Below are 144,179 nucleotides of genomic sequence, written 5' to 3' on the forward strand. Positions count from 1 at the left end.
TGTTGTTGTTCTTTTTTTGAGGGAATGAACTCCAGACAAAGGGAAATTCTAAGTCACACATGAGACTGCTAAACTGAGTCACACATGAGACTGCTAAACTGACAAGCAGTTAAGACCTCAGGTTAAAAAAAAATTTCAAGAACAGAGATTGTGAGTTTAGATAGCAGGGAAAAAAGAGTGATTGCGTAGATGATGATATCCCACTCTAGCCAGAGAGCTGTTCAGATTCAGGACAAAAAGCGGCAGCACACGGGCGCGGTGGCTCACGCCTGTAATCACAGCACTTTGGGAGGCCGAGGCGGGCGGATCACGAGGTCAGGAGATCAAGACCATCCTGGAGAACACGGTGAAACCCCGTCTCTACTAAAAACACACACAAAAAAATTAGCCGGGCGTGGTGGCGGGCGCCTGTAGTCCCAGGTACTCCGGAGGCTGAAGCAGGAGAATGGCGTGAACCCGGGAGGCGGAGCTTTCAGGGAGCCTAGATCGCGCCACTGCACTCCAGCCTGGGGGACAGCGAGACTCCGTCTCAAAAAAAAAAAAGGGGCGGGGGGGCAGCACAGAGTTTATGGCTCAAAAAAAAAAAAAAAAAAAGTAGTATGAGGATGAAGATCACTAACAAGGAAGAGAAGACCTCAAGTTTCAGATACCCAGATGTTACTAGAATGGTCTTCCCTTCATTTTTATTTTTCATCAGCCTATAAAACTTGTGAATATTTTCTTTTTGAATGTTTAATATAATCTATGCTTTTTTTTAACCTTCAGAAATTATCCTCTTCTACCACACCCTGATGTCCTGCTGTCTTTTCTCTATGAGCAATCTAATTGTTCTATGAACTATGGCAAAATTTTTACCTTACTTAACTATAACTTCGATTAGTGAATAAGAAACATCCACAATTCATTTTTTCCATCTCCCAAAATAGTATTTTCACTTCTCATTTATTTGTTTTGTTTTGTTTTGTTTTTTCTCTTTTTCTTTGTAGGTAGATTCTGGTTAATATATCATACCCTTGGGGTTTTGCTGAAGAAGTTTATTTTACTTGTTTTTTTTAAATTTATTTTTCTGGGCAAATAGTAGGTGTATGTATTTATGGGGTACATAAGATATTTTGATACAGGCATAAAATGCATAATAATCACATTAGGATAAATGGGGTATTCATCACCTTAACCATTTATCCTTTCTTTCTGATGTTTTATAAATATATATATTATATATACATATATATATTCTTTCCTTTCTGATTTATCACTAGACTAAGAGGGATAATGATGATGATTCCTAATTCTCTTGAGCCCTATCCCAGCATATTTGTTAAACATTGATAACATATTGACCAGTAGACTATTCCCCTGCAGCCTCACTTCTGATATTCTTAATCTCTGAATTCTGTTACCTCTTAAAAATATGTAATGGTATTGGTCATGTTTCTTTTTATTCAGCTTGATTCTTTTGATTATTTTTGTCATTATCACTAGAAACAATTTCCATCCAAGAATAAATGTGATATATTGGATTGTGACATTTTAGCTTAACAGTACCAGACAGTATTTTCAAAGCTAAAATCTACAGACTTGATGCCAGAAAGAATTAACAATGTAGCTCAATATTATCCTTTATAGGAAGAAAGCCAAAAAAGTTGTGTGGCTTGCCAAAACTCTGCAACCTTGTTTTGTGTACACTGATTTTCAGTGTTATTTGTTTTATTTTGCAAGGAAACATAATCACAAACTCACTATTTATGTAAATATATTGTCCCTTGAAAATAAGATGGAGAATTTAGAGAAAAAAACAGATTCTAGAATGGAGTCTGGTACTGTATATTATCTTTTATATTACTTACAGTTTTCCAAATATTGTAATTTCTGCAAGAGGTTTAGAAAAAATTGGGCACACAAATTAATCCACTATGTCAAGATACGTCATTAAAGATGAAACCATTATTTTCTCCAATCAGCTTATACGGCTTGTCAGAGTTCTTTGTCCACATTTCTTCTAAAGTCCATGTTCAGTAACAACATTTGATATATTGGAATTGGCTATTATGGGAGAATTGCTACTCCAAAGAATTAACAAATGCTATATTATGTCTTTTAAAATTTATTTGTTTTTTTCCTGCAGAGCTAGTTTACTATGACACAGATGTTTACAAAAATATATATAAACAGAGAATCATGGGATATTATTAAATCTCATGTGTAAAACCTTGTATTCAAAATGTTCTTACACATCTTAAGAAAGTGTATAAATTAATAGAAATATCGAATCATAAGTGTGGATATCAATTAGTGCTGGACACTTCTTATTCTAGCAATTTCTACCAAGATTATTGCTGAATAATAAATATAATAAAAAATTAGATTGACTAGTCCCCTGTAGCAATTTTGTTCTCTACTTAAATAAATAATATGACCAAAACAAGATTTGAAAAAGTTTTATTCTTTCACATTTTTATTCTAAAATATTTCAGTTTGATTTGGAAGATAATATCATTTCCAATGATCATTTATTGCAGTGATATAGGAGTTAAGAAACTACTTAGGCAGATAGTAAGGGTACAGGATTCCTTGGTAAGGTTTCCTTTTAATGAAAAGCACCCCCCAAATAATTTCCTTTACTAACAAAGAGCAGATGGTAAAATCGAATTGCAGACATGACAATTAAGTTAGAAGCTTGCACGGGCAAATGCCAGCAGTTGTGCCTATAGGCTACTTGTGACTAGGCATGATCAAAATGGCAGCTCCGTCTTCCATTCTCTTTGCCAGCCACATGTACAGTAAGGAGCAGACAAGATGGCACTAGCCAAGTAGAAAGCCCATTTGCATAATAAGATTAGGGTGGGGCGACCAGCCTTCTCTGCTCGCTATGTAAATGTCATACCTGGTGGAACCAAGCGGTGGGCTCTATGTAAATCACACACCACCTCCTCAAGCCTGCCTGTAAAACCTGCTGTGGTCCTTTGCAGGCCCACTGTTTTCTTTTTGGACGCCTCTCTCTCAAAAGAGAGAGAGCTGCTCTCCTCTATCCTTTATTCTGCCTACTAAGCTTTCCACTCCTGTACCCACATGTGTCCCTGTTGTTACTCTTCTCTATGCCAGATGACGAATCCCAGGTATTTACCCCAGTCAACAATGTTGCTTCAGCAGTACATTTTTAAAAATCTTGAGCACCATATTACATGTTTTTTTTTGAAGATGATTGTTAGGTGCATAAGAACTCTTTAGTTACAACTTATAAAGTACCACTTAGCATCCTAATTCAATGTTTTAATAAACGCCTTGTTAAAAAGTCTAATAGTTTCATATTCTTTCATCTGTGGCATGAATATGAATTTATAATTATATATTTACAAAATTATTAGTCCACATTTTTCTTCCAAAAGGTGGGGCTGATTCTGTTTTGCTTATTATTGTATTTCAGGAACTGACCTATGCCTGACAAAAAATATTTTTTTAAATGAGTAAATGAACAAAAGAAAAAGTAAAGTACCTTTATAATAGCTTTTGAATATTTCTCTTGAGTAATTTTCCCCCAGTTGAATACCTTGATGATCCCCAAGTTGACCTCTGCTTTGTAGTCTTTATATCTTTAATCATGTTATTTCCTCTATTTGGAATGGGTACCCTATACCTAGATTACCTGGTGAATGGCATTCATTTTTTAATGTTAGTTATTTAACTCTTCCTTGATGAAGCAAATCAAAGCAAAATTCACCCCTCTATCATTTGTTTTGTTAGATCTCATTGCAAAAACTGAAGAATAATAAATAAAGGCTAAATTTTGGTAAGAAAGTATTCAATGACACAAAAAATGGAATTATTTATAGTGATTGAGGGATTTAGTTTTTTTACATGTCTTTGCCTATTTTAATTAACAGCTTAAAAATTGGATTTAGTTAACATGTCTTTCTATTTTCTAGCCTGTTTTTCTAGTGTTTTAGCTACTTTAATTATTGCTGATCATTGACCTGAAGCAAAGAAGCAATTTTCTTGTAAAAATACTAATTACCAACTAAGTGCTTGGTATTTAGGGCATAGAAAGCAAAGAAGAGCAAGACTTAAGATGCTAATAAAGAGTGCTTAAATTTGTATGCATTTCCACTTTCAATGTCCAAATACCAGTTTTTCTTTCATGATACTCTGTATTTACTTTAAATGTTCTATAAAAATAAGAGTATTACAGTATATTACTACCGAGACATATTTTTAGATGTTAGAACTACACAGAATACGTGGAACATTTAATTTTCACTCTATTATTGATTAATATAGGCCTCACTATTTAGAAGTAAAAATGTAAAAGATCTTAAATTATTTTAGTCTAATATTATTGAATATTTGCAGACTTGATTACTTTATTGTAAGCAATATAAATAAAACCACGCAATCTAGAAAAAGACTAGTTTTCGTTGAATTCTCATTCAGAATATATGAAAAGAGTGTCATGTGTGTCCGTATAGAAGACCACCTAAACAGGCTTAGTGTGAGCAACAACGCTGTTTATTCACTTGGGTGCAAGTGGGCTGACTCTGAAAAGAGAATCAGCAAAGGGAGACAGCAGAGGGGCAGTTTTATAGGGCTTGGGTAGGCAGTGGAAAGTTATTAAAGGTGGTTATCTATTGTTAGCACGGGAGGGGGTCACAAGGTGCATGGTGGAGCGATGATGGGAGTCACTGTCCAGGAGAAGAATGTCACAGGGTCGATTGATCAGTTGGGGCAGGGCAGGAACAAGTCATAATGGTAGAATGTCGTAAGGTGAGTTAATTAGTTAAGGCAGGAACTGGCTGTTTCACTTCTTTGTGGTTTTTCGACGGCTCCAGACTTCTTGGCTCCTGCAGTCCATCTTGGCTCCTGCAGGCCATCTGGACGTATATATGCAGGTCACAGGGGTTACAATGGCTGAGCTTCGGCTCAGAGGCCTGACAAGGAGATAATATGCATATGCTTGTTTTTAGGCGTTTATAAAATAAATATATATATATATATTTTAAAAGTATAGGTCAGTTGAGTAGTTATTTAACTGTAAACAAAATAATTTTTAAAGTTACTAATTAGTGTGTTCTATTATTATTCTTGGTATTTGCTATTATTTTCAAACTGGCATTTTGATATTATGTGCTCAATTTCACCTGATTCTTTAGATAGATATTAGTATCAGAGGCATCTGAACCAGAGCAACATCATCTTGAACAGGGACTGGGAAAATAAGGCTAGATCTGCTGGGCTGCTTTCCTAGGCAGCTCGGCATTCTAAGTCACAGGATGAGACAGGAGACTAGTACAAGACACAGGTCATAAAGACCTTGCTGACAAAACATGCTGCAGTAAAGAAGCTGGCTAAAATCCACCAAAAAGGTGGCAACAAGAGTGACCTCTGATCATCCCCACCACTACACTCCTGCCAGAGCCATAACAGTTTACAAATGGCATGGCAATGTCAGGAAGTTACCCTATATGGTCTAAAAGGGGGAGGTATGAAGAATCCACCCCATGTTTAGCATATCATCAAGAAACAACCATAGAAATGGGCAAGCAGCAGCCCTATGGAGTAGTCATTCTTTATTCCCTTACTTTTTAAATAAACTTGCTTTCACTTTATGGACCTGCCCTGAATTCTTTTTTTTTTTTTTTTTTTTTTGCCACGGAGTCTTGCTCTTCCGCCCAGGCCGGACTACGGTGGTGCCATCTTGGCTCACTGCAAGCTCTGCCTCCTGGGTTCACGCCATTCTCCTGCCTCAGCCTCCCGAGTAGCTGGGACTACAGGCGCCCGCCACCGCGCCCGGCTAATTTTTTGTATTTTTAGTAGAGACGGGGTTTCACTGTGTTAGCCACGATGATCTTGATCTCCTGACCTCATGATCCACCCGCCTCGGCCTACCAAAGTGCTGGGATTACAGGCGTGAGCCACCGCGCCCAGCCCTGAATTCATTCTTGTGTGAGATTCAAGAACCCTTTCTTGGGGTCTGGATCAGGACCCCTTTCCAGCATCATTACTATTTTTATTTCAAACTTTCTCTATAATGTCTAACTAGTAAGTGATCCACACGTGGATTGGTAAAAAGAGTTTACCGACAACATTATAGGCTTGAAAAATGAAAGTTTATTAGAAAGGAAGAACACTGCACGAGGGTTTGGGGAGGGGGATTACGATTGAAGATGAGATTTGAGTGGAAACACAAAGCCTAACCATATCACGTACACATACCTGTCACTTATCTCCCAACTGAAAGCCCCCTATTGAAAATATTTTTGTGTATTTCCGTGTTGCTGGTAGTATGTTTAAAAGTTATATTGGATTATAGCTTTTTTTTGGTTGCTTATAAAAATCCCTAAGGGAAAAATAAAAACATTATATTTCCAAAATAACCAAAACTTGATAAGTTCTGAAGAAACTCTTTTAAAATGAGTAATGGTTGACTGATAATTACAACTTTTCAACACTTAATTCAAATTGTTTTCGTATCTAGAGGTATATTTTTTTCTTTCTGTAGTCACATGAAATGTATCTTGTGTATAGCCAACATTATAGAAATTATTCAGCAGGGTCAAAAAGCAGCTGTTCAAGAAAGCCCCAGAATGAAAAAGTTTGTGTGAATTGATTGTGATATACAGATATTCCTTGGCTAATCCAAAGACTTGGTTTTGACCAAAAATTGTATTTGAAATGAAATTGCTGGCCGGGCACAGTGACTCATGCCTGTAATCCCAGCATTTTGGGAGGCCGAGGCAGGCAGATCACTTGAGGTCAAGAGTTTGAGACCAGTCGGGCCAACATGGTGAAACCCCATCTCTACAAAAAACACAAAAATTAGCTGGGTGTGGTGGTGGTAACCTGTATATATAGTCCCAGCTACTTGGGAGGCTGAGGCACGAGAATCACTTTAATCTGGGAAGTGGAGGTTGCAGTGAGCCAAAATCATGCCACTGTACTCAAGCCTGTGCGACAGAGTGAGATTCCACCTCAAAAAAAAAAAAAAAAAAAAAAAAAAAGGAAAGAAATTGCTTTTTTTCATTAAAAACTATTATGCTATTAAGAAATGACAAAAAATTTTTTAAAAGTTGCATTTTTGTTTCTTATTTCAAAATGAGGCAACCACTTTTAGTAAACTAAGCTCATCAGAACTTTAAGAGAATTATTAGCTTTATATGTTTATTCATAGCTGTTTAAAGGAGTATCTTAAGAAGTTAGATATTGAAGCTACTTTGTAGAAACTTGGACCCACTTCTAGCACATTTTGAACTAGAGGATTTTCATTTCTAACTATCTATTAATTAATTCTCTCTCTCTCTCTTTCTGTCTCTCATCTGTGTATCACGGCTAGTTCTTCAAACAGAGAAAGAAGGATATCATGACATGTAAAAACTACAGAATAATTGAAAGAAGTAAAGAAACAGATAAGTATCTTTGCTCTGTTAGCAGTTCTTTGAGGCAATGAACTATTTATTGTCTGTTAGCCTGAGTGACAAAAAAAAATACTTTCCCCTATGAACCATGGTAGTTTTAAAATAGATCTAAACTGAAATTCAGTTTAAAATTACCTAATTCTTAAGCCAATTTCACCACTATAGGGAAGAGTTATTTCGTAAACAGTGTCCTTATTTTTAATGCATGGCAGAGGAGCATCTATATATAGTCTTGAAGCCTGTGAGAGTGACTTTAATTTGTAAACATAATTTTTAAAAAAAAAATTTGCTTTAAATTTTTAAAATATATGCTTCTATGCCATGTTATAACTGTATTTGTTTTTGTTTTTGTTGTTTCATAAAACAGTTTCAAATTCTTAACTGTCAAGGGTATCTTCTTATTCAATGAGAATATAATAATCTGTTGATTAATTCAATTTCAAAATACTAGAATGAATATAACACTTTATAGCAAGTTCAAGGTGTCAGAAATTTTTCTTCCTTATTATGACATGCCAGGTGGAATTCTAGTGTTCTCAAATCCGCAAAAAATATGCAGTCACATTAACAGTAATACTTACATAATATTGAACCAATACCTGCATATGTAATGCAAAGTCACACTCCAAATAGTTTTACTTGTATTTTATGATTTTAGGGGTGGTCGTTTGTCATATGTGAGAAGAAACCAGTTTCCTTAAATTATTCTGACCAAGACATTATTAGGAAAGTTTTATTCTTATAAATTATTTAAAGAAGTTATTATTTTTATTTTCTTCTTCCATTGTTGTTATACTATATTTGACAAAATAAATGGAAGAGATCCATATCAAATTCTAACCTCTGAAAATATAGTACACATCTTCACTTCTGGAATTCATTGGATATAAAAACTAAAGCATCTCATGTAACTGCATACATTCATACATACATGCATACATAAACACACACAGAAAATTCACTGACCTGAAAAAGTTGTAGAAGGCTTTAGCTGCTTTTGTTGTTACAAGCATGTGATGTATACTCTTGTTTAAACATGAGGACCAATATTTTGTTCACATCATTGAGTAATCAAGTGCTTTTGGGTCTTTCTGTAATTAATTTTGTAGAAAATTGGAAGCCAAATGTTTACTTCCATCAATAGATGAGTGGCATTTTTTGGTTTTTAATTGAGATGGAGCCTCCCTCTGTCACCCAGGCTAGAGTGCAGTGGCACCATCTTGGCTCACTGCAACCTCCGCTTCCCAGGTTCAAGCGATTCTCCTGCCTCTGCATCCTGAGTAGCTGGGATTACAGGTGCATGCCACCACGCCTGGCTAATTTTTGGATTTTTTAAGTGGAGATGAGGTTTCGTCATGTTGACCATGCTGGTCTCAAACTCCTGACCTCAAACGATCCTCCTGCCTCGGCCTCCCAAAGTGCTGGAATTGCAAGCCTGAGCCACTGCAACTGGCTGATGAGTAGCATTTTTAGACCAACTCTTTTACTTAAAACAACTAGAAAATCTGGAAAACTAAATTTTAAATAAATTAATGTGTCTGTCTATGGGTATCAGGGATAGCATATGCAGCAAATTCTTGATGGTCCAAAAACCCAGGAAATAAATAAAGCTCTGAGACGCAAGCCCAGAACTAGGCATTACCTTTTCTTTGAGGTATTTTCATTTTAGAAGCTGAGGTTTATGAGTTCAGGTAACAAGCTGGGCATTTATCAAACTCATTAGGAATGAAAGTAAAATGGAAATTCAGGACCTCTCAAAAAATGGAGACTGTAGTAAATGTCGCAATGCTTTCATTTTGGACCCTTAAAATCAAATGTTGGAGTAAGAGCAACGAGGAAAAGACCACCTTCATAGGCAAAGAAACCCATGTTTGCATCATTAAATAATGGATTGACTTAGAGTGATCTTTATAGACAGACTTACACATAATTTCCAACATACTATGGAAACTAACAAACAAAAACACACAAGACATATAAGACTTGACTGAAAAATAGGAGGTATGCTATTTCAGTGTGTTAAAAAGGCAATAGATTTACCTATAGATTAGAAACACATGAGAAAAATTCTGAAATAGTAAGAAGAAAATATTTCAACAGAAACTCAAACATAAAAAGACAAAGAAATTTTTTGAAACATAGATTAATAAGTCAAACATGCATAATTAAAATATTAGATAAAAGAGAGAAAAAATAGAGTGGAAACAATTTTTGAAAAGACAATCTTAGAGTTTCCAAAGCTGGCAAAAATTGAAGACACTGTTCCAAGAATATCAATTACTCAAATGTCTTATGAGCAAAAGAAAACCACACATAGCATACTAAAACTGCTGAAAACCATAGACAACAAAGAGGAAATTTTAAAGGCTGCCATAGAACAAAGACAATAAAAATACTATAGACAACAGGTGTCTCATAGATATAATGGAATCAAGAAGAATATGGAATAACTATACTATGACAAAAGAAAACTGAAAATTAATAATTCTATTACCAAGAAAATAACCTGTCAAAAACTGGCAATAGTACTCACACACTAAATGAAATACTAATGGTTTTCCGGCAGAAAAAAGAAAAATGGTGCCAGATGGCAGTCTCGAGATTCAGGAAGGAACAAAGAACAAATGAAAATGAAATATATTAGCAAATCTCCATTACTGTTGATTATTTAAAAATTGCAATAATAGATCATGTAATGTCCCAAACATGCCCAAATTTAAATAGACAGCAGACAAAGTTTATAATATTATGAGAAATAAATGGAATTAAAGCATTGTAAGATCTTTGCACTCTCTGAGATGTAAAAGCACTTAACATTAGACTGTCAGTGACTCGTGGTATGATCTGTATGAAAACTACTAAAAGTCTTACAATATTCAATTTATAAACTACTAGAGAAGAAAACTGAAATAAAAATGGAATAAAATAATAAAAATGGAAAGCAGATACTGAATTGGCAAGTTAGGACCTCAATTTGTCAGTTTTATAATTAAACATCAATGGAATAAACATTCTATTAAAGGATAAAAATTGAAAACCTTTGATAAAAGATAATAAAAAAATACACTGCTTAATACATGATATCTTAAATATAGTAAAACAGAAATATTAAAAACAAAAGATGGAAAAGTTATACCCTGCAAATATTATTCAAAATAAGTATAGCTATGTAAATATTAGGCAAGATTAATTTTTAAGACAAGAATTATTAATCCAGAAAAAGGGACATTTCATAAAGATAAAAGAATAAATCTGCCAGGAAGATGTAATTATTCCAAATTTGGGAAAACTGATATAATGACCCTAAAATATGTAAATATAAAATTGACTGAACATATATAAGAATAGACAAATCTTTACTCACAATGGGATATTTTATTACAATACTTTTAGTAAGTGATAGACAAAAAAAAGTAATGATATAGAAAACTGAACAACATAATTATAAAACAGACTTTGTAGACACATACAAAATGCAGCACATAATCACTTCAGAATGTAAATCTGATTAAGGTATACAAAAATTCCACAAATTCATATTGATATGCTATATCATTTCAAATAACTGAAATTATGTTGAATATGGTATCAGAGTACAATAAAATTTAACTAGATTTTTTTTTTAAAAAGAATAAAACACTTGAAAATCTCTAGATGATTGAAAATTAGGAAATAAATTTATAAGTAGCCAATGGGACAAAGAATAAATAAAAGAATTTAAAATACGTTTATGCTAAATGATTTTAAAAACACTATAAACCAAGTTTATCAGACATTGTTAAGCAAGAAATAACGGGAAATTATATTTTAAAATAAGAAAGTCTAAATAGGAATGATCTACTACAGAGTTGGGAAATCAAGGCCTACAAGAAAATATCGTTCACTGCTCTTTATAGAAATACAGTTTTATGGAAACACAACCACTCATTCATCAGTCTATGGCTATCTTCACACTACAATTGCAGAGTTTAAAAGTTGAGACGGAGACTGTATGGCCCACAGAGACTAAAACATTTACTATGTTGTCCTTATAGAAAAAGTTTGCCAATCCTGGTCTATCTCAAGAAATTACTAAAGGATCAGTGAAATAAGATAATGTGAGATTAAAATAATGAAAAAAATTAAATATGATACGAAATGAATAAAATATAAAACCACCATTTAATAGAAGATGTCAACAAAGACAAAAGATATTTTTGGAAAAAGATCAGTATAATAAATAAATACATGACAAGACTAAATAAGAAAAAAGATCATGCGAAAAACCAACATTAGACACTAATTGAAAATAACTTACAGACACTAGTAATTTTAAAAGATAGTAGGAGGTTACTAAGGACAACATTTAAAGTTTAGATAAATTTGGATAAATCAAACAAATCATCAAATTTACTGAAGCTAACAAAAGGGAAATATATATTACTTTGGATTTGTTTTATATCTATTTAATTTAAACTCTGGAATTAAACATTTTTCCACAAAGAAAAGTGCAAGCATAGATTATTTTCATTATTAATGAATCCTTTCAGAAGGGGAAATCAACTGAATGATGGAAAACGTGGCTCAAGTTGGATTATTACCCAGTTCTTTCTGTCGGGAGGAAGAGATTTGGAAACAAGAGTGGAATTTTCCCCTAGAGGTACAGAAGACAGCACAGGAATCATGCTTCTTGCTTTGGATAAGCTCTAAGTTTTTTATGTTAAGTTCAATATTTCCATCTCTCATGCACACTTATCAGTAGGCTCCCAACTTTAAATTACTTATGTTAGGATACATTTAATGAGGGCAAGGATATATAAAATAGGAAAGTAAGCCAGAGTATCTCATAAGTTATTTGTAAATTTAATGGAAACATGCATCTCCTTAAATAAGGGAAGAAATTGACAGTTAAGAGTAAAGCCAGTAGAATAGCAAATATTATGTGTCATCTAATTTGTGTGTATTCACAGATAAATCTAATTTTAGTTCTATAATTATTAAGTAAAATAAACACTGAGCTGGAAGCCAAACATGTCTTTCTTAGACTCATAAGGTGTTAGTTGTAAAATTGGGAAATTTATTTAATGTATTTTGTGTTACAGACACTGAAATGAGAGAGCACAGATCATAACCTCTGGAATTTTCCACAGGTTTAACATTCTAAATTGTTTCCTTTTGTTTTTGTTTTTTCTTTAGATGTAAAGTGCCTTATTTTGTGAATCAACATTATATTTCCTGGATTAAGGAAAACATGCAGATTTGTATATTGAAATACTAGTGTCTATGTGGCGATGTGTGTGTTTGTGAGAATATAGCCCACTTTTTTAAAAGTAAATGATCACTCCTCACTCACAGGTTTGGTGCTGTGGGATTATACTCTTGTTCCTCCAATCAGGGCATCTCTTGAAGAAGTAGTTGTCTCTTTCATGTAAGTAGTTCATAAAAAGGGAAAGTGGAACAGCTGCTCCCAGAGAAGAGGGCACTGCACACATCATTCAAATTGATGCTAATTCCTCTAGAGTGATCAGTTGAAGTGCTAATGAGGCAGGCTCAGAGCCTCTGGCCTAAATGTTCTGAACTTTGCTTTCCCTTTTAGTACTGTACTACCTGTACAGTGCAAAATGAAAGTTATAGCTGAGGTCCTTCTTCTAAGCGGTATGTATTTTTCGCAGAACAACTTACTATAGGAAATTATAGCAAAGGCAGGAGAAACCTTCTATAATGCACAAGTACCCTTTTTCTTATTTTAATTATGAAGATAAGTGACCGCCCTCCTAGAAAGCCTCCTGGACAAGTCACATCTATAAGTTCTTGTGTGAAATTATGTCTCAAGAACTAAAGCCTCCTAAGCTAATTGTGATACAAGTTTTTGTTGTCATAAGGGTGGTTTTTGAATGTAGAGAGTCTATTCAGGAATTTAAAAGTTTCCGTTTCAAAACTTGCCTTCTTTTGTAGGTTTTTACATTCAGCTTGCAAATCTTAGCGGAGTACACATGAGTCAGGCATATTTTAATAAACTTTGAATAATTCTATTCTCACCTATAAATTAAATTCAAAACTTCTTTTTAAATATGTAGAGAGAATCCGCATATTTATTTGAATTATTCTTCAGAATTTAATTTTCAGATAAAATAATTTTCTGAGTACTTAAATAACTTTTATAAATATAAATACATATAATTTACAACTGCAGTGAACCTAAAATTTTCTTAAATGTTGCAGAACCATGAATACATTTTGAAAGACTTTAAGACAAATTACAATGTTAAATCAGTTACTCCCTTATATATCGTAAATTTAGGTTACAAAGCAGTTATTCCAAAGGGCCAAGTTCTCTTAAACATACAACAGTATATGATTGCATACTTATTGTAAGCCAAAAAGTATCTGAGACAGGTCTCAATCAATTTAGAAAGTTTATTTTGCTAAGGTTAGGGACATACTTGTGACACAGCTTCAGGAAGTCCTGAAGACATGTACCCAACTGGGGCACAGCTGGTTTTATACATTTTAGGGTGACATGATACATCAATCAATATATATAAAAGATTTACATGGTTCGGTCCAGGAAGGTGGGACAACTTGAAGCAGGGAGGGGGCTTCCAGGTCATAGGAAGATAAGAGACAAACATATTCTTTGAGTTTCTGATTAGCCTTTCGCTGAATGCACAAACTACAAAAATAGTCACTTATGCCTTAGTCTGGCTTAGTGAAACAATATTTGATATGTATTTATCTCACATGAGCAGAGGTATTACTTTGAATTCTGCCTGTCCTTTGTCCACAAGGAATTTCTTTGTGGGCAAGTTGTGAGGGAGGTTTTGTAGCTTTATTATTGTTTTTAAAAATCTCTGTAGCTGTCTTATTTAAAAATAGAATGGGAGGCAGGTTTGCTTGACACAGTTCCCAACTTGACTTCTCCCTTTGGATTAGTGATTTTAGGGTCCCAAGATTTTCCTTTCACATTGTTCTCTAGCTTTGGTTTTCCTGTTTACAGTTTTTTATTATACATATGTTGGTTCCTCTTTTTAAATCCTCCATATTTACTACTTTCTCACAATTATTTTAATCTCATTTTAAATGTGGGTTTTTTCTACATTTTTATCCTACATTTTTGATATGCTATTTTATGTTATGTTAGTTACTCTTGTTTTCCTCATATTTCAAACTGTATTTCTAAACTGATTTTTCTCTTTCACTTCCATTTTTTTGTTGGTCTCTGTATGCTCTGTTCTCATGTCTTTCTTTGTCAAATCATCTCATTTATGAGTTTTAAAAATTCTAATACATACAGATTTAAGTTTTATTTTTAAAAATTTAAATATTTTCAAAATGTTAGTTTACAGTTTTGTTTTGTGAGTACATATTTTCCTTGTGATTTCTTGTTTGTAAAGCAATTATTCTGTTTTATATTTCCTTTTGTATTTATATAAAGTTTGATTTTAATCATTTTCTCTGTCTCATATTTAGCTGAGGTATGTATTTCTATAGGAGGTAGTTGCTGTGTAGGAATAAGAGGTTTTGAGACTGAATCTCTAGGGCTTCTTTTTTTCTTGTTACAAGTGTTATAACATTTGAACTTACTTAATTTTATAAAACATGCCAATCCTGTGTTCTCCTTCAACTTTTTTTTTTTTTTTTTTTTGAGACAGTCTCGCTTTGTCACCCATGCTGGAATGCAGTGGCATGATTGCAGCTCACTGCAACCTCTGCCTCCTGGGTTCAAGCAATTCTCTTGCCTCAGCCACCATAGTAGCTGGAAGTACAGGAGCACACCACCATGCCCAGCTAATTTTTTTTTTGTATTTTTCAGTAGAGATAGGGTTTCACCATGTTGGCCAGGCTGGTCTTGAACTCCTGACCTCAAGTGATCCACCTGCCTTGGCCTCCTAAAGTGCTGAGATTACAGGCATGAGCCACCGCACCTGGCCTCCTTCAACTTTTATCCAGATCTTTTGTTGTTGTTGTTCCCAAATTTCCTGTTCTATTCAATTTGGATTTGACTTTCTCAAATTTTATACTGATGAAATGTCAAGTTGTATATTAAAATAGAAGGAAATTTCGGTAGTAAATTGCCAGAGTTTATGAAATAAAAGCATCCTAAAACTCACTGAATTTCCAGTGGTCTCTTTATTTGTCAGTAAATTGGAGACTATAAAGGTTGTTCCCAGTTTTGTTTGCTATTCTCAAAGCATGCCATTAAACTTTATACATATATTGGGGACCCCTCCATTTAAAGGTGAATATCTGTTGGCTATTTCTGAGTTCTCCAGCTCTCAAGAACATAAAAATCTGTGTTAGTTTAGGTTCCCCAGAGAAAAATAATCAATATATATGGTTCTCGGCCATTCAGACTCTAGGAATTACAATCTGCATGGTTAACTTCAGACTGAAAGCCAGTTAGTGAAGGCTCCTAGTCTGAAGTTAAACATGAGATTCAATGTCCAAGGACAGGAGAAGATGGATAACCCAGCTTAAGAAAATAGATAGAATTCTCTCTTTTTCTTCCTGCTTGTTCTATTTGGGTAGAATTTCAATGGATTGGATGATGAGCAACCACACTGGTGAGGATGAATCTTCTTTACTGTGCCTACTGATTCAAATGCTATTATCTTCCGGAAATATCCTCACAGACACACCCAGAAATAATGTCTTATCAGCTATCTTGGTAATCCTTCACTGAGTCAAGTAGAGTCGTGAAATTAACCAGCACAGAAACCCGTTGCCTTTTCTTTTCTTCTTTTTTTTTTCTTTTTGGCATATATGCTTTGCAACTCAGGTTTTTACACTTATGATAGCTTACCTTGTCCAACCCTTTGAATGCAAGGACATATTTGCTTATCTGTGGTGGTGGATATCATGAAAATTATGCGTAGATTTTTATTTTATTTATTTTATTTTTAGCTCATCAGCTATTGTTAGTGTTAGTGCATTTTATGTGTGGCCCAAGTCAATTCTTCTTCCAATGTGACCCAGGGAACCCAAAAACTTGTACACACTGGGCATATTCTCTTTCTAGTTGATAGTTCATAGCAAAACTTTTTTTTACTAGGTTTTTGCTTTGTTTTGTTTGAAATTTATGTTTTGTGTTTTATTTTCAGTTAATTTTAATTTTTTAATTTTTATTTTCTGTGGATATATATAAATGTATATATTTGTGGGGTATATGATACAGGCATGCAATGTGAAATAAGTGCATCATAAACAACGGGGTATCCATTCCCTTAAGCATTTATCCATTGAGTTGCAAACAATACAATTACACTCTTAAGTTATTAAAAAAAGTATTGTTAAGTAATTATTGACTATGGTCACCCTGTTGTGCTATCAAATAGTGGGTCTTATTCATTCTTTCTGTTTTTTCTATACCCATTAACCATCCCCACCTCTCCCACAGTGCCCCACTAGTCTTCCCAGTCCCTGGTAACCATCCTTCTACTCTCTATGTCCATCAGTTTGTTTTAATTTTTAGATTCCATAAATAAGTGAGAACATATATTTGTCTTTCTGTGCCTGGCTTATTTCACTTAACATAATGATCTCCAGTTCCATTCACTTTGTTATGTTGTTGCAATTGATTGGATCTCATTCTTTTTTATGGTTCACTAGTACTCCATTGTGAATATGCAGCATGTTTTTAAAAATCGATTCATCTGTCGATGGAAACTTAGGTTGCTTCTAAATCTTAGCTATGGTAAACAGTGCTGCAACAAACGTAGGAGTGAAGATATCTCTTCAATATACTGATTTCCTTCTTTTGAGTACATCGGCAACACTAGGATTGCTGCATAACATGGTAACTTTGTTTTTAGATTTTTTGAGGAACCTTCAAACTGTTCTCCGTAGTGGTTGTACTAATTTACATTCTCAGCAATAGTGAACAAGGACTCCCTTAACTCCATATCCTTGAGAGCATTTGTTATTGCTTGTCTTTTGATATAAGCCATTTTAACAGGGGAAGATAATATCTCATTGTACTTTTGACTGGCATTTATCTGATGATCAATGATGTCGAGCACGTTTTCTTTACTTTTCTTTTCATTTTTTTTTTTTTTTCTTTTGAGACAGAGCGCCAGGCTGGAGTGCAGTGGCCCAGTCTCGGCTCCTGGGTTCAAGCGATTCTCCTGCCTCAGCCCCCGAGTAACTGGGATTACAGGTACACACCACCACGCCCAACTATTTTTTTTTTTTTTTTTTTTTTTTTAGATGGAGTTTTGCTCTTGTTGCCCAGGCTGGAGTGCAATGGCATGATCTCAGCTCACGGCAACCTCTGCCTCCCGAGTTCAAGCGATTCTCCTGCCTCAGCCTCCCGAGTAGCTGACATTATAGACATGTGCCACCACACCCGGGTAATTTTGTATTTTTAATAGAGACATGATTTCTCCATGTTGGTCAGGCTGGTCTGGAACTCCCGACCTCAGGTGATCCGCCCGCCTCAGCCTCCCAAATTTTTGGGATTACAGGCATGAGCCATCGTGCCCCGCAAGCACCTTTAATATGCCTGTTTGCCATTTGAATGTCTTCTTTTGAGAAATGTCTATTCAAATCTTTTGCCCATCTTTTGATTGAATTAGTAGATTTTTTTCCTATAGAGTTGTTTGAGTTCCTTATATATTCTGGTTATTAATCCTTTGTCAGATGGGTATTTCGCAGATGTTTTCTCCCATTCTGTGGGTTGTACCTTCAATTTGTCGATTGCTTTCTTTGCTGTATGGAAGCTTTTTAACTTGATGTGATCCCAGTTGTCCATTTTTGCTTTGATTGCTTGTGCTTGTGGGGTATTACTCAAGAAATTTTTGCCCAGACCAATGTCCTGGAAATGTTCTTCAATATTTTCTCGTAGGAGTTTCATGGTTTGGGGTCTTAAATTTAAATATTTAATCCATTTTGATTTGATTTTTGTATATGGCCAGAGATAGGGGTCTACTTTCATTCTTCTTCATATGGATATACAGTTTTCCCAGCACCATTTATTGAAGAGACTGTCTTTTCCCTAGTGTATATTCTTGGCACTTTTATATAAAAATGAGTTCACTGTAGGTGTGTGGATTTGTTTCTGTGTTCTCTGTTCTGTTCCATTGGTCTGTGTGTCTGTTTTTATGCCAATCCAATGCTCTGGGAATTGTCTTATGGTTTCCTCGTTTGCCTTTACTTTTTCCTTTCCCTTTCCCTTACTTTTGTCCTTCCTTTCCTTTCTTTCTTCCTTCTTTTTTTCCACCTTCCCTTCCGGTCTTCCTTCCTCCCTCCCTCCCTCTCTCTCTCTCGCTCCTTCCTTTCTTTCTCTTTCTTTCTTTCTTTCTTTCTTTCTTTCTTTCTTTCTTTCTTTCTTTCTTTCTTTCTTTCTTTCGTTTTCTTTCTTTCTTTTTCTCTCTTTCTCTCTCTTTCTTTCTTTCTTTTCTTTCTTTCTTTTTCTCTCTTTCTTTCTTTCTCCTCCTCCTCCTTCTCCTTCCTTCCTTCATTCCTTCTTTCCTCCCTCCCTCCCTCCCCCTTCCTTCCCTCTCTCCTTTCTTTTTTCTTTTCTTTTTTTCTTGCATTTTTTTGCCCAGTCTCATGGATTTCTGGCCTATGCATGTGCAGGTTGGCGTATAGCCAAAGACTCACAGAGAACCCTAGGCAAATTATGAAATTCCTTCTCCCCCTGGCTCTCTCCTCTCTGGAATTGTACCCTGTAAATTCTAGTCAGTTCAGCTTCCCTGAACTCAAATTTCTGTCTCTTTCATTCAATGAGCATTCCAGGTTCTATTTCCCTATATCATATACTGAAAACTGGCTCCAGGCAGAAAGTCTTTGCAATGGTAGAGCTCAATTCAGTATGCTCCTTATTTTAGAAAATACTATTCTAGTGCTGCTTGTTACCTGATATCTGCAAATTGCTGAGTTGTTTTTTTTTACATTTTTTAAAAATTGACACACAAAATTTTACACATTTAAGGTATACAACATGAAGATTTAGTATATATTGTGAAATGGTTAAATCAAACAAATAGCGTATGTATTAACTAAAATACTTATATTTTTTTGTGTAAGAAAACAATATTTACTCTTTCTCTCTCTCTCTCTCTATATATATATGTATATATATATACATAGTCACATACTTTATCAATTTTTTCAGGCATTTGTGTCAGAAAAGTAATTTCAAACCCTGATACTTTCTTATGAACATAAGTGGAAGGGCTATATTTCACTTTAATACCATTACTCTTACAAAACATTCTTTCCCCTCAGGCTTAAATATGACAACTCCTTACTTGAAACACTAAAATGGCTAATACCTGTATAAAAATAACTAAACTTATTAGTTGAGTTTACAATGCCCTTCAAAATCTGGGTCCCTTGGAGCTTATTAAGTACATCTGTGGCTTTTTCTCTTTGTAAACCAATTTTAATTTTATTTAATCTTATAGCATTTATTGTTTTTCAAAAATTCCTTCATATTTTCTGTTCTCAACATCTGCATTCTCTACAAGATACAAATTTAATATATGCGTAAAGCATCCTGTATTTACAATAAACACTACCAAATAATGGAAAGTCCATTATTTGTAATGTTTCCATACACTACAAAGATAATGAGAGAAATATCATTGTCATGTATCGCAGTTTGCCAAGTCCTCTGCTCAGTGTCTTTTAAATATCATCCTATTTCTTTTATTTAACTACACAAATGTCTTCAGTTAGATTGTAGGAATACAAAAGAAGGTCAGTTCAAATTTTAAGACTGATGATTCTCAAAGTTGAAACTCATGAATTCTTATAGGAGGTGGGTCTGGAAGATTTTCTCAGTTAACTATGGCTGTATATATTTTACAAACACAGAGTTTAGTGGATTAAAGAGTAGCAATTTTATTATTTTTCATGATTCTGTAAGGGTTCTGTGTGCTGCAGTAAACTAAGTGACTTGGCTGGAATGTCCATAATGGCTCATTCACACAGCTGGTTGTTGGTGCAGACAGTTAGACGGAGTCTCAACTGGGGCTGTCAAATGAAACACCTCTGTCCTTAACTGCTTGGCCTCTATATGTGGTTTGAGCTTCTCCCAGAGTGATGACTGAGTTCTAAGAGGCATGAAGTGAAAACTGGCAGTCCTTTTAAGGCTAGAATGGAAAGTCCTATACTGTGACACATTTCATTATCAAGGCCAATCATAAGGCCTGCACAGATTCAAGAGCAGATGAAATAATGTCCACCTGTTGCTGTAAGAAATGTGTATATGGACACACAGGGAGGAAATTGTTGGAGGTCATGGTGAGAGAGTAAGTACCACAGGGAACTGGAAGAAATTCTGTTCTCTTTGATGTTTCTTTGTACTCTTCTTTCAGTGTGGATTTTTGGTTTGTTTGTTGGCGGGTACGGGGTTAGGGTGTGGAAAGACCCAGAACCAGGAATGTTCATAGCTTACATGACTCTTTATTCTTGTTGTGGCAGCCACAGCATCACTTCTTATCTGTTTGAAATATATGTATCTCTTTTTGGGGTACAAAATTTGGATAAGCTTCATATTCTCAGAGATTATTGCAGATCTCTATTGGTAATATTATTTTCCTCATTTATTTTTATTTTTGCTAACCATGTTTTGCTCTAATCTCATAAGTTTTAAGAGTACTATTTGCCATTGTTTATCACAAGGAAGAACTTTGCCAAAACATACCAAAATGAACTTACACAAAAAAAAGTTTCAAAAATATGTTTGACATTGTGAAAAAACTAAAAAGATCATGATTTTTAAAGTTTGTGATTTAGTTCTTTCCAGCATCTCCAGGATTCAACTGTAATAGGAACGTACTATTTATGTTTTATTTTTAAAAATAAAATTAATAAAATTGAATAACTATAAACATTTTTGCTCCAGTTTAATTAAAAAATGTAATAACATAGTCCCCCAGGATTGCTTTTCAAACCAAAACTATCATAAATACCATCCCGGCAGCTAATAAATATTTGTCTTGAGTATATAATATTTTTTAAATATGGTGAAAAATACCAATTATTCTAGCCACAGTGTAAGAAATATGCCAAAAGTATGGTTTGGGTTTCCCAAATATATTTTTTTCTTTTTTTTTCTTTCTTAGTCTTAATCTTATTTTTATGCATATATGTTTATAGATATATGTTATTTTAAACTTTGATACATAATCATATATCATCAAAAGAATTCTTAAGCAAACAATACAGATTATTATATTTCTTATATCTACTCACTCTGCAATGAGAATTATTTAGAATCTTCTAAATAATGGGTGATTCTCTGTTGATGCCTGAGAAAACATGCTAATCAATTAGGCTCTTCAGATACAGACACACATTTATATAGGGTAGACTGTCTTCTAGTCAGGTTACAGACAAGTAAATTAATATGATTTTAAAATTATGTAAATGTATTACCTTACATAAAAACATACATTAGGAAAGTTCTTAGTGTTTCTAATTCTGTGCTAATAACATCATTAAATGCATAGTTTCTTTTCCTATTTCTGCTGTACAGTCCACAGCACATTGAATTTTCCTATTAATTTAGCTGCCATGATAGGCACAATTTGGCTATTACAATTCCTGACATCTAGTTAGAAGTGTAACATACAACAGGAAATTGAATATCTGTCTTCCATGTTTTTTTTTTTCATGAGTAGGGATAATTTTTTCAGCTGTCCTATGATAGACATTTCCTCATTGGCTCCAACTGGGACAAATTATGATTCAAAACAACAATCACTATTGTCATTGACTTAGACTATTCAAATTTATTTTCCATCTAGAGGCAGTCACTATTATTTAGTATGTCAATTATTGTCATATACGTGCTAGTGTGTTTTTGTCTATATTCAGGGAGTTGTCAGTTACTGTTATTTAAAATTATTATCCAAAGAGAAGTCCACATTTCATAATTTAGCTACATTTGTCACTGAGCAGCCCCAGACATGTTCTTAATTAATCAAATTTCAAAATAGATTTTTATGGAGTAAATTACAAGTTTGTTGATTAGAAAGTTTGATTTTAGAAATGGAATTTAATTAGTAAAATTAATGAATTGGTAAAAATGTGTGATTCTGATAAAATATTGTAGCGATACTTCCACAAACACATGAACAGTCCCTACAAATTTCGTAAGCCCTTGGCTTTCTTACCATTTAGAATGCTGTCTAAGTTTACTTTGGAAACATTCCTGTGTCCAGCCGCCAGATATAGAAGATTGTGTTTCCCTGGTGCCTTTTGTCAGATGAATTGAACTCAGTCTGTAGGATAGGGTCATGTTACATTGAGCAAACCTTTCATGCAAAGTTAGTTTAAAGAGTGATGTGTCAATTTGTACCAGCCAAACAGAATCAATGGTTAGCAGTTCTTCCCAGGGCATCATTCAGACACTAATATTGGCTGCTTAAAATTGGCCAGGGCTACATCAAGGAAATCAGAAACCTAGATAGTGATTTTTGGTTTTGGTGCATATGTGTATGTGTGTGTTTTCATTGAGCTGGCTTATTAGCAACAGAGTGAGACTCTGTCTCAAATATATATATATATATTTATATATATATATGATTAAGAAAAAATATGGATCTAAATGACAATTTTACAAGCACATGCCTAATAACCTTCTTTCTTGACTAGCTTATTTACCTTAGTGCAGGGCTTGAGTTTCAGAGCTGTGAGACTGCACAATCTAGCATGTGTTTATCACCTCAGAAAAAGAAAAATAAATTTCATAGTTGAATTAGTTTGGCCAGTCTTTTTGGAGATCCTTGATAGAAATTAACCTTAAAAAGTTGCTGTGAAATCATGTGGTATAGGAGTAAGTTCAAATACCCAGAGCTTTTTAAAATTGTAAAAAATACAAACTCTACATTTTCTAATAAAGCCATTTATTGTATATTAATGTGCCCATAGGAGAAATTGTGGGATGTCTGGATGGAAGAATAAATTTTTCATCATTGACACCTAGCATTCTCTTATTTCTTTATCTGTTTATTTCTGTCTATTGGCTAAATTCTACAGAGGGGATCTCTCTGTCTGTATCAAAAGGACCACTGATGTATGTAGGTTTTCATTCTCTGTGATTGGTGAATCAGAATGTGTGCCCAGAGAAGAGCTCTAATTGGACACACTTGGATGTTGTGCTTGTCAATAAAATGATTACTGATGCCAGCAGTACTGTGGTTGGCCCAATGGTTATATGGTTGGCCACAGATGCAAGAGAAACAGGCCTTAAAGGAAACTGAGGGATCCAGATGTGACCTCTATATATCCCACTGCATATTCCCAAACTTGTTGGAACATAGAACACTTTTCTCAAAAAAACTTAATATTTTTGCAGAGTCCACTCAGATATTGAAATATTTGTAATTGCCTATTGTTCACCTTACAGGGATATTAATGTTTTCACCTGTCTTCCTCCATAATTAAGTTTTCCCATTAATATGAAGTAATGAAACATGCTTCAGATTTCATATACATGCATCATGACTTGTATGTACACTGTGTATCTTTGAATAAAGAAAAATGGTTATGGTTTTCTAGGTATTAGTGAAAACATTTTCAAGCCGCATGATATGTTACATAATCTACTGGTAGACTTGGATTTTAAAGATTCTTCTAATACAAAAGTCAGGGCTGTAAAATCTAGCTAAGAACACTGAATAAGGAGTGCTTTGATGCTTAGCTACACAATCAAACAATGTGACAATGGGAAGCAGGAAGATCAAATGATAAGAAGTGGTGACAAACAGGCATTGATTTCAGGTCACTGAAGTGTGTCTTAACCAGTAAAGTGGCCATCCCAAGTTGTTAGGATTTTCACAGCCCATTGAAGATACAAAGAAAGTACTCCAATACTGATATGTGAAAAATGGTAAAATACATTTTTCCTTAAAACGTGTAAGATATATCCTAGTTCAAAACTATTAATGTAAAATCCTGCAGAAATATTTCACTTTTATATTTAAATGTATCCATATGTTTATGCTTATTTTATAAAAGTTTATGTAACATGTGAGAAAGATATGATTAGAAATAGTTTAAAAATTGATTTGCAAATACAATTCAGACTTTTAGGCAGAAATTATTGAAGAACAATTTAGGGAGAAATTATTGAAGAATAATTTAGGCAGAAATTATTAAAGAATTTACTGAATTAAAGCTAATTTGGGGATTGAAAAGATGAATAGTCCAAACATAAGGTAGACTTCAGGTTTGATTGACTCAATCTGCACAGCAATGTCCAGGCACTTGCCATGAATGTCCAAAAACTTTTCCTTTTTCATCTCTGCCTTATTAAGTATCAGTTTTATATCCAGCCTAGTAGCTATTCAAGGTTTACAACGCTACACAGCAATACATATATATCTATAAATTCACACACACATATATGTGTATATATATACACATCTATATTCACTGACTATATTTATTTGTATATTTATATGTATATAAATTTACTGACTCCAAAAGAAAAATCATAGCAAAATATAGTAATGTAACATACATATAAAATTATATATTTATATATAGTATATTATGTATATAATTATGATACTATATGCTATATCAAATAAAATATATATTATATATTAAATTATAAGATAATATATATTATATAAATATGTAACTATATATAAATATAATATGTGTATATATAAAATTACCTTATTTTGCTGTTATTTTCCTTTAGGAGTCAGTAAATTTTCTTTAGGTAGCCACCTGCTCATTTTTTCTCATGTATCATTGGTTGGAATTGAGTAATATGATTATTTATGATGCAATTACCATATTTAGGTGTAAGTTGGGCAGTGCAGACTATCCTGTCATGATTAAATTTGGGAAAGATGGGCACCTAAACAAAAATAGCATATTATTAAACAGAAAGAAAGAGGGAGTAGGTGGTATTCATTTTGTCCGTGTTTTTTCTAGGGAGGACTTTCTAATTTTAAACATTATTTAAAAGATAAGTCAGAAATTATCTTCCTGAGACAATCCTCTCTAATTCCCTTTATCATCATTCCAGCATGAACAGGCATTTCTCTTCTGGGGATCTATTCATAGGCTATACCTATCATTTAGTATTTCAGTTATTTGTTTCCATGATTGGCTTCTTCACTAGTCTGTGAGTACTGTGAGGGCAGAAATACCTTTTATTCATTTTATTGTAAACAGTATAATATTTAAACAACATCTCTTGAATGAATTGGTGAAGACACAATTGCAAATTATTCATGTTTGCTAAAATTATTTCCAGTAGAATCACTTAATTTTAGTACCTTAGTTCCTTTTGGTATTCAGATATAGTAATAGGAATTTATTGGACTCTATGAAACAGAATCATTTACAATATGTCTGTGTGTGTATATATAACTACATATATATTGATAACAGCTTTACTATATATATGTAGTTTTATATATATACACATATATACATACATACTATATATAATTTATATATATATATATATAAATCAAACTGTACAGTTAAGCAGGGTATATTTATATATATATATATAAAACTACAAAGACATGTACCCCTAATGTGCCCTTACTGTCTATGTTATACCTTTTCTCCACCCTCCACCCCTAGCTCCTGGAACCACTAATGTGATTCTTGTGCCTTTAATTTTTTCTTTTTCTCATTATTATATACTAGAATCATTCAGGCTGTACTCTTTTTTTGTCTGGCTTCTTTCACTTAGCATTATGCTTTTGAGATACCTGCCTATTGTTGCATATAACAATTCTTTTATTTTATATATTGTGTGAATGTATCATGATATGTTTATCCATTCACCATTCGCTGGACATTTGGATTGTATCCTCTTTTTGGTGATTATGAATAAGGCTGTTATCAATGGTTATGTAGGGGCCTTTGTGACAATATGTAATTTCTCTTGAATAAATACCTTGGATTGGGATTGTTGAGTGGTAAGTAACAAATATATAATTTTATAATTGACTGTATCATTTTCATTTCTACCAGGAATATGTGAAAGTTTCAGTTATTTTACATCCTCATTATCATTTAGTAATATCATTTTATTATTTTAGCCATTCTACTGGTAATGTGTTATTAAGTTTTAAAATTGTAAAAATTATTATATTCTTGTCACCAAGTTATACTAGTAAACCTTTAACTGTAAAAATATTCAAATGGGATTAGAAAATTCAGTTTTTTGAATTTTTGCTGTTAATTATTTTCATTAGTTTTGCTGTTGAATTATAAATATTTTTTAAAAGTCTGAGAAAAAAATGAAATAAATGCATGCACTTATTGTTTGCTATTCAAAAGGATTACTATGTTAACTATTTAAATTCCTTAATATGCTCTGTAAGAAATCATCAGATTTGGAGACAAATTACAAAAGAGAGGAAAATTACTAAAGGTAGAATAAGAGGTATACAAAAGTGATCAATATTTTAACAGTTTTTCATATTCTTCATTGGAACATATGGAAGTGGTTTAGTAAGTGAACCCACATTGATATACATTTTTTAACAAAGAAAATGGTTTTGATTTTTTTTCTCCTAATGTACTTAACAGTATGGTTACAGTCACTTTGAAGAGATGTCAAGGTTCCTGTAACAAGGGATCCCAGGGTACTTCACAATTGTTTAGTGCCCCCGACTTGTGATTAGTACTACCAAGGAGACATACTGTATGCTAACGAAGCTATGGTTACTGAAATAAATCTGGTGTAGAAGTTGGAAGAGTGTCTGGGACATCATCTTTGAATAAAGGCAGTGGAAAAAAAGAATGCTCCAAGAAGAGAGAACAACTTGCTTTATTGTTATGAGCCAAAACAACATAGGAAAACTCATAACAGTTCACATTACTCTTCATCTCATTCTTCTTTTCTAAACAAAATTGATTTATGGACTGATTTTAGAATAATTTAAGTGTCAGAAGTAAAATGCTATCAAATAATTCACCAATATGCAATTTTGTAGTATGTGATATATTTGAGACCCCTATGTGCCTATAAAGTGCATATGAAGATCTTGATAAATAAAGATCTTGACTCAATAATGGGGAGGTGCTGAGAGTCTGCATTTCTACCAAATTCTTAGATGGTGCCGAAGCTCCCTGTCCATGGACCCTGCTTTGAGTAGCAAAGTACTAGGTTGCATTCTTCCTGCTCAAAGTTATCACTTTATAATTCTCTCCTTTCTCTTTCAGAGCACTGTATTTTTCCACATTAGTAGATGATTTCTATCTACATAGAAATACACTTTTATGTCTCCTATCTTAATTAGGATTTCACATCCATAACTACATAAACTGTTCTTGTAAAAATCGCCAGTGGCAGGCCGGGCACGGGGGCTCACGCCTGGAATCCCAGCACTTTGGGAGGCCGAGGCGGGCGGATCACGAGGTCAGGAGATCGAGACCATCCTGGCTAACATGGTGAAACCCCATTTCTACTAAAAATACAAAAAATTAGCCGGGCGTGGTGGCAGGCGCCTGTAGTCCCAGCTACTCGGGAGGCTGAGGCAGGAGAATGGTGTGAACCTGGGAGGCGGAACTTGGAGTCAGCCGAGATCGTGCCACTGCACTCCAGCCTGGGCGACAGCACAAGACTCCGTCTCAAAAAAAAAAAAAAAAAAAACAAAATGCCGATGGCAGTCTTTTATTCTCTGTGCTTATCCTACTTGACATTTCAAATGTATTTTCTTAACTTAAGACACTCCGTCCTCCTAGAGATGCTTTTGTTGCCTGGCTTCAAGCCGATTCCAGGTTTCTTTCTACTTCGTTGGCTCCTTCTCAGTGTTCCTTGCTTATTTCTATTGAGCTCCCCAACCACTAAAGACTGTAAGTCTTTAGCACTCAACCCTACGAACTCTTCTTCAGCCTCACTTATTCAGTCTCATTGATTTAAATGCCATTTGTTTCCCAAATGTATCTCTCCAGGCAGCACTTCTCTGATCTCATGACTTAAATATTTTATAGCGTTTTTAACATTCCCGTGTCTATTAATAACTCAAAAGTAAATGTTCAGAGCCACAATGATGACTAACCCCAACTTCACCCTTCCTCCTTAGCACAATTTCTCCCTCGCACACTTAAACAAATGGCAATTACATTTTTCCATTTCCTCAGTCAACATACCCAGAAGTCAAGCTTGAACGTCTTCACTTTTTTTTTTTTTTCAAATTCTGCTTTAATGCAGCAATAAATTTTGGAAGTTCTGCCTTCACCATATAATTAGAATCTGAATATTTTTCACTGTTTCTAACACTTTAAGAATAACTGCCATCATGTCATACTTAGAAAAATACAATACACTGATGTTCTTATTACTTATAATCTAATCTCTTGTGGTCTGTTTTCAACACCAAAGCCAGTATGAGCTTTTTTAATCATGCGATTTATGTTGTCACTCTCCTCCTTCATATCCTTCATATGCTTCTCATATGAGAAGCATATGAGAAGTCATTGGCTTCTCATATGACTTGGAAGCCAATGACTTCTCATATGACTTGGAGTTAAAATCAAGGTTCTAGTGATTGTCTAACAGGTTGTGCATGGTTCTACACATGCTATCCATTTAATCTCACTGCCTGCTGCTCCTTCCCCAGCTCACTCCTTCCTGTCAGACCAGCAATCCTGATGATCTTTAACATATCAGTCACATTCCTGCTTCGGGTCCTCAGCCTAAAAAGGTTTATGAGAGATATCTATGTAATTTCTTAAGCTTTTGCTTAAATATAAGTAGACCTTTCCTTAATTCTATATTTAAAATTGCAGCCTACCCTCTTCTTACCTAGATTCGATGTCTCCCTTCTCTGTTTTATTTTTCTTTGTAGTTCTTATCACCATATGACATACTGTATGTTATTTATTCATTCATCTTCAAATCTGTCTTTTTTTGTTTTTTGAGACGGAGTCCAGTTCTGTTGCCCAGGCTGGAATACAGTGGCGTGATCTCGGCTCACTGCAAGCTCTGCCTCCTGGGTTCATGCCGTTCTTCTGCCTCAGCCTCCCGAGTAGCTGGGACTACAGGCGCCCTCCACCACGCAGGGCTAATTTTTTTTGCATTTTTAGTAGTGACGGGGTTTCACCATGTTAGCCAGGATGGTCTCAATCTCCTGACCTCGTGATCCGCCCACCTCGGCCTCCCAAAGTGCTGGGATTACAGGCGTGAGCCACTGCGCCTGGCCATCTTCTTCTTTTTCTAATTGACTCTTTCCCAAGCAATCTCCCACCCAAGTAGAAATCAAGCCCCGCTCTGCTTACCTTCCCCAAACGTCAATATCTATCTAACAATATATCTAGATAACAGACACGCACATATACCACCTGAATTTAAATAAAAATTGAAAGAGAAAAATAAAAAAGCAGGACTTTTTAATGATCTTGTTTACATTTTCATCCTCAGTCTGGCGAATAATAAGCATTCATTTGATAAATAATTTTTAAATAAATGCAGACAGTAAGAAAAGATAACTGGTGAATGCTTCACCTTTAATTGAAGATATGTCATTATAACATTAATTTGTATGGTATATTCATTTTTAATACAAATACAAAGATCTAGCAATTTTTGGATTAAGGAAAATTCACATTAAAGTAATAATGTATTATACTTAAAAAGAATAGTAATTATTGAAGAACTATGGCAGAATGGTGTTCACTGTGAAAATTGAATACTGCCGTGGTCAAGAAATGCATAGTGCTGAAAAAAATGTTTAACAGGATACCACTCGTAGAAATTGATCTTCAAGGAATAATTAAGTCTATGCATCAAAATATGCATGCTGATTATAATTATTACATCATATTTAAGTATGCTTAACTATACTATATTTAACTTAAATATCTAGGTAATCTGTGTGTGTGTCTGCATGTGTATATGTGTGTGTGTGTGGTGGGGGGCAGTGGGTGTGTATGACTTCCAAAACTTTAGCCATGCTTCTGTCTGTGGGGAGGTTAGAGATGTGATAGACTAGTGTCATAAAGACTTTAAACTTTATTCTCTATAATTATGTATTATATGAATATTTTACAGTGAGAATGCATTCATCTATTACTTTTACATTTCTTTTTAGAAAAAGCAGAAAATGTCAACTTGGGTTCAATATGTCAGATACATTTAAATTTCAATAAAATTAAAGAATAATGACTGAGTTCACAAAGAGCAATATGCTGCTAAGACATGGAAAGAGATACCTCTACAGTGTCTAGGAACTGCTTATTTTTCATATGAATACTTAGAAAGTTTAAGAAGGCTGTAGAAAAATTGGCAAAATCCTATCAATCACCTTTGCTATGGGCTATAGAATCTATCAAATTTTATTCTCATCCTTGCACAATTTCCCTACTAATACATACATAACTTAGTTTAATTATTTATTAATCTATCTCTATGTTTCTTCCTGTCTTCATTAATATAGATACATTTTTCTTATTTAATCAACACTTTTCTCAGTAGCAATCACCTTAAAGCAACCCTAACAGCAAACAAGGGAGAGGTGTTAATGAACTGAAAATAACACTTACATAATTCCCCAAAGAATCTAACAGTGTCACAATCCTAACCAACCTCATCCCCTGAAGAAAATGTACTCCTCATACTATGAAATCATTTCAAACTGCCATGAGTTTTCTAGTCCTTAACATAATGACTTCCCAATGGCTTCCTATCAGAAAATACTGGCCAGCGAGGTTAAATTTGCAATTAAATTCAGAGTTTGTGAGCTTCTTTGAATTTTAATGCATATTGGTGACAATTTAATATTTAAAGTTATTTTTTAACACATTATCAATAATGCATAGTCTTTTGAACTAAATTGCCTTCCCTCAAGTGAATGTTCATGTACGTAGAAAAGAATTATGTGACACTGGGTTATCAGTAAGACCGTGGAATAGGAATTTCCATTGCTTGACCCCCCCTACACACACCCCCACAGTAGGAACATCAATTTAAATAATTATATACACATACACAAATACCTTCACAAGAGCTATGGGAACTAGGTAAGAAATTACAACACTTGATATACCACAGAAAGAGGAAAAGATACATTAACGAGGATAGGAAGAACAGTTTTACATTACTTGCATCATTCATTCCTCAAACCCAGGAAGCACATCATGGAGAGAATCATCTGCTTGGGGAACGAATAGGGAAATGAGCACTAAACTTTCCTTTAAACTCCAACACCAGGCTCATCCCAGGATAATCCAGCAGAGCCAGGCAGGGACCTTTAACCCCAGACTCCCATCCAGTACCCACAGACTAAGCCTCAAGGCTTTCTTCAGAGCCAGGCTGGATTGCACAGCCTTGGTTTCCAGACTTGCCAAGCAGACTCAGTTTCTGAAACTGTCCCACTACCAGACCAACCTCAGTGAACCCAGGCTCTGGACCAACTGTAGCACTCAGCTATCCCCAGTCACCCCAGGCTTTTGGAATACCCCAGTGCCAGGCCAGTTGCCACATACTCAGACTTTTGACACCCCAGTAGCAGGCTGGTCACCACAACCCTGATCATCAGACCAGGTGCTGCAGATTCAACTTCAAAGCTGCATCCTTTGAATATAGGCTTTAAACTTACCCAGTGTCAGGATGACACCTGCGGCCCGAAGGTCCAGTCTTAGCCCAGGGTCCAGAACTATACCAGTAGTCCCGAGTGCTGGGCAGGCTCCTACATATCCAGGTTTTAAGACCACCCTGGGGACTTTAAAGGGTTTTAGGGCAGCACATGTGAATCTAGTCTTCAGACCAGGACCTGCACACCTAGCCACCAGGCTGATAGCCCTTATGAACTGAAGCTCTAAGGTAACTCCTACAGACTCAGGTTCTATTCTATGGTCTGATGATCAGGGTTGTGGTGACCAGCCTGCTACTGGGGTGTCAAAAGTCTGAGTATGTGGCAACTGGCCTGGCACTGGGGCATTCTAAAAGCCTGGGGTGACTGGGAATTTCTATTAGCATTTTTATCACCTGTCATCACTTCATGTGTCATTGAGTATGTTAGAAAACAAGGTATTGCAGTCAGTATAATGGCTCTCCAAAGGTATCAACTACCTAATCCCCAGAATGAAAGAGACTTTGCATACATGATAAAGATTAAGGACCTTCAAATGAAAAGACTGTCCTGGCTTATCCAGGTGGGTCCAATCTACTCACATAAGTACTAAAAACCAGAGAACTTTTCCTGGCTGCAGTCAGAAAGAAAGAAATGACTGCAGAGAAGGAAAGAGAGATGCAACACTTTTGGATTTGAAGGCAGAAAGTAGGGAGGCACAGCCAAGGAATGTGGGCAGCCTCCAGAAGCTGGAAAATAAAAAGAAACAGATTATTCCATAGAGTCTCCAGAAAAAAAAAAAGCCCCACTCACAGCTTGATTTTGGGCAAGTGAGACCTGTTTTGGACTTCTGACCTACAGAACTGTAACAAAAGAATTTTCTTTTTTAATTCACCAAGTTTCTGGTAAATTATTGCAGCAACAATAGATAACTAGTACATAGGGATATGAAGATAAATAAGACATCTGTATTATTTAAGTAGAATAATAGTAGTATGTATTATGCCAGTATTAAAAATGGAAATGATGCTGCTGGTGATGATGATACTGGTAATGACAGCGATGACAACTAACACAGCATTTACTGGTTGGTCACTATGCTCTAAGAATTTTTCCAAGTGTTTTCTGTAAATAATCCTAATAGCAATACTCTGAGATAATTTCCTTGTGAGATGTTGTCTCTGTTCTACAAACAAGAAAATTAGGGCATAAAAACACGTGTAACTAACCAACGATAACAAATCCAGGGAGAGGCAGAACTGGACTTCAAAATCAGACAGCTAACTTTTTGAGTAAGTGCGTCTTAAAAGTAAAATTTGGCCAGAAGGCAAAAGGTAATGTGGATTTCCACGCAGTTCGTGAACTCCTTTGAAAAAAATCTTATTTCTTGGTAAAAATTTCTCTTTAATGCAATCAAATTAAAGTAGGGATTGGTTCAAAGAAACCCCAACTACCCTACTTGGTACAGTAAGGAGAGATGAATTAAATAGAGATGGCCATAATTCTTCCCTAATACAATAGAATCTCTAGCAAAGGAAATGTGTAATTCATAATTTGATTAGCATATGTGTTTGAAATTGCTAATTGTGGAGTTTTTTAATTATGTATTTAAAAAAACAATGAGACAATAGAGACTAGTTATGGAGGTCATCTTTTACTGGATTAAATTATTGGCAAAGATTAAGAACTGATTGGTTGCTAATGACACTGAAATGGTTAAAGTGAAATTAAGAGCAGAGCTACCACAAAGTTTGCTTTCAAGAAACTTGAGATACCTTTGATAAGTAGATATGTGAATTAGATAGCTGCTATATATCTACATACACACACACACACACACAGACGTATATATCCTTGGAACTTAAAATGAGAATCACTATTTGGGAAACACTGGCATATATATGGCATTCAAAATTGCCAAAGTAGTTCAGATCCCTTAGAGGAAAAAGGAAAGGAGAAAGGAAGGCTTGGAATAGAGCCCTTAGAAACATCACCATGTGGAGAGTAAAAGACTGGGAGTCTACAGAAGTTTGGAGTATGGCTGAAAAACCTTGAGAGTGGGAGCAAACCAGGCAAAAGATGAGTAATTTAAGGAGAGAGTTGATAGCTCAGTTAAGGGCTGTGGAAATATTTAAATTTGTCAATAGACACAAACAAACAGAAGTAACTGGTTGGTTTGAGAACAGTCTCGATGTAATGGTTGAGATATCAACAAGAATACATGAAGACTGCAATTCACATGGCTGGTACAGGAAATGGAAATAGCACGTATAAGTTTATCTTATGGGAAGTTTAGATTTGAAGGCAATGAACGAAGTAGAGTAGTTGTCATGCAGAAATGTGGGGATCAGATGGGTTTTCATATTATTTGGATTTTTTTCTGAAAATGTAAGGGTTAAAATATATTTCTAGGCACTGCAGAAATGAGAAGCTTATAGTGTGAATGAGATAATCTAAATAAGAAAAATACTTGAGATGGTAAAAGGGAAGACGTATTTGTGGACAGGTTGGTTTTTGACGGTAGGGGGAACTCTGTTCCCTTTAAGCTGTTGGAAAGAAATTATCAATAGCACAGATGCAGGATGGGTAGATTTGTAGATGTGGATAGAGAGGATTTGCTAAGTCAGTCCCTGAAAGGAATGAAAATGGAAGAAGATTTGAGAGGTGAAGGGATGTCTGTGGAATTGAAATGCTGTGCAAGAAGAAGGGACAGAATGGAGCTTCTGGCAGCAGCAACCAGAACAACTCGTGAGAGAACACTGTCAAATAGTGGTGTGAAGAAGTTCACAGATTCTTCCTTCTTCTCAAAATCATTACTACCACACAGTCACACTGTTTGACATGCCACTTTATAGAAACTTGTTCTGTTGTGTTTAAAGTGTCCTCTTTAAGCTACAAGTATCTTGGAGGTTTCATACTAAAATTGCATCTAGTTATTCTAGACTTCTATTAAATGAGCATAATCTAGTATAAATATATATCATTATTTTCTAAATGAGCTGAAATGATCAAACTGACTGAGAACATTGTTGTAGTGACTGAGAGGATGAAGTACTGTAAACAACAAGAAACACCTCAGTGGGCTATTACTGTAATCCTAAACTTTCTTGTAGGAAGAGGTAATAGCAAAACAGAACTATTTCCCATTCTGGAGAAGCTTCAACAAGGAAGACAATAATTAGAAGGTAATTAGGTAGCATAATTCACAAGTTGAGATTCCATGATTTAAGAGGCTAATGTAATAATGGTGGCATGAAGCTTTCTTTGATATTAGCAATCACTGAAGATTTGGGTTCAGTAGTGCTTAGCAATTGATAGCTTTTCTACCTTTAGTCAGTATTCTTATACACTATACATTTTATCAACCTATATTCTTTATAATTATAACTGGCATTAGAAAATGCCAAATAATACTCCTATTTAACAACCATATTGAATCTATTAGAGCATCACCATTTGTTACCTTTGTGAAAATTATGAAGGATGTTATGGACTGAATGTTTGTGTCCCCCCAATTATATTTTGAAATCTTGACCCGCGATGTGATGGTGTTAAGAGTTGAAGTCTGCAGGAGGGTAATTAAGTCATAAGGGTGGAGCACTAATCAAGGGTATTATTGACCTCACGAGAAGAGACATGAAAGCTTGCTTTCTCTCTGTGTTCTTTACTTTAGAAGGATATGACTAGAAGACAGCCACCTGCAAACTGGGAAGAGAGCCGCTACCAAGAACCTGACTGTGCTGGCACCCTGATCTTGAACTTTCAGCCTCCAGTACTGTTAGAAATCAATGTTGATGGTTTACTCTGCCTAGTCTATGGGATTTTTGTTACAGCAGCCCAAACTTATTCAGATGAGGCAACAAGGTAAAGCTGCTCCTGAACTTGTGCTTCTCTCTAACAAACATAAAATCATTTGCTAACCCTAGGTCTAGAGTTCCAGTCTGATGTCAATCCTGTTCATTGATTTCCAGGCCATACTTTACTGCTTTCATTATTCTTGTAAGTGTTCTTAATGTTCAAGACGTGACAGAGAAGCTAGGAATCTAGCACCAAAATTTCTTTTTTTCAAAAGGAACTTTTATTGTTTTTCCTCATAATATTTTTTGAGACTGAGTCTTGCTCTGTGTAGCCCAGCCTGGAGTGCAGCGGCACGATCTAGGCTCACTGCAACCTCTGCCTCCCGGGTTCACACGATTCTCCCTGCCTCAGCCTCTGAAGTAGCTGGGATTACAGGCACCCTCTACCACGTCTGGCTAATTTTTGTATTTTTAGTAGAGACAGGGTTTCGCCATGTTGGCCAGGCTGGTCTCAAACTTCTGGACTCAAGTGATCCACCTGCCTCAACCTCCCAAAGTGCTGGGATTATAGGTGTTAGCCACCGCGCCCAGCTTGCCCATGGTTTTAGAATTTGTCTTTGTGACATTGTCCCCAGATTTCTGTAAATATTGGGAGCCCATTAATATTATTAAGAATCATAACAATGATTTTTTTACATGAAAATAGTCTTTAATATTTAGAACATTTCCTTTATTTCATGTTTAATTAAAGAAGACATTTGAGAGAAAGAATTTCCTGGGGGGTGGAGCCAAGATGGCCGAATAGGAACAGCTCCGGTCTCCAGCTCCCAGCCCCAGCGACACAGAAGACGGGTGATTTCTGCACTTCTGCTTGAGGTACCGGTTTCATCTCACTAGGGAGTGCCTAACAGTGGGTTCAGGACAGTCGGTGAAGCGCACTGTGCGCGAGCCGAAGCAGGGCGAGGCACTGCCTCACTCGGGAAGCGCAAGGGGTCAGGGAGTTCCCTTTCCTAGTCAAAGAAAGGGGAAACAGACGGCACCTGGAATATCGGGTCAGTCCCGTCCTAATACTGCGCTTTTCCAACGGGCCTGGAAAACGGCTCACTAGGAGATTGTGTCCCGCACCTGGCTCGGAGGGTCCTATGCCCACAGAGTCTTGCTGATTGCTAGCACAGCAGTCTGAGATCACGTTGCAAGGCGGCAACGAGGCTGGGGGAGGGGCGCCCGCCATTGCCCAGGCTTGCTTAGGTAAACAAAGCAGCCAGGAAGCTCGAACTGGGTGGAGCCCACCACAGCTCAAGGAGGCGTGCCTGCCTCTGTAGGCTCCACCTCTGGGGGCAGGACACAGACAAACAAAAACTCAGCGAGAACCTCCACAGCCTTAAATGTCCCTGTCTGACTGACAGCTTTGAAGAGAGTAGTGGTTCTCCCAGCACGCAGCTGGAGATCTGAGAAAGGACAGACTGCCTCCTAAAGTGGGTCCCTCACCCCTGAGCAGCCTAACTGGGAGGCACCCCCCCAGTAGGGACAGACTGACACCTCATTCAACCGGGTACTCCTCTGAGACAAAACTTTCAGAGGAACTATCAGACAGCTGAATTTGTGGTCTCACGAAAATCCGCTGTTCTGCAGCCACCGCTGCTGACACCCAGCCAAACAGGGTCTGGAGTGGACCTCTAGTAAACTCCAACAGACCTGCAGCTGAGGGTCTTGTCTGGTAGAAGGAAAATTAACAAACAGAAAGGACATCCACACCAAAAACCCATCTGTACATCACCATCATCGAAGACAAAAAGTAGACAAAACGACAAAGATGGGGAAAAAACAGACCAAAAAAACTGGAAACTCTAAAAAACAGAGCACCTCTCCTCCCCCAAAGGAACGCAGTTCCTCACCAGCAACGGAACAAAGCTGGATGGAGGATGACTTTGATGAGTTGAGAGAAGAAGGCTTCAGATGATCAAACTACTCTGAGCTACGAGAGGAAATTCAAAACAATAGCAAAGAAGTTAAAAACTTTGAAAAAAAATTAGAAGAATGGATAACTAGAATAACCAATGGAGAGAAGGGCTTAAAGGAGATGATGGAGCTGAAAGCCAAGTTTCGAGAACTACGTGAATAATGCAGAAGCCTCAGTAGCAGATGCGATCAACTGGAAGAAAGGGTATTGCTGATAGAAGATGAAATGAATGAAATGAAGAGAGAAGGGAAGTTCAGAGAAAAAAGAATAAAAAGAAATGAACAAAGCCTCCAAGAAATTTGGGACTATGTGAAAAGACCAAACCTACGTCTGATTGGTGTACCTGAAAATGATGGGGAGAATGGAACCAAGTTGGAAAACACTCTGCAAGATATTATCCAGGAGAACTTCCCCAATCTAGCAAGGCAGGCCAGCATTCAGATTCAGGAAATACAGAGAACGCCACAAAGACACTCCTCGAGAAGGGCAACTCCAAGACACATAATTGTCAGATTCACCAAAGTTGAAATGAAGGAAAAAATGTCAAGGGCAGCCAGAGAGAAAGGTCGGGTTACCCACAAAGGGAAGCCCATCAGACTAACAGCTGATCTCTCAGCAGAAACTCTACAAGCCAGAAGAGAGTGGGGGCCGATATTCAACATTCTTAAAGAAAAGAATTTTCAACCCAGAATTTCCTATCCCGCCAAACTAAGCTTCATAAGTGAAGGAGAAATAAAATACTTTACAGACAAGCAAACGCTGAGTGATTTTGTCACCACCAGGCCTGCCCTAAAAGAGCTCCTGAAGGAAGCACTAAACATGGAAAGGAATAACCGGTACCAGCCCCTGCAAAAACATGCCAAATTGTAAAGACCATCGAGGCTAGGAAGAAACTATAGCAACTAACGAGCAAAATAACCAACTAACATCATAATGACAGGATCAGATTCACACATAACAATATTCACATTAAATGTAAATGGGCTAAATGCTCCAATCAAAAGACACAGACTGGCAAACTGGATAAGGAGTCAGGACCCATCAGTGTGCTGTATTCAGGAAACCCATCTCACGTGCAGAGACACACATAGACTCAAAATAAAGGGATGGAGGAAGATCTATCAAGCAACTGGAAAACAAAAAAAGGCAGGGGTTGCAATCCTAGTCTCTGATAAAATAGACTTTAAACCAACAAAGATCAAAAGAGACAAAGAAGGCCATTACATAATGGTAAAGGGATCAATTCAACAAGAAGAGCTAACTATCCTAAATATATATGCACCCAACACAGGAGCACCCAGATTCATAAAGCAAGTCCTCAGTGACCTACAAAGGGACTTAAACTCCCACACAATAATAATGGGAGATTTTAACACCCCACTGTCAGCATTAGACAGATCAACGAGACAGAAAGTTAACAAGGATATCCAGGAATTGAACTCAGCTCTACATAAAGTGGACCTAATAGACATCTACAGAACTCTCCACCCCAAATCAACAGAATATACATTTTTTTCAGCACCACACCACACCTATTCCAAAATTGACCACATAGTTGGAAGTAAAGCTCTTCTCAGCAAATGTAAAAGAACAGAGATTATAACAAACTGTCTCTCAGACCACAGTGCAATCAAACTAGAACTCAGGATTAAGAAACTCAGTCAAAACCGCTCAACTACATGGAAACTGAACAACTTGCTCCTGAATGACTATTGGGTACATAATGAAATGAAGGCAGAAATAAAGATGTTCTTTGAAACCAACGAGAACAAAGACACAACATCCCAGAATCTCTGGGACACGTTCAAAGCAGTGTGTAGAGGGAAATTTATAGCACTAAATGCCCACAAGAGAAAGCAGGAAAGATCCAAAATTGACACCCTAACATCACAATTAAAAGAACTAGAAAAGCAAGAGCAAACACATTCAAAAGCTAGCAGAAGGCTAGAAATAACTAAAATCAGAGCAGAACTGAAGGAAATAGAGACACAAAAAACCCTTCAAAAAATTAATGAATCCAGGAGCTGGTTTTTTGAAAAGATCAACAAAATTGATGGACTGCTAGCAAGACTAATAAAGAAGAAAAGAGAGAAGAATCAAATAGATGCAATAAAAAACGAAAAAGGGGATATCACCACCGATCCCACAGAAATACAATCTACCATCAGAGAATACTACAAACACCTCTATGCAAATAAACTAGAAAATCTAGAAGAAATGGATAAATTCCTCGACAAATACACCCTCCCAAGACTAAACCAGGAAGAAGTTGAATCTCTGAATAGACCAATAACAGGTTCTGAAATTGTGGCAATAATCAATAGCTTACCAACCAAAAAGAGTCCAGGACCTGATGGATTCACAGCTGAATTCTACCAGAGGTACAAGGAGGAACTGGTACCATTCCTTCTGAAAATATTCCCATCGATAGAAAAAGAGGGAATCCTCCCTAACACATTTTACGAAGCCAGCATCGTCCTGATACCAAAACCTGGCAGAGACATAACCAAAAAAGAGAATTTCAGACCAATATCCTTGATGAACATTGATGCAAAAATCCTCAATAAAATACTGGCAAACCGAATCCAGCAGCACATCAAAAAGCTTATCCACCATGATCAAGTGGGCTTCATCCCTGGGATGCAAGGCTGGTTCAACATACGCAAATCAATAAATGTAATCCAGCATATAAACAGAACCAAAGACAAAAACCACATGATTATCTCAATAGATGCAGAAAAGGCCTTTGACAAAATTCAACAATCCTTCATGCTAAAAACTCTCAATAAATTAGGTATTGATGGGACATATCTCAAAATAATAAGAGCTATCTACAACAAACCCACAGCCAATATCATACTGAATGGGCAAAAACTGGAAGCATTCCCTCTGAAAACTGGCACAAGACAGGGATGCCCTCTCTCACCGCTCCTATTCAACATAGTGCTGGAAGTTCTGGCCAGAGCAATCAGGCAGGAGAAGGAAATAAAGGGTATTCAATTAGGAAAAGAGGAAGTCAAATTGTCCCTGTTTGCAGATGACATGATTGTATATCTAGAAAACCCCATTGTCTCAGCCCAAAATCTCCTTAAGCTGATTAGCAACTTCAGCAAAGTCTCAGGATACAAAATTAATGTACAAAAATCACAAGCATTCTTGTACACCAATAACAGACAAACAGAGAGCCAAATCATGAGTGAACTCCCATTCACAATTGCTTCAAAGAGAATAAAATACCTAGGAATCCAACTTACAAGGGATGTGAAGGACCTCTTCAAGGAGAACTACAAACCACTGCTCAATGAAATAAAAGAGGATACAAACAAATGGAAGAACATTCCATGCTCATGGGTTGGAAGAATCAATATCGTGAAAATGGCCATACTGCCCAAGGTAATTTATAGATTCAATGCCATCCCCATCAAGCTACCAATGACTTTCTTCACAGAATTGGAAAAAACTACTTTAAAGTTCATATGGAACCAAAAAAGAGCCTGCATCGCCAAGTCAATCCTAAGCCAAAAGAACAAAGCTGGAGGCATCACGCTACCTGACTTCAAACTATACTACAAGGCTACAGTAACCAAAACAGCATGGTACTGGTACCACAACAGAGACATAGATCAATGGAACAGAACAGAGCCCTCAGAAATGATGCCGCATAGCTACAACTATCTGATCTTTGACAAACCTGACAAAAACAAGAAATGGGGAAAGGATTCCCTATTTAATAAATGGTGCTGGGAAAACTGGCTAGCCATATGTAGAAAGCTGAAACTGGATCCCTTCCTTACACCTTATACAAAAATTAATTCAAGATGGATTAAAGACTTATATGTTAGACCTAAAACCATTAAAATCCTACAAGAAAACCTAGGCAATACCATTCAGGACATAGGCGTGGGCAAGGACTTCATGTCTAAAACACCAAAAGCAATGGCAACAAAAGCCAAAATCGACAAATGGGATCTCATTAAACTAAAGAGCTTCTGCACAGCAAAAGAAACTATCATCAGAGTGAAGAGGCAACCTACACAATGGGAGAAAATTTTTGCAACCTACTTATCTGACAAAGGGCTAATATCCAGAATCTACAATGAACTCAAACAAATTTACAAGAAAAAACAAACAACCCCATCAAAAACTGGGCAGAGGACATGAACAGACACTTCTCAAAAGAAGACATTTATGCAGCCAAAAAACACATGAAGAAATGCTCCTCATCACTGGCCATCAGAGAAATGCAAATCAAAACCACAGTGAGATACCATCTCACACCAGTTAGAATGGCCATCATTAAAAAATCAGGAAACAACAGGTGCTGGAGAGGATGTGGAGAAATAGGAACACTTTTACACTGTTGGTGGGACTGTAAACTAGTTCAACCATTGTGGAAGTCAGTGTGGCGATTCCTCAGGGATCTAGAACTAGAAATACCATTTGACCCAGCCATCCCATTACTGGGTATATACCCAAAGGACTATAAATCATGCTGCTATAAAGACACATGCACACGTATGTTTATTGCGGCACTATTCACAATAGCAAAGAGTTGGAACCAACCCAAATGTCCAACAACGATAGACTGGATTAAGAAAATGTGGCACATATACACCATGGAATACTATGCAGCCATAAAAAATGATGAGTTCGTGTCCTTTGTAGGGACATGGATGAAACTGGAAAACATCATTCTCAGTAAACTATCGCAAGGACAAAAAACCAAACACCGCATGTTCTCACTCATAGGTGGGAATTGAACAATGAGAACTCATGGACACAGGAAGGGGAACATCACGCTCCGGGGACTGTTGTGGGGTGGGGGGAGGGGGGAGGGACAGCATTAGGAGATACACCTAATGCTAAATGACGAGTTAATGGGTGCAGGAAATCAACATGGCACATGGATACATATGTAACAAACCTGCACATTGTGCACATGTACCCTAAAACCCTAAAGTATAATAAAAAAAAAAAAAAAAAAAAAAAAAAAAGACATTTGAAGGGTGTTTGAAGAAAGTCTAATTTCTTAATATGGGCATAATTATTCATATTTAGATTGTTTAAAACTGTTTATAGATATGTCTGTTTTCTTCTTATAAAATTAGTACTTACTGCTTGGAGGTTAAACCAGGTGTAATTTCTTGAAGCATCTTTGATTCCCTTCAATTAACTGATAGACTTAAAATTATGGCTCCAAGAACAATTAAATAAGGAACTTTAAGGCGTGGAAGAGGTTTTGATTTAAACAGAAGGTGACATGGAGTAACACAATTTACTGCTGAGAAACTGGAATGTCCTTTTTCTGCAATGTAAAAATAATAGTTCTGGTGGTAGAACTAGAGTATTTCATAATTACCTATTGTGCTAAGCCTTTTTTTACCATTTTAAATAAAATTCAAATTAAAAAAGAAAGCACTCAACAATATTTTTGACAAAATATCCCACACCATTCTTTTTTTGTTTGTTTTTTTTTGTTTGAGACGGAGTTTTGCTTTTGTTGCCCAGGCTGGAGTGTAATGGCATGATCTCAGCTCACTGCAGCCTCCGCCTCCCGATTCAAGCAATTCTCCTGTCTCAGCCTCCTGAGTAGCTGGAATTATAGTGCATGCCACCATGCCTGGTTAATTTTTTTTTATTTTTAGTAGAGACAGGGTTTCATCATATTGATCAGACTGGTCTCCAACTCCTGACCTCAGGTGATCCACCCACCTCGGCCTCCCAAAGTGCTGGGATTACAGGTGTGAGCCACTGTACCCGGCCTTTAATATCCCACACCATTCTATTCTCATTCCTTGCAGGATGATACTAGGGTATTTAATATTTTTCTGATTTTTATTATTCTTCATTACCTTATTTTTATTTGTAATAGTAATACTGTAGTAGCTGTCTGAAAAATAATGGATTGCGATCTGTTAGGCATTTTTGAGAACAAGAATCAAAGAATAGATATATTTCAAAAAGGCCACAGGTTTTGTGTGTGTGTGTGTGTGTGTCTGTGTGTATGTGGTGAGAGAAGATTACATAAATAATATGCAACTCAGTGCTACAGACTGAAATGTATCCCGATGGAAAATTCATATGTTGAAGCCTTAACCCCTAATGTGGTGGTATTTGGAGATGAAGCTCTTGAGAAGTAATTAAGGTTTAGATGAGGTCAGGACAGTGAGGCTGTCATGATAGGATTAGTGCCCTTATAAGAAGGAAAAACAGCATCCTTTCTTTTTTTCTTTCTTTCTTTTTCTTTCTTTCTTTCTTTCTTTCTTTCTTTCTTTCTTTCTTTCTTTCTTTCTTTCTTCTTTCTTTCTTTCTTTCTTCTTTCTTCTTCTTCCTTTCTTTCTTTTTCTTTCTTTCTCTTTCTTTCTTCTTTCTTTCTTTCTTTCTTTCTTTCTTTCTTTCTTTCTTTCTTTGTTTTTCTTTCTTCTCTCTCTCTCTCGTGTCATGCAAGGACACAACAAGAAGGTGACTTCTGCAAGTGAGGAAGACAGCCCTAACCTGTATCCCACTATGCTGACACTCTGATCTCAGACTTTCAGCTTCCAGAATGCCGGGAAAATAAAATTATGTTGTATAAGTGGCCCAATCCGTGGTATTTTATTAAGGCAGCCAAGTGGATTAAGACAATGAGCATATTTCTTTATTGTTCTTTGGGAGCATCTGGGGTAGGATGTAGCAAGATCTCAGAAAAGATAACTGTGATGAATCAGTAAAGGCTGAATTCAAGACCCAGGTGCTCCAAATATACAAAAAAATGCATTCTTAATTATTGCATAAAAGCAGTGGAGCTACTGAAACAGAAAACACCTTGGACATCACTGTAATAACCAGCATGCACAAATGTCCAATAACTGGAGTGGCCTTCTGCAATGAATAAGAGCTTGGAACTTGGTGAAATCTGAGAAAATGGACCTAGACTCAATAGTCACTGATAATGAATTTCTTATCAATTCACCAGAGTGTGAATTAAGGATCATACTTTCAAATTTTTGATATTTTTGGTACTCCTGAATTTCTTAACTAACATTCTTACCCTTCTAAATTAAATGAAATAGGTTCAAATATATTTTTATCAAAAATATTATCCATTGAGATTATAAGACCATTGGCTGTGGCAATAGTCAATATCATGCTTAACAGTGAGGATACCTTTTGAGAAATGTCTTGTTAGGCGATTTCACAATTGTGTGACCATTATAGAGTGTACTTACACAAACCTAGACTGTGTAGCCTACTACACACCTAGGCTGTGTAGTAATCTTTTTCTCCCTGGCTACAAACTTTTAAACTGTTACTGTACTGAATATTGGGGGAAATTGTAACAGTTTGGTAAATATTTTTGTATCTAAATATATCTGAACATAGAAAAGGTACAGGAAAAATATGGTATAAAAATTCAAAAACAATTAATTGCTATGGTTGGAATATTATCCCCTTTAAAATTCATGTTGAAACTTAATCCCCAATTGGTAGTATTGAGAGTTAAGGCCTTTAAGAGGTGTTTGGATAATAAAGAGTTCTGCCCTCCTGAACGGATGAATCTGTTCATGAATTAACAGATTAATGGGTTAATGAATTAATGTGTTACCGTGGGAGTGGAATTGTTGGATTTATAAAAAGAGAAAGAGAGACTTGTGCTAGCATGTTCAGCTTCCTTATTGTGTGAGGCTCTGCACCACCTCCAGAGTCTGCAGAGAGTCCCCACAAGCAAGAAGATCCTCACCAGATGCGACCTCTCAACCTTGGACTTCTCAGCATTTATAACTACAAGAAATAATTTTTTTTTTTACTTTACAAATTGACAAGGTTCATGTAATCTGTTCTAAGCCAAGGAAATGGATGAAAACACTAATTATCAGGGAAATGCAATCAAAACCAGAATGAGATACTGCCTCACTATGGTTAGAATGGTTTTTATCAAAAATAAAACAAACAAACAAATGCTGATGAGGATGTGGAGAAAGAGAAATTCTTATACACTGTTGGTGAGAATGTAAATAAGTAAAGCCATTATAAAAAACAGTATGACATTTCCTCAAAAAGTTAAAACTAGAGCTATCATACCATATGATTCAGCAATCTCATTATTGAGTATATATCCAAAGGAAATGAAATAAGTGTGTTGAAGAGATATCTGCACTCCCATCATTATTGTAGTGCTATTCACAATAGCCAAGATATTGAATCAAATTAAGTGTTCATCTACAGATGATTGGTAAAGATAAATGTGTATATAAACAATGGAATGCTATTCAGCCTTAAAACAGAATGAAATCCTGTCATTTGACATAACATGGATGAACCCAGAAGACATAGTTAAGGGAAATAACCTAGGCACAGAAAAACAAATACTGCATGATCTCACTCATACGTGGAATCCAAAAGAGTTGATTTCATAGGCATAGAAAGTAGAATAGTGGTTACCAGAGGCTAGAGAGAGTAGAGGAGAGGAGGACTGGGAGAGATGGCTCAAGGGGTTCAAAGTTACAATTAGAGAAGAAGGATAAATTCTGGTGTTCTGTTACACAGTACAGTGACTAGCAAATAACAATGCAGTGTATATTTCAAGATAGCGAGAAGAGAAAATTTTTAATTTTATCACCAAAAAGAAGAGATATATGTTTAAAGTAATGAATATGGTAATGTCCCTGATTTAATAATTATACAATGTATACATGCATTGGAACATTACAAAATACTTCATATATTGATACAATTATTATTTGTTAATTATTAATAAAACATTATTTTAAAGATAAAAAGATACACCTGTATAGGGCAGCTCTATTATAATCTTATGAAACCTCACATATATGTATATGCACATATGTATACAAATGTAGATATACTATGGGCAAACTAAATCAGACATTATAAAAAGAGTAAAATAATTAAGCAATTAACCTTTTATAGTCATGATTCTTACTCATATTCATTGTTTTTGTGTGATATTTTTATTAAATATAATAATGGCTTCAAAAACATAAATTTAGGTGAAAATTAGTTTGGAAGAGAGTATCAATTTAAAAAAATGTATGTTGAAATTTATCCATTAAAATAACGTAAAATTACATTTTTCTATAAACCTTAAAGTCAGCAGAGAGAAGGTAAAATTTTTCATAGCTACTGACTAAGCTGAATTTAATAATTTTAATTTAGTAGAAGATTTTCTTTCCTGAGCGCTTTCTCCATAGTGTTTTATATGCATACATAGACACATATATTCACTAATTGTATCTACTCATTTATATATATAGCTATATACTCATATTTTTTATTTTTATGTAAAATTTCCAAAATTCTTAATATGGCAGTATAATAATTATAACTAGATTTACTTCAAAACATAGACATAAAGAAGGTTATATGCCTGTAGAAGTTCACAGAATTAGGAATCATATGCTATTTATTTTAGCAGATATCTTCTTAATTAAATGTTTGACCCATGTGAAGTCATTTAACAGATCTGTTATGCATCTGTTAACATATGTTATGCATCTCACAACTTTATGCTAGTCATACAATGGATCACACATCATATGCCAGGTGAGAGGTTTTCTGTCTTCAACTGATTTTATATTGAAATATAAATTCCTGAATTCCTTATTATAGTATCAATGTCTCCAAAATTCTACAAAAGAAAACAATAAAACAAATATTTTTACATATGCCAACAAATATAAAAATAGTGAATGTAATATCTCATAGAACATTTATAAACAATCAAACGATAGCACACCCAGTGCATACTTTTGAAAGGTGAATGCAATATAAACTTAAATAATACATTTTCTATAAAAAGCTTTAAGGGCTTAAGTTATGATCTTTCACTCTCATCTACTGTGTATTCGGCCACACAACTCAATAATGTTGACAAATCTAATTTTCTAAAAGGCTTGAGGTTGTTTTTGATGCAACAACGATAGAAAGATTTGCTGGTGGGTGTCTGAGTCCAGTGAGTCTTGTATTACAGCAATGAGGCAGCAGATACAATAAAAGACATTCTGGCCAAACAATTTTCTTTTATATCTTTAGTAGTGTTTTTAGTCGGGGTAAATATCATTCCATGTCTTTTATTAATTTGCCAGGCTATATATTAAAACGTAGGCCTCAATCTCAGCCAACCTTTGAAGTAATTGGAGGTAAGTAGAATTGCATGAGCTAGGTGATTGAATAACGGTATTAGAAAAGCGTTAGTTTTAAAAGGTATAATGGATACTATGAAGTAGAAATTTTATTTTAAATCTGAAATCACTAAAAGGTTGCCTAAGGCTATATATATATATCATTAAAATCATTAAAAGTTTTCCTAAAGAGATATGTAGTTTCACAGTTTGAAAGAAAGACTGGTACTAGTTAAATTGTCTTCACAAAAATCTATAAAAATAATACTTTAAAGTATAATAGTGGTAGAAAAGTTAATATAGGAACCTAGGATGTCAAAAATTAGTTGCAAGATTAGCTGTCCCTTCAGGAACTTTTTAGATCTAACAGGGAGCTTCCTTTCCATGATACTATGTATCCATATACTACTACTGAACATTATTCCAAAAATACTGCCACTTGAGAAGGGGTTATATATTATATTAGATAAACAAATAGCAAGCATATTCATTCAAATACAAATCAATCTTCATGGATTTTGAAGTAAACGTGCAAAAAAGACTTAATGCAACTCTGCCATAATTTATGTTCAAGATTCAATTTCAAAAGACTGACATAGTTTGTAATTTAAGAAAAGAGATATTACTTGCAAATTATAAATTTTTAACTAAAACTTGTTATTCCATTTTTAAAAATACATTATCTGAAAAAAAGTTTTTCATCACTCATCAAAACAGGAAAATATCGAAATATTTATCAAAATGAGAAGAAATAAAGATATGCTCTATAGAATAGTGCAGTAGGTGAATCACATGTAAAAAGAAAGAACAGGATTTGGTTTTCACAGATGAAGCATAATAATTCAGCAAAGATTTGTCAAGTGTGTGCTACATGTATTCCAGGTATATAGAGGGGATAGAGATCTAGGAAAAGAACATTCTAGGCAGAAGGGAAAACAAATGCAGAGGTTCTTACATTTTTCCTTTAGGTACAGCCATCTGATTTATGTATAATTATATTTGTACAAACATACCTTAAAAATAAATCAATGTGTAAGCATTTACATTGTGAGATGTTCTTAAAAATGGGCCAATTTATTCTGGAATCCTAAAATATTATTCAGCAGTATCTAAGATTAAGAACTCAAAAAGGGTACTAACTCTCCCTAAATTCAAAGGCCCTAACTTAGCTATGAGTTATGTATACACATATTAATATGACTTTCATGAAACTATTGTACAAATTATAGTTGAAAATTATGTCATTTTATTAAAGATCATGTTTCATGTGCCAAGCAATTCACATATATTTTATATTATCTCGCATAATATCATTATAGTAATTCAATTCAATTATCTATCTACTTTTCTGGACCCCCTAATTTTACCCATATATACATATTTTAGACAGCTTTACTCATATATACATATATATATATATATATATATATATACGTATATATATATATATATATATATATATATATCAGTAAAATTAGAAGCTCTTTAAAAGCTCATTGCAAGAGAATTATCAATATTTTATCTGTCTGGTGGTTTCCTGGAAGATCTCACTTACGAAGCTATTTGCGTTGGACTTAACTTAGAGCTCACCTGGTGTGAAAAGCCTTTTCCCCAGGGGTAGTTGTAAAAATAAAAAATAAATATATATATATATACAGGCAATTGTTAAATTTCACAGCCTAAGAGTGTGTATAGGAGTTGTAATAAACAACTGATTGAAAACCTTTCAAAGAAAATCTGGATAATGAAATATTGTTAGGGATTCTCCACCTATTCCTGGAAATCTAGAAGGAACACATGCATGCAGAGGACTTTGTGCATGCCCAAGACTGTGTATACACTCAGGATGATCCGGAAAGGCCCTAATCTCTCTGTTCTAGTTAACCTTGAGAATATGCATAAGGAGTAAGTGAAGTCCGAATCAGGATTGTCAGTTTCAGGCTGAGTATTGAAGGCATAACCCAACATGCATACAGAATTCGTTTACAAAGATTAGAATAGTTACTAGTTCCTGGCAGCTAAGGAACTCTTTGTCCAGTCATTGAATGACCACTAAGTTAACTGAGCAGAGACTGTAGTAAACCCACATGATAAAGAATACAGATTTTAGAGAATTATATCAGAAAAGTCACTAAACCAAAAACAATGACAAACAGCAATAACAACAGCCTTGGGAATATGCTCATATCAAGAATTGCAACTTTATATTATTTGAAGTGTACAATTTTCAACCAAAAATTATGAGATGTGCAGAAAGGGAGAGAGACAAAGAGAGAGACAGAGTGGAGTTCCAATTGCAATCATAGTTTGCCATTTGATTGCTGTTAGTTCCATGTGTTAGTGACAGTTTAGTGTCTATTTGAATACACAAGAAAATAATATCAATAATATGTAATAATGTCCAACAAACACATGTAATCTTCCATTTGACTTTAAGTCAAAAGTGAAGGGAACATTATACTATTCTGTGTTTACGTAATTTAATAAAAACAAAATACATCAGGAAATGAGATCATAATAATTCATAACCATAAACTTTGAAACAACATCAAACATTATAAATATTTTATGTTCACTCAACCAAGCTTGAGGGCTATTCATGCTTTCTGGTAAACCACTGCTATAGAGAATAAAAATATCAGCTCTTACATTGCCACTGTATCATGAGTAAACATGTTTATTTTCCTTCACTAGTTTCTGTTTTAGTCATTTAAGTGTTTTTCTTATGTAATTCTTTTGTCATTCTGCCATGTCATTCATATGACATAAGTTTTCTTTAACTTTTAGAGTGAAATTTCTAGGGACCCTGACATTTTACATAAGCTGTGAAAAACATCTTGAGAAGGAAAAAGGAATTAACATGTGAAATCAAATGTATCACTTCATAACTTTTGTATAGATTTCTGACCTGGTGCGGTGGCTCACCCCTGTAATACCAACACTTTGGGAGGCCAAGGTGGGCAGATCACGAGATCAGGAGATCGAGACCATCCTGGCCAACATGTTGAAACCCTGTCTCTACTAAAAATACAAAAAATTAGCCGGGCATGGTGGTGGACACCCATAGTCCCAGCTACTTGGGAGGCTGAGGAAGGAGAATCACTTGAACCTGGGAGGTGGAGGCTGCAGTGGGCTGAGATCACACCACTGCACTCCAGTCTGAGTAACAAGAGCAAAACTCCACCTCAAAAAAACAAACAAAACAAGATTTCAATAGTTTATTCCTATTCCACAATACAATAAATGATAATTTAAAACCAAACCCAATTCTGAATTTAATTAAGGATAATGCAACATGGTATAGCTTTAAATATACGTGCTTTGAGATAGTTGAGGATCCACTCTATAACCTACAGTTTAAAACGCATTGGGAAGTAAAGACTCTAGTTCTAGCTTACTCATCTAAACCATGAGGATACTAATATCTTTCATAAAAAGTTGATCAGGCTTATTGACACATCTGTAAATCAACTTGTCTAACTCCTAGTTGGTGATAATTAGTTTAACAAGAATATTTATGTAGTGATATATAGCTAATGTGGCAAATGACATTAAACACAATTAGTATTTTTTAATGTATTTATACTCATATATACAGAAAGGTTAACTTAATGCTCATTCTATTTGAAGAATATTTACAGTAATTTCGTGACAGATGTTTAACACAAACCTAATTAATAATTCAATACTAAATTAATTACTCGGTAGACTTTTGAAAATTCCATGAGTCACCACTTATGGTTACTCGTACATATCATACATTAAACGTCTCCCTGAAGAGGAAAACAATTTCTTTCCCTCAAAATCTAGAAAATGTACATTTTCTTAATATTATAAACTAGGTGAATAATTTTGAGCGAGCATTCACTTTGATATGCCTGTTTCTTTAAAACCCTAAGTTGTTATTGATTATAGTCACTCTATTGTGCTATCAAATACTAGGTCTTATAATTGGATTGTAAGAGTGTGTAAACCCTATTTTTCATGATGTGATTATTACCTATTTCACACCTGTATCAAAACATCTCGTATACCCCATAAATATATAAGCCTACTATGTACTCACAAAAATTACTTTTTTTAAAAAAAGCAAAACTAAGTTGTATTAAGTCCGATGCCCTGCGAAGTTGTCTGACTGACGTAACTTGGTTCTAAGTTGGCTTTCCTATACAGTAGCTCTGTAATATTTTTTAGCAAAATGATATTTTAACCACTTTTATCTTCTCAGCATCTGATACTGTAGCATGTTTAATAAAATATTGTTGAATAAAGTTTATTCATCCACTAGCATTATGGTCTTATTCAAGTTATACTTAAATATTACGGAATTCTGATTAATCTTATGAATGAATTCAGTACTTTATGATGAAATGACTGAACTGTAAACCAACAATTCCTCTTAGTACTGATAATACATTTAATTTCTATAACTTGAGTAAAAATGGTTACTCCCAAATTTTAGTATGAAATGCTCATATCCCTTAAACCATCATTTTCACAGGTCTGTAGCTAACTTTTTAAAAAAGGAAATGTACATTCATTTTTCTTTTGGGTATAACACATATAACACATATTTTTTTACTGACATCCTGAGGATATCAGCACAAAAAAATGTGTTTCTATACTCTGGAAAAAATTTTGATTAAAAAAATAGAATAGATCAATTCAGTTATATGAAGTCAATTGAGTTATATACAAAGTATTCCAAACCTAATAGTCTCTTTGTCTAATGTATTTCTTCACAGCAAGCCTCATTTTCTTTAACCATACTAACTCCCAGAATTACAATTCCATCTTTATAAATAAGAAAGAGTTGATTTCCATTTTTTTACTGTCGTATTACGTGACCTTACTATTTATTTGACTAAAACCTCAACACATTTACCTTTCCTGATTAGTGTTACATATTCCATACCTAGTTTTTACCATGTCCTTCTCATTAAAATCATGCTGTTTCACATCCAGTTACCTATACTCCATTGATCATATGTTTACCTTCTTAATGTCTAACATACAATACATGAACTTCTGTGAATTTTCCTCTACATGCTTCTCTACTACCGTCCTTATCCTGTGGTACAGAAATAGAACTTGTAAAACAGGCTCTAACACCCATTATCCATTCCCGGGTCCCTTGTTCATGTTCCTTTATCTGTTCATCATGTTCCAATATGCCACAGTTTCCTACTTTTAAGACTCAGCTGTAGAAAGTGTTTTCTGATCTTCATAGAAAAAAAATAGACTTTTAATTCCCTCGAACCCACATGATACGATAGCACCACAGCCATTATAATATGTTTTACTACTTTATTTTCCTCTTGTAGATCATGGAGGTTTAGAGGATGGTACTGTGTCATGTAAATAATTGCTTTCCTAGCACCTGACATTAATAGACATTTGGTAAATATTTATATTTTTATGAATAAATAAACTAATTCAACCAGAAAGCAATTTGATATTCTAATTTATTCTAAAATATGTACTTATTTTCTTATTTATTGCCTATATTGTTACAGATAGCTTGTAAGGTATAATCCACGTGCCCCAATAGAGTGGAATGTGCTGAAGATAAATAACAGGAAAGGTCACCAGTTCAGCTCTGAAGTGTTAATCATTTACACAAGCATGGAAAAATAGAAAGTCTTTATTGTTATTATAATAACTATGCAATCTGCATTCCAAAAATCTTCTCAGTACATTAACTCTAAGGTTAAAAGAATAAATCAATACTGGGAGAATTTATATCACAGTGAGATTATGAAACTATATTTTTAAGAGAAGTTCTTTTGACCCACTAATGCTGTTAGCTAAAAGGTCTTTTTTCTCCTCTGACCACTTCATATTGATTCTCAATTTTCAGATGTCAATGTATGCATTTTTCAGTCTTCTTTGGAAGTAACAAATGGAAGTAACTTGGTTCTGCATAAGAAAACAGTTGCAGAGATTCAACTGACGACCACTGCCCTCACCACAAAAGTGAAGAAATATTCACATTCTGAGTCTAGTGCATAATTCTGAGTAGCACTGAGAGGCAAATAGTGCTATAACAAGGGGTTAATATGTTCAGTCTGTCTTCAAATTGTCCCTTTTGAAGAATCACCTGTTTTCTACTTTTTCAACTGAAATAAACTAATTTCTAGAAATCCTGATATTTCACATACGTAGATAGGTGCTGACATTTCAGTTTCAGGGTGCATCAATACATCTACCTTGAAGGCCACAGAAGATATCAAGATAAGATGCTGAAATAAATACTTAAATTTGACAGACAGTTGCCCTCTGGACCTGTGAATATTATTTCAGGTCTGTGCAATGATTGCACATTGCTAGACAAATATTTACATAAACTCTATTGGGTCCTTTTTATTATTTATGTCTTTTCGTTTTCTTTTTTACTCATAACCCAAAGAATATCATACATTTTACAAATCTTTTTGTATAACATTTTAGATATTAGATGAAATATCCTTTTTCCACAAGTCTTGTGACTATCTGCCCTCTTGCTAAATTGTTGGCTCACTCTTTCCTGAAGAAATAAAAGTCGTTTCAAACAACTGCAGCAACTTTTTATGTTCTGAAGTGTTTTAGTCCCTGGGGGCAGAGCAATATCCAGAAGTATAAGAGAAACTTTTACAAACTATGGACCAAGAAAGCTCTGCAGGGTACGTGGACAGAGGAACAAAATGACTCCTCTCTATTCTTCACTCCCCAGTATATGTGCCCTATAGAGTCACAGAGGGACCTATTAGTAAAAGACACATTGTCTCTGCTTGAAGTTCATACTGGTGACCAATCACTGGGATACTAAAAATTTGTGAAGTTATTTATCTATTTTAGACAAATTCTCTGTTTCTGTTATAGCTAATGTTCCCATTTTTCAGGACAATTCTATAATATTATTTCTCAGTTAGTCATTTGTGACATTATTCTCTACAGAGGCATGCAGATTGTTCATCACACCTGAAGATACTTCTTACATGTGGCATTTGAGTGTGGGGTGTACCCCAACGTACAATTTAAGATTATATTCCCGTGTGCCTCAGCAACAGAATCATAGGATTCAAACTCTAGATCAATTTCCTACAATTTCTGTAGGATATACAGCTACATATGAGACAATATCATGCAAATTAATCAATCAGAACCAAAAGACATAGCTGCTGAAGACTATAGTAATCTATTTTGAAAGATATTCAGAGAATCTATAGTAATTGTTTGCTATATTGATTAATTTTTGACCCTTCTCAATTTTCTCCAAACAAATCTTAAATCAAAAATATCAAGGTGTAGTTCTAAATCAACCTAAGACAGTATAATGCTGATCTCACACAGATATAAATAATGTGAAATCGAATGCTAATAATCTTTGTTTTCATTTGTTTTAATCTACCATTTTATGCACAAAAATATATACAAAGGAGTTACTGTAAGCTAGTTATTGTATGAGTTACTAGTAATACCTTAGTTAACAAAGTAAGAAGTTATGCAGATTAAATTCTAAGTGGGGAGACATAGAACAGATAAACAGAAACAATAAATATACATAGAGTAGTGAGATGATAAATTTTGGGGTATAAAATCAAGCTTAATAAGGGGAATAGGCATTTTTGATTGGGTATAGAAAGATAATATAACATTCCATTCAAGACTATAAAGAAATAAAGGGATCTGACTCTTCCCCGAATCATATTTCTTAGAGAAAATCATTCCAAGCAGCGAGGACAGCTAGCGCAAAGGCCCTGGGGTAGAAGAAACAAGACTAATGCTTTCATGGAAGAGTAAGGAAGGCCTTTTTGCTGGAGTAGAGGAAAAAGTTGGAGGCCAGACCACGTGGATCCTTGAAGACCACTGCAAGGACTTTGCCTTTTATTCTGAGTAACAGATGGACCATTGGTAGGGTTTGGAACAACAGAGATTATATTATTTGTCAGAGTTTTAAAGTAGATTTTAATGTCCCTACGTTGAAAATAGGGTGTAAAGGGATAACAGTTTTCTGGCATTGGCAGTAATGCAGGTACTAAATGGTGTTTATTTCAACAATGATTGTAGCTGTAGAAATTGGAAAAAAAGTACATTTCCAGCTATATTGATAGAGCCAACTTCTTACATGGATTACATTTTAAAACTTAATATATCAAGAAATACATTGGTGCTAAAGGTATTTTTAAAAATACAATACCTTGCTAGAGTTTGGAATTTAAATTGTACAGAAAGATAGTGGTGCTATACTCTCTCATATTCCCTCTGTTGGAAACTACATTTGCAAAATCTTTAGTGTCTTATTTTCTCACCATTTAGACCTCTACTCTGACATTACCTCTTCAGCACAACTTTCCTAACGATTCTATTTTAAGTAGCACTTTCTATCATTCCTTTTTTGCCCTTAATCTCCTTTTTCCCCTTTCTTGGTCTGCATTACTATTTAACATTATATTTTTATTTCCTTATTTTAATTTTTATTTATCCATTAGTATAGTGCAATATTTATGATAACAGGGTTTTTTTTTTAAATTTTTTTTTTGCTTTTGCTGTCAGATCACCAGTGTTTAAAATAGTTCCTGTCATATAAAAATATATTTCAAAACTTCTGAATCAAACTATTTTTTTCTTGGTATCTTATTTCACACTTGCATTTTTACTACTACAAAAAAACACACTTTATTTTTAAGTAGTACTAACACTATAAATAAAATGATCACATATAATAAACTGCTATATTCATGCTTTATGAATATTGTCTGAGTTTTGAAGTTGCTGCTTTATTCAAAGGCACTCCACAGCAGATAGCTAAACAACAAAAGTAGAAAAAAGTGACTTGCCTCCAGCAAACTCCAGTAGATGGCCTGACTGTTAGAAGGAAAACTAACAGAGAGCAATAACCTCAACATCCACAAAAAGGATGCCCACGCAAGAACCCCACCAAAGGTCATCGGCATCAAAGATCAAAAGTAGGTAAATCTACAAAGATGAGAAAAACCAGCGCAAAAATGCTGAAAATTCCAAAAAAACCAGAATGCCTCTTTTCCTCCAAAGGATCACAACTCCTCGTCAGCAAGGGAACAAAGCTGGATGGAGAATGAGTTTGACAAATTGACAAAAGTAGGCTTCAGAAGGTGGTAATAACAAACTCCTCTGAGCTAAAGGAGTATGTTCTAACCCAAATCAAGGAAGCTAAGAATCTTGATAAAAGGTTATAGGAACTGCTAACTAGAATAACCCATTTAGAGGAGAACATAAATGACCTGATGGAGCTGAAAAACACATCAGGAGAAATTTGTGAAGCATACACAAGTATCAACAGCCCAATGGATCAAGAGCAAGAAAGGAGATCAACTTAATGAAATGTAGTGTGAAGCCAAGATTAGAGCAAAAAGAATGAAAAGGAACAAAGCCTCCAAGAAATATGGGACTATGTGAAAAGACCAAACCTATGATTGCCTGGGGTACCTGAAAGTGATGGGGAGAATGGAATCAAGCTGGAGAACACGATTCAGGATATTATCCAGGAGAAATTCCCCAACCTAGCAAGACAGCCAACATTCGATTCAGGAAATACAGAGAACACCACTAAGATACTCCTCAAGAAGAGCAACCCCAAGACACATAATCGTCAGATTCACCAAGGTTGAAATGAAGGAAAAAATGTTAAAGGCAGCCAGAGAGAAAGGTCAGGTTACTTATAAAGGGAAGTCCATCGGACTAACAGTGGATCTCTCTGTGGAAACCTTGCAAGCCAGAAGAGAGTGGGGGCCAATATTCAACATACTTAAAGAAAAGAATTGTCAACCAGAATTTTATATCCAGACCAACTAAGCTTCACAAGTGAAGGACAAGTAAAATCCTTTACAGGCAAGCAAATGCTGAGGGATTTTTATAGCTACCAGGCCTGACTTACAAGAGCTCCTGAAGGAAGCACTAAATATTGAAAGGAAAAACCAGTATGAGCCACTGCAAAAATATACCAAAATATAAAAAGCAACCATATTGTGAAGAAACTGCATCAACTAATGGGCAGAATAACCAGCTAGCATCATGATGACAGGATAAAATTCACATATAACAATATTAACCTTAAACATAAATGAGCTAAATGCTCCAATTAAAAGACACAGACTGGCAAATTAGATAGAGTCAAGACCCATCAGCATGCTGTATTAGGGAGACCAATTTCACACGCAAAGACACACATAGGCTCAAAATAAAGGGATGGAGGAATATTTACCAAGCAAATGGAAAGCAAAGAAAAAGCAGGGGTTGCAATCCTAGTCTCTGATAAAACAGACTTTAAACCAACAAAGATCGAAACAAAGAAGGGCATTACATAACAGTAAAGGGGTCAATGCAACAAGGAGAGCTAACTATCCTAAATATATACACCCAAAACAGGAGCACCCAGATTCATAAAGCAAGTTCTTAGAGACCTACAAAGAGACTTAGACTCCCACATAAAATTAGTGGGAAACTTTAACACCCCACTGTCAATATTAGACAGCTCAGCGCGAGAGAAAATTAATAAGGATATTCAGGACTTGAACTCCGCTTTGGACCAAGGGGACCTAATAGGCATCTACAGAACTCTCCACCCCAAATCAACAGAATACACATCCTTCTCAGCACCACATTGCACTTATTCTAAAATTGACCACATAATTGAAAGTAAAGCACTCCTCAGCAAATGCAAAAGAATGGAAATCATAACAAATAATCTCCCAGACCGCAGTGCAATCAAATTAGAACTCAGGACTAGGCCGGGTGCGGTGGCTCACGCTTGTAATCCCAGCACTTTGGGAGGCCAAGGCGGGCAGATCACGAGGTCAGGAGATCGAGACCATCCTGGCTAACACGGTGAAACCCCGTCTCTAATAAAAATACAAAAAATTAGCCAGGTGTGGTGGCGGGCGCCTGTAGTCCCAGCTACTCAGAGAGGCTGAGGCAGAAGAATGGCATGAACCTGGGAGGCGGAGCTTGCAGCCAGCCGAGATCGCGCCACTGCACTCCAGCCTGGGTGAGAGAGCGAGACTCCGTCTCAAAAAAAAAAAAAAAAAAAAAAAAAAAAGAACTCAAGATTAAGAAACTCACTCAGAACTGCACAACTACATGGAAACTGAACAACCTGCTCCTGAATGACTACTGGGTACAGAAAGAAATTAAGGCAAAAATAAATAAGTTATTTGAAACCAATGAGAACAAAGACACAACGTACCAGAATCTCTAGGACACAGCCAAAACAGTGTTTAAAGGGAAATTTATAGCACTAAATGCCCACAGGAGAAAGTGAAAAAGATCTAAAATCGATGCCCTATCATCACAGTTAAAGGAACCAGAGAAGCAAGAGCAAGCAAATTCAAAAGATAGTAGAAGACAAGAAATAACTAAGATCAGAGCAGAACTGAAGGAGACAGAGACACAAAAAACCCTTCAAAAAAATCAACGAATCCAGGAGGTGGTTTTTTGAAAAGATTAGCGAAATAGATAGACCACTTGCCAGGCTAATAAAGAAGAAAAGAAAAAGAGAGAAGAAGCAAATAGACACAATAGAAAATGACAAAGGGGATATCACCACTGAGCCCACAAAAATACAAACTGCCATCAGAGAATACTATAAACACCTGTGTGCCAATAAACTAGAAAATCTAGAAGAATGGATAAATTCCCGGACACATACACACTCCCAAGACTAAACCAGGAAGAAGTTGGATCCCTGAATAGATCAATAACAAGTTCTGAAATTGAGGCAGTAGTTAAGAGCCTACCAACCAAAAAAGCTCAGGACCAGATGGATTCAAAGCTGAATTCTACCAGAGACACAAAAAGTAGCTGGTACCATTCCATCTGAAACTATTCCAAACAATAGAAAAAGAGGGACTCCTCCCTAACTCATTTTATGAGGCTATCATCATCCTGGCACCAAAACCTGGCAGAGACACAACAACAAAAAAAATTTTCAGGCCAATATCCGTGATGAACATCGATGCGAAAATCCTCACTAAAATACTGGCAAACTGAATCCAGCAGCACATCAAAAAGCTGATCCACCACAATCAAGTCAGCTTCATCCCTGTGATGCCAGGCTGGTTAAACATACAAAAATCAAAAAATGTAATCCATCACATAAACAGAACCAATGACAAAAAACACATGATTATCTCAATAGATGCAGAAAAGGCCTTGGATAAAATTCGACACCCTTTCATGCTAAAAACTCTCAATAAACTAAGTACTGATGGAGCATATCTGAAAATAATAAGAGCTATTTATGACAAACCCACAGCCCATATCCTACTGAATGGGCAAAAGCTGGAAGCATTCCCTTTGAAAACCTGCACAAAACAAGGATGCCCTCTCTCACCACTTTTATTCAACATAATATTGGAAGTTCTGTCCAGGGCAATCAGGCAAGAGAAAGAAATAAAGGGTATTCAAATAGGAACAGAGGAAGTCAGATAGTTTCTGTTTGCAGATGACATTATTGTATATCTACAAAACCCCATTGTCTCAGCTCCAAAACTCCTTAAGCTGATAAGCAACTTCAGCAAAGTCTCAGGATACAAAATCAATGTGCAAAAATCACAAGCATTCTATACACCAATAATACAGAGCCAAATCACGAGTGAACTCCCATTCAGAATTGCTATAAAGAGAATAAAGAGAATTCCTATACCCCGGAATACAACTTAACAAGGGATGTGAAGGACCTCTTCAGGGAGAACTGCAAGGAAATAAGATAGGACACAAACAAATGGAAAAACTTTCCGTGCTCATAGATAAGAGGAATCAATATCATGAAAATGGCCATACTGCCCAAAGTAATTTATAGATTCTATGTTATTCCCATCAAGTTACCATTGACTTTCCTCACAGAATCAGAAAAACCTACTTTAAATTTCATATGGAACCAAACAAGAGTATAGCCAAGACAATCCTAAGAAAAATGAGCAAAGCTGGAGGCATCACACTACCTGACTTCAAACTATACTACAGGGCTACAGTAACCGAAACAGCATGATACTGGTACCAATACAGATATATGGACCAAATGAACAAAACAGAGGCCTCAGAAATAATGCCACACATCAACAACCACCTGATCTTTGACAAACCTGACAAAAAAAAGCAATGGGGAAAGGGTTTCCTCTTTAATAAGTGGTGTTGGGAAAACTGGCTAGTCATATGCAGAAAACTGAAACTGAACTTCTTCCTTACACCTTATGCAAAAATTAATGCAAGATGGATTAAAGATTTAAACGTAAGACCTAAAACCATAAAAAAAAAAAACCCTAGAAGAAAACCTAGGCAATAACATTCAGGACATAGGCATGGGCAAAGACTTCATGACTAAAATACCAAAATCATTGGTAACAAAAGCCAAATTGACATATGGGATCTAATTAAGCCAAAGAGCTTTTGCACAACAAAGGAAACTATCATCACAGTGAAGAGGCAACGTATAGAGGGAGAAAATTTTTGCAATCTGTCCATTTGACAGAGGTCTAATATCTAGAATCTACAAGGAATTTAAACAAATTTACAAGAAAAAAGCAAACAACCTCATCAAAAAGTGGGTGAAGGATATGAGCAGACACTTCTCAAAAGAAGGCATTTATGTGGCCAACAAACATGAAAAAAAGCTCATCATTAGAGAAATGCAAGTTAAAACCTCAATGAGATACCATCTCATGCCAGTTAGAATGATGACCATTAAAAAGTCAGGAAACAACCGATGCTGGAGAGGATATGGAGAAATAGGAATGCGTTTACACTGTTGGTGGGAGTATAAATTAGTTCAACCACTGTGGAAGACAGTGTGGCAATTCCTCAAGGATCTAGAACCAGAAATATCATTCGACCCAGCAATCCCTTTACTGGGTATTTACCCAAAGGACTATAAATTTTTCCAGTGTAAAGACAGATGCACATGTATGTAAACTGCTGCACTATTTACAATAGCAAAGACTTGGAACCAACGCAAATGCCCATCAATGATAGACTGGATAAAGAAAATGTGTCACATATACACCATGGAATTCTATGTAGCCATAAAAAAGAGTGAGTTCATATCCTTTGCAGGGACATGGATGAAGCTGGAAACCATCACTCTCAGCAAACTAACACAGGAACAGATAACCAAACACTGCATGTTCTCACTCATAAGTGGGAGTTGAACATTGAGAACACATGGACACAGGGAGGGGGACATCACACACCAGAACCTGTAGTGGGGTGGGAGGCAAGGGGAGGGATAGGATTAGGAGAAATACCTAGTGCATGCGGGGCTTAAAACCTAGATGATGGTTCGTTGGGTGCAGCAAACCACCATGGCATATGCCTATGCAACAACCCTGCACGTTGTGCACATGTATCCCAGAACTTAAAGTATCATAATAATAAAAAAAGAAAAAAGTGACCTGAATATCTTTCTTAAAAAGTTAACTTCATCAGTAATCATGAGATGTTAGTAGTGATTTTTTAGAAAGTTCTGTGAACACCATACTATGGCATAGATTATTCTTGTGCTATCTAAAGTGATGTACAGCACTTTCTAGTGAAATCATTTTATTAACATGAAAATAATATAATTTATCAGTTCAAACTTTACAATGACAGGTATCTACTATTAGGTTGGTGCAATAGTAATCACGATTTTTTCTATTACTTTTAATTTTGAAAAATATTTTAAAAGGCCTGAGAGAAAAGACACCTAACAACAAAATATGCTGTAAACCTTGATGTGACACAAAAGTCATAAAAGGTTTTTAAATATTTTTATTGAAGTAGAGTTTACATAGTATGAAATGCAAAAGCTTCCCTTTTGCAGTTTGTTTAGTTTTGGTGAATGAATACACCTGTGTTATTTACACCACTATTCTATCACTATAGAGTCAAATATTAGTCATTTCCTGAATTTTTTTGCCAAAGTCAGATTATAGATATGTCATAAACAAATCCTCTGTAAAATGTGTTAACTATCGATTCCTCTGGGTTTGTCAGAGAGCAGGGGTCTCCAATCCCCAGGGTGTGGACAGATACCTATGCGTCCATGGCCCGTTAGGAGCCAGGCCATGCAGCAGGATGTGAGCTGCAGGTGAGCCAACATCACCGCTTGAGCTCTGCCTTTTGTCAGATCAACTGCTGCATTAGATTCCCATAGGAGTGCAAACCCTATTGTGAACTGCACATGTGAGGAATTTAGGTCGTGTACTTCTTATGAGAATCTAAAGCCCGATGATCTGAACTGAAAGAGTTTCATCTTAAAATCATCCCCTTCTCTGCGCATCTGCGGAAAAAATTGTCTTCCATGAAACCAGTCACTGGTGCCAAAAAGATTAGGGACCGAGTTAGAGTCTTGGTGCACATTGTTGAACATCTAGTGGTCGTTCATGTGGAAGGCTGCGAGTATTCAATGGATAATAGTTTCTGGTATGAAGAGTGAATGACATAATATTAGAAAGCTAGAGTTCTGTTGAAAGATTTCATTTTTACATAGAAAATTATAGTACTGAAATTTTCTTTCAATGCTAATAATTTCCCCAATATTCAATTCTACATTAGCATGTCTTCTACATCAGTTTCTTCACTCAAACATTTGTGTATAGGTCAGCTTAAACTGTTGTGGACTGTAGAGATATGAAACTGCAATAGAAATTATAGACTTAATTTAAATTGATGAAGCTCTGGAAGGATGCGAGTCCTCATCCTTTATTTGATAGAGGCCTCCTATATCTCCCAGGGCCTTCACAGCACTTTTGAAATAACAGCATGAATCACACATTTACATAAATAAAGCTAGCCGAGAGAAAAAATAACAAAACAAGGAAAATATGAGAAAATGCTTGACAAATAAATGAAAACTTGGGAATTTTGCTGGGCTAGTTGTTGTTGTTGTTTTTATACTTTTGCTTTATTGCATCTATGAATATAATAAATTTTGCTATGAGCAATTTAAAATTAAGTATTTCAAAAGAAAATTAGAAAAATGAATAAAATAACCTCCTCATGTATTGAAGGAAATGTGAGAAAATAATTAGATTTTACCTAAAAAATAGCCAACTTAAAATAAAATAAAATATTTCCAGATGTTTTCGCTATGGAATATTAAAAAAAAATCGGAAGGAACATTAGAGAAAGAATCTCATGGCCAAAACAGTAATAGAAAGAAAATATAAAAATTAAAGTAATATACAGAAAGCTGAAAAAAAATAAATTTAAGGCCTATATGCTCTTCAAGGTCTCATTTTCAGCTTTCTGCAAGATATCTCTGCTTGAATATCCTGCTGACACTTAAAACTTAACATGTCTATAACCAAGTTCATTATTTGCTATAACTTCTCTGTATTTCCATCATTGTCAATATTGCCATTATACTCTTAGCTCAGCAGGCTATTAAATATGCAGTCATCTTTGATTTCTTCTTGTCCTTAGTCAGCCATAGCCTATCTATCAAAAATGTTCTTCCAAAGCATTTTTAAAATGTGGTACCTACTTTTAGTTATTACAATCAGAACAATTTCACATGTCACAGTCACTTTTCTAGAATAACCACTATAACATGCCTCTGCTGTCAAATTACATCTTCATTTGTCCAAATAATAAAGCAAAAGTCATTTCAATTCGATACATCTGGAGTCCAAATGCAGCCCCAATTTTTGCCTTAAAAAATTAAAACCATATTTAATCGAAGTCAATTAAAAACATATAAAAATTCCCCAGGTCTCACTTCTCTTCTGTTTCTTTTTTTCCTGCATAATTCTATGCACTCCTAACTATTCAGCTGACTACATGAATGTAATGACATCAATATCCATTTCTCCTTTTCATATCCTGAACTATCTGAATTCTACCACCACAGGTAAAAGCTAACGTTTGACCTTAGTTTTCAATAACACATTTCTAAATTCTTTACACTTAATACTCAATTTTATGAGTTAGCTATTAAAATTAGTATCTCTAATAAGAAAATCTGAGGCCGGGCGCGGTGGCTCACACCTGTAATCCCAGCACTTTGGGAGGCCGAGGCGGGCGGATCACAAGGTCAGGAGATCGAGACCATCCTGGCGAACACGGTGAAACCCCGTCTCTACTAAAAATACAAAAAATTAGCCGGGCGAGGTGGCAGGCGCCTGTAGTCCCAGCTACGCGGGAGGCTGAGACAGGAGAATGGCGTGAACCCCGGGGGGCGGAGCCTGCAGTGAGCCGAGATCGTGCCATTGCACTCCAGCCTGGGTGAAAGAGCGAGACTCCGTCTCAAAAAAAAAAAAAAAAAAAAAAAAAAAAAGAAAATTTGAAACTAAGATGTGTATTGACTAAACTAATGAATGATGGACATGGATTCAGGCAGGCTGTTTCAAAAACCACTTGCTTTTAATAATGGTGGTCTTCTGCCTCTCCTTTATTCAAATTAACAAAGGTCTAGCTTCCTACTGATCATCTCCATCTGATTGTTCCATACTATCTTCCAAATTATTTGTCCTGAACAAATCTACTATTTTCACAGGCACCTTGTTCCAAACTCTCTCTCTCTCTCCTATAAGAAACATGACACAGGAACCAAATGCTTCTGGCTCATCCTAAAGCTAAAACTAAAACTGAACAGCTAGAACTAAAACTGAACAGCTCCGTGAGTTAGGTAAATTACTCAACATCTCTAAGCCTCTAATTCCTCAGTACTGCTTTTCATTAGGAAAGTCACTAGAATAAATGTCTTCCAAAGGTTATGTAACAAACTAAAACTAACGAAGAAACAAAAAACAAAAACACTCTTAGTTTTATTGTTCTCAATGTATTTTTTTCTACTCTTTTCTATCTCTATCTTCCTCTCTTCCTCCATTTCTCTATATCTTTTCCTTTCTTTCCTCCTTCATCTTTTCTTCCTTCCTTCCTTTTTTCCTTTCTCCCTCTCTCCCTCCTGTTCTGCATTTCACTTCCCTAGAACTGCCTTCTTTTTAAAAATAAATTTACGTATAATTTCCTTAACTTTTAAAATTTGGTTACTCTATAATTTACATTTTTATTACCTCATATTGTTAGTTCAAAATATGAGATAAGAAATTTTTTCCAAATAATTATATTGACATATTTTTAAATTCTTTTTATTGACAATTCTTCCTTTTCTGGGGCATGATTCCTACCCTTCAATGTACAATTTTTTATTTCTTCATTCAAATCTATATGGAAAAGCAGCAATCTATCCCTTTTATTCGGAAATATTAAACTTCTTATGGAATGTCAGTTACTCTATATGAACTTTAAAATTAGTTCATTTAGTTTTATAAAACTTCCTATTTTAAATTTAGTGACATTTTAGATAAATTTAGAAAATAACTGTGCAGTGTCTATATTCATCTGGATGTGCTTGAATCCTTTATCCATCTTTCTCTACATATGTGAAAGGAACAAGTGAACTCCACTTGTTCTGTGTCACAATTTTCTTAAATTAGGGATTTAATTAACACTTGCCTCATAGGATTACTGAGAGTAATATATGCATTAATTGATGTAAATTGTAGAGTTAAGTCTCTACCATAGAACACAAACTCAACAAATGTTAGCTGTTCTTACTATTAAAAATTATTAAAATTATTAAAAATTATTGTCATACACAACCTTTCTATTTAGTAATATAATCTATCCACATGTTCAAATTACTTTTGTCTAAAGAAGGCAAGTAAAGTTTGCAGCTTCCTGTCTCAGAATTCCTGGATAGTTCTCATGAATTTTCTGCTAATTATTTTATTATTAATATGTGAACCATTAAATATGTGATAAATATTTAATGCTTCACATATTAACAACAAAATAATAAAATAATAATAAATTCATAAAATATGTTCACATATTAACAATAAAATAAAACTTTCACATATTTAATGGTTCACATAACAATAAAATCATTAGCATAAGAAATTAAAAATAATTAAAAATAAAATAAATAGCACGTACTAAATCAATTTGTTATATATTCCGATACCATTTTCAGAAAAAGAACAAATGTATTTTAAATTAATTTTAATCTAATAGTTGTTACTTTCTAATAAGAGCAAATGTACCAGCATTTTCTTCTGTATGAATCTTTTCATTTAATTGTATATCACCTGCTGGTAGGGTTTGGATATTCATCCCTTCCAAATCTCATGTTGAAATGTCATCTCTAGTGTTGATGGTGAGGCCTAGTGATAGTTGTTTGGCTGATGGTGTCAAATCCCTCATGAATGACTTGATGGCCTCCTAGAGTGAGTTTGCATTCTGAGTTCACACAATATGTGGATGTGTAAGAGTGTGGTGCCTCCTCCATCTCTCTTGCTTCTGCCATCGCTGAGTGATCCTGCTGGTCCCCCTTTGCCTTCCACCATGATTGTTATCGTCTTGAAGCCCCATCAGGAGCACATGCAAGCACCATGCTTCCTATTCGGCCTGCAGAACCGTGAGCCAATTAAACTTATTTTCTTTATAAATTACCCAGTCTCAGGTATTCCTTTCTAGCAGTTCAAAAACAAATGAATATACCTTCAAACAATAATGAATGTTTTATCTAATTTTGAACATTTCCGTTTACCATGTTTTCATATTGAAATTTGTTGGCTAATTCTTCTGCAACAATTTAAGGGGATAATGGACAACAGACCCTCTTGACTAAATTCTAATGTTCATGAGTATTAATTTGTATTTTATTCTGTTAATGTAATAGCCAATTGTTTGAAATATTTTAACACAATTTAAAGTAAATATTCTCTATGGCAATTTAATTGTTTTACAAATTTCTACAACGATTTATTCATACAGTTTTTCGTTTATTTTTTGATGTATTTTGACAGTTTCCAAATTTTATGCTTTGAAAGTAGGGGTAGGAGGAGCTAACATGTATTGTGAGCTCACTACACAAGAGGCAATGTTTAAGCATGCTATTCATACTCTAGCATGTAATCCTGAGGAACATATAAACATAATTTTCTCCATTTTGCTGATGAAGAAACTGAGCCACAGGTAAAATAACTTGCTCGTGGTAACATGTTAAGTGATGCAACCAAGATTTAATCTTACGTAGTTGGATTCTAGTGCCATTATACTATGAAGTATGTAAGTGTGAACATTAAATGTTCATTCTTTCATTTAACAAATGGTTAATAATATATTTTACGTTAATAAGGAATTGTACAATATGCAATTCACACTAAAATGAATGTTTTCATCTTCTTTAATGGGTTTGGTTTCTAACAGTTTCACTCTATGAAGTCATCAAGTCAGATTGTAGGAGTAAAAGAAATGAGACTGAAACTTCCAGGGTAGAGGACCTAGTACAGTCTCTATCTGGCTGTTTTCTATACTGCAGAAATTAGTTGCATACATTTCTAATGTTTGGTCATCATGGCTATCTATGTATATGGGTATGTATAAAATAAAGCCTCTAGTGTAAGCCTTTAATCATCAAAAATATTTCAAAGAATAGAGTTTGAAAGTTTTGCAACAAAGAACACATGCTTTCATTTTTCTGGTATGAGAATGAAACACAAATTGTTTTTTTTTTCTTGTGTTGGACTAGAACAATTGTGAGTTTATGCTGAAAGTGAAAACATTATTCTACATATAATACTATAATGATTAAAATTAGTTGATTCACAATGCTAAGTATACTTTGATGACCTTATATTTTAATGCCCTGGAATCATATGAGAACACATCATTTTTATGGTAAATCTTAATGCAGTGTAAATTGTTATAGGTACCCTTTAATATTTAGTATTGTTATATGCCCCAGTAACTGATTTTCCTTCTTTTTAAAAAACATTTTGTCATTTCTTCAAATGATTTCCAGTTCACAGAGTAAGAGATGATTACACAACAAATTTTAATCACAACGAATTTTACTCAGGTTGCACAGCTTTCCTTCTTAGCCTTGTTTTGTTTCTTAAAATCACCATGCTGATATTTTACTTTTTAAGAGGATTTTAGAAGATAGAAAAGCTAGGAATGAGATAAGTAAACAGAGGCTCAAAAATATTAAAAAAATACTAACCTTTGGGGCATCCAATTATTTTCACTGTGGGATAACCTTTTGGCATTCGTCTGTAGACCCTTCCAAACTGTGTTTTGTGCTGCACAGTTCTAAAATGAGTGCTTTTAATTTTTTCAGTTTGTGGAGCAGTGAGAATAAGAACATATGGCCTCAAATAAACTTTATCCTTTCACATTCTGCAGAATAAACTGCCCCTGGGAAATGTTTTCTGCTTTGTAATAACTCAAAACTTTTTCACTCTTACCTACTCTTTAAGCATAAATGAAGTCTTATTGGAATGCTCTTTGATATTAAATAATTTATTATTAGCACTGTGTTTTATAAAGTATAAAAATCTGTATTATTCATGATACCATATTTGATTTACATCAAGGTAAGTTATTTTAGTAAGAGAATTTATTTTCTAAAAAAATCACAAATGAACAATTATTCCAGATGTTACATATATCAGGGTATTCTTACAGCTACAACTGGATTTTAAAGTATGAAATGCTCAACAGTAAGTCAAAATACATTATAGTAAAATCTATCCATACTTAAATGGACAAACTTTGTTATTAGGGAAATTGATTTGTAGATATTGACAGAGAATTAAAGATACACTTTGACACACTGACACATTTTATTTATATATTAATTTGATTTTCATATCATTTCAAACATTTTTAGAGAAATTGTCAGTGGATATTTTTCAATCATTGCCATTTAAAGTGCTTATCATTTGGTACGGTGAAGAATTTGCCATCTGGAAACACGCCTGCTTTAGCTACCAGTCCAACAAAGGTTTCGTTTTCTTCCTGTCTCTCAAATACTTTCTCCATTTGCTTTGAATTTTTTTTCTCGTTGTATACCCAACCACTGATTACTGCTGCTCCTTGAAGCTTAGTTCTAAGCATATATTTTTCTCCCTCTAGAATTTAACTTTTAGTAATCCTATATAATTCCCAAGGATTTCATAGCTACTGTGTTTTAATAAATCTCAAATGTTTATATTTCAGTTACATTTATTCTCTAAACCTCATCTCTGCATTTAACTGCTAATTAAACACATTCACTCAGAGGTATTCCAAGTATTACCAAACGCTCTTTGGCCTACATGTTCATATACTTGCTTTACACATCTCAGTAAATTTCACCTTTGTGTACGCATTGCGTAAGTCAGAAACCTGAAACTTTCCTATCCTTTCTTCCTCAACTTGACTATTATTCACTCTCCTAAATGTTCTAATTTTTATTTTTCTAGCCTTCCAAAACTTTTTAAACTACTGCAAATATGTGAAAGACACTAGATGCTCTCCAATTTCATCTTCTGTTTTTGGTTATGGGAGAAACTAACATTTCTTGGCCTTCTCGACAGACTAAGAGTCTATTTGGTAACTGCTCAATGAAACATGGGGTAGAGTAATTTTGTTCACTTCTAGACCTGACTACAACACCCTACTAGATAAAAATGTCTCTCTTTCTGTATTTTCTAGATTGTTAAAAGAGATTTAAAGGGATCTTGGTTAGAAGGAATCTAGTGGAGAATTTTCTAAGACTCTAGAGGTCTGTGGCAGATAATTTTATGTAGTGAAGGAAATATTCTATATTTCTGCTGTTCAATACACTAGCAAAATATTTGTTTTTGTAATTCATTTGAGATGTATTGTCTGTTCTCACTATTCATAGATTTTGTATTTGCAAACTTGCCTACTTGCTAAAATTTATTTTTAAACTTCATCTCAATAGTTATAGTGCTTTCACAGTCATTTGTGGACATGTGCAGGGTGGCAAAACATTCTAGTTCCCCGAAGGGCATGTTCCCAGCTGAAGTCAAACGAGCTGATGCTCTGCCTTCTTATGTCAGCTCTTACACTGTAAACAGTGTCCTTTTTGCAGTCTATGTAGTACCACTTTCTTCACAACTTTCTATGGGTTTTTTGACGATTTTGTTCATTAAAATGACCCCCAGGCATAGGGCATAACTGCTGTCTAGTGAACCTAAGCATGAGATGGCTGTGATATCCCTTGCAGAGAAAATAAGTGTGTTCAATAAACATCATTCAGGCATGAGTTACAATGCTGTTGGCCATAAGTTCAGTATGAATGAATCAACAAATATGCATTAGATAAGACATCTTTAAACAGAAACACACATAAAACAAGGTTATGTATTGATCAGTTGACTAAATATTTTTACTAGAGGCTCATAGGAAGATAACTCTGCATTTTTATATTGGCTAATACAGTGTTTGCAGCAATTTTATAGAATATAACTACCAGGAATAAAGGGAACTAATTATATCTCTATTTTTGTCACTTTCTTATTTTCCTCCAAGAGTCTCATCATTGTTTTCATGTTTACAAAGTTCCTTATTTCACTTTGATAACCAGATCATATTTTCTCCTGGTAAAAGTCAGATCATATTTTCTCCTGGTAAAAGTCACATCAAGACCAGACAAAATTAGGCCAGGTGCATTGGCTTATGCCTGTAGTCCCAGCACTTTGGGAAGCCGAGATGGGTGGATCACCTGAGGTCAGGAGTTCGAGACCAGCCTGGCCAACATGGTGAAACCTCGTCTCTGCTAAAAATACAAAAGTTAGCCAGATGTGGTGGTGGGCACTTGTAGTCCCAGCTACTCGGGAGGCTGAGGCAGGAGAATCACTTAAACTTGGGAGGCGGGGGTTCAGTGAGCCAAGGTCGCACCACTGCACTCCAGGCTGAGCAACAAGCACAAGACTCCACCTCAAAAAACAAAACAAAAAGAAAGACCAAACAAAATTATCAAGAACAGAACAATAGAACTCTAAGTATAATTGTTGCCCAATTGTATAATGAGCAGCATGATTCCTCAATAATTTCTTGGAGAGCCTTAATCACAAGATTTCTGATATGGGTTTAAGAACAGGATGCTTGCTATAGTCAGAAGGTCATTAGGAACTAGACTAGCATACTAACTAAACACCTGAACATTACCACACAAAACACAGGACAGAACATTACCACACAAAACATAGGACAGAACTCAGCCTGGGTCTTGAAAAAAACATTATAAGGTCACTAAGGTCACTACAAGGATTTCATCGATTTTTTTCTTTTCCTTTAATTCAGGGAATTAAATATTAAGAAATGCAGAGTTAGCACTACCATTCCTTTTCAAACCACATTTGATATGACCTGAATCATTCTGATGCTCATGAAGAATTATCATTTTAATGATGAAATTATTGTTCACATCATAGCTCTGCAAGGTGAATCCATCAGCTGTTTTAATGGCTCCAGGGGAAATTAAACTCAGAAGACTTTTGTCATTCAAGACCTCATGATAAACTTTTGGTTTTGTGCATTACAGTAACTGATGTGAACATCAGATCCTGCTGAGCCTTCTGGGAATGTTCTATAATTTGATAGCAGGAGTCCCAAACTCCCAGAACAGTGAAGCATTGAAGTTGTAAAGATCTATTTCCAGAGTCTTTTTTTTTTACATTTGTTTATCAATTCTCTCTAAGGCTTTAGAAGAGACATTAAGTAAAGTTTATAAATGGCTCCTTAGCATATCTTCTTTCTTCAAACAAATAAATGAATATATTTTGAGTGACTACTAGAAGAGCCTTTTATAATATTTCATTATTTAACAGAAAAACTCTAACAAGTTATTTTGCATTTCAAGATGTGTTTTTGTACTAAAATGGTTTCTGTGAAGAATGCCATACTCAATGGGACCATTAGCATCCAGAAAACATATTTTAAAATTAATTATTAATGGTACCCAAACACCTGCAACAGAAAATAGTAAAGAGCTGATTGGCAGGTGAAAATCAACATAAACTTATAGGCCATTTTAAAATGATATGTAAACCAGAGTAAGTGAAGAAATTTCAGAAAAAAAAATTATTCACAGTGCCAGTTCTTCCAAGCATCTGCCCCATGCTACTGTAAGGCTTTGACATAAATTAAACCCTTGAAATTCTAGTTTTGTCATTTTCACTTCCTCTCCATCCAACACAATTTTAGGTACGTGGTTACGCTTTTCTCTTTATTTACCCTTTTGCATCTTTTGATTCCTTTCTCTCCCTTTCCTCTTTTGCCCTCTTAACTTTGCCTACCTCTGTCTTTCTCTTCAGCAGTTGTGTAATCCCCAACAAGTCAAATTAATGTACCTTTAAATTTAGTAGTTCTTAACAGTTTCTCTTTTTCTTCTAAATCTTTTTTTTTCCTGCAGTTCTGAATCATCGAGTAATACAGTTTGTGTAAGTAATAGAGCATAATAATACAAAGAGTGACATTAAATAAATGATAACTCCAAACACTGATGTTTTGTGATCACTAACAAGGTAAATAAAGAGTAAAAGAGGAAGAAAAAGGAGTGATTGAGACGCAAAGAATTGACAAGACAAAGCCAAAACAGGAAGGAAATATCTAGCACGTGAGTCTCCAGAGGGATCAACTGACCTCTGGCGGAAAACAATCTTCAAAAGGAAGGGAAACATTATGGATGTATCAGAAGCTTGACGTTAGGTTCCACGGAGCACCACTAATGAAATGTCAAAACGGAATTTTTCCCAGGGACGAATTGAGGAGTGTTGCATCAGTTTAAGAGACATAAAACTGGGAAGGCAAGTGTCACTGATGAGAAAATCCACAGAAACCCCAAAAAAGAAATGTTGAAAGTAAGAGTGAATTCAAGAGCTCTGCAGGTAGTGAGGAAAACAAAGAGTGGAGTTCAAGTCTTGAGAAAGTGTCACAGGTCAAGAGATGAAGTGATAAGTTAAAACAAATCAAAAGAAGAAAACAACAGGAGACAAAGCACTGTTAAAGTATTGATTGTATTTTAAGCCATATGAATAAAATAAAGAAAACAATATCAACAAAATAGTTTTCAAATACCTGCCATTAATAGTATTGATGGCATAATTTTGTAATATTTTACATACAGAAGAAGTAAAACTAAAAATAATAATTGAGATCCTACTTTATGTGAAATGCTGTTGCAAAATGATGGGATATAATGATGACTTAAAACAAAAATATATTTGTTTCAAATACTCCAGTTTATAGTATTATGAAGGAAACAGACTCAAACACACACACACATAACATAAATACAGATTACACCTATGGCATATCTACAGACATAAGAAATTTACATCTGTTATGGACTAAATGCTTGTGTCTCCCTCCAATTTGTCTGTTGACATTCTAACTCCAATGTCATGGTGATAGGAGGTGGGGTCTTTGGGAGGTAATTAGATTATGAGGATAGAGCCTTCAAGAACGGGATGAATGCCCCTAGAGAAGAGACAGTAGAACTTCCTATCTGGGTCTGCCCTCTCTGCCATGTAAGGATACAACAAGAAGTTAACAATCTGAAAAAGCAGGCATCACCAGACACAGGGTCTGTTAGCACCTTGAGCTTAGACTTCCCAGTCTCCAGAATTGTGGTAAATAAATGTACGTGGTGTAAGACATCAGTCTATGAAAATTTTTTATTGCAGCATACACAGATTAGGAAGTAAACTGATATTGGAAGTGGTGTTCTGCTGAAACCAATAACTAAGAATGTGGAAGCATCTTTGTAACTGGGTAATGGCTAAAGGCTGAAAGAATTTTCAGATGTATGCTAGAAGAAGCCAATATTGCCATAAAGAAACTGTGTGATTCTTGCGATGACTCAGTAACAAAAGAGGAGAGTTGAAGGGAAAATCATTTTCTTAGAGAATACGTAAGTAATCATGAGCAGAATGTTGGTGGAAATATGGATGGTGAAAGCCATTCATGGTAAAGGTCTCAGATGGAAAGGAGGAATATACTGTTGGACAATGGAGAGGCGATCCTTGTTATAAAGTGGCAAAAACTTGGCTAAATTATGTTCATAATCTAGTGTTTTTTGGCAGACAGAACTTGCAAATGATGAAATAGAATATTAACTGAGGAGACTTATCAGAAGAGTGTCGAAAGAGAAGCTTGGTTCCTCCTGACCGCTGATAGTAAAATTCAGCAAGAGAAAATGAATTAGGACGACATTGTTAAGCCAAAAGGAACTAGAACTTAAAGATTTGGAAAATTCCTAGCTCACTCATTGTATTAGTGTATTAGTCAGGGTTATCTAGAGGGTAGAGAGAGAGAGAGAGAGCCACAACCAAGCTCAAGTACTAATATGCTACCTCTCAGCCTATCTGCACTGTCTCAATTTTGATACTCTGAGGACCATTGGAGAAATTCATGAAATTAGGACATGTTTATGTTTCCACCATTAAAATATATATTTTCTGGTGTTTACTTAAAGTGAGGGCTATTATTAAAGTTTTTTTTATATATTTCATATGACTTTAGCAGAAATAATTCATTTTTACTAGTGAAGATCCTTCTCCACTATATATATTCACAAGGTGAAGTCCCACAATAGGCTGTCTGCAAGCTGAGGAACAAGAAAGCCAGTCGAAGTCCCAAAACCTCAAAAGTAGGGAAGCGAACAGTGCAGCCTTCAGTCTGTGGCTGAAGGCTCGAGACCCCCTGGCAAATCATTGGTGTAAGTCGAAGAGTCCAAAAGCTGAAGAAGTGCAGTATGATGTTCAAGGGCAGGAAGCATCGAGCACAGAAAAAGATGAAGGCCAGAAGATTCGGTAACTCTGCTCTTTCTAAATTCTCCTGCCTGCTCATATTACCAAAAAAATGCAAAAAACATCGTTCAGAAGAAGATGCTAAAGGTCTAGTTGACTGAATTTTTGATAATGAGATTAGTGTGGCTGTAAACCATGGACCTAATTAATCATTTTCAGAGAAGCCAGGAATAGATATGGATACTGACAGAAACACTGGTAGCTGGGAATAAAGGAAATGGAGAAAAAGAGAAGGAATGAAGAAAGGTTAAAAGTATGTGCTATCCTTCAAGCAAAAGGAATAAGGACACAAGAGGTGATTCAGAGATCATCAAGCCACCACTTAGGTTTCAAAAAAGCCAATAGCTCCCAACAGAATTTTGCATATGAGAATATGCATTTGGGAGGTCAAGGAAGGAGTATCATGAATGAAACGTTTACCGACTCCCAACCAAATTTATATGTTGAACTCCTAACACCCGATGTAATGTTATTAGGAAGTGTGGCCTATGGGAAGTAATTAGTTGTGAAAGTGGAGCCTTCATGAATGTATTAGTGCCCTTATAAGAAGAGACAGGAGAGCTTATTGTCTGTCTCTGCTGTCCACCATGTTAGAATATAACAAAGAGACAGCCACATACAAACCAGGACGTGGGTCCTCACCAGACGCAGGTTCTGCTAGCATCATGATGATGGACTTTCCAAACTTCAGAACTGTGATAAATAAATGTTAGTTGTTCAAGTTACCAGTCTATGATAATTGCTTATATGGCCTGGACTAAGACAACATCTGTGACAACTGCTAGAAGAACATATGGGGAAGATACAATGAGCACTTATAGTAATAGGTTGCTTTGATACTCAACTGTCCTGGAAGAGTCAATCTAGCAGAAAAGAAAAAGATGGATATAGGCTTTATTAGGCAAAGAGAAAAGGGCCTACATTGTAAGTTGAAGAAACAGTGGATAAAGGAACTATAAAAACAAATCTAAGTGCCCCAAGAAATATTTAGTTTTCTTGTTATTGATAACTCAATATCTTTGTCATTGGTAACTAACTGTGAAATACTGTCACTGGACTTTAAAAAATTTTGTATTAATCAGGCCACAACCAAGCTCAAGTGATAATATGCTACTTCTCACCCTATCTTCACTGCCTCAAGTTGGATACTCTAAGAACTATTGGAGAAATTCATGAAATTAGGATATGTTTACGTTTCCACCAATAAAATATATATTTTCTGGTATTTACTTAAAGTAAGGGCCATTACTAAAGTTGTTGTATATATTTCATATGACTTTAGCAGAAATAATTTATTTTTAGTAGTGAAGGTCCTTCTCCACTCAAAAATAAATGGTGATACTTCTAAAAATATGGTTAGTGAATATTCCCCTGGATGGTAAATAATCAGTTTTAGATTAATTCAAGTTTAGATTCTTCAGTGTGTACACAAAGGCTCACTCAAAAGTGCACTTTATTGTGGCTCACGCTTGTAATCCCAGCACTTTGGGAGGCCGAGGCGGGTGGATCACGAGGTCAGGAGATCGAGACCACAGTGAAACCCCGTCTCTACTAAAAATACAAAAAAAAAAATTAGCCGGGCGTGGTGGCGGGCGCCTGTAGTCCCAGCTACTCGGAGAGGCTGAGGCAGGAGAATGGCGTGAACCCGGGAGGCGGAGCTTGCAGTGAGCCGAGATCGGGCCACTGCACTCCAGCCTGGGTGATAGAGCAAGACTCCGTCTCAAAAAAAAAAAAAAAAAAAAAAAAAAAACAGATTAGGAAGTAAACAATACACTATCCAAAAATCAAGAAAACAATTCCATTTATAATAGCTACTAAAATAAAATACTTAGGAATGAATTTAACCTAGGAGGTGATCTATACTCTGAAAATAAAACATTAATGAAAGAAATTGAAGAAAACATGAATAAATGGAAAGATACTCTGCCCTTTGCTCCACTCCAGCCCATGGCTCTAAGGCTGGCTTAGCCCCGCCACTGCTTCCCGTTGTTTGGAGTGGCTGCCTTCTTCAGGCAGAGGGCAGAGGCCCACAGTGTTACAGCCTTCTTTGTACCCACATCCAGTGGATCCCGAGTTCTTGTCCCATGTCCATAAAGAATGAGGTTACGCAGACAATCAAAGGGTGAGGAGAGCAAGAAGAATTGTATACAGCGACGAGCAGCTCTCAGCAGAGAGGGGATGTGAGGGCGGTTCCTCACTCAAAGTTGGATGGTCTCTCTTGCAGTGTGGCTGAGTCCCAGGCTTCTGTGGGCTCAGAACTGGGAGTGCATGCTGATTGGTTTATGAGTATGCAAAAAAGGATAAAACAAAGATACCACTCGAAGGTTGGCATGACAGTGTAAGAAACCAATTAAGAAAGGGTAGGTACATGTAAAATAGATGAAGGGTGGGGATTAATCAGAGGAAAGCACATAAAATGGGAAGATGGGTTCTCAATCTGGTCCATGGATTTACCTGGGAATTGTAGCTAGGCTTTATTTAAACTGTCCTTAGCTTGAAAATCAGGTTTCATCGGGAACCTGCCCTTGTCTTCCTAGGATTTGGCTGTTTCCTGCCACTTTCGTCGTCTCTAAATCTTGACATTTGATCATAATTGTTTTAGGATCAAAGTGTCCCAAAATGACATTTAATATGTAACTAAACTTCAGACACCTTCACAAGCCAGTAATTTAGTAATTGTTAATGCAAATTGCTCTTATATAATTTGGATTATGTGGGTGACATTTATCAGTGGCCAGATTGAAGTTGTCACATTACAAATATACATAGATGGCAAAGATTTTCTCACATGTAAGTTCCAAAGATTATGAATATTATCTATAATGCAAAGGAAAATCCTCAAATAATAGTATTTTCTGATATTTTCTTTTCATAACAGTTATAACTTAAAGGCATTTTAATTTCAGAAGTCAACTTTAACATTATCTCAAAATGTCAGGGAAAACCAGCAGATGTACAGTGACTGGCACATAGTAAACATCTGATAAGTATTTTTATTGTTTCTGTTCTTAATGATATCGTTGCTGTTACTATCAATTCTATTTGCAAAAAGCAAAGAAACAATAATTAGAAAAATCAGGAATAAGTACCTATTCTTAATGTGCTTGAAAGCATTGATTTGTGGTGGTGGGTATGTTAACTAGCTTGATTTAATTCCACTGTGTAGTCATAAATTATAATATGATTTTGTACCCCATAAACGTATACAGTTATAAATTGTCAATTTACAATAAAAAATGTGGATTTTTGTTTTCAATTTCAGTTAGCTAAGGTGAGAAGGCATCAAATTATTTCCCTTTGCCAAACAATTTTAAAACTCTCTGTACCTTCCTGCTTCCTACATATCAAAAATCTCAAACATACAGCTTATTTTTTCATTGAGTACTTTGAAACTAAAAAGTATCAGAAAATATATGCTGTTAAAGCTCGTTTGGTTTTCCAAAGAAAAATCTTCAAATATTCCACTTTATATTGACTATTATAGTAGTCAGCCTCAAATCACTTAAATGATGCAATTCGGATATTTTACTTATTTTCACGATCATTTGTTCAGATATTTTATGGTTCCAAAATGCAGCTACAATTTGTATGTATGTGTATGTGCATGTGACTTCTTGGTATCACATCATATGAAGGACATTTTATTTAACTACATTACAATATGCTTTTAGTTTTTTTTTCCACATGATTACATTATTATCCAAATTCTAGGAGTTATGTCATGACTACAGACATATAAAATATTTAAAATATTTTATATGTTTTTCTCACTGTTGCTAAATTTATTACTGTATAAGGAGTTTACAAATTGCTAATGGAAAATACTAAATAAAATATATATATAGTTATAAGTTACAAATTATTTGACTTCTAGAATACAGTCTGTCCCCATCAAAATGCTGTAGTGCAAGCATCAATTCATACTTCAGTCTAACAAGATGCATTACAAAATGCCTTGTCACAGCTAACGAATCTTTGGACCATCTGGTTTGCTCTATGTTATCAAAAGTCACCAAGATATTTTTTCAGCAAGTCATCAAGACACAGATGCCAGGTGATCATTCTTTCATTTGTTCACCACCAGATACTCTTTGGTGTCTACTACATTACAATTACTGTTCTGGGTACTTGGGATGCATCACTGAACAAAACAGAATTTAAAAATTCTTGCCTTGTGGAGCTTACATAAATAGCATAGCGGACAATAAATTGCATAGTAAACTATGAGGTTATGAGTGTCACTGATGAGGAATAAATGGAGCAGGATAAATTTTATGAGATATACCAGTCTGTGAGGGGGTGGGGCAGGTCACAATTTTAAATAGGATGGTGAAGATGTGGACTCAGAGAGAATTCGATTTGTCCAAAGACTGGAAAGAGGAGAAAGCACTAGCTATGTGGATATCTGAGAAAAGTTCTTCTCAGACAGAGGGGGCATCCGAAGCAAGAGCTTTGTGACTGGGACATATATGGAATATTTTAGGTACATCAAGGAAGTGATATGGGTGAATTGGTGATTAAGGGAGGGAATAGTGGGAGAGGAAGTCAGAAAGGAAATTGCATGTCCAGCTGTGAGGAAATCCTGTTGATCACTGTGAGGGTCTTGGCTTTTACTTGGAGTGAAGTACAAAGCCTTTGGAGGATTTTGAGCAGAGAGATGGCCTGTCTTACGGTTTTTTAACAGTTTTTTTTTTAAATTGATACATGACGCATTCTGGACATTGTATCGAAAATGGTTTGCAGTAGAATAAGAATAAGAGCAAATTGACTAGCTTAAAAGGCTTGGCCAGGACAACAGCATTAGAGTAGCAGTGGAGATTATGAGGTGGTAGGATTTTTGATAATATTTGGTGGCTTGGAAATAGGGTGTGAGAGAAAAAGAAAGTACAGGGCGACTTAGTTTTTGGTGTCATTAAATTAAAGAGTGAAATGTTAAAGGTTTCTGAACTAAAAGATGCCACACCACCAAACTCCTTATACCAAATAATATGATAACAACATGTATTTGGAAAATGGTATTGGCCTGGTGCAGTGGCTCATGCCTGTAATCCCAGCATTTTGGGAGGCTGAGGCGGGCAGATCATTTGAGGTCAGGACTTCGAGACCAGCCTGGATGACACAGCGAAACCCCATCTTTACTAAAAATTCAAAACTTAGCCAGGCATCCTGGCAGGCACCTGTAAATCCCAGCTACTCCGGAGGCTGAGGCAGCAAAATTGCTTGAACCTGGGAGATAGAGGCTGGAGTGAACCCAGATAGTGCCACTGCACTCCAGTCTGGGTGAAAGAGTGAGACTTTCTCTCAAAGAAAAAAAAAAAAGGAAAATGGTATTGACTTCTCTCAGAGATTTGCCAATGTTCATTTTGTTTTAATACTAGATATTTTATTTTATTAGCCTTTTGAAGACGTGCTATTTTTTTTTGGTCCAGATTAGCAACTAACTAATTAACTGGTAAGATTTCCATATGATTTTTTGTCTAGGTTTTATAACTCCATGAGAACATTGATTGCAGGCTAAAGTAGTTTCATTGAGACCGTCTGTTTAAAATGTGTAAATTACACCATCAAGCTAAGTGGAGAAAATACAACTTTAATTTGCATGGTAACCAATACATTTGAACTTCAGTAGGAAGATGTATTGAATGTATGTTTTAAATTTAAATTCTGATAAACAATATATTCTTTTTGAAGCACATTGTTGCTTATGTCATAATATATGTGACTTACTTACTGCATAGGTACATATTTTAAAAAGTGCTTTGGAACCAGATATTTCTGGAGATTTTGTTTTCCTGCTTGAAACTGTGTTGGTAAATTACATTAGTTTTAGTCTTATGAATGGCATTTCATAATACTAAACTTAGAATTATGAAATGTCATTATAAATTACAAGAAAATGGCAAATAAGATAAAATAGAATGTATTAAAGTGGAACAAACTAAAAACATTCTTATTCCCACATAATCGGAACCACTGTCTATTGCTATAAACAAGTTAGAAAAAATATCTTTAAAAATCTAGTGAAACTTAAATGAGAGGGTTTCCAATCGAATATGCTTTCTAGGGGACTACTAATATCCATATAATTTAGTCTGGAAGTCTGTTAATTTCCTGTTTGAAGGGTATAACGCCATTTAAAATATTTTATAAAATCTTAGAGTATTCTTTCCCATTTTCTCTGTCACTGTTTATATGAACAATAAATTCTGTGAGGCAACCTTTCCCAGGGATCAATTTGTATAAAAAGGAAAAAAAAGTAAAATATATATATATATATATATACATATATATATATATATATATGTATATATATATATATATATATATATTCCGTTTAGCTTTTTTCCTCAACAGAGCTCACACAGCTTTATTTTATACTTTCCCCATCTGTTTGGCTCAATTCTGGGCACTGGTATGTTTAAAGCAAGTGATAGTGTTTGCCCAACAGAAATCTGTAGTCAACAACCTCATTTCTATTTCTGTCTTCTAGAACTGGGCCAGAGAGTTTTGCTTCAGATAAAAAGACGCTGTGTTTTGCCTATCTTATTATCTGCATAGGCAACTCCAAAATGACATGTAAGAACATTATCCAAGAGTATGAAGAAGATTAAGAGAGGAAAGAGGAAAAGATTTCTTTCTTTAGGCCAGTGGCTAATTCAATTAGCAGGGAAGTTAATAACTAGGAATAAAAACTTCTCTATGGAACTACTAAAATAACGACACATGTCTGAAAATAGCTATCATAATCTGTACTTCTATGGCTTCTAGCAAGAAAAACTTCACCTACCAATATAGTTTCTTATTTATGTAATTTTAAAGGACAATTTTGGATTGCATATATTTCATAGCATTTTAAATTTAGATTACTTTAACCAATTATTAAAATTATGATTCCCTAACTGTATATGTAATATACAGATTATTGTCAAGTATGCATTATGTTTCTTTTCCCACATGAACTTTCAAATGTAGTTTTTATAATCTATGTATTATAAAACATAATACCTATTATGATATGTATTAATAATCGATGTATTATGTATTTCTTTTACTTCTGCCCGCATGGTACATAGGCACTAATCTATTTAGTCATTCAGTATATTTTTGGATGTCATTCTTAATGTCCTTAATGTCATTCTCTTTGTGACTTATGCTTTTCCATCCAGTATCAATGTGTACTGGGTTATGTTTTTCTATGTATCAGCCTCCTGATTTATAATTTACATCACTAATTCTTATTTGTCTTCTCTTAGATCTCAAATAACTTTTGATCATTTCCATTTCCAGCTTTCTTTATCTCCCCCTTTTCTCAATTTAAATTATATAACCAGGCTTTCATCTACGTTTATCTATGTCTCAACTCTTGAGAAATTGCTTTTCATTCCCTGAAAATTCATCTTTCATTCAGGTCTCTCTCCTTGGTTCAGACACCTTCTTTTTTTTTCTTTGTCAGCTGGTTATTAGGCATAAGTGCTTAGACAGCCCAGAGACACTTAACATTAGCAATACAGAGCTATTTTCTTTCCTTTCCTAGTTCCTTCATTTTTCTTTCTCTTTCCTTCACTCAACAATACTTGTTGTTTTACCCCAAGTCATTTTTCCTTTCCTGTTTTTAATCTTTGTGCCATAATCCAAGGCTTCCACACTGACTATTTGATCTCTCTCTCTCTGTTCATACTACATTCAAAGCTCAGTCAGGTCTACTTCTTAAATATATCTGGAATCTTATTATGTCTGCCCTGCTCTTATTCCAGTCCCCAAGACTATCTTCTTTGCCCTGGGCTCTGTGACAAGATACTAACAGATTTTCTGCTTTTTGTCTAATCTCCATTTAATCTATCCTTCATATAGTAATCAAAGTCCTCTCTAAACAAAACAAATCTGATGTCACTTTCCTCCTTAATTTTCTTCTTAAAGTTTAAATCTCTACTCATTTAAACGAGTGTCCACTTATCCTGTAAATCTTCCAGTGTCTCATGTTCTAGCCCATCCTTACCTCTCCAGCATCATATCCCACCATCAGCTCCATTTTCCTCCTTCTTTGCCCCTTTACCCCACCACACACGTCTCAGTATTTTAGATTCCAGTCTCACCCTACCAGTTTAAAATCTATATAAACGCACTTGAATATTTTATTTCTCAAATGATTTTCTCTAATCCCTGGACCTTTCTGCAGCCTGTTCCCTCTTCCTAGCACACTCTCCTCACCCACTTCCGGCCTTGCTTGGGCATTTATCTTTGTTCTTTTCTATTTTGTTTATATGATATTTCCTCTAGACAAGTTTTCCTCAACTCTCTTCCAACCAGTCTATAGTAGGTGCTCTTCATTTCCCATGACATCTGTGTTAACAACTAGTTGCAACAATTTCAAACCTTAATGCAATTGTCTTTTTACTTGTTTTCACCTCTTTCTCCCATGAGAGTTTTTATTATCATTGCACATGGAATTATTTTTGAGATTCTTTTTTTAACCATTCAGGTCATTGTATGCCATCTGTTATTGGGCCTATTATATTTGTTAATTCCTGTATTTATACTATAAATCATGGTGCAATTAGATAGATAGATACATTCATTAAATAAATCATAAATAATTTTTGATGGGACTTTTTATGCTGATGAATTTTCTACTTTATAAGATAGTAGATTATAGCCATGATGAATGATTATAAAATTCATCAGTAATTTGTTTGTGAAGACAGACATCATAAATATGTAGATGGTTTTAATATGTACTTTTCAAATTGCTTTCCAAAAACAAGATTCCAATTTGAAAGATTAACTGTTACATCAGCATGTACTCAATTGACTGTTCTTTCAACAGGAGGGGTTATAATTATTTTTTAAATATTAGCTAAATGGGCACTGCGAAATGTTATAAATTTTAATTTTTTTTCTGAATTTAGAGTATGAGTACATATTTCACCTGCTTTCTTTCCCATTTGCATTTCTTCATTAGCCTATTGTCTATTTATCTACTGGATTTTAGAGTTGTACTTCTTTTTTTTATTTTATTTTTTATTATTATTATACTTCAGGTTTTAGGGTACATGTGCACAATGTGCAGGTTTGTTACATATGTATCCGTGTTCCATGTTGTTTTGCTGCACCCATTAACTCGTCATCTAGCATTAGATACTTCTACATTTTGTAACTAATTTATGTATTAAGGGCAACAGCTTTCTTCTGTGTTTCGTACACTAAAATCTGTCCTTAATATTTACCTTGCATTTGATACTTTGGTTTATATTTATATGCAGATGTTTAATTTGTGTGTGCTTATGTGAGTATATGTATATATTTAAATCAAAATAATTTTGATTTTACCCATTTTCTTGAAGTGAATAAATTCCTCCTTTATGTAGAATTTCATAAAAATCATTATGGTTATCTTTAATTTTTAATTTAACATTTTCATTTAATAAATACACTTAATACGTTATTTAAAGGTTATTTCTTCTATAATGTTTGACCCTTTTTCTGGTTGCTAGTCACATGGGAGTGCTCAGTATTTAAAAATAAATCAAATATGATTGGTGAATTTTTCTTATCAGATTTTCTTTAGTAAATGTTATATTTGAATAATTATTTTTTAAACAACTGATACTCTAAAAATGTTAACATATTGGAGACCATAGGAAATCATTAAGGATTTGCACTTATTACTTTAAAATATCCAAATTTTAATGTATAAGCATATAAAGCATATATAATAAAGTAGTAATGCATAATGAAAGGTGATACATCAGTAAAGGTGCATAGAGAGCCTGATATATTAAAACTTCCTTACATAAAATAATATCTACTTTAAAAGAAGTTAAAATAAATTAGACTATGTTAAAATGCATTTATAGGAGTTGAAATAGAAATAATCATTAAACATGACTGAAAACATTTGCAAACTCACATATAAGTCATTTTAAGCCATAATACATCAAACTAATTTTTATTAAAATATTTCTATAGTTTTATGATAATATAAAAGAATTATAAAAAGAAGTCTGTATAAATATTAAATAAAATTTCTTTTATAAGTTAAAATATTGATTAATGTTTTAAAAACTAAAAAGACACTATCAAAAACATTACAGTATTAAAATTTGTAAAAGTGTACACATAGAGTAATGTGTACACACACATGGACACACACACACACACAAATATATATAACCGGAGTGATTTCAAGTAAAAAGGCGTGCTATTTCTGCTTTATTCTTCTGTCTATTAGAAGAAGTTATTAAGACCAGTTCACACTTAGGGAAAGGCAGATTACATTCCCACATATGAAAATGGAAATATTGAAGAATTTCTGGATGTATTTTAAAATAGTCTCAGAAAGAAAGAGAGTGAAGGAAAGAGAAAGAAAAATGAAGGAACTAGGGAAGGAAAGAAAATAGCTCCAGCACTATGACAATGTGTGTAGATATAAAATATCTATCAAAATATGAAAAACTATAGTAGTTTTGGAAAAAGTCTGACAAATCTCTGAGGGAAGTGACTAAATTATTTCTGTAAATCAATGCCATATTTTAAAGCACTAATATGTAAGGAAATATGAATATGAGATGACTGATATAACACTTTCCTCAGGGAACATATTGGTGACAGCCATAATTTATTCATTCAGCAATTGTATGATAAACGTTGAGATAAAAGAAATGAGGCAAGGTAATATGTAGCAAGTTCTAATGGTTTTATTTGAGTTAGAATAATTAGACAAGACCTCTCTGATTAGCTGATATGTAAGCAGAGACTGAAATAAAATGACAGATCAAGCCATGCAAATATCTACATAAAGATTGCTCAAGCTGTGTGAACAGTTAGTCCAAATACTCAAAAGCTAGAATCTGTTTTGTTTGTTCAGAGAAGTGAAAGTAGAGAGGAGGAACTGGAACAAAGTAAATAATATGGTAAAATGGCATAAAGATTAAATCAGAGGAGCAATGGCAGAGGTAGACAGTCACCCTTGCTTTGAATGAGTGAAGAAAAGTGACATTGCTAGGTAAAATGTGAAGCTTCGTAAGAACTCGGAACAGATGTGATGATGTGACCTGATTCATGTTGTCAAAGGATCACTCTTGCTATTGTATATAGAATAGATTTTCCGAGACCGAAAGGAAACCAAGGAGACCAGGTGGGGTACTACTGCCAGATTCCAGGTAAGAAATGGTATTGCCTTTGACAAGGAAGTAGCAAAAAGTGGTTGTATCCTGAAAAGGTTTCTCAGTTAAGAGCAAAATTTATCTATAAATTGATGTAACTGAAATGGGGGAAGATAAGAGGAAATTTAGAGGAATGTCAACATTTTCATATTGGGCACATTGAGTATGAGACACCTATTTTGTACAAAATTGGATATATGAGAAAACTAGTTAAATATATGAGTCTATAGTTTAGAAGAGAATTCCCACTGGGATTAAAAACATCTGGAGCCATCATCATTTAGCTAGTTAAAACCTCTGGGACTAGATGAAATAAAAGAATGGGTAAATGTAAAAAAACAACAGTTTTAGGGACTTAGTTCATAACTTAAGGTTGAAAAAGATGAGGGACTATTCATAAAGGTTATTGGAACAATGAAGCAAGAAACGTAGAGATGGTGGTAGCCTGAGACCAAGTGAAAAAAAAAAAAAAAAGTGTTGCAATAAGGAGGGAGTAAAGACTTGGTCCAATACTACGCATAGTTTGAGGAAAATGAGGTTGACAATTTAAATATTGGCTTTTCTGTTATGATGGTAGCCAAAACAGAATACACTGGCATGTATTCAAGAGAGAAAGGAAGGAAAATTAGTGGAAATAGCTAGGGAACAGAATATTATAATACTATTCAGCTCTTCATTATAGAATGAACTAGCTCTTCATGATGCAATATTGAGAAAAGTTGAAGTAAAAGGTTTATGTGAAAAAGTGCAGAGTATTTTGTGGATATTTTTATCACATTTGTCTGGGAAACACAGTGGTGGAAATAATTTTTTAATACACATATTTATATCTAATAAGAAATAGTTGGATGCCTGGGTACCAAACTGTTAACATTTGTTGTTTAGGGGTAGGAGTCGTAGGATAGGAGAGAAGAAGAAACAGTGTTTGTTTTTTGTTTGTTTGTGTTTTAAATTTACCTCATTTTTATCTGCCTATTTTTATAGAATGTGCATGGTCTTCCAGCTTCAAAGTAGAAATTGATGTAGGGTAAATGTACAGGTAAAATATACTAGAAGAACATTTGTTTCATCTTTCATTTGGCTGACAATATTTACTTGGCTAGGCAATATACTAGAGACACAGTGACAAACAAGACAAATGTAGTTTCTTTCTTCCTGAATTCAACATTCTAGAGCAGTGGTTGTCTACCCCGGCCACATTTTAGAATTGAATATTCCTGCTGCATAGAGTCTTTCAAGAGCAATTGAAATGAAGTCTGGGAGTGGAAGTCCAGGCATCTGTATTTTTTTGAAAAAGCTCACTATACAATTCTGTTGCACAACAAAGATTGAGTATCACTGCCCAAAGAAAAGTTTAAGGTGTTTAGAGAATATACCCGACCTGCAAGAACAATATTTTGGAGAGAAATCTAACATTCTTTCTCTATAACCTTACCCAAATTCACTCAAAGATGTGAATAAATACTTCAAAGTGTTTAACACATTCCTGCTTCTATTAATCATATGCCTTTTTGCATACTTTTTTTGTTATGATAAAAAATGCAAGACACAAAATTTACCATTTTAACCATTCTTAGGTGCACGGTTCAGTAAACATTCTATTTATGGTAACAACATTTAACAAATGTTAACAACCACCAAAAAACTATAGGTTAAGTTTGTTGGTGTGTTTTTGTGTTTGGTTTTGCCTATCAGTAATTTTGCTCAGTTCTCCACTAATTAATAAACTGCATGAAATCACACTATTACTATAAGTTATAAACAAATTTCTACAAAATGGTTATTTTATTAGTATAATTCATACAGACACAGTCCTTTTAGATTTTGATGAAGCACTTTGGTAATAATATTACCATTAATTTACAAAAAGTATGAACCAGAAATTATCATTTCTCAGGTCTCATAGTTTAAAGGGTTCACAGGACTCATCATCTCCAAACCACCTGTCTTAGTCAGTTCATGGCTGCTATACCACAGACAAGATGGTTTATGAACAGCAGACATTTATTTTTCACTGTCCTGAAGGCTGGAAACAGGAGATGAGGGTGACAGCGTGGTCGCGTTCTGAAGAGGATGTTTGTACAGGTTGCAGTCTGAGGACTTGTCCCCTCATGTGGCGGAATGAGAGTGAAAAAGCTATCTGGGGCTTCTTTTTCTAAAGGTACTAATCTCATTCAGGAAGGCTCCACTCTCATGATTAAATTATATCCCAAAGTCTCCACATCCAAATATCATCACACTGAGGATAGCTGTTTTAACAAATTTTGGAGAGACACATTCAGTTCATAAAGCCAACTTCTTTGTTTGTTAACTTATTATTTCTAAAGAAGCATCCTTAAGCCCAGAGAAGTAAGATGAACACAGAGAGATCTTAGCCATATAACAGAACCAAGACTAATTTCTTGATGGCTGAGTCCTATGTTCTTTCCTTTGCATATAAAAATGCCTAATAATATCCCTTTTTACATGTGTATATCAATGCATAGACCGTGGTATTGGGTAGACAGTTTCAGCTATGCTGTGCATTCAATTTGCACCCATTCTCTTTTCTTCCCTTGTCTTCTTGCCTTCTCCTTTGCATTCTCATTTTTTTTCTTCTCCTCTTCCCTTGCTAAGTTGCAATGCTGTATTTGCTTTTCTTTAATTTATTTTCACAGCAAGAGTGCCTCTGGCTGCCAGCCAAACTTTACTTTATGTAAGGGAGACAAGTGCTGTTTGTTATGTGGAATTTTGCTGTTTTCTGTTTTTGGAAAAGTCAAACTGAGAGTATATTCAGCCAGCAATTTTTCCAGCTCATTTGGACAGAGGGGTTTCTTCCTAAAAATTTCCTTCATAAAGTGACTTCAAGCAAGCTCAGCCTCTTGCACTCAACTGGATTTTGAATTGTGATTAGATTGGCTTTCCAGTCAGAAATATACTAATTTAATCTCCTAAACTTCTACTTCCCTGCCTCATTTTTTAAAATATACTTAACCATGAGCAGCCATTTTATCTTCATGATTTTCCGGTCCCTTGTGTCATGTTATGCTCACAGAATACATCCAGGCAAAACCAAATTCATACAATCAATTATTACTTAAAGCAGCATTCAGAGAGACATTTGCTAACCAAGTAATATTTGGAAAATATGAGTTATGGTTAGCCACAATGGCCTAATGGTTACTGACTTCCCAAAGTAACTTAATGAAAAGAGGAAATTTTTTAAGCTCATTATTTTTAGTAACTAACACTCAAAATGGTACCCATGAGCTCTTGTTAAACAGGTGTATAAGCTGTAATACAAAATAAAAATGCAAAATACAATTTGTGAATGTCATGCATATATATATACATATATACATATTCAGTTAAAAATGTGTTACCTTGTGCATTTTCTATATTCTTTTCCCCATACAAACAGCTTCAAATATGTTTTCTCAAAATTGTATTTACCTATATTTTAGACCTGTATATCATCATTTACATGTGTTTGACAAATCTGTTTTTTAATGTCTCTTTACTAGGATTTTGTGTTTTAGCTTCTTAGCCACATTTTTAGCTCTCGTTTTCTTTGAGATGGCTGACTATACTTTTTGAAATGTTACTTTGGAAATTAACTTAAATTTCTTCTCCTTGTCTGTTTATAGAAAATAAATATTAGTCTTATCCTGTATCTTTTTAGGTACAAAATTAACCATCCTTTCCTAGGTTTCACTTAATCAAATACCATCCATGTGTATACTTAGTTTTTCTCCTATGAAACCTTAGCAAGTATAGTTGTATGAACTTTAATTTTGACATATCACAAGAGGTCAATATTGAGTGCAAATTAGTTAGATTAAAATGTTGGATGTTTGCATTGAAAGGATTTGCTTTTCAAAAACCTCAGGAACAAATTAATTCAGAATGTTAGCTCACCTTTGAGCATTAAGTGAGCTACAACTGAATATATAATACCTAATTCAGTTTTCACCTGGGTGTTTTCAACTTGAATCTATTTTTTAGCTGCACTTGATAAGTACGTTGGAGTGGCTTTTGAAATGGAATCAAAGTCAAGTGCAAATTCTTCCTGAAAATGAACATCATATTTCCACAATTAACTTGATTGTTTACAAAAATTTATATGCACACAGAAGGATTGTCCTCAGAACCTTTGAAAACGTCAGCCTATGTGAGCAGATAGCTAAATGGCTAGAATTGTTAGATATTGATAGCACTTCTATTCAGTTTTTTAAAAATGTATCTATAGTTCTACCCTATGTTTTCTATACACGTTTTAGTCAAAACTTTTCACTTATTTGTACACTTCAGATATTTTGAGATTTGTCTCTAAGTTGAAAATTTAAACAAATAGATAAATTCAAGTTAGGCAATTGGCTATATGAGTAGCTTCAATATGATAGGGACCGGGGGCAGAGAAATTCTAGGCAGACAAGGGCAGATCCCTGGCAAAGCTCCAGCCTCAAGCTGAAAAGCCTGAGACCTGGAAAAAAGTGAAAACTTATATCCCTGTTTTCCCACTCCAAAGTTACTTTTTCCTGAACCACCCATGGCTCCATCCTACCCCATTCTGTGCCTATAAAGACCCCAGATTCCTCTGGCTAAGAGTAGAAGCAGCTGGACTTAGGAGACTATGGCTGGACGTCGGAGAGAAGGGACAGTTTGATGGCATAGTTCTGGAAAATAATCTCGCTGTCTTCAGGGGAAGATTACCTTCCCCCCCCAGCCGCTTTTCAGCTCCCCTTCTCAGCTTCCCTTCCCACTGAGAGCTACTTGAATCAGCAATAAAATCCCCTTCATTTACCATCCTTTAATTAGTTCCTGCGATCTCATTTCTCCTGGACACAGACAGGAGCTCAGGAGCCACAAGTGCGGATACAAAAGGGCCCACTGAGCTGTGAACACTTAAGCCATCCACGGATGGCAGAGCTAAAAGAGTGCTGTAACACTCCCTTTGGGGCGTCAGGGGTCATGGGCACCCGCAGAAAAGATGCTGCCACAGGGCCCACACTCCCATGCTCCTGCTGGCGCCCAAAAGTGCTCTCCCTGGCTCCTGCAGCCACTCACTTGCATGCTCTCTCCCATGAGGGTGGAATGCAGTGGGTCTCAGTGACTGGAGTTCGCCCCTGCTGGTGCTAGAGCAGCCGGCTGGTTCCAGGGCTCCTGCACTCCAGTTCCTGTCCCATTGGCTCACGCACTCCCTCCTGTGGGGAGTTGAGAGCTGTGGGCTGAGTAAACGAGGCATCCCCTTCATGAGTCCTGTGTAGGGATCAGGGAAATGTCCTGCTTCAAATACACATATATGTAAGAAAGATGACATTTCATTATATTTTTAAACCAAATTCGATTGGATTCAACTACTACCTGCTAGGAATAACAGGATAGATAATCTCTTCTATTGGCAGCAAATGAGGTTCTCACTTCTGTGGGAATTAAAATATAATTAATTAATTAATTAAATCGAAATGGTGAATAAGTAGCCCAAGATAATTAGATAAGTAACTCTGACTTTTATTTTACTATGTCCATAGTTCAGGCGGAAATATAAATAACATCTTGTGATTTTCCTATAGATCTAAGGAGTTACTCTAGGAAAGAAATAGGCCCTATAAGAAATCTAGATCACTGGGTTGCAATATTATTTTTTCCAGTGGTGAGAAAAGAAGGCTATTTATACATTTCAACGTATGGAGTAAAGGCAGAGTCACCCAAGACCATTATCCTGAGTGAAAGGAGATGACACTGCAGTGGCACATAAAGCCTAAAGTTCTTAACAAATGAAGTTGCTGTTTCTTTGTTTCTTATTAGCACAATGAAAAAGAAATAGAAATATGAACATCCATCTGTTTATATATTTTACGTTTTTCATAGGTTTTTAAGTTTCATATAAAAGAAAAGATACTATTTCAGTAAATATTTTAAAATATCTAAAATATATATATTTTTATTAAATTCCACTATAGCTCGATGATCAATCATATGGCATAGCATCATTTCAGAGGAATAAACATACAATATAATATACTGTGATTTTATAAGCCTACGTTACTTTTCATCAAAATTCCAAGTATCATAATCATTCATGCAATTTATTATACTTAGCCTTAAATCAATCTCATCTTTTCTAAAAACAAAAAAGAGAACCTCAAACATACCTTCCAGAATCAGTATTTCTAAAAATGATGTCAATTTAAACATTCCATTAATATTAATTCACGGAAATTTCTTTAAAACATTCCACAGTGTTTCAACACTTTGTAAGTAATTTTATTTTACTTTTTTTCCCAAGAAATAAATTTCAAATCTATTCTGTCTTCTATCACCAACAAAGCAGATATGTAGTCTCCAAGACAGTACACACTCATGAGCATAAATTTAATTTAGATGTTTAAATGTCAGCATATTTTTAACCAGAGGAACAATGACAAAGATCAGTTTATCCAGTAGGTAGTCGTGGTATCCAAACTCTAAGAGTGATTATTTAATTGAGAACAAGAGTGAGTTTTCTGTTGGGTGAATTCTTTTCCTTCATAATAAGAAAATTTTCTAAAACCCGGCCCTGTGATCAACAAAAAATTATGTATTTCTCATGTATTACTTTGCATTATTGTCATAAGCAAAGATTTTAATGTGCACTTTTCATAAAAGCATGTACAGTTCTCTCAAAAATTTACTTTAGTCTACAAGATGATTTTAAATAAATTAGAGTTGGACTGTATTTGCCTCAGTGGAAGGGACTTAATTTTAATTTTCAGTACTATAATACTGAATGAAGTCTTCCCATGAGAATGCATCTTAGTAAAATTTTTATTTTTATTGTTAATAATTTTAAATTTAATAATTTCATTATGTGAATAAAATGTAAAATCCAGAAGAAAATTATGCTCATATTTGTGAATTTGTTATCATTCTTTTATTTTTATTAGACTCTAATCATTTTAGGGCAAAAGTTATTTCTTTGCTTAGATTGGAACATTAATCTATTGATGATTAAAATATGTTACATGTATATTAATGTAAGGCATGTTATTTTCCCCCTAGAAAATCATTTCTGAGAAATGGAAGAATCGTCTTTCACTTAATTCCTTACAAATTTTATCATATGAATAGGCATTGTCTCAATTACTTCATTTTAAATAATGTTTGTGAAAGACACATTCATTTGAAATCTCAGTCAAAGCTAATGTTGAGTGCTTACAGTGGTTATCTGAAAAATTCCATTAAAATAAGAGACGAACAGGATTATCTTGCAATCATCAGTGCTGGGACTTCATATTTCAATTTTAAGTAGATGTTGCTGCTATATTAACAATTAATTTATAGGACAATAGAGTTAAGCTCTGTTGGAGAATCTTGCAATAAGCCAAAGCAATCACCAAGAACAATTAGAAAAGTTGGAAAACAAAACAAACGTAATACATAATTGGAAGCAATAGGGGAACTGTTGAGGCAAACAAATGCAGAAACAAATAGAGAGAGTAAGTGGGGAACCTTGGAAGGGTGAGAAGACTCTCTATCACCAGACTTTCTACCTCAAGGCATAGGTTTATTTTTAGTGCTAATCCCCTTAGATGGTTGCTAAGAGACAAAGAATTAGCAGAAACATAGGTAATCTAAGTAACTAGAGATACCGCAAAATCAATTCTGTGGCAGTCACAGTAGCTGGGAGCTGGATATGAAGGTGAGACCCCTATAAGAAGACAGAGACATGGAAATGGGTCTGAAACTCATATAGTGTTTCACCATGAGGCTTCAGCCAAAGGAGGTTAAAAAGTCAGGCAGGAAGCAGCTGACAGGCAGAATAGAGTTCTAGACTTTCTTAATGCCAAGGTGATTGAAAATTAAAGTTCAAAACCTTCCGAGAGAATACTGGCAAATACTGCAGAATTCAGTTAGAAACCCTGAAAGGCTGCCAAAAGAGTAGAGAGGTAAACTTGTAGGTAGGTTGACCCTTCTAAAAACTGTAAGCCAAGCTCTGAGTCAGCTCAGTCATAGGCTGATTGATAGAAAGCTCTGCCAGCCTTCCATTAACCTCATAGATGAGGGTGAACTTCATTCAGAGTCGCCACAATTTATTTTATTCAATTAATAACATTCAATCCATCAAAATGTAATAGAATGTTAAAAAGAGGGTCCAGTTAAAAAAAAAACACACACAATATACATAGATCCACTGATGACCCAGGTTTTGGAGTTATAAAAGATGGTTTTATAAAATAGCTGTGCTTAATATATACAAGAAAATTTGTGACAAATGGAAAATTTCACTAGACACCTTTAATCTAAAATCTATGAGAACATTCATGCAATTCTGAAATTTATAAAAGAACTAAATTTAGAAAAATTAAGAACTATATGATGCCTATGACAGAAGATTGAAGACAGCAAAAGAAGAAGCTACTTCATCCTCTGAAGAAAGATAAAACTGTTAAAAGCACTGGGCCTGAGAATGCAGAGGGTAGACACAAGGGTAAATACAAAGAGAATAAAGAATATAAGCAGCATATGGGACATAAAAGATAAATTTAATGTATGTGTAATTTAAATCCTAGAGGAGGAGACAGAAAATGGGACAGAAATATCATTTGAAGAGAAAATGACTAGAATTTTGCAAAAGTAATAAAAGATATTGAGTCACAGATCAAGGACTATGAGCCCAAAGCTCCATGAAGATAAAACCAACAACAAAATCCACAACTAGTTGTATCTTCGTAAAACTTCTGAAAACTTACAAAAAAAGAAAAACAGAAATCAATTAAGATTAACTTCAAAGAAGAAACTGTAGAAGACATAGCTGACTTCACACACACACACACAAATGGAATTCAGAAAAGAATAGGATAACATTTTTAAATCATCCTGAAAGTGCTGAAAGACAGTAACTCTTATTCTATAGTTCCAGATAAATTATTCTCCAAATGTAAATAGGAAAAAACATCATTTACAAACTAACATAAAACTAAATTTCAACATATTCTTTCTCCAAGAATATCTGTTCTAAAGAGATGGAAACAAGGAAAATGATCTCAGTTGGAAAAAAGATACTTAGGATAAAAAGCAGAGTAATTAAAGTCACTGTGTGATAAATATACCTGAATATTGGCTATCTAAAATAATATATTCTCCTCTAGAATTTTAAATATATGTAAAAATAACACTAATGATCATAACACAAGAAGCAGGGATGACCAGCACTTTGGGAGGCTGAGGCGAGCAGATCACCTGAGGTCGGGAGTTCGAGACCAGCCTTAGCAACGTGGTGAAACTCCGTCTCTACTAAAAATACAAAATTAGCCAGGCGTGCTGGCGCATGCCTGTAATCCCAGCTACTTGGGAGGCTGAGGCAGGAGAATCGCTTGAAACGGGGGAGGCAGAGGTTGTGGGGAGCCAAGATTCCTCCATTGCACCTCTGCCTGGTGCACGAGTGAAACTCTGTCGTAAAAAGAAAAAAAAAAAGTTTTCTAGTGCTGTCTTGGAAGTTGAAAAATAGTAATTTTTATTACTAAAATATATAATTAATAATTATTAGTACTGATTTATTTATTGATAATACCAATGACTAATAAAACACTGATGCATAATGTATTGCTTAAAATAAGCACTAAAATACTATTAAAATAAACAAGTAAAACATTGTGAGAGAAAAGTAGAATAACTGAATATTGTGAGTAAATCAAAATACGACCGTAAAAGAGCAAAAGGAGATCAAAAATTAGAAGGGACAATGAAAAATAAATAGCAACAAGGCAGTTAGTTATAAATGAATTATCCCTAATTGGATTAAGTTTATATGGAATAAAATGCTTAAATTTTTAAGACTGTCGATTTTTTTTTTAAATGTACTTCTTACAAGATACCCATGATAAATACAGGGATATAACAATTCTGAAAATAAAAGAATAAAAAATACATACAAAGAAAACACTAAAAGAAATCTAATGTAACTACACTGATATCAGACAAAATGGAGTACAGAGCAAGAAGCATTTCTTTATCTGCCTTTAATGGGAACCTGCTCATTGAACATTTAATCTTAGGAAAACAGTAATGGAGTTCATGATGAATAACATAATATTGATAACATAGTAGTTATCTTTCCCTCAACCCCAGTAATCTTTCATTACAAATTATTTCTTCTGCCTTGTATATAAAATGTCTTCTTTTAAAGTACGATCTTTCTACTCATTGAAAAAAATGCCTTATATCATCATATTACAAAATAATAAGTACATTAAGTAATATAAAATAACCTCACTTCCTATTTCCCTTCATCAAAAATTTAATTTTTCTTAGCAGCCAAACTTCTGCAAGCCATATTCTGTAGCGATTATTTTCATATCCTCACCTTCTATGCACTTTTCACCCATTCCAAAATGGGTTCAAGCCATTGGAAAATGCTCACTCATGTCACAGTGCCCCTCAGCCACTAAATCCAATGGATAGTTTTTAGTCATCTTGTTTTCTGAAACTCTTCAAATCCTTTTCATGACACTAGTGTCCCTTCCCCCGTTTCTCACTGATTTTCTCCAGACTGCTTTGTTAGCTCTTCTTTTTTTTTACACCACTAATAAACTAACCTTGGGTCATATTACTGGGTAAGAAATTGGCATAAATTTCATGTTACAACACACATAGACAGTCGTCAAGACCCTCTAATATTCAAATTATTTAAATAAGTAACCCTTAGCCTCCACAACTTATTACACTGAAAGTTGCATGCCAAAATATTAGTCTACATTTTTAATAAAGAAGCTCATACAAAATAAGCCAAGCCTACATCTGAAAAATAAGACTTTTAAAAACATATTTCTTCATTTTATAAACAAAATATAATAGTTTCATTCTAATTTGAAAATGAAATCTGTGTAATCCAAAACAATATCAATCCCAAATAACTGACATTTTGAAACAGTGATTAAGATCAGGAAATATTGGAAGATAAAATGCAGTTTTATTCATCAAAGCTAAGTTTGTTTACCTAATTTAGAACAGGCCCTATATAAATACATATTTACACATTTAAAGCACAGGAATTTTTCTATATTAGCTCATCAGTTCTGTTTTAGTACAGAAACCAAAGCATTTATAAGTTAGGAATGGGATGCTTAGATCTGCCTAGAAGAGATTGCACAAAAGAAAAAGCCTGGATTCTTTTTAAAAACTCTCAACTTTTGATGCATTTACAAATCTAGCACATTTGGATTTGCCATTTGACTATAAGTAATGGAAGGAACATTAAAGCTATTTCTGTACAGTAAAAAATGTCAGCTAAGAATGATTTCAATGACTTAAATTTCACATGTTCTAGGAAATTGCTTATATAACAATCAGCCATTTGAAGTGGTAAAAATTCTCTGAAATCACCAGAAAATTGTTGTGTCTTAGATGGCATTCATGTATTCTAGATTCGTTGTTAACATTTGAGGGGCAGTTTCCCATTTTACTCGTTAGTGTTGTTTTTTGAAAGTCGAACTTATTTTTCAAAATTGTTGATTTATTCTAACTACTTCACTGTTTTTAGTTTGTATTATGATAATAAAATGCCATTTTATTTCTTTTTCTGCCCCAATTACTATTTTATATCATAATACTCCAGATATATTGGTATAATACTCCCAATACTAGCAAACAATTAAACATTTTAATTTCAACACAGTTTTGTAAGAAAATGAATTATCACTATTATATGTTTGTCAGTTCCTAGAACTTAATAGGAACTCTTCTATAAATAATAATAACTCAATAGGTATATGTTGTATACCTGATGAAACATACACAGTAATTTGATTGACCAACCTGAGAGACTATTGAGACATGTAAAATGCAACTTGTTTCTCTACAAGCCAATCAACAACACTTGAAGCTTGGGTATTTGATAGTAGTAATTTATTAATTTTTAAAATTATTTTGACTGGCCATTATTTGAGCAACATATTATCAAATAGTTCAGAAAAATAAGAAACTATATTGATAGTTCTTGTAACTATTATGTGTGCTTAAAACTAATTTAAACTAAAAAATATGCAATCACATTAACCTGAGTCTATGGGGTTAAATTAAAAACCTAAGTGTATCACATATATAACATATCGCAAAAGTCTCTAGTGAACACAATTCGTGTTATGCTTAAATACAATTATTTACATGATTAAATATTGAATTCTGTTAATGATACATTTGAAATGTTCATAATGAATGTTTTGATTCTATGATAAAAAATTTTTTAATTGTTTTGATAAATATTTATCAGAAATAATTATTTTATATAATCATATATAAAAATGTAGAAAATCAGTTTAAATGGGTACATTATATTGAATAATAAAATGACATAATAAATCTAGTAAAGATACCTCTTACTATGTAACATTAACTATTCTGAATATCTTACATACACTAAATGATTTTATTCCCACTGATACTCTAGAAGAGTTATTAATGCCTATTTTGCAGAACAGAAAACTGGAAGGCCGAGTACTATACGAGTAGTCGCCAATTCCTGTAACTGGCCAATGTACCTTAAGTTGGGCAAAATATGGTAATAGCAACAGAAGAGGGTGGAAATAGATCTTTGATATTTGTCATTTTCTAGTTCCTTTCAGTTCATATTGAATCAGTTGAGAGAAATATTTGTGCTCAGATATTTGTGTTCCATCAATATCTGCTCAGTTTTATTGAATGAAATATCAAATTTTAGGTTACTGAGAAGTCTGAATCCTCTAATAAGCAAGCATTCTATATTATCCTTAGAATGATAAAAGAAAAAATTACTGTAAACTTGTATTTGTCTTAAATTACCTCATTTATTAAATTATTTGTATAATAATCGTAGTTATATTAATAAAAATAATAAATGTATTTTTATAGATAAGAAAATATTTTCCTAATCTAAAATGTATTTTGTTATTTAGCAGGTCAAATCATTTAGTAACAAGAAAAAAGACATACTAACATTGATAGCTTATTTTACTGTGGTTTGTGTCTGTCAAATAGAAAACTTTCTTTCCCAACAAAATATTATGTGAAACATCCCAGTGTTAGCCCCCTTTAGGGGATATGGCTCCTGGCAGTCAATCTTTATAAGTTTATATAAATATGAGAATTAAATATTTTCACAATACCCATCTAAGTTGGATACAATACATTTTCTTTAAGAAATATTTTAGTGAATGTGGCAACCATGGCAAAATCATCATCATCACACAGACACACACACACACACACACACACACACACACACAGCCTCTCTCTCTCTGGAGAAATTGGCATTCCTTCACCTTGCAATAGAAGATTATCCCGGAGGCTTTCACTGAGCAATCAGAAAGGAAGATACTTGTACCCCTCAGACAAAGCACTACTCCGGAAAGAACTGGAATCCTATCAGGGCAACAGTGTTTAGGAGAAATAACAGTAATACCCATACATGCATGTGTGAGAGTGGCAGGAGAAGAATAAAGGAACATTGCCTGCACTATGGTGGCTGAAGGGAGTTCTTTCCGAGCACGTGTGAGACAACTGCTAGTGACTGCCAGGAATTCTTGGGGCATTTTCAGATTTGAACATTTCTCCTGTACTCCTGTATTTGTCTGCCTACTTGCAATTTCCACCTGGATATTGAAGTTATCTAAACCTAACATGTTCAAAATAAAGCATCTCGTGCTCTTCAACCCACCTTATCCAACCTTGACTTCTCTATTTCTCTCACATTGTATATCCAATCCACAGGCATCTCTGATAGAACTAATTTCAACATCTATTCAGAATATGTCCATTTCTCACCACCATGTCAAGCTCTCATCTTCTTTCACTGGAGTCCTACACTAAATTTTCCCTTAACAGGTCTTCATGCTTATACTCTCTCCTCAGTCTATTCTCAACACAGATCCTTTCCACATCATCTTTGGGTTGTATCACTTCTCTGCTGTCACCATCCAGTGACTCTTCATTTCATTCAGATATAATCACAGCCTTTACAATGGACTACAAAGCACGAAGTCATCTGCCCCCACAGGACCTCTGACTCTCCTGCCCTGTCCTCCCTCCCTCACTTCGTTCCAGCCACACAGGCTTCCACACTGGCCACCAGGTGTTCTCTGGCTTCTGTCTGCCTGAGATGTTCTTTCTCACAACATCTGTTCATGGCTGAATCCCACAACACTGTTGTCAAAGTTTTGCTCAAATGAAACCTCTCTTAACCATTAATACCAAAATCATTTCTAAAAATGTTTTGTACCTTCCCCCCACTCTAAATTTTCCTTACTCCATTCTAATATAGCATTTATGCCTCCGTAACAGACTATAAAATTTAATCATTTATTGTCTTACTCTCTCCCCCATTAGAATTTATGTTTCACAAGGAAACAAAATATTATCTTAGTTTTTAAAAATTGGTTTATATCCAGTTCTTTCTACTGAATGGATAAAAAATCTCAGTTGTAACAGGAAGGCATTGATAGGGAATGTATTAAGAAGTGAAAAAAAAAAAAGAAAAAGAAATAAATGAGAACCACTGAAGTCTCAGACTTGATACTATAAAAATAAGATGAGTTTGTCTCCTGCTGAATGAATGAATGGATAACTAGATTAAGGAGAGCTGGGCATACAGAGTGAATGGCGTCATTGATAAGGTGCTCCCGAACATTTATGGTGACGAAACAATCAACTGATTGTTTGTTTGTTTCACTTTGCCCTGTGTAACCACAAAGATCAAACAGTACATTTGGGTTAAGGTATTTTCTGTGAATATTTTTTAAATGTAAGAGAAGGCACTAAAACCAGCAGAGATATATGCTCCTTCTAAATGACAAATGAGGCCCTTCGGTGCAACCATGACGTTTTTCATATTGTATTTTCAATGTATGTTATACATTAGATTTTTTCTAAAAAATTATCTGAATTACATCACTGTTAACATAGTTGTACGAGGTTTAGTTTCTATTCTGTTGAAAACTAAAAAAATACGTATCTGCATTAAATGAAAATAATTATATATAAAATTCTGAATTAATTTTTGCAACAATATGTAAATAAGCATGCATGACTATGCCTTCTAAGGCACGATAACAGAACCACACAAAACCCTCTGTAAAATATAAGACCATTAAATAGGAGGAGCATATCATCTTTATTTTTCTACATCAACATACAGCATGATGTTAGTACATACCTTTGAGGAATATAGGGGGAAATATATTGAACCAGTATGGCTTTTTTGAGATAAGATAAAACTAACTAGTCTATATGAATTGGTGTATAGAGGAAAGAAAGCAAGACAATGTAAAAAACAAACCTATCCAATAGGTTTTATTAATTGTTGCTTTTGGAATGGTACAATAGCTCAGCTGTTATCTATCAATGGATATACTAACTTGACAATACATGCTATATAAATGTACTGAATTAAAAAATAAAAAATAATAATGTTCCTTATGAAAACACACCAGACAGACTTATCTTGACCTTAAGAGAGCAAAAGTTCTATTTTGATTTTTTGAAATCTTTTTTTTTTTTAATTTTCTGCTTTTATAATTGATTTAATCTTGATTTTATTTGGGGGAAACTGCAGTAAGGTGTACAGATATGCAAAGCTGTACCTACATAGATAAATAAGAGATAAATGGGTAAACATTATATAGTAGTTTAACAATTATAGAGAACACTCATAGTAGTGTTTATATAAAATGCAACCCCTAGTCCATTAAGGCAACTTACTAGTAGAGTTTCAGAAGAAAGTGTTCTAAGTTGGAAACAGGATTGGAATAATTATTTTGCTTCAGGACAATGTCTTAGGCATCGTTTAGTTTAATTTTTAAAAATCCAGCATTCACCATGCCCTGGATGCCCAAAGATGTAAAAATCAAAAATGAAAATAAAATCCTGGGACACAATTTTCAATGTGAGCTCAGAGCTTTTTTTTTTCACATTACAGAAAATAGCATGAGCTATAGTATTATGTGATATTTGGAAGGGTGGAAGAAATATCACGGAAATACCGATTTGCCTCAAATTTGGCAAATGTTTAAAACTGATATCATACACTAAAAATCAGAGTAATCAGATCACCTCATGTAGCTACTTAGTATAGTTTAAAGTATCACTGATTAGATGGTAGATTTATTTATTGAATTTTTGTTAATCTTAGGAAACAAACTTATCTAATGTCTTCTGCATCTTATTTGTATAGTATCAAGTCTGAGACTTCCGTGGTTCTCATTTTTTTCCTTTTCTTTTTTTTCACTTCCTGATACATTCCCTATCATTGCCTTCCTGTTACTACTGAGATTCTTTATCACTATTTGGAGATCTCCCTAGGATATTTCCTTTCAGAGCAGTATAGATTCTGCCGGTCAGTCTTCTCTTTAATTTGCAACCTCTGAGATAGTCACAAAAACTGCTAATTAAAAGCAACTGAAAATAGTCTGACTCACAGATGCAGCTGGGTTGAGCTGAGTGGAAGGGTAGCTTAGATAATCGTTTGTTAACATCTTAATTTACTTTTAATGAAGAAGGTAAAATCTTATATTTAATTTACATTTGTTTTTCCCTTTAATTATGTTATACCAAATTTTCACTTTTTTAGAACTAAACTTTGTAGAGTTATATAAAAAGTTTATGCGTTGTTTAATGTTACTGCATTCTCCATTCCTACAATAATGAATTACTTTAATAAATACAGCTTCAGAATCTTCAAGGATCCAAATTATTGTCTATTATAAAAGCAGTAATAATTGTAAGTGCTGTAAAAATGTTAGAGAAAAATAACTTCAAAGAGTATGGTTATTAATTTATTACATAATTGTCCCTCAAATAGAATATGAGAATGTTATAATTGAAACAAAAAAGTTTTTATCCTCTATGCTTTCCTTTCCATGGTAATTTTACATGCATAAGATTTTAACTCTAACTACCAATCAGGCAATTGTAAGTAACTGTTAAATTTGTACTGTGGACTAAAATATACATAACAAAATTACAAGAAGACTATCACACTGGCTAGATATACATTTTAAAAATATGAACAATTTTAGGTTACATATGATGCTTTCATCTTGAATATTACATGAATTCATACGGTACTTTTATAAGACATATTTGTGGAATTGATCTCATCTTATAATACTTATTTACATATTATTTTAGCTTTCAAACTTGTACAAATAGCTATTTCAAGTATCTATGGCTTATTTTATAAAGAGAGCATAATAAATTGGATTGAAAAAAAAATCTTGTAAGTTTATTCAGTTTCACCTTGGAAGTCCATACTGGGAATGTTTCTGATGAAAATGATATTGAGAATGCTCAGTGGTTACCCAAATAGATCAAACTATAAGGTCATATTTACCTTCATGAATTCACCATTATCATGAGTTTGGTCCTTATGGCTTAGGATCTTGATCTCTTCCGTATCGCAGAGTGGATTGAAAATAAAGAAGCTAATTCATATTGACAAAAGGCAAAATGCATCAACGTAAAACCCAGAATATCAACATATTAACTTAAAATCAATTTATTTTAAAAGTAAATAAAGAGCTGAATTGTCTATGAAACTGTCAGACACATCTTTGCCCTGAATAAGTGGCATGCTAAAACACAATTACCAAAATGCTTTTTATTAAGTAAAGTATTAGCAAAGGGAGTAATAGATATTGTTAAAGGGGTGGCCTCTGTGATACTTATATGTCATAATTTAGATAGTTTAATTTTGTATCATTGTCACATTGAAGAAGCATATTTCAATGAAAAACGAACATCAAAAACTTTCTTTTTCTTTTATGGTTAGACCGGTAATGTGCCGACATCGTAACCAGGTTTGAGAGTAGCACATCTCACACATGTGCATGAACACCCAATCATTATGCTCATGAACTACAAAAAGATCAATCAAAAACATTTTTAAAAATTAAAATGGTTTCTTGCTTTAAGACTGTTATGCTAGGGGAAGATACAGCTTATAGCAATATTTCTGCAAACCTTTAAAAAGGCTCTGCTCATGCCTTCAGGCTTTAGAGTCTAAAAAATTAGAAGATCAAGAAGTTTATGTCCTCCCCAGGGCAAAGAGTTCTGGGGTATAGAGTTCCCTGAGAAATAGTTTTAGTTCTGCTACCACTGCATTTTATTATTAATGTGATGGTATTGATGTTGCCACTACTGCTGCTGCTGACGATGATGATGATGAAAATGATGCTGATGATGTTGATAATAACGCTGAAAACCATCCACCTTGGCTCTTGTTATTTCTCTATCTGCCTCCTTTACTATTTTTTTATGTATGTGTGTTGTTTTTACTCTGTATATTTTCTTCCTATTCTTAAAATATATTTGTGTTGTTATCTCTCTACCTACTTTCCCTGTAATCATATATGTGAATACACACAGACACACACACACACACACACAAACATACAACACATACACACACCTATGACTGAAGAGACTTAAGATTTTTTTTCCATTTTCAGAAAACTCGGGGCCTGAAGGTTTAAAATATTGCCATATTTCCACCATTGAACAGAAGCACTTCCAGAATTCAAATCTTGACTATCTTTCTGTAAATGCGTGATTCTTAACTACTATAATATCATGCCTCTTCAAAGTCCAAGAATAGCTTTATTTCATTAATATTTATCTACTATTTTTACCAACTCAACTTTCCGACCTTGCAGTCCATTAACTTGAATAGATTAGATTATCCAAACCCTCACTCTGGTATCACTGTTTTTGAACTCTGAGTATTTCTGAGTGTAAGTAGGCAAGCATCCTGCTGATTTAGCATCAATACTTCATTATTGATATCCCTACTCTGAATTCATATTTTACCCATATGTTGTTGTCTTCTCTGTACCAGTTTTTTCAGACAAGTCGAGGACACTTGTTCCAAAACCGTATTTAAAGTGGCCATGTCCCAGCTACTTATGTCTAGATCTTCCTCAAAACTCGTACTTATATGCCTTTATCAGTAAGGATTGTCAGGAGAGAGAAACCACAGAGTGCATGGAATGATTTGGACAGAATCTATATGATTATTATCGTATAATATGTATATGTCTCCATCTATGAGTATATACGTATACACACATATCTGTGTGCATATATGTCATATATTATATATATATATAAATGAACTATAATGGGGAATAAAAGTAACATGGTAATGAGGGAATGGTAGTAAGAAGTAAAGAGAACTTTTCAAAATAAAAGAATAGAGGGTATAAGGAGCAGCCATGCTTCTAGGGGTAATGTAGGGTACTTATGAAAGAGCTTCTCTCCCTACCCTTGAGGGCTGAGTTTCAGACCTTGTTGGAGAGAGAATCATTGCTGCTTACTGGATGGTGGAGGATTTGATGAGGTTCCATGTCCGGGAACTTTTTGTCTTGTTAAAAATTTACTGCCCAGAACTTCCTAGAAATCTGCTTAGAGTGATGGGGAATCAAATGACTTGTATTTTATTATTATTATTTGTTTACTTCTTTATTACCACCCATATAACTTGACACAAATTAATCTTGAGTTCTATTCCTAGCTATAATTAGTAACTCATGTCATATATCATCACTCGTTGACAACTATACAAATTTAACAAATTATAAAAACAACGATTGAATTAAAAAGAACTGATTGGAAGCATTAGAAAGCACTGAAGTACCAGAACTTGAGGAAGAGGACTATAAACACATGTATCAAATTTGCATTCAAAGCAGCCTTTCCCCCTGAGACTATTTGCTGATTTTATCTTCAGGTTGTAGAGGCTGAGGAGTGAGTGTAGCCTGGAGTTTGTGTTGTTTTCACTGAGCTGGGGAAACAGACATTAGAGTTCATGGATAGCACAGCATCCAGGAATGAAGAGGCCGGAATGGCAGAGAAATGGAATCCTGGAAGTTGAACTAGGCCTTTTGTATATAGCTCTCCTATGAGAAATTTATCAATTCCTAAATTGTACCTTTCCAGAGCAAAAGGTTAAAACAACAAAGCAAAAATCTGCTCAATGGATGAAAATCATACTGAAGTTTTGGCAGTCTCAGAGTGCTAGGATGGAAATCAGTATAAGTGAAAGCCTAAGGAGCTCAGACCCCCCAAGCCACCCAAGTTTATAGCTGATATTCCTAAAGGAGTATGCCCTAAGAGAAAGGACAAATAAGAAATAGAAGAACCTTCACAAAACTTAGAGTAAAGCTTCAAGTATTTGTAGTCTCTGTTGGAGTAAGGTGTTTTGTGTATATGCTATCTGTGTGTAGGAACCAAAGTCTTCTCTGAAGGATGATAATATGATCCAGAGATCATACAACTTTTCACATAAAGTATTCAACATTTTACCAAGCACATCAGCAAACAGGACTAAATGAAGAAGAATTTTAAAAGACACAGAAATACTCAAATATAAATCAGATATAAATAACTATGATTAAATTATAAGAAAATGGTCTCTGTTAAGCCTCTACAACCTGGAATATATATATATAATATAATACTAACAAATAGAAGCTCTAGAACTGTAAAATTAGCAAGCCACTTGAATTACATTAATAATTCACTAAATGCAAGGGAAAATGATGACCTTTCCAAGAACTATATTGGAATAATATACCATATGGAAAAAAATATTACTTCTGATTCACATCATGTACAAAATCAATTCTAGATGGATCATAAACTGAAACAAAAATATAAAAGGTGAAACAATAAATTTTCTGCAGTTTTGCATAGAGATGACATTTGGATAGGTTAATATTTCCTCAACAGAACATAATTATTTGCCATGAGGAAAAGGACTTACAAATTAGACTTTATTAAAATTTTAAAAAATCTGTTCATCAAAAGACAATTTCCAAAGAATAAGTGGAAATCTAAAGACTAGGACAAGATATTTGCAGTACAAATAACCAAAAGAAGACATGTAAACATAAAGAATAACTATAAATCAATAATGAAAATATAGACTATCAAAGATAAAAAGGAATAAACAAATTGCACAGTCACTTTTTAGCTGTTATCTAAAATTAACCTTCGGAATATATGCTCAACGTATTTACTCAACACAAATAAAGTCACAATGAAATATTGTTATAACAATATTTGAATAGCTAAAATTAAATAAAAATGAAATACCAAGTGTTAGTAGGAATATACAGTAACAGAAACTCTCATATACTTCTGGTGAACGCATACATTTTTACAACCACTGTGAAATTCTTTAGTAGTATCCACCAACATATGTAAACTTATGACTCATCAATTGAATTCCTAGATATACACCCAGAAAAAATCTTTATATGTCACCAAAGATAAGAATATTTAAAGAAGCAATATTCATGGCACCTAAAGTATAAATGATCAAAATTACCACAACACTAAAATGACAAAGTGGGATGGATACATAAATTCTAATTATTCTCACAATTGAATAGTATACAGCAATAAGAAATAACAACCTGTGACTATGTACAGCACAGATAAATCTCATAGATCTTGATTTGTTAAAAAATTTACAAATAGAATATTGCGCACTGAAGACATTCAAAAACAAGCAGAGTCTATCATGGTGGTAGATGCCAGAATACTGATTACATTTCCGAGAGGCCTAGTGACTGAGTAGAGGCATAAGGGAAGATTCCGGAGGCGTTATGTCTTACATCTTGATATAGTTAATACTTCCACAATATTCTTTTTAAAAGTACAAGTAGCATTTGATGCTTACTATTTATTCATTTTAATAAACAGATGTTATATTTCAATTGAAAAGATAAGTATAAAATTCCTTTGTGCATATATGTGTATACAAATGTATAAAATTCCTTTACATATGCATATACATATATATATAGAGAGAGAGAGACAGAGAGAGAGGATCTTGTTCTGTCACCCAGGCTGGAGTGCACTGGCACAATCACTGTTCACTGCAGACTTGACTTCCCTGGCTCAAGCAATCCTCCCAGCTCAGTCTCTCTATAGCTGAAATTGTAAGTGTTCATTATCACACCCAGATTACTTTTTTTGTATTTTTTGTAGAGATGGGTTTTTGCCTTATCTCATTTCTTAAGATTGATATTAAATATTAGGATGAGTATACAGATTTCCGTGTTTTGCAATGCATTTGAAAGTTAAACTCTTTGAGTATTTGGGAGTATATTTATGGTGGAATGCAAATCAGTGTGTTCCCAAGGTGACTTGTTTTTTCTTCGCATATTTACGATGTTATCTTATTTCATTTATCAAATTTTATGTGTCTGAAACAAAATCATGTCTATGGAAAAATTTTAAGAATACCAATATGGATGTTTAATTCCCCTATGATCCATCATTAAAAGTTAAAATGAAATAAAACAGAAATGAATAATGTAGAGAAATTTTTCTTTGTGCTTTCACATTCAGTATTTTATGTTGATAGGAAATTTTTTTTTAATAATTAAGATTTTTCTATTAATCTCTGATTAAAAATTTATACGCTATGCTAAAGTAATGATGGAATTTGAAAATCACTGATTTCAAAGGACAAGGTACAGCTGAACTTTGAGAGGAAATGGAAGATAATGTGTCACATTGAAAACAAAATAAAATTTATTTATGTATTTTGAGATGAAGTCTCCCTCTGTTGGCCAGGCTGGAGTGGTGCAATCAGAGCTCACTGTAACCTTCTCCTCTCCAGGTCAAGTAATCCTCCCACCTCAGCCTCCAGTGTAGCTGGGACTACAGGCATGCACCAACATGCCTGGCTAATTTGTCTATGTGTATATATATATTTGTATTTTTTGTAGAGACACGTTTTCACCAGGTGGCCCAGGCTAATCTCAAACTCCTGGGCTCAAGCGGTCTACTTGCACTGGCCTCCCAACGCGTTGGCATTGCAGGCATGAGCCACCGTGCCCAGTAAAAATATATTAACATTTTCTATTTTCTCCTCTTGACCTTGTCTTAAAAAGTAAATAAAGAGCTAATAGTCTGTATTGATAGTTATGTACAGACCCATATGCTTTATTATCTGGGCTTGGACTTTATTTCTTTTTTGTTGTTATTTAGCAAATGGTAAATAAAAGGTGTACACAATGTACCTGCCCCTTAGATTGATAGAAAAGTTTGAGATGGCTCCTCTCCTAGTTAGAAGATCACATTATTTACTTAATAGTTGCTTGACAGGTACAATTGGCAGGGACAGGCTTTCCCAAAAATTGTTTGGAGTATAATCTAACATACAGTAGTAGAGTCAGTTGAGGTTTCAAATTGATGTATTATAATATGTAAGCACATTTTTTGCTGGTGTTATCATTTATCATCAATCAACTAAATTTATAAAATGTTAATTTTTTACCAAAATGTAAAGATCAAGCATTCAAAAAGAAATGAAAATAATTTGGATTGTTCTGTTGATGTTGACTGGTAGTTTAGTATTTTATAATTATACTTTAAACTTCGTGCTTCTTTTTATCAAGAATAAAATCACATTCAATCTTCTAGTTACCTCCAGGTTGGGCCCATGCTTTTCAGGGATTGCTAATGTTTGCAACTAATGCTGGCTCTTTTTTTTTTTTTTTTTTTTTTTTGAGATGGAGTTTCGCTCTTGTCGCCCAGGCTGGAGTGCAGTGGCGCGATCTTGGCCCACTGCAACCTCCGCCCCCTGAGTTCAAGCGATTCTCCTGCCTCAGCCTCCCGAGTAGCTGGGATTACAGGCACCTGCCACCTCACCCGGCTCATTTTTGTAGTTTTTATTAGAGATGGGCTTTCACCATCTTGGCCAGGCTGATCTTGAACTCCTGACCTCAGGTGATCCACCCTCCTCGGCCTCCCAACGTGCTGGGATTACAGGCGTGAGCCACCACACCTGGCCAGCTAATTCTTCTTGAGTGCTTACTGTGTGCTGGGGATTTTGCATTATTTTTATTTGTTTTTCTAAAATCAACATATTGAAGTTTAGTCATTCTAAAATTTAATTAATGAAAACAATTGTTGCAATGGTGTTTTCCTTTTTCTAATTAGAGATAAACATGCCATAGGTTTCTAACACTAGTTTTCCAATTGCCTTATAATTGTAATTCAAGATACTGATTTTAAAACATATATATCACATGGATTTCTTAGTAACTAAAAGAAATGATTACAATGTCATTATGAATTATTTGCTAGTTCAAGTTGGAAGGCATTTGAAAATGTCAATTATTAGCTCATCAATAATTACTTTTGCTTACTTTTTTCATCCTTTAGGTATCTCTCAATATGTCTACTGTGTAAAAATTAAAATCAATGTAAAACCATTACTATTAAAATGACTATCTTCCTCAAATTAATATGATAATTCAATGAAATTTAAAAACCTTCAAATGGTATATCTGATAGCATTTGGTGAGCTGATCATACACAATGAAGAATGTCATCATAGAAATATATAAAAATATGCAAAAATATCAAATACATAGGAAATACTTTTATATTGTGCAACATAGCAAACTTTAAAGCTATAAAAAATCATAAATTATGCTACTGAGGCAGGTAAGAGAATATGATTATGAGTAGAATAAAGACAGTTATTTCATATTTTATAAGTTTATGTGTCGGTTTTCCTTTTTTATAACAGGAGAATGTATTTGCATGTTGTTTGTACAATTTGAAATTTAAAAGAAATAGGGCTATTTGCTAACATTTCTGAGAGCCTGCTCTATGGCAGGAATTATTTTTGGTGTTTGCAAAGGTCTTGACTCATTGAATTCTCACAACAATCTTATTGCCTCTATGCTTCAGAAGGGAAAATCAATGCTAGAAAAATGAACTGCCCAAAGTTGCACAGCATGGAAGTGTCAGAACTGAGACTTGAATCAGGCTGGCTGGCTACGTTTGCTACACTGTTAATCATTACATAACACTGTTTCTCTACATAGAGTTTACTTGAGCTGAGAAGGCATAATACCCAGGATATATTATGAACATAATTAAACCAAGTTATAGAAAAAGATTTATAAATATGTTAAAGTTTCCAAAAATAGGGTACACACACCCCTACACACACTACATATATGGAGACAATTTCCAAAGAATCTAGAATAATTTAAAATAAACTAATATATAATAAACTGCTAATAGAAACCCAGACTGATGGGACTAGGTTCTCTCCTCATGTTACTACAAAGCAGGCTATGTTGCCATCTTGAGGTATCAGCTAGGCTGAGTTCTCATCTGGAGGGCTGGGGGAAGAATCTCATTGGAAACTCTTTCAGATTGTTGGGAGAGTTCATTTCTTTACAGCTGTAGGACAAAGGACTTCATTTTCTTGTTGACAGCTGCAACCCTCGGCTCCTAGATTGCACTTGCCCTCATTTCCATGTGTTCCATTCTGCCAGCAATGGAGAACTTCTCATGGTTCAAATCTCACTCATACTTTGAATATATCTTACTTCACTTTCTCTGTTTGCTAAATCTATATTTAGAGGGCTCACATGATTGCAACTGGATCACCCAGTACTCTCCCTGTGTTAAGGTCAGCTGATATGGGATCTTAATTTATCTTTGAAATCCATTCCCGGCAGGAAAGTTAGCACACAAAGGTTACCAGAGCTTCAGCTGATCTTAGAGGGAACATCAACACTAGTCATTCCACTAACAATAGCATCAGTGACTGCTTTCCTAACATAAATCACTTTTTTTGTCCAAACTTCTCATTTGCTTTTGAGTGGTTAACTACCATTAGTGCAAAATTTGGCGGCTCCCTTATAAGTTAGCATATATCACCTAACTAAATCAGACAGTGGAAACTTGATCTTGGCATTCAAAGCATAGTATGACCTCCCAAGCTATATTGCCAGAATATATTCATTTCTCATACATGTACAAATTACATATCCCAGTCAGTTAACTTGGACCTGTGGCTATTTGCTGCCTCCAAGTATTAATCAAGCAATGTCATCTTCCTTGAATGCACTTTCTCCCACATGGAAATATTTATTTTCTACAGTCCAGTTGTAAGTGCCATCTCTCTTCAGTGACATCATCTTTTTTGCTTTCATTTGATAGTAATAATTTTATCATTGCTTTGTTTTGCCTTTTGTGATAACACTGATATTTCATAGATTAGGTTTTGTTTATTTCTCTTTCTCCCACCTTGATCTCACTTTTTCATGGCACTTGGATGTTTCTCCAATAACTCCCAGAAAAGTATTTGAGGGAATGCAATAGAGGTATAATAAATGAATGTTTAATGAATATATAAATGATTTAATTGAATTCTGAAATATAATAAAGTTTTTGCTTTACAGGTGGAAAGATTAGATTTAAAATAAAGGTTATTTTAATAAATCATTATTTCACTCATATTTATTATTAAAGAATAGTTTAATATGCATTGGACATGTTATTAAAGAAGAGTTAAATGTATTTCAGACATACTATTATGGGATAATTTAACATGCACCAGGTGTAACATCCCTAAATAATGTTAAGAAAACCAATTCTTACCAAGTGAAACTTACTAGTTTCAACACATTCTAGTTTAATCTACTTTTAGTCATTTATTTTTAATAGCAGAATCTAGTATAAAATTAACAAATTTAAATGGGTTTTCATCTTACATTAGAGTTGCCATACTTAGCAAATAAAAATATAGGAAAACCAGTTAAATTTGAAATTTAGATACACAGTGAATAATATTTTACTATAGGTATCTCCGTTATACATACTTATAGGTAAAAACTTCATTGTTTATTTTAAATTCCAGTTTAGCTAATGTTCTGTATTTTATCTGGCAATCCAATACTTAGAGCACAGTTTTATCTTGAGATTTTAAGAAATCTGCTCTTTTTTTGTTTTTGTTTACTTTTTTAAGATTTGCAAAACAAAAGTTTAAGTATTTAGGGTAATAATGTGTTTTTAATAGTTATGGCATTCTGCATATAATTAAGCCAGTTGCTTTTTAAATTGTAAATATTCCCAGAGGCAAAAATATAGAAGTTCACATAGTTTTGCGGTCATTTTTAAATACTGATGATACATATTTATGTGCATGGAATCTGCAGAAAGTTGAAAGACACTATGAGGTATTCCAAAACTTTAAAAACAAATAGTACATACTGCTAAGCACACATTATCTAGCAAACACTAAAATTCACTTGTGTACTATGCTGTTCCAGCAATAGTATCATATAAGCCTAGCATTTCCCAAACAGATTGAAGACACTGTAGCTCCACGCTTGCCTTTCCTGTGAATGGAAATGGAGACTGAGGAGGGCAAGTTCACATCAGCCAGCTGAACTCAGGAAATGCAGAACTTAATCGTGGTGTGGCAGATATTAGCATTCTGACATTCAGACATGACCTTTCAGGGCTTAAAGTGACTCATTTTTCAAAAACATAAAATAGGAACAACTTCAAATGGATTCTTTTAAGGCTTGCATGAGAATACGTATGTGAAAATTTCATTAAAATGCACCTTATTATGAATGTTATTTTAACGCACTAGTGGTTCATTTGCTATTTAGTTGAAATATAACCTCTAATAATTGATTTTAAAATGTTTTTCATGCATATTAGTACCGGGTATTTAATTTTAACTGTTTTCAAGTAATATTTTGGAAAAATACAGTATTTATTACTAATTCAGATGTAAACATCTTATAGAAATTATTACTCTACTACTGACCAAGAGTTTATTAATAGAAATATACTAGCTTAAGGTAAACGAATAAGCAGAAAATTTGTATTGTATCATAACCAGTTGCATATCCACTGTGTATATTGGTTTTTAAATTAATAGACTCTTTTTTCAAAGTGATGTAATATTTACATACAAATTGAACAGAAAATACAAAGAGTTCCAATATACTCCAGACCCCTGCTCCTTTAAACTCCTTTTATAACAACACCTTCCATTAGTGTGATATATTAGTTATAATTGATGAACCAATATTAATACATTATTATTAATGAAAGTCCACATTTTATATTACGGTTTACTTTTTGTGTTATACCTTTGTATGAGTTTTGTCAATTGTAGTGTCATAGATCCACCATTACTGGATAATGCAGAATAGTTTTGCTGCCCAAAACAACTTCTGGCTCTTCCTATTCACTTTTCTCTCCCTGCCCTTTATTTTTACATCTCTATAGTTTGCCCTTTTCCAGAATGTAATATTGTTGGAATCACGCAGTTTGCAGCCCTTTCAAACTGGTGTCTTTCACTGAGCAATATGCATTTAATGCTCCTTCATGTATTTCCATGGTTTGACAGCTCATTCCTTTTATTGCTGAAAATATTGCATTGTACTGATGTTCCATAGTTTGTTTATCTATTCACCCATTCAAAGACATCTTGGTTGATTCCAAGTTGTGTCATATATGAATAAAACTACTATAGACACTTATGTGCAGGTTCTTGTGTTTGAAGGTGAGTGGTACATTCAAATCTTTTGTCCACTTATTAATTGCATTGTCTGTTTTCTTTTTGTTGTTTTTAAAGGTCTTTTGTATTTTTTTGATAAACGTCCTTTATCAAATGTGTACTTGTAAATATTTTCTCTCACTTTGTGGCTTGTCATTTTATTCTCTGAACAGTGTCTTGCAGGGCATACATTTTTATTCTAATTTAATGTGTCAATTATGTTGGGTCTTTGCATTTCCATATAAACTTTAGAATCAGTTTTTCAAAATTCACCAAGTAACTTGTGTTTGCATTGAATCTATGGATCAAATGGTGAAGAACTGAGATGTTAACACTACTGAATTTTTCTATTTCTGAATATTTGGTATCTTTCTATTATTTAGAAAATATTTCTTTGATTTATTTCATTAGAGCTTTACAGTTTTCATCAAAAAGAACTTAAACATATTTGGTTAGATTTAAATTTAAGTTGTTTATTTTTCATGCTAATATAAATGGTGTTCTGTTTTAATAATATTTCCATTGTTCATTGATGATATATAGTAAATCAACTGACTTTTGTATGTCAAAATTGTATTCTGCAACTTTGCTATAACTGCATATTAGTACTAGGAGGTTTTTTACCAATTGTTTCGGACTTTATAGACAATCATGTCATCTGTCAGCAGTTTTATTTCTTGCTTCCCAATCTTTACCTTTTATTTTCATGACTTGTCTTGTTGCATTAGCTAGAAATGATGAGTGGGCATCCTTGCCTCATTTCCTATATTAAAGGGAAAACACCCAGTTTCTCACCATTAGGTATGGTGTTACTATAGGTTTCTTGTGGATATTCTTTATGAAGTTGAGTAAGTTTCTCTCTATTCCAAGTTTGCTGAGAGGTTTTGTTTTTAATCATATATGGGTATTGGATTTTCTCAAATGTCTTCTCGGCATCTATTTGATATACTCATATAATTTTTCCTCTTTAGCCTGTTGATGTTATGGATTAAATTGGTGTTCAAATGCTGAAACAGCCTTGCATACCTGGAATTATGTATATTTGTCTTTAAATTTTTATTAATTGAATTTTGTGAACTACTTTAATAATTGATATATAAAAACTTAAATGTTTATATGGATTGTTCATTATACAATCTGGACTCCCTGCCCCAGATGGTTCCAGTTGAATTTAATAACACCTTTATTTAGCAAAAAAAAAATTCATTGAGTATTTAAAATATGAAGTATGGTAGTAGTTACTAGTAATGCGTTGGTAAGTAAGAAATAGTACTGAAAATTTTCCTGGAGTTTTTATGATGTGTAGGAGACAGAAGATGAACTAAAATTTCTACAATGCTATGAAAGTATTTTGAATAGTACATAGGTATCTTCAGAGACAAATGAGGCTCCCAGAGATTGAGCTTAAATTGAGCCTTGAGGCACGTTTCTGAGGTAAATGATATGCTATAAGGAAGAAATAAGATACAAAGATTTAAATGTGATAGCACATCCCCATTTAGTAAGAACACACCTTAACGTGTGAAAGCAGTTAAAAAACATTAAAATGAAAAGAGGTGAGAATATACTGATGGTTGAATCATGGAACAGGTCTTAAAGACAGATTTGTCTCTCTAGTTTATGAATTAGAAAATTTTTTGAAAACTAAAAAAAAAGCCACTAAGGGTTAAGGTGGTAAACACCATGTTCATACATGTAACTAAGAAATATTAACTTAGAAATAGAAATATCCTCCAATCCAATGATCCCATTACTGGCTATATACCCCAAATAAAACAAATTGTTCTCAGCACCACTCACAATAGCAAAGACATGGAACCAACCTAGGTGGCCATCAATGGTGGATTAAATAAAGAAAACGTGGTTACATACATACCACAGAATACTACACAACCATAAAAAAGAGTAAAGTCATGTCCTTTGCAGCAACACAGATGCAGCTAAAGGCCATTATCCTAAACAAATTAATGCATGAATAGAAAACCAAATACCACACATTCTCACTTATATAAATGTTGGGTACTCATGGACATAAAGATGGCAACAATGGCAGTTAGGGGCTACTAGAGGTTGGAGAGACGGAGGAAGGCGAGAAGGGTGAAAAAATTAACTATTGGGTACTATGCTCAGTATTTGGGTGATGGTATCATTCGTACCCCAAACTTTAGCATCACGCAATATACCCAAGGAAAAAAACTGCATGTGTACCTACTGAATCTAAAATAAAAGTTGAAAAAATTATATATATTACCTTAGAGAAAATTTACAAGATCGATTTTGATTCTTCACCCTAGATGAATCGACACTGCTCCAAGGTACATATATGGCTTCATTAAAATCAATGGTAGATTAAATTTGGCCTCTATCTCTGTACTAGGCACTGGAAAAAATTCAAAGTACTAATATAAATGACAATTATCTTTGAAAAGTTCATAATCCTGTTAAAATTAGTGAATAAATATAAACAAGGACTTTATAAATACAGAGCCTGAGTATGTAGAAAATAAGATAATCCAAGGTTGGCCAAAAACACTACAGTGTGTTGGGAGATAGCAGGAGACAAAGAATAGAATACAAGAAATAAAAAAAAGGAGGAAAACCCAGAGAGTAATATTGGCCAAACCTGAAAAACTAAATGTTTAAGATGGTGGCCTGAGGAATTCTATGTTCATTTATTTACCTATCTGTTCAATCAATCTCTAATTCAGTTAACATTTATTTCACAAGTATCATGAAGACAGCTACTTAGCTAGGTGTTAGAAATTTAAAGATTCATAAGTACATACTTCTAAAATAAAGGTTCAGAGACAAAGCCGCCAATCATTAATCAGAAAAAATATTAACACACAATGATACTAATATAACAGGATAAATAAAGCACCGAACAGCTCCAAAGAAGAACTTGGGAAAGTTGATATACTTTGTCAAGAATATCAATGGCAACTGGGCGCGGTGACTCACACCTGTAATTCCAGCAGTTTGGGAGGCCATGGCGGATGAATCAGGAGGTCAGGAGATCAAGACCAGCCTGGCCAATATGGTGAAACCCCATTTCTACTAAAAACACAAAAAATTAGCTGGGTGTGGTGGCAGACACCTGTAGTCCCAGCTACTTGGGAGGCTGAGGCAGGAGGATCACTTGAACCTGGGAGGTGGACCTTGCAGTGAGCTGAGATCGCACCACTGCACTCCAGTGCAGGTGACAGTGTGAGACTCCATCTCAAAAAAAAAAAAATACTGTCAGCCAGTATTGTATAATAAATCTCTTTCTAAATATCTACATACATATTTATCTATGTCTATCTATATCTTATTAGTTAGATTATCTACAAACTCTAACACAATCGGGATGCAGATTTCCTAATATCCCTTTCCTATCTTCCTTCATTTCCACCAGATCTATAAACGATGACATATTCAGGATGTTCCAAGAGAGAAATTAGAAGGCCCAACTTATATAGAATGGTTTATATACCAACGTAAGTACAAGACATAATCTCTTTCCAAATTTATTAAGATCAGGAATCTAGGAATTGTGTGTGGATATTTTGAAGTGGCTAGATGGAGAATGAAATAATTGTATATTAGAATAAATATATTGGGCTTGCAGAAATTTATGAATATATGTGTTAGCTTGAGAAATTAAGAGTGGTTTTGACTGCTGTTTCATTTCATGGACTTTATCTGGAAATCATAAGTTGTTCATTAAATATGAAGTTGAAATTCCAGAAATATCATAAGATATAAAGAAATATACAAAGAATCAAAACGTTGGAGTTGACGGATCATATGTGATACAACATTTACGTCCTATGTCCCTGAGAGAATCCAGAGAATACTATTTTTTATAACATTGAAAAATATATTCGTGAATAGAACTCCAATCTTGAAATTCCTTGAAACTGCCTTATTCGTTGCATAGGAAACATTACCAGTGAAATTTATTCATTATTTTTATTTGATTGATTAACTTATCCCTGGAATCATAAACAAAATGGTTTTATGTACCTTGATTGCATAACTGTATGTGGTGAATGTCTTAGAACTATACACTCATACTGTGTCAATGTCAAATGGCTGCTTTTGATATTGTACTACATGTAAGATGTAACTAGTGGGGGAAGCTATCTGAAGAGTACACTGGACTTCCCTACATTGTTTCTAAATCCCCCCAAAATTACAAATTTTGAAACTGAGGGAATTACCATAGAATAATTTCTCAGGCCTACTGAGACCTTTATAAATCATTTATGAACTGAGCCTTTGAAGCTTCTCCTACTTGCTGGTGAATTACAGTAGAATTTTGTGTTCTCAGGAATTGCTGTTAACCCAGAGAGTGTTGCCAAACGTCCCTCAAAACGTACCTTTCCCAGTGAACATTCTGAAAAGTGGTTGTAAGTGCCATTAAGGAAAACCATAAGGAATGTGTGCTTATGAAGTTATCTCAGGGTGCTTCCTAAATAGAATCCAGCCTCAGCTACTTTCAAGGAACTCTGTATCTGTGAACTGACTCAGGAGTGGGAATTTTATCGAGGGCCATTTAAGAGAATTTAAGTTAGTCTCTAGATTTAGAAGGTTCCCACTTATCCCCTATACCCCAGTTGAGTGGATCAAAGAAGATGTTAGTGACAGTTAGTGAGTCCACGGCATAACACTATCGGTGGACGAGCACCAAAGATTCCCAAAGTTGACATTTCCTTTGGTAAAGCTGTGTTGACGGTTAGGGTAATCAAGACAACATCATTTTAGCAATATTTAAATCAATAAACTTTGAATAAAACAGATTAGTCCGCATTATGTGGTTGGGCCTTATCCAATAAGTTTAAAACCTTAAGAATATAAAACTGTTCTCCCTGAAAGAAGATATTCTGCTATCAGACTGCCTTAGGACTTGAGGTTCTGCATTAGCTCCTGCTAGAGTTCCAGCCTACCGGCTTACTGCTCAGATTTTGGACTTTGTATAATATAAGCCAATTCCTTAACAGAAATCTCTTTAGATAGATAGATAGATACATAGATAGATACATAGATAAATAGATACATAAATACATAGATAGATACATGGATAACCTACAGGTCATATTTGACAGGCTTCCAAATTAATTGCTTGGGAAAGGTCCTAGGATTCATGGCTTACCTCCTATCCCTGACTAAAGAATTTTATCATGAACCCCTCTAATCTTATCGTGAGTTCCTCACAATAGTGTTGACACTCATTAATATGTAACCTACTGACATTTTAAAAAGCAATAATTTGTTACTGAATCATACATTTTTGTTCATTTGTTTTTGAATTGTGAAATTTTACTGATTATTTTGCATGTAGAACATTTTATTTTAGCCTGCATGTTGTAATCCATAGCCAATAATTTTAACCTCTGTATAATACCCTCCAATAAAAGAGGACAACTCCAATATACGAAATCCAGCACACCAACATGGCACATGTATACATATGTAACAAACCTGCATGTTGTGCACATGTACCCTAAAACTTAAAGTATAATAATAATTAAAAAAAAAAAAAAAGAAATCCGCTTCCCTTTTTCTAAACTTTTTTAATAAAAGCATTCCAACTTGTAACAGACTTTGAAACATGCCAAACTTTGCTGGTGTGTTTTCTTGGGTCAATCCCCCCATGGCTTCCAATAAACCTTTATCAACATGTGAATATGCGTGATATGTGTGTGTTTGTATGTATTCTCCTATTGGTTCTCTTTTTTTCTGGATGATCCTGCTTGGTCCAGTCTAAACATACAAGCTCTTAATAACAGAGGTCTTTCTCTAGCAGTTGGCAAAGGAGATGAGCAAAAGTGGAGGTCAAAGAGATTTAAAGTGTGAGAAGGACCTCATCCACTCCTGCTGCTTTAAAGAAATATGAGGGAACTATGACCAATGAAATATGGCAAGGCTCTAGAAATTGCGAACAATACGTGCTGACAGCCGGGATATCAATATTACATGTACATGGAGCTAAAATCGGCCGACAACAGAATTGAGTCTAGAAATGGGCTCTCCCAGTTAATTTCTAAGAGCTTAGACTTGCATACAACTTGATTTTGACTTTGTAAAACCCTATATAGAGTACTTAGTCAAGACTGTCAAACTTCTCACCTACAGAACTAGGAAAAAATAAATCTCTGCTTGGTTAAGTAGCTCCAGTTTTGGCAATTTATGTCTCATAAATTTAAAAAAATGTAATACAGGAGGTAATCCAGATATCACAGTAAAATGTCTACAGTTCCAATTGTCTGAGATGTATTGAGGTACAAAACATACTCCAATAAGGAGACCTAAATCGATTCCCTCATAGCCTTACTTACACAACGTTGAATTTGGCTCATTGAAGGCAAAGTTATATCTTTGTGAGAACCCTGTCTCTGGGGGGATGCTGTCCTATGGGGTGAAATATACATTTTGAATGAGTCACTTTTACATTGTTCCAAATTTCCCAAAAGTAGGATATTAAGATATTAATATCAAAATATATGCAGGAGTAGAACAATTCACTAATATATACTAAAGGTTTACTTGCAAATATTTGATTGCTATAACTGCAATTTTTCAGTTCCTTTCACTGAAAAATTGTACTACCGTTCCATTTAGAAAGATGTAGAATAGCCCAACACACCAATTTTAGTTCTCGTTCAAATAAGGAAAACAGGAAATTTATTATTATTTTAGCTGGGTTCATGGATTCTTATTATCAAGAGGAAATAGCATTATAACCACCTAGTATATTCACTGAAGCTGATACCTAAAATTCAAGTGATCCTCTGGGCTATATCATCACACTGTGTATCTATTAGTAAAACTAGTAGAAAATTACACTTTAAACATATTGGCATGACTACAAAAAATCGTGAGTTTGAGTCCAACAAGTAGAGCACCCTGACTCTTGGGGTTGCTGAATAAAGACAAGGATAAATGGAGGGGGTAGTGTAAGGAGGAAATTATGAATATAAATTATTGCTTTGAGGCTTATTTAAGAAACAAAAAAAGTAGGAGCTAGTTCATAATGTTATTTTATTTATTATGTACATATTTATATTTATCAATTTTCTTGTTTCCCTCTCTTTTTCCTCTATAATTTTATTCAAGGTTTGCAGGTTGTTATTAAAATAATTCTTTCTACTTTACAGTGTTACAGAATTGTGACTGAACATGGGGAGGAATGAACATTAGCTAGAGACAAAGATAGTGACCACTGGAATATTATCTCTTTAATTTAGGAAGAAGTGCAAGTACATTTCATTTTTATGAAGGAAAATTTTATTATGTTAGGCAAGAACATAGATTTGTTGTTATTATGGTGTTTTGTATGATTGATTATATCCATGGATGTTGAGTATTCAAAGAGGTAGAGTTGAGTTTTCCCAGAAATAAAGTGTTTTCTGAGGATTGTTTACTCAATATCTATTCCATTGCCCTTCGACCTTGTCTTCCGGGGAAGTTGTATTTCTCAGGGTCTCTTGTGACTAAGGATGTAGATGTGGTCTAGGTTAAACCAAGCAGTAGCCCCAACATAAAATGTGAAACGAAGAAATTAGCAACTTGGAACACTGGATGTGAATTTGGAGATGTGTATTTCTTTTAAGCATATTGTTAGAGCTATTTGTTTCCTGAGTCAATTCTGGTGAAGGGTGAATGTTTGGTCTATAGCATGTTATGTTCCAAAAGGAATAGTGTGGCAATAGTGAGTTTTCTTTCAGTAGAGTCTTGTGGGATGGAAGAGTATTTTCCTTAGCTGTACTTGTATTGACACTGTAGCACTGATATCTGATTTTCTATTCATAGGCTACTTAAACTAATTACATGCTTTCTGCAAAATCTATTAAGAATAGCTATAGTTATCTGGAACCAAGAATTTAAACATCATATGGTGAAAAGATTTTCTTTATAATAATAATAGAAAAAATTCTCATTCTAGAAACATTAAAGGGTGAAGAGACTTTCTAAATAATTTTGGTTCATTCATACTTTCCTCTTTTTGTTGACTTTTAAATTTATTTATCTTCATGCAACCTTTCAGTCTTTCCCATGAATTAAATTCACCTGGTAGCCAATTTTCAAAAACCAATCACATAGCAGCAATTCATTTTTACCATTGGATTCAGGCCACATAGTAATCACAGGAACAATTTCTTTCATTTTTCTAAACAATTATAGCTGTTCTTGCTAGAACCGTTACAGTTAAAGGTCACTCATTATTTGTTACAATGTCTCTCTTTCAGAGGTATATTTCTCAGCCATTTTAATTTCCTTGAAATTTACAACTGATAGGTCTGGGTAAGTAGTTTTATTGGAAAATTACACAAATATATTTATTTTCATAGGATGTAAAAAAACATCTGCTCTGAAGAATAGCATTTAGTACATATCAGTTCATGAGAATTTGTGCTTTTTGTATTTGAAAACTGTATGTTATAATGAAAAGTAAGTAAAAATGCAGTTCTACTGATTTTAATTAAATTCTTAGAATAGGATCTACACATTTTTATAAGAAAATTCTTACTTAAAAAGGATATTAGGTCCATATAAATATGGTTGTTGGGAAATAGAAGAATTTTTATTGGCTATGAGGATGGTGATCCTTCATATTTCATGTATCTACCACACTTTACTAACTCAGGAGCAAGATAGAATCTGGGTTTGCACCATTGGGTTAAATTTTCCTAACTGGTTGGGCACTGGAGACTGAACTATATTTCTCTTTGCAGTAAACATATAGAAGAGTAATTATCTCAGCTATCATATGGCCATACAATAATCTAGGCATTTTCAGCAGAAAATGAGTTACTTTTGAGTATCACAGAAAAAGAGCAGTGGTTTTAAAACATGTTTTTGGTGCTATGATGAATAGTGTATGTTTAAATTTGTGTCCAATTTATTTGTTATTGGATATACAGAGGCACGCATACATTCATAAGTACACACATATATCATGTATACATACTGTATATGCATGCATTAAATTTATTGTATTTTTCTGGCCGAGCGCCGTGGCTCATGCCTGTCATCCCAGCACTTTAGGAGGCCCAGGTGGGCGGATCATGGGCCAAGAGATTGAGACCATCCTGGCCAACATGGTGAAACCCCGTTCATACTAAAAATACAAAAATTAGCTGGGCGTGGTGGCGCCCGCCTGTAGTCCCACCTACTCGGGAGGCTGAGGCAGGAGAATCGCTTGAACCCGGGACTCGGAGGTTGCAGTGAGCCCAGATCCCACCACTGCACTCCAGCCTGGCGACAGAGTGAGACTGCATCTTAAAATACATATAATTTTTCTATGTATCCCGGGACATTGCTGTGTAGAATTATTAATTCTAGTCAGTTCTCTATTGATTTTGTTGGGTTTACTATGCTATCATCAATTCTGCTAATAGTCAATTTTTTCCGCCAAGCCTTTCTAGGTTTTTCTGTACTGTTCTAGAACCACAAATAAAATAGTGAATATATGTGTTGATTACAAACCTCAGTGAAAGCTTTAAATATTTTACTTTTTTTGCAGTTGGTTTACTGTTTATATTTCTAGCAGATTGAGAAATCTGTCCTTATAGTCCTAATTGAATAAGAATTTTAAGTATGATGGGTGTTTAAAGTTGTCAACTGCTTTTTTGAATATTATAGGGTCATGTGATTGCTTTTTACTATTAATGTGACATCTTGAAAAGATTGATGGTATTAATCGTAAATTGTTAAATGTTAGATAATACTTCCATTTCTGGAATGAACTCAACTTTTTGATATTAATGAATTTTATTTGATAACATTTTGTTCTATTTCAAGGAAGTACTATTTGTCTTCCTTGAAAAAGTAAAAAAAGTGTAAAAAAAGTAAAAAAGTATAAAAAAAGTATATTTTTACTTTCTTATGATGCCCTTTTCAGTTTTAGGTTGCAGAGTTTTAAGACTTTGAAACATGGGCTTGGCTGGACGAAGTGGCTCACGCCTGTAATCCCAGCACTTTGGGAAGCCGAAGTGGGCAGATCACGAGGTCAGGAGTTCGAGACCAGCCTTACCAACATGGTGAAACCCCGTCTCCACTAAAAATACAAAAATTAGCCAGGCATGGTGGCATGTGCCTGTAATCCCAGGTACTCAGGAGGCTGAGGCAGAAGAATTGCTTGAACCCGGGAGGCGGAGGTTGCAGTGGCCAAGATCGCGCCACTGCAGTCCAGCCTGAGCGACAGAGTGAGACTCCATCTCAGAAAAACAAACAAACAAACAAAAATAATGGGCTTGAAGGCCCTTTCAGATTTTTCTCTAAAGAGTATGTAGAAGATCTATGTTATAATTTTTATATATTTTTAAAAGAATTAACTAGTCTATATGAGCCTTGAAATTTATTTTTAAAATGCATTTTAGTAACAGATAAAATTATTTTAATACGTATTAGTCATTTTCAATTATCTATTTCTTTCATTTAAAGTTGAAATTTTAGAAAAACATTAATTTTATCAAAATAGCCAAAGTTATTAGTATAAAATTATATTTAATATCCTTTTATTGTATTTAATGTCCTCTCCATCAAGAGTGATGTTCCTGAATTAATCATCTATATGTTAGTATTTTGTTCTCTTTCTCTCTCATCACTCCGGTAGCTGGAAGTTTAAAAAGTTGTTTTACGTTTTCAAAAAAATCAATTTTTTGTCCTTTGATTTTCTCAATTCTAAATTTTCTTTCTTTAATTTTTATTTTTGAAAGTTTCTTCTTTTTATTTTTTACTTTGCTATTCATTTTTAAATATTTAAAATGGTTGCAAGATTTTCGACTTTTGTTTTTAACACAGGAATTTTTGGCAACAAATTTTCTTCTAAGCACACTTTTAACTGTAATGCACATGATTTTGGACTTTTTCATTTGTTGTTTGTTTTGCTTTGATAACTGCATTATAATTATTAGGTTCAAATATTTTCTTATATGAGGTTTTATTGATTGTTGAGTCCCATAGATTGTTAAGAAGTAAATTCATTAATTTATTGCCATTTTGAATAAAATATTATGGAACTTTTCCCATTATATTTTGGTTAGTATTTTACAACTTAATTCCACTGTGACTAGAAGCATACTTTAAATAATTTTAATACTTTAATATTGGTTGAAGCTGTTTTTAAAAGTCACAATAAGGTCAATTTATGTAATTTTTCTAGATTAACAATAGTTTATTTTTTTGTTAGATACTATGTTCTGTATATGTTTATTAAGTCATTTGTTAATTCTGTTTTTCAGATCTTCTGTATCAATATTGAGAGCTTTTTCTTATTTTAAAAAATCATCCATTGAGAGAATTGTTTTCAAATCTTCTGCTATGGGCTGGGTGTGGTGGCTCATGCCTGTAATCCCAGTACTTTGGGAGGCTGATGTGGGAGGATGGCTTGATCACGGGAGGTGGAGGTTGGAGTGAGCTGTGATCGCATCACTTCACTCCAGCCTGGGCGAGAGCCAGACCCTGTCTCAAAAAAAAAAATTGTCTATTATGATTATATAACTAATTATTTCATCCCTTTAGGCTGTTCATGTTTAAACACATATTTTAAAATAATGCTGGTTACACTGAAATTTAGAAATGTGTTATCTTCCTAGGAGTTTGAGTCCACTGTCATTATGAAAAGTTTTTCTTTATTCTTAGTAATGTTTCTGTCCTTAAAGTTTACTCTGACCAATATTAAAATAAATGCCTTAAGTTTTTATTGGCTATTGATTTCATGGAAAAATTTTTAGATGAAAACTTTCTATATGCTTACAGTTTGCTTATGTTGACTGTAAGTCTCATATAGATGGCTTTCGATTTTTTATTTTATTTTACATTTGTCTTTTCATTAGAGTATATATTCTGTTTATATTTAATGTAAATTCTTGGCATATTTGTATTTAAATCCACTTGCTATTTACTTGTTTTCTATTTTGCCCACTTCTTAAAGCTTTATTCTCCCTCCTCATCTTATTTTTGAATATATATATTCAAATAGAAAATATTTTCCAATAAAATCATATGTAATAAAATTATGCAAACACACATGGATATATATGATTTTATATTTTCTCAAAGTTATACTCAAGGAAAGTCACTGTTTTATCTCTTTTGCAGTCATATTTTCAGCCTCTGTTCCAGTTTGTCTACAAAGGCACAATGCAGTACAGAAAGAATATTTTAGGATAGATTAATAATATTTATTGGATTTTTAAAATAAATTCCACTTAATTGACATGCACCAGCTCCTCCTTTCCTTTACAGCAAAAATTACTTCTGAAAGAATTAATATAAGAATTAAGTTTTTACTCTAAAATAGCTCTTAAAAACCCTTTCTTTTCATTGGTTTCTCTGTTTTCCTTTTTTTAAATAAAATGCACATTTGTATTGCAGAGCTTTTAAGATTTCATTTTCTTGTAGAAATGATTTCTGAAACAGATATTAGAATTTGCATAAAAAAGCATTTAAGTTGTCAAATATGTTATTTATGTTTTCCTTATATATACTTTAAATTGCTTTGGAAAGAAATTTTTAAAATATATTTAAGGTGCACCTATTAACCTGTTAAATTGGAATTTATTTTTATTTGATAATATTGATGTCCACAAAGGCACAATGCAATAGAGAAAGATCATATTTTAGGATAGATTAATGATATGTATAAGATCTTTTAAATAAACTTCACTTAATTGACATGCACCAGCTTCTCCTCTACTTTACAACAAAAATTAATGAGTTTATTTTCCGCCACAGTCTGAGCTACTCACACCAATTGAGTTGGAGGCATAATGAAAACTATTTGTATTTGATCCTAAATATTGTTGGATTTAAATTTTTATTACATAAATTTTAATACAGTTTTTGATAAATAGTTGGAATTAAAGTGTAAAAATAAAAAGAACTTTACAATTTAAACTAAATGTGGAGATTCAAGACATTGGGCTTGCTAATAATCATGCTATTTATCAAATTAAGAGTGGGCAAAATGATTGGAAAATAAAATACAGAATAAAATTTTTTAAATTATCCTATTTTTAAAAACTATTCTGTGTGTTAATAAATGTTTTTAAGCTCAAAATCTTAAAAGAACTCTAAAAATGGAAATAAGTGATTCATCACAGTTATGTTAATGTAAATATGCTCCACAGAATAATCAGTAAAAAGACTCAACGAAAAACAACAACAACAATAACAAAAAGCCTTTGAATTATATTAATTGTTTGGCAAATTAATACCCTATTAAAATTGAAACAAAAAAGTGTTTAACTATAACCATATTAGTTTTTTATGTCTCCATGCCCTATTTACCTTTTTTGACTAATCAACCTCCTCTAGTTCCTGATCCTGTTGGTTAAAAGTCTTCTGTTATAGCAAAGATGGATAATTCTATCCAATGAAAACCAAAAATTATGTTTTTCTTATAATGGTAGCTAGTGGGTTCTAAATTATCTGGGATTTACCCTGGGAATTGTAGCTTTGCTTATTCATTCTTTAATGTGAAAACTAGGATAAAGGTTATGTTAGATCCTAGTTTTTAAGAAGTTTCAATTAACTGACATTGAAATAAAGAAGATGTTAAAGCCTTTTCTAAACTACTTGGCATGACCTCCTGTAGCTCCATTGGAAAACTTCAAAACCTTGGTTACTTAATACTGGCATTGGAAAAACTATCTCTCTACAGTTTATCCCAAATACTGAAGGTATAGTCATGTGCCTACCAATTTTTTGCTTATTTAATTTTAAAGAATTTGTAAGCGTCAGTCTAGAAAACAATTTCCAATATTGGTTAAAATGTGTCCAGAGGCTGGGCACGGTGGCTCATACCTGTAATCCCAGCATTTTGAGAGGCTGAGGCAGACAGATTATTTGAGGTCAGGAGTTTGAGACCAGCTTGGCCAACATGGCAAAATCCCTATCTCTACAAAAAATACAAAAAATAGCCAGGTGTGGTGGTGTGCACCTTTGGTCCTAGCTACTTGGGAGACTGTGGTGGGAGGATGGCTTGAGCCTGGGAGGCAGAGGTTGCAGTGAGCTGAGATTGTGCCATCGCACTCAGCTTGGGGTATAGAATAAAACCCTGTTTCAAAAAAAAGAAAGTCACAGAACACTGTTCTCAATAGGGTGTAGGAAAGGGAAAAATGACAACAAAACTCTTCAATAGTATCACATAATACTCATTTTTTTCTATTATTTTTATTTTCATGTTTTGTTTTTTATTTTTTTCCTGGTTAAAATATTATTCAGCCAGCTTTACCTCATTGTTTTGATGTAAACTGGATATTCTGTTACTAAAAACTTTGCTTAAAAATTGGGATGTAACATAACTTTCATTCTAATTTTCACATTGAAGAATGAATAAACAAAGCTACGATTCCCAGGATAATTTAGTTTATTTTGTTATAAAATACTAGAATGTCTGGGCAGCATAAAAATACACAAGCAAACTTCAGTGTTGATGCATTGATTTGAGGATGATTTCTTAGAAGCAAGTCAGCTAAAGCAGGGAAACTAAATCACCACCAGTCAATCCAGAATTAAATTTCTAAGAAATATAGAATCTGGATTTCTAAAAGTTTGAAAATACATTTATATAGGCTATAAGTAGCTTTTCAGTGACAGCTAATATCTCATAAGGAAAGAGCCTAGAGTAGTATTCCCAAAGTCTTCCTCTAATGCTATTGCTAACCTGCATTTCCCAGTGTTTGATGTTAATATACTTTAAATTAATTTTACACTAGTGAAGTTTCCGGTGTCCTTAGGGTCCTGATACCTTCAATATCTCTCTTGAACCTGGCAGCTTCAATTCATTTGAAATTACTTGACATCACTTATGAAAAGTCTTTGAAGTAATTCAGCCTTGACTCAGACTGATTCTACTCTGAAGTTAAAAAAAAAAGAAAACAAAACACAATTTTCTATATCTTTTTTTTTAGTTTGACTTTGTCATCTTCCTTTTTGTTTAGAACTTCTGAATCAGAGTTTCATTTGATCAAATAACTTGTGACCCACTTTTACAGTGCAATTAATCTACTTGCTGGAAACTGACGCAATGTGAAAAATCATAGGCATTGTAAGTTTTGAATACTCATATGATATTTGATATTTAAGGTCACTGTTTAATTATAATGAACCATCAAAAATTAAATGTATTCAATATTCCCAGATATTATACATATAGGGCACTAAATGATTTTGAAGTGACTTTAAAAAAATTCTATATACATCAACAGTATATACTTGGTTAGAACCAAACAACAAGAAAGTATTAGAGCATATAGCTTGTTTCCTGGGCTATCATAGAGACTGAACATTACAGATCATCCATGTATCATACAGAATTGTTTCACTGCCATAAAAAACTCCTGTGTTCTGCCTATTCATCTCTCTCTTACTCTAACTCTTGTACCAACCACTAGCATACACAAATGTCTGGAATGTGGGAAGAAACAAGTAAATATGTTCTAAGTAAAAGTGATTTGTCCTATTACTATAAGCACTATAATGCAATATTTAAAACTGTCTGGTTAACTTAATAAGATGGAACAATCTGCTAATTATTTCTGCTAAGATACACATAATTGGCCAGGTGCGGTGGCTCATGCCTATAATCTCAGCACTTTGGAAGGCTCAGGAAGGTGGATCATGAGGTCAGGAGTTCAAGACCCGCCTGGCCAAGATGGTGAAACCCCATCTCTACTAAAAACTACAAAAATTAGCCAGACGCGGTGGCAGGTGCCTGTAATTTCAGCTACCTGGGAGGCTGAGGCAGGAGAATCGCTTGAACCTGGGCAGCAGAGGTTGCAGTGAGCCGAGATCGTGCCACTGCACTCCAGCCTGGGCAACAAACAGAGTGAAACCGTATCTCAAAAACAAAACAAAACAAAACAAAACAAAACAAAACAAAACAAAACACACAACTAAAACATCAACATTTCTTTCAGTGGTGATAGGTAGTATTATCAACAAAAAAATTATCTTAATAGTGCTCTTCTTAAAATAAAAGACACCTCTCAAGATATCTGTTGCCAAAGAACAAAAGTCTCACTATATATATTATTATTACCATACCAAAGTGTCTACCTAGCCAATGGTCTGCTTAATTTAAATAATGGTCAATTCACCAATATTTTCTAGGACAAAAACTTCTGACAATTTACTTTATCTGTCTAGTTAATATTATTTTCTCCTGCCACAAACCCCTACACTAAAATTGCAAAATCTAAAATAGCAGTAGTATCTTTACGTATTTTTGCCACTATGCTTTTTGGTATTGTGTACTACCCTATAATTTCTGATGCTATTACCGAGGAATAGGGACAATGTTGGTGAGTCTGATTTGAGTCTTTTTGTCCGGCCTAGGGGGCAAGTGGGTGGGGGAGGGTTGATTCTGTAAAAATATCCTGAAGCTAAGCAGAAGCCCAAACTGAGAGAGAAGGAACACAATCTGAGATAGAAGTCATAGGTTAGATGCCAGAGGTCCAGGGTTACAAAAGTGACTGTATGGAAATAGAATGGAAAGAAACAGAACATTTGGAAATGGAGAGGTTGGCTGTAAAATAGGTAGAGATGAGGGAACAGCATTTCCTCATCAAAACTTGTTGATATCAACAAAACTTGTTGATATCCAAATTCTGGAAGTGGTGTTCAATTGACTAAGCCTAGAGAGATTAACAGTCACAGACTATCTAAATACCGTTTCAGAATCTGAATGAATAAAAGTAATACCCTGATATATGCTTTCCATGGGACATAGTATGCTTTTTTTATTTCTTTTTTGGAAATAGTGTTATCTCCTTCAGCAAAAGGAAAAATTTCAGATTGAAATTCAAGTAGAAAGGTACTTTAAAAAAAAAAAAGACAAAAACTTTATTTAATCATAGCTACCCCCCTTCAACCCAGCCTGTGATTATATAATAATAATAAATTGGTTTTGGGCTCATCAGGTAGTACCCAAGACAAAGCATATTCGTTTTTGAAATTGAAGGCTTTCCTCTGATTACAATTTTTCAATACTCCTCAATACTATTAGCATGTTTTCCAAATTCCTAGAAAAATCTCAGCATATCATCATGGTCCCACATAATCTTGTCAATTTCTGTGTCCAGAACCTCATTTTCTACCACTGGCTTCCCAGCTTGCCTTTTATTCCTCAGACATGTCAAGTTCATTACTGGCTTGAGCCTTGGCTTATGATGCTTCCTCTCTGTGGAATTAATGCCTTTGGAACTGACTATGTCCATGTATGACATTGTACAATTTAGATCTCAGTTCAAACACATAATTTTCAGAGAGGCTTTTCATGACCCTTGTATCTGACTGGTTTTAGTACTCCTCTGTATACCACTTCTCTGTTTTGTACATTTACCAGCACTTATCATTTTCTTAAATTATCACATTTTTGGTTTACTGGTGATTATTACTTAATTACTATTAAATATCAGAGATTCAGTGTGTTTACTTTAGTGCTGTTTCTGAGTGCCTACATTAGCTGAGGAATGCTTAGATCTGTGCCTAGATCATAGGGGAATATGTGTGTTTTTGCGTGTGTGCATTTGTGTGTGTGTGTATTTATACATACATGAATAAATATAGATAATTAATGAATTAAATCTCAGTGGCTTATCTCTTCTCATGTAAAACTGCAGACTCACTGGAGACTTTAATGTCTCTCAAGATTTCCATTCGATTCTGGATGCATTTTAAATGCAACTTCAAGGACAAACCAAGTACCTAGGCTCTTCTTTCCATTATATTACTGATGTTGGCCCATTTTATATGGAACTCCTTGAGCTCTTACAAGCTGAAGACGCTCAAATTGCTTAGTAAATTTATCTTTCATGTGTTTTCAGGAATCTCTGGTAAATACATCCATGTTTCCCAAACCTGGTTTGTGGCCCTTTCTTGAATCGGCCAGCCACCTGGCTCACAATCACTGCTGCTTGTTCTCTCGGAGGCCACACTACTCCCTTCTCCAAGGCTCATTATCTGATTTCTATGTGGTTGCTACTCTTCCATTGCTTTTCTTTATCTAATGTCTTAAATGCAGACACAGTGCAATCTATAAACTATCACAGCTCCAGGTGAGACCCCACCTTTAGTGGTCCTTGAATTAAATTCAGGGAAGACCCAGGGAAACAGAGATGGACACACACAGAGATGAATTGACAAATGCCATCAAATGGAGCTTCTCTAACAGCCCATGGCGACACAGACCAAGAGATCATGGCTGGTATCTGTCACCTTAGGAAGCATGCCTACCTGGCCATTCCCAAGATCATCCTTCGTGACAACAATCAGCTTACTTTCCCCTTACAGAAGCATCTTTGAAAATGCCTAAGGAATTTTCTGGATCAACCTTTTTTAAAAACAGTGTTACTGAGATATAATTGACATACAATAAATAATACATATTTAAGTGTATAATTTGATGAGTTTGACTTATTAATTCTCCCATGAGGCCATCAGAATACTCAATATTTATAAGACATTTTAACATTAAAGTTTCAGCTTCAATGTCCCCTTCTCAAAGATGCATTCCCTGATACCCCATCTTGATTTTAAAGTGTGGCAGCTTCTTTTCAAGTACTCTTTATGACTTAACATCCATTTTATTCAGAGCTCTGAACACTATCTTAAAATTATCATATGTGTGTTGTTTTTGCCATTGAAAGTAATTGTATAACACCAAATAATTGGCTCACAGTTCTGCAGACTGTACAGGCAGCATGGCAGCATCTGCTTCTGGGGTGGTCTCAGGAAACTTACAATCATGGTGGAAGGAAAAGCATGAGCAGGTGTCTGTCTTCATATGGCTGGTGCAGGAGGAAGAGACAGAGGCGAGAGGTGCAATACACTTTTAAACAACCAGATCTCATAATAATTCACTCACTCACTATCATGAGAACAGCCCCAAGAGGATGGTGCTAACCCATTCGTGAGAACTCTGGCCCAATGATCCAATCACCTCCCACCAGGGCCCACCTTCAACACTGGTGATTATATTCAACATGAGATTCAGTGGGGACAGATTCAAACCATGTCAGGAGGTATCTATCACCTCAATAACTTTGTGTTATAAACAATCCAATTTAATACTTTTAGTTATTTTAAAATATACAATTAAATTATTATTGACTATAGTCACCCTGTTTTTCTATCAAATACTAGATTTAATTCATCCTAAATATTTGTTTGTGCTCATTTACCATTCCCAGTTCCCTCTCACCCTCCCTAATTACCCTTCCCAGCCTCTGGTAATCATAGTTCTACTCTGTATTTCTATGAGCTTACTTATGTTGATTTTTAGCTCCCATAAATAAGTGAGAACATACAAAATTTGTCATTCTATGCCTGGCTTATTTCACTTAAAATAATGACCTCCAGTTCCATTCATCCTGTTGCAAATGATAGGATCTCATTCCTTTTAATGGCTGAATAACACTTCAGTCTGTATATGTATCACATTTTCTTTGGAAGGTTGCTTCCAATCTTGGCTATTGTGAATAGTGCTACAATGAACATATAATAGGAGTGCAGATATCTCTTCAAAACACTGATTTCCTTTTTGGGGGATACATACTTAGCAGTGAGATTGCTGGATCATATGGTAACTCTATTTTTAGTTTTTTAGGAACCTCCAAACTGTTGTCCATAGTGGTTGTACTAATTTACATTCCCAGTAACGGTGTACAAGGGTTCCCTTTTTTCTGCATCCTTGCTAGATGTCTACTGTTTCAGTTTTAGTTTTTGTTTCCATGTTATATTTCAATTTGTAATCCATTTGATTAAATTTTTATGAATGATGTAGTTTGTGAGTCTGTACCTAGATTTATTTCTTTTATCGAATGGATATCCAATCGTTCTTACACCATATAATGAAAAGACTACCCTTTCTACATTGAGTTGTCTTTAGTTCTTCTCAATGATCTGTGGACTATATTAGTGTGGATATCTTTTGAGGCTCTGTATTTTGTTCCATTCACCTATGTATCTATATGTTGCCAGTATCATGATATCTTGTAGCTTTATAGTAGATCTTGAAATTGAATAGTGTGAGTCTTCCAACTTGTTCTACTTCATTAGTATTGCTTTGACTATTAGATTGTTTGCCTTTTCATATAAACTTGACAATCAGCATGATGACATATGCAAAATATCTTGCTGAGGTATGACTGGGATTACATTTAAACTGTAGATCAATTTGGGAAGAAATGCCATTTTAACATTATTGACTTGTTCAATCCATCAACATGTAATATATCTCTGTTTAGATTTCCTTTTATTTGTGTCATCAGAATTTTACATGTTTCACATAAAAGTCATGTACATATTTTGTTACATGGTTACTTAAGTATTACATTTTTGAGGCTATTAACATGGCATTATATTTAATCTCAAATTCTAATTCTTTGTTGCTGGTATGTAGAAAAATAATTTTTTTTGCACTTAACCTTGCTATATCACTTATCAATTCTGAGAGGATTTTCTTAAAGGATTCTTTGGGAATTTTCCACATAGCCAATCAGGTCATCTGTAGACAAAGTCAATTTTATTTCTTCTTTTTCAAATGGTATTATTTTCATTTGTTTTCTTGTCAAATTGCTCTAGCTAGGACTTCCAGTATGGTATGTGATAGGAGAGTAAGAGAAGACAGATTGTCTCATTTTCAATCTTTGGAATACCATTAAATATGACATTAACTATAAGATTTTTGGGGGGTGTTCATTATTAAATTGAGGAATTTCGCTTCTATTCCTAGTGTGCTGAGATACTTTGTTATAAATGAGTGTTGGATATTGTCAAATGATTTTGTCATACTTATTACATGATCATATGACTTTTTTTCTTCACTCTGTTGACAGAGTGGATTATATTAATTTATTTGTGGAAGTTGAACCAGGTTTGCATATCTAGAATAGTTTTTACTTGCTTGTGGTGTACATTATTTGTAAATTCTTATATTCGGCTAATAATTTGTTTAAAATTTTGCATCTCGAATTGAAAAGATATTGATTTTTAGCTTTCTCTTCTAAGTGTTTTTTTTTTCTGATTTTGGTAGTAGGGCAATGCTGGTATCATTTCTTTCTTAAGTGTTTAAGTTTTTAATTGCATTCACCAGTTAAACCAACTGATACTTTTTTTTTTAATGTCAGTAATTATTGATTTAATTTTTTAATAGATATAGGTCCGTAGAAATTATTCATTTCTACTTGCATATGTTTTGGAGGTTTTGTCTTTCAGGGAATTGCTCAATTTTATCTAAGTTACCAAATTTGTAAGCACAGAGTTGTTCATGATATTTTTTTATTATCCATTAAATGTCACTAGGATTAGTACTGATGATCCCTTTTTCCTTTTTGACAATGGTAAATTGTGACTTATGTCTTTTTTCTTGGTCAGCGTGGCTAGAGGTTTACCAATTTTATAGATGTTTTCAAAGAAGCATCTTTTGGTTTTATTATTAATTTATATTGCTGTTATATTTTAAATTACATTGATTTCAGCTCTATTTAAATTATTTATATTTTTCCTCTTTTGTCTTAAAGTGCTATTCTTCTCTCCAGTTTTCTAAGGTAGAAATATGTTATTAATTTTAGATTTTTCTTCTCTTTTGTTTACACATTCAATGCTACATATTTCCTTCTAAGCATTGTTTTTGCTGCATCTCATAAATTTTGATCCTATATTTTCATTTTCCTTTACTTCAAAACATATTTTTAATTAATTTTATCATTTCTTCTTTGCACATGTTTAAAAGTATGATTTTTAATCTTCAAATATTTTGGAATTTTACAGTGATCTTTCTATTATTAATTTCTGGTTAATTCCATTATTATCTAAGAATATACTTTGCATGATATGAATTTTTTTGAATTTGTTAATCTGTGCTTTATGTTCCAGAATATGTTCTACCTTGGTGAATGTTTTGCGTTATGTTTCATTTCTATCAGTTTTGGCTCACAGATTTTGATGCTTTGTTATTAGGTACACACAAGAGAATACATGCAAGTATTGACCTTTTCATCACTATGTAGTGTGATTATTATCAGTCATAATTTCCGTTTTCTAATGTCTACTTTGTCTGAACTTAATATAATCACTCCAGATTTCTTTTGATAAGGGTTAACTAGCATGGCGTACCTTTCTCTATCTATTTTCTTTAACTTGTCTGTTGGTATTCAAATAGGTTCTTGGAGACAACATAAAGTTGGGTTTTATATTTTCATCTATTGTGAAAATCTGTATTTTTATTGGTATATCATGACCACTTACATTTAAAATGATTATACGTTTAGTATGCTTGTAACTATTTTCTGTTTGTTGCATTTGCTGTTTGTTGTTTCTTCTCACTCTTGCATTGCCTTCCCCTCTGTTTCTATCTTCTCTGGATTTAATTGAATTTTTGGTATTATTCCATTTTATATCAGTTTTAGCATATCAATGTACAACATTTTGAATTTTTAAATAGCTGTCCTACAGTTTGCAATGTACATTTACAACTAGTAAGTCCACCTTCAATTAATACTATTTATTAATTTATACAGTTATATTTTAGATCACTTTGGGAATATGATACAATAAAAGGTATTTTATCTTTATTCCTCCTCTGATGGTTTCCTTTCTTTAATAAGTCTAAATTTCTATTATATATTACATTTTCTTTTCCCAGAATAACTTCCTTTAAAAGTTATTGCATGGTAGATCTGCTGGAAATGAATTTTTTTAGTTTTCCTTTGTTGGAGAGAGACTTTATTTCTCCTTTAGTTTGAAGAATAATTTATTAAACATAAAATTCTAGTTTGGCATTTGGTTCTTACTATACTTTAAATATTAAACTCCACTCTCTTCTTGTTGTCATGTTATCTTACGGGAAGTTTACTCTAATTATTATCTTTTGTCTTCTATAGTTAAGGTCATCAATCATCTACAGAGACTTTCTACAAAATTTCTACAATTTTCCTCAGTCATCTACAGAGATTTTCTACAAAATATTGTACAAAGATTTTTTTCCTTGCATCTGGTTTTCGACAATTTGAATATAATATGTCTAAATATAGACAGTTTGATATTTAATCTGCTTGATGTTCTCTGAACATCCCAGATCGGTGTTTCGATACCTATCATCAACTTTGTAAAATTTCCAGCCATTATTATTACATCAAGTATGTTTTCTGCTATGGTCTCATATTTCTCTCTGGTATTCCAATTATATTTATGTTACACATTTTGAAATTGTCCTACAGTACTTGGATAGGTTGTTGTTGTTGTTTTCTTCATTTATTTTTCTACCTTCATTTAATTTTGGGATGTTTATTTTAATCTATCTTGAAACTCATTAATTCTTTTCTCAGCCATGCCCAATTTACTAATATGTCATTGAGTGGTACTCTTCAAACATGTTACACTATTTATGATTTCTAACATTTTCTTTTGATTTTTTCTTAGAGTTTCCGTGTCTCTGCTTACATTTCACATATGTTTCTGCATGTTGTCTAATTTGTCCTTTAGAGCTCATATATTAATTATAGTTATTTAAAATTCCTTGTCTGATAATTCCAAAATCTGTGTCATATCTGAATCTGATCTGATACATGATTTCTCTCTTCGGTGTGTGGTTTCTTTCTTTACTTTTAGCATGACTTGTAATTTTTAGTCAAATGCTACATTTGATGTATTTGATAAAAGCAACTCAGATAATGGCATTTATTGTAATTTTATGTTAATCTAATTAAGAGTAGAGCTGTATTTAATGTTTGCTGTAGCCACAGGTTTCAGTAGTTTCCTTTTTGACCTTTATATCTCTCCTGCTATCTTTGGGCTTCTCTACACAATGTTCCCTACATGGAGTCTGCACCTTGCAGCTCTTTCAGTAGTAACCCAATGTTATTATGTTGGAGTCCTATTGACATGGTGGTAAGGTGTGGAGGAGAGAAGATGTTTTATATATTTATGATTATGTCTTTGTCTTTTAGTGGTCTGTGTTCTTGTCTTTTGAGTTTCACAAGTGTTTCTTAATCTCTCACCTTAGGTTAGCCTGGAAGAGTAAAGGGGTCTCAAGTTGCATAAACACCCTATCCCTAAGAGGGATAAGGCTCTAGCAGAGTCTTTTATTCTGAGAATAGGTCTTTTATAAGAGGTACATTCTGGACACAATTCAAAATGGCTTGTCATGAGGACATCTTTCTAAGTTCTTCACTGTGTAAGTCTGGTCAGCTTGTGAAGGTAAAATACATAAAAGTTTACCTCCTTCCCCCAAGCAGTAGCTCTCAGGGGTTTATCAACTCTCACACTAGTCCATAATCAGCATCTATCAATTCATCAATTTACCATTTAAGTTTTCTTACTCGTTTATGACTTCAAGAGATTTTGTTTTAGGTGCAATTTTCTGTATTTGCCTGTTTCTCCAGATTTCAGAGATGGTCTTCACCCACAATCTTTGTGGATCTTAAAAAGTTCAGATCTTTATGGATACCAAAAAACAAGTCATCGACTCTTAATTTGTTCTGCATTTTTCTTGTTGTAAAGATGGGAATGACAATTCCCAAGTTCTTTATATATTTGTGCTAAAACAGTAAGTAAATGAAAACAGCTTTACTAAGATGTAATTTGTAAACCATAAAATCTAACATTGTAAATATACAGTTGTATAATTTTGGTAAATTACTACAGTTGTAAAACAATCACCACAATCTAATATTTAAACATTTCCATCATTCAGAAAATTTTTCTTGTTCCCTCTGTAAGTCAACATTTCCCACCCTGAGACACAGACAAGCACGGATCTGCTTTCAGAATCTATAATTTTGCATTTCCTATAAATTACATGTAAAATGAATCCCAGAATAAGAATTATCTTGTTTTTCTTTCTTTCAACACAATGCTTTTGTGATTCATTAATGTTGCATGTGTCAGTAGTTCATTGTTTGTTATTACTGAATATTATTTGATTCAAAATGTGTATGTGGCATATTTTGTTTATTCACTAGTTGATGGGCATATGACCTATTTCTTGTATTTTGCTATTTTGAATAATTCTGCTAAGAATATTTATGTGCAAGTCTTTCTGTGAACATATGTTTTCATGTCTCTTGAGTAATTACCTAGGAGTGAAATTCTTAGGTTATATGGTAAATTTAGATAAAGCTTTTAAAGAAACTACCAAAAAGTGTTCCAAAGTGGCTGTAGTTTTGTATTCCTACCAGCAATGTATGAGGGTTCCAGTTTCTCCATATTCTCAACATGAGTTAGCACAATTTGTCTTTTAGATTATGCCTTTTCTAGTGGTCACATTTCAACTTACGTTTCCCTAATGAGATATTATTTTGAACATATTTTCATGTGCTTATCAGCCATTCTTATGCTTTCTTTGGTGAAATCCACATTCAAATCTTGTGCTCATTTCAATAATTGAGTTGTCTTTTTGTTATTCCATTGAAGTGTCCTTGATGGACTTTAAGTAAAAGTTCTTTTTTGAATATATGATTTGTAAATAATTTCTACCAATCTGTACCTTATCTTTCTGTGGACTTAATGATATGTTCTGAAAGCAAAATATTTTTATCATGATATCAATTTTTAAAAAGGGTGGATAAAGTTTTGTGTCACATCTGAGAACACTTTGCCTAATCCAAACCTATGAAGATTTTCTGAAATATTTTCTGTTAGAAGTTTTGTAATTTTTTTTTTTTTTTTTTTACCGTTAGGAGTATTTTTGTAGACAATATGAGGTAAGGTTCTAATTTTACTTTTTTGCATATAAATCTAACAGTTCCAGCATTTTAAAAATGTGTAAAAATTGAATGACCATAGGTCAACATTTGGACTTGTTATATTGTCTATTTGATTTATGTATGTTGATTTCTGTAGCTTTTTATTAAATTTGAAATCAGGTAGTATAAGTCCTCCAACTTTATTCATTTTGAAAATTGTTCTACTATTGCAGTTCCTTTGCAGTTTATAGTAATTTTAGGTTCAGATTTTTAACTTCTAAAATAATTCTTTTGGAATTTTAATAACATTTGTGTTAAATTCATAGGTCGATTTGGAAAATCCTAGGGAGGAAATATTCAGTGCTTAAACAATAAGTATCTTACTTACTTTTGCTTTTTTGTAGATATTTCTCATCAAGTTGAAAAAATCCTTTCTGCTCCTAGTTTGTTGAAAAACTTAAGGATAATGTGTAATGAGTTATGTAAGATAGTTTTTCTTCATCTATTTGAGAAATCTGGTAGCTTTTGTTCTTTATTCTGCTGAAGTGGTATACTAGATTATTTTGCTTCCAATCTTAAATCTTCTTTGTATTGTAGGATACATTAATTCCTGGGATACACCCAGTTGGCTATGCTGTAGAATCTTTTGAATATGTTTTCAGAATCAACATGTTAACATTTTGTAATGATATTGCATCTTTTGGTGAGAAATATTAGTATGTAGTTTTCTACACTAATAAAGCCTCCATTTTGCTTTGGTATCACCTCAACTCTGGCTTCATAGGTTAGGTTAGTAATTTTTCCTTCTTCTCTACATTCTGAAAGAGTTTATGTTGTATTGGTATTGTTTCTTCTTCAGTGTTTGATAAAATTTACCTGTGATGCAATCTGAGCCTAGAATTATATTTATACAAAGATTTTTATTATGAACTAATTCTTATTACTTCTTGTGTCTATTCAGGTTTTCGACTTTCTTTTCAGTCAGTTCTGGTAAAAAATATAGCTCAGGTAATTTTTAATATTTTATCTATGTTGTCTTATTGGTTGGGAAAAAGCTGTTCCTAATATCCTCTTGAGGTAATTTTAACTTCTGAAGGATCATTGATGATACTTTCTCTTATTCCTGATTTTGGTAATTTGTGTCTCCTATATTTTTCCTGATCATTCGAGAGAGAAGTTTATAAATTATATGGATTTTCAAAAAGAACAAATTTTCTATCTTAGTTACATTTATTCTATTGATTTTCATTATTTATTTCACTGATTTCCACACTGATATTTATTATTTTCTTCTGCTCACTTCAAGTGTCATTTACTATATTTTTATTGTTCTCAGATGGGAGCTGAGGTTATTAGTTTGAGATCCCTTTTTTGTTTCTAATATAGGCATTTAGTGTTACAAATTTCACACTGAAGCTTCTTCACTTGCAATGTACAATTTTTGATATGTTTTCATTGTCATTCAGGTCACAATACTTTCTTAGCTTACCTTTGATTTCTTCGTTCACTTATGGGTGATTTCTTCGTTCACTTATGGGTTATTTAAACGTGTATTTAAGGCCAGGGCTGTGGCTCATGCCTGTAATCCCAGAACTTGAGGAGGCTGAAGCGGGCGGAAAATGGGGTCAGGAGTTCGCGATCAGCCTGACCAACATGGTGAAACCTCGTCTCTACTAAAAATACAAAAATTAGCTGGGCATGGTGTGCGCGCCTGTAATCCCAGCTACTCAGGAGGCTGATGCAGGAGAATCGCTTGAACCCAGGAGGCAGAGGTTGCAGTGAGTCGAGATAGCACCACTGCACTCCAGCCTGGGTGACACAGCAAGATTCCATCTCTGAAAAAAAACAAAGTATATTTAAGCTTTAGTTACCAGAGGATTTTCCAGTTACTATTCTGTTATTGACTTTCAACTTAATTCTATTTTGGTCAGAGAGCATTCATGCATGAATTAAATCATTTTAAATTTATTGAGATATATATTATGGTCCATAAAAATATAGTTCACTTTGATAAATTGTTCATGTAATCTTAAGAAACTATATTCTATTATTGCTGGATAAATTAGACCAGTTTAGATTATCATACTATTTAAGTATTCTATATAATTGGTAATTTTTGTAAGAGTTAAAATCTTTGACTGTAACTGTGAAGTTGTCTATTATTGGTAGACACAGAAGATCTATCAGATTCTGCTTTATGTCTTTTGATGATCTTTATTAAGGTGTATAAATCTGATGGGTTAATTGGCTCCTGATTTACTATACAATAGCCCTCCTCTGCCTAATATTATTTGTTTGCTCCTAATCTTATTTTTGTTATTAATAATGACAGTTTATTTTTTATTAATGTAAGCATGGCCTACAATATTCTATATTTTCATTTTAACTTACTTTATATTTAAAGTAGTTTCATATAAGAAACATAGCATTGGATTTTGCTTTTCTAAATCCAATATTACCATCTCTTCCATTTAATTTCAGTGTTCTGACCACATACATTTAATGTAAATATTAATAGTGATTAAAATTTTTTAAAAATTATTCTAACTTATTTGATTCACATTTTCTCTTTTTATGCTACCTTTGACTAAATTAGGCAATTTTTTTTGTGGTTTCATTGTTTGTATTTTCTTTGGAGACTTGTTGCCATGAAGAGAGCAATTTATATAGTAAAAATTCATCATTTCTGTGGAGAACCGAAGAGTAAATGTTTCATTTGAAAATCAGTGTATCTAGAATATTTTAACAAAATTAGAAAAAATAAAGCATTTGTTTACTAACATAAGTAAATTCACATATAAAACTCTTAACATGTAGCAATTTTTATATTCCATTTTTACCCTTTGTTACATTATTTACTGTAAATCTTATGTATATATTAGTAGTTTCACTAAAGTTTATAGTTTATATGTTTAACTCATAGCATTCTATATTCAAGTAACATTACAAAACTTCACATGTAGTTTAGGAGCCCTTAGCAACACATTCCATTCTTTCATGTTATACATTTTTAGGGAAATGGGCTCTTATTCATAAAATTCAGTGGGTTTACAAGGTAGCTTATGACTCATAAGCAAGTGGCCTTATGTTATGATAAATGATTCTTTAATGACATTAGGTTTGTGGCTACACCTTGTAGTTTGTACTGTTATACAAAATGTTGTATTTATAATTATTATTACTACTAGTAGTAGTAGTGGTAGCAGTGGAGATCCCCCCACCCCAGCCTCCCACAGTGCTAGGATTGTAGGTGTGAGCCACCACGCCTGGCCAGTTTTTTTTAATACTAAACAACAGAAATATTCATCTAAATCAAATACATATTAATAAAAATTAAATGAGTTTCCTAAATATGCTATAAAAAATTATCAAAAATTGGAGGGCTTAAAACAATATGTAATTTTTTTTCACAATTCTAGAGGCTAGACATCCAAAATCAAGGTATTAGCAGAGCCACAGACAGCCTACATATTCTAGGGAGACTCTTTTCTAGTCTCTCCCAGCTTCCCGTGCCTCCTGGAATTTCCAGGCTTCCTTTCCCAAATCACTCTCATCTCTCCTTTCTTGGTCACATTGCCTCTTCCCCTTCAGATACCTCTCCTCTGCATCTCTTTTAAAGTCATTTTTTATT

General features: G+C 34.2%; 1 non-coding gene across 1 annotated transcript; it reads right to left on the minus strand.

Annotated features, from left to right (window-relative positions):
* Positions 1 to 104,291: 104,291 nt before the first annotated feature.
* LOC129465094 (small nucleolar RNA U13) lies at positions 104,292 to 104,395 on the minus strand. The gene has a single exon (XR_008651872.1). It is a non-coding gene; the product is annotated as a small nucleolar RNA U13 (small nucleolar RNA).
* Positions 104,396 to 144,179: the final 39,784 nt, after the last annotated feature.

Source organism: Symphalangus syndactylus, chromosome 16 (genome assembly GCF_028878055.3).
Source record: "Symphalangus syndactylus isolate Jambi chromosome 16, NHGRI_mSymSyn1-v2.1_pri, whole genome shotgun sequence".
Classification (NCBI taxonomy): Eukaryota; Metazoa; Chordata; class Mammalia; order Primates; family Hylobatidae; genus Symphalangus; species Symphalangus syndactylus.